Source organism: Onychomys torridus, chromosome 4 (assembly GCF_903995425.1).
Source record: "Onychomys torridus chromosome 4, mOncTor1.1, whole genome shotgun sequence".
Classification (NCBI taxonomy): domain Eukaryota; kingdom Metazoa; phylum Chordata; class Mammalia; order Rodentia; family Cricetidae; genus Onychomys; species Onychomys torridus.
The window spans coordinates 137517608-137647453 of NC_050446.1; the positions used below are offsets into that span (position 1 = coordinate 137517608).

The following is a 129846-nucleotide window of genomic DNA, read 5'->3' on the forward strand; positions in this document are numbered from 1 at the left end:
AATAGCTTCAGGAAGTCCCTGAAACTGGCCAGATTCGCTAGGCCTCTCCCTGCCAGAGTAATCAATAAAAGCTGAGAGTCTTTCTCAGAGGAAGGGAAGCCAAGCTACAAAGAAGACTCTGAGACTGTCAAACCATCTGCCTAGAGGAGGCTCAGACCAACTGAGCAAACTGGAAAGGACACTCTCCAACCTGTTGAGCAGCCTGCAGGCTGTGCAGTGTGCTCCAGATTCCCAGTTTTTCTGAGCTGTCACCCATGCTGAGGTGGGTGTTGGTGATTCAGTTGTCTTTGAATCATTTCTGCTCCTGTAAGTAACTACCAACCCACACTCCTGTAAGTAATCCCAATAAAACTCATTAGTTCACCAAATCGGACTTTGTTGGCATCTGTATTTTGGTCTGTTGTGGGTTCTATATTTGGGGTGAGTGATGTGTGCATTGCACCTTCCAGGAAAAGTTTTGTCATACAACACCTTGCTCTCTTCTTTGTATCATATGCTGCTGAAATAAGCACAACATTGCTGATCTTATCAGAATATACATTTTTAAAAAAATGCCAAATTCCCAAAAGTTTGTTTTTGATGCCCTGCTTGAATGTTTTCTAAACTCTTTATTAGAAATTCAGTGGACTAGATGATAGGAGAGAAATGTATGCCAATAAGAGGCTTGGCTCAAGTGCCTCAGCCAACAAGCAGGACAGGGACAGTACAGATGTGGTATGCAAGATGGCTTGATATCCATCATCCTGAGACCATGGTAGGGAGCCTTAGAAAACTTGGATGTCACTATTGGGCCTATATGGGTACAAGTAAGGGCATGGATGCTTACTCAAGACAGGCTTAGTGTTATGACACCAGGGCAGGAGGAATCTTAGTACCAGAAATAAGTACTTCTGGAGACCAGTTGAATTTGGGAATACTATGTACAGGAGTTAGATGACCTGATGTTTATCTGTCACTGTGGTCACCACCTGGTTTATCTGGACGGACAACTTCTAGGATTCTCATTCTGGCAACATGCTGAGTGCCTATGCTACGTGTCTCTGTTCCCAGTGAGGCCTAAAAGGCCAGCAGCTGCCCTATGTGTACAGGTCAAAATGGAAACTACCTTCCAAGTTCCAACCCAGGAAGAAGCCCTGATTTCCCTTTCTAGCTTGGTTCCAATCTTCCTGAAACGAGGGCATTTTGCACTGTCTGTAACACAACATCATTATATTTTCATAGTTTGTTTTCTCAGCCTCACTTGAATTCTTGGAAGCAGAGAAAGTACATTTGTTCCATCATCTTTCTTAATGTGATAAGTCCTATAAAATCTACTAAAGCCTAAATCTCAGCTTGGAGCAGCTCCTGAATGAACTTGGAATCAGAATTTAAATTAAAGGGTTGTTTTACATGTTGAAAACTTTGCTTAGGAAAAAATTAAAAGGTGATTTTCTTCTTCTTTTTCTTCTTCTTCTTCTTCTTCTTCTTCTTCTTCTTCTCCTCCTCCTCCTCCTCCTCCTCCTCCTCCTCCTCCTCCTCTTCCTCCTCCTCCTCCCCCTCTTTCTTCTTCTTCTTCTTCTTCTTTTTTTGAGACATGGTTTCTCTGTGTAGTTTTGGTGCCTGTCCTGGATCTCCCTCTGTAGACCAGGTTGGCCTTGAACTCACAGAGATCCGATTGGCTCTGCATCCTGATTGCTGGGATTAAAAGCACTATCTTGCAGTAATTTGTTTCTTATTACCACTACTTTTAGGCTCTATGAGCACTGTGCCTACAGACCCTCCAACATGGTTTTGGGGCCTACCTTGAATCCATGGCTGGGAATAGAAACTGTTCAGATGAGGAGGTAGTAGCTGCCCTCCCCCACTCCTGATACTGTCCTTATCTAGGGCACTACAGAAGATACTAGGCAGAGGGGAGAAAGATAAACCTGTGCTTATAAAGTGCAGTTTTATAAGAGTCAGAAAACACTACAAGAGGAAAGAGGGAAATCAAGATAGATGTGGGTAGAGGACTATCAGTTGGTTGTGGTAAGGTAACATTGGATTGAGAGCAGGTAGAAATGTGGAGGCAGTGAGGGAGGGGTGTGGCTTGGCTTGGAAAGAACTGAGCTTCCTCTTATTCTGGAGTCAGCTGAGCCCTATTCTTGGGGTTTCACTTATAACAGTTATGTATGGTTAAAAATAGACTGAAGGATCTGGGGGCAGGTCTATAATTGTAGTTATTTGGGAAATGAAGGCAGGAAAACGGAAAGTTTTAAAAGCTGTTTGGGTTACAGAGTGAATTTAAAGCCAACCTGGACAACTTAGTGAGACTGTTTCAGAATAAGAATAAAAAGAGGGTTTGGGATGGAGCTCAGTTGCAGAGTATTTACCTAGCATGCATAAGACCCCATGTTCAGTCCCCAGTTCCACAAAACAAAACAAAAATGTAAAAAGCCCTTTCACCTTGCCATAACTGAGATCTGATCTGAGATTCCTCTTTCCTTTCCATTCTTTGTACTCTGAATACTTCTTCTTGGAGAGAGAATGGACATATATGGGTAGGTGCCTCAGGTGCCTCAGCTTCCAGAGAGACACACAGACAGATGTGAAATGCCAGGCCTGAGAAAGGTGTTTCTTTATTTCTGTTTTCCAAGTTTGGGACACTGCCTTGTCTCTTTAATGATGGAAACAGATTCTGAAAACATTTAAAACACTTAAGAGGCAGAGTGCTTTGAGGCTGCCTCCCCACCAATAAGCCTCTATACCCACGCAGCAATCCAAACCAGACTAAATCAGACCGAATTAGAAAAAGCCCTGGTTTAAAGGGTAAAGCATTCTCGGGTGACTCTCCAACCTCACAGAGAGGAGATGGGACAAAAGACTGGAAAACGACGTATTTGTTTTCTTTTCTTTTTTTTTTTTTTAAATAATTATTATTATTAGTTTTAATTTTATATATCAGCCATGGGTTCCCCTGTCCTCCCCACTCCCGCTCCCACCCCCACCTTCCCCCCCCTGCCCCTCCCCTCCATTCCCATGTCCTCCAGGACCAAGACACCACTGGGGACTCATTTAAACCTGGTGGATTCCTGTCCCCTCCTTCTAGGCTGAGCATGTATCCCTGTGTAAGCCCAAGGTTCCAAACAGCCAGCTCATGCACCAAGGTCCCGGTCCCACAGCCTGGGCACTTCCCAAACAGATCAAGCTATTCAATTGTCTCACTTATCCAGAGGGCCTGATCCAGCTGGGGGCTCCACAGCTGTTGGTTCATAATTCATGTGCTTCCATTCAATTGGCTATTTGTCCCTGTGCTTTTTGCAATCTTGGATTCAACAATTCATGCTCTTGCAGTCCCTCCTCCTTCTCGACAGTTGGACACCTGGAGCTCCACCTGGGGCCTGGCCAAGGATCTCTGCATCCACTTCCATCAGTTATTGGATGAGAGTTCCAAGACGACTGCTAGGCTGTTTAGTCATCTGATCACCAGACTAGGTCAGATCAGGCCCTTCCTTGACCACTGCCAGCAGTCTATAGAGGATATATCATTGTGGATTTCTGGGGACCTCTCCAGCACTCTGCCTATTCCTGTTCTCATGTGGTCTCCATCCATCATGGTCTCCCATTCCTCGGTCTTCCCTCCTGCTCCTGATCAAGCCAGGATCTACTGCTCCCCCAAGATCCCCCTCCCCCAACTCTCGCCCTTCACCACTCCCACTGTCCTCAAGGTTGTTCATGTAGATCTCATCCACCTCTCCATTACTGGGTGATCCCTGGGTCCTTCCTAGGGTCCTGTTTTCTAGGTAGCCTCCATGGAGTTGTGTAGCAGAAGAGTCATCTTTGTTTTACATCTAGTATCCTCCTATGAGTAAGTACATACCATGTTTGTCCTTCTGAGTCTGGGTTACTTCACTCAGGATGATTTTTTCTAGATCCATCCATTTGCCTGCAAACCTCATGATGGCATTGTTTTTCTCTGCTGAGTAGTACTCCATTGTGTATATGTACCATATTTTCTTTATCCATTCTTCAGTTGAAGGGCATCTAGGTTGTTTCCAGGTTCTGGCTATTCCAAACAATGCTGATATGAACATAGCTGAGCAAATGCCCTTGTAGTATGATTGAGCATTCCTTGGGTATATGCCCAAGAGTGCTACAGCTGCGTCTTGGGGGAGATGGATTCCCAATTTTCTAAGGAAGCGCCATATTGATTTCCAAAGTAGCTGTACAAGCTTGAATTCCCACCAGCAGTGGAGGAGAGTTCCCCTTGCTCCACATCCTCTCCAGCATAAGCTGTCTTCTGTGTTTTCGATCTTAGCCATTATGACACGTGTAAGGTGGTATCTCAGAGTCGTTTTGATTTGTATTTCCCAGATAATTAGGGATGTTGAGCAATTCCTTAAATGTCTTTCAGCCATTTGAACTTCCTCTGTTGAGAATTCTCTGTTTAGTTCTATAGCCCATTTCTTAATTGGACTGTTGGGCATTTTGATGTCTAATTTCTTGAGTTCTTTATATATTCTGGATATCAGCTCTCTGTTAGATGTGGGGTTGGTGAAGAACTTTTCCCATTCTGTAGGCTGTCACTTTGTCTTGTTGACCGTGTCCTTTGCTCTACAAAAGCTTCTCAGTTTCAACAGGTCCCATTGATTGATTGTTTCTCTCAGTGTCTGTGCTACTGGTGTTATATTTAGAAAGTGATCTCTGGTGCCAATGCGTTCAAGAGTACTTCCTACTTTCTCTTCTATCAGGTTCAGAGTAACTGGATTTATGTTCAGGTCTTTGATCCACTTGGACTTAAGTTTTGTGCATGGTGACAGATATGGATCTATTTGCAGCCTTCTACACATTGACATCCAGTTATGCCAGCACCATTTGTTGAAGATGCTTTCTTTTTTCCATTGTATATTTTTGGCTTCTTTGTCAAAAATTATATGTTCATAGGTGTGCAGGTTAATGTCAGGGTCTTCAATTCGATTCCATTGGTCCACGTGTCGGTTTTTATGCCAGTACCAAGCTGTTTTTATTGCGGTAGCTCTATAGTAGAGCTTGAGGTCAGGGATTGTGATGCCTCCGGAGGTTGTTTTCTTGTACAGGATTCTTTTGGGTACTCTGGTTTTTTTGTTTTTCCATATGAAGCTGAGTATTACTCTTTGCAGATCTGTGAAGAATTGTGTTGGTAATTTCATGGGGATTGTGTTGAATCTGTAGATTGTTTTTGGTAAGATCGCCATTTTTACTATGTTAATCCTGCCTATCGATGAGCATGGGAGATCTTTCCATTTTCTGACATCTTCTTCAATTTCTTTTTTCAGGAACTTAAAGTTCTTGTTATATAGGTCCTTCACATGCTTAGTTAGAGTAACCCCAAGGTATTTTATATCATTTGTGGCTATTGTAAAGGGTGATGTATCTCTGATTTCCTTCTCAGTCTGTTTGTCTATTGTATATAGGAGGGCTACTGATTTTTTTTTTTTTTTGAGTTGATCTTGTATCCTGCTATGTTGCTGAAGGTTTTTATTTGCTGTATCAGTTCCTTGGTTGAATTTTTGGGGTCACTCATGTATACTATCATGTCATCTGCAAATAGGGAGAGCTTGACTTCTTCCTTTCCAATTTGTATCCCCTTAATCTCCTTATGTTGTCTTATAGCTCTGGCTAGAACTTCAAGTACTATATTGAATAAGTATGGGGAGAGGGGACAGCCTTGCCTTGTTCCTGATTTTAGTGGTATTGCTTTGAGTTTCTCTCCATTTAATTTGATGTTGGCTGTTGGCTTGCTGTAGATTACCTTTATTATGTTTAGGTATGTTCCCTGTATTCCTGATCGCTCCAAGACCTTTATCATGAAGGGGTGTTGGATTTTGTCAAATGCCTTTTCTGCATCTAGTGAGATGATCATGTGGTTTTTTTTCTTTGAGTTTGTTTATATGGTGTATTACATTGACAGACTTTCGTATGTTGAACCACCCTTGCATCCCTGGGATGAAGCCTACTTGATCATGGTGGATAATTGTTTTGATGTGTTCTTGGAGTCTGTATGCCAGAATTTTATTGAGCATTTTTGCATCAATGTTCATGAGGGAGATTGGTCTGTAGTTCTCTTTCTTTGTTGCATCTTTGTTTGGTTTAGGAATCAGGGTAATTGTAGCCTCATAGAAGGAGTTTGGTAATATACCTTCTGCTTCTATTGTGTGGAACAATTTAAAGAGTATTGGTATTAAGTCTTCTTTGAAGATCTGGTAGAATTCTGCACTGAAACCATCTGGTCCAGGGCTTTTTTTGGTTGGGAGACTTTTAATGACTGATTCTATTTCCTTAGGGGTTATTGGACTATTTAAATGGTTTATCTGGTCTTGATTTAACTTAGGTATGTGGTACCTATTCAGAAATTTATCCATTTCTTTTAGATTTTCCAGTTTTGTGGAGTAGTGGTTTTTGAAGTATGACCTGATGATTCTCTGGATTTCCTCATTGTCTGTTGTTATGTCTCCCTTTTCATTTCTGATTTTGTTAATTTGGATGCTCTCTGTCTTTTGGTTAGTTTGGATAAGGGCTTGTGTATCTTGTTGATCTTCTCAAAGACCAACTCTTTGTTTCATTAATCCTTTGTATTGTTCTCTTTATTTCTATTTTATTGATTTCAGCTCTCAATTTGATAATTTCCTGGCATGTGTTCCTCCTGGGAGACTTTGCTTCTTCCTGTTCAAAAGTTTTCAGGTGTGCTGTCAAGTCACTAGGGTGAGATTTCTCCAGCTTCTTTATGTGGGCATTTAGTGCTATGAATTTCCCTCTTAGCACTGCTTTCATAGTGTCCCACAAGTTTGGGTATGTGGTGTATTCATTTTCATTGATCTCTAGGAAGTCTTTAATTTCTTTCTTCCTTTCTTCCTTAACCCATTGGTGATTCAGTTGAGCATTATTCAATTTCCATGAGATTGTAGGGTTTCTGTAGGGTTTTTTTTGTTTTTGTTGTTGTTGTTGTTGAAATCTAACTTTAAACCATAATGGTCTGATAGAACACAGGAGGTTATTCCAATTGTTTTGTATCTGTTGAGATTTGCTTTGTGGCCAAGTATGTGGTTGATTTTAGAGAAGGTTCCATGGGGTGCTGAGAAGAAGGTATATTCTTTTTTGTTCAGGTGGAATGTTCTGTAGATATCGATTAAGTCCATTTGAGCCATAACATCAGTAAAGTCCATTATGTCCCTGTGAAGTTTCAATTTGGCCCATCTGTCCAGAGGTGAAAGTGGGGTGTTGAAGACTTCCACTATTAATGTGTAGGGTTTTATATGTGATTTAAGCTTTAGTAATGTTTCTTTTACATATGTGGGTGCCCTTGTGTTTGGGGCATAAATGTTCAGAATTGAGACTTCATCTTGGTGGATCTTTCCTGCAATGCCCTTCATCATCTCTTTTGATTGATTTTAGTTTGAAGTCTATTTTGCTGGATATTAGGATGGCTACACCAGCTTGCTTATTAAGACCATTTGATTGGAAAGTCTTTTCCCAGCCTTTTATTCTTAGGAGGTGTCTGTCTTTGAATTTGAGGTGTGTTTCTTGTATGTAGCAGAAAGATGGGTCCTGTTTTCGTATCCATTCTGTTAGTCTGTGTCTTTTTATAGGTGAATTAAGTCCATTGATATTAAGGGATATTAATGACCAGTGATTGTTTGTTCCTGTTGTTATTTTTATTTTTGGTCGTAGTGTGTATGTACTTCTCTTCTTTGGGGGTTTACTGCTGTGGTGTTATCTATTGCCTGTGTTTTCATGGGTGCATCTGCCTTCCTTAGGTTGGAATTTTCCTTCTAGTGCTTTCTGTAGGTCTGGGTTTGTGGATAAGTATTTTTTTAATCTGGTTTTGTCTTGGAAGGTCTTGTTCACTCCATCTATGATGATTGAAAGTTTTGCTGGGTATATTAGTCTAGGCTGGCATCCATGGTGTCTTAGTGTCTGCATTATATCTTTTCAGGTCCTTCTGGCTTTCAAAGTCTCCATTGAGAAATCTGGTGTTATTCTGATGTGTTTGCCTTTATAAGTCACTTGGTCTTTTTCCTTTGCTGCCCTTAATATTCTTTCTTTATTCTGTACATTTAGTTGTTTAATTATTATGTGGTGAGGGGACTTTTTTGGGGGTCTAGTCTGTTTGGTGTTCTATAGGCTTCTTGAATCTTCATAGGCATTTCCTTCTTTAAGTTAGAAAAGTTTTCTTCTATGATCTTGTTAAATATATTTTCTGTGCCTTTGAGTTGGTATTCTTCTCCTTCCTCTATCCCTATTATTCGTAGGTTTGGTCTTTTCGTGGTGTCCCAAATTTCTTGGACATTTTGGGTCATGACTTTGTTGGTTTTATTGTTTTCTTTGACTGATGACTCTATTTCTTCTAACGTATCTTCAACACCAGAGATCCTCTTTTCCATCTCTTGCATTCTGTTGGTTATACTTGCCTCTGAAGTTCCTGTTTGTTTATTCAGATTTTCTATTTCCAGCATTCCTTCTGCTAGTGTCTTCTTCATTTTTTCTATTTCCCTCTTCAGGTCTTGGAGTGTCTCCCTTGCTTTTTCATGATTTTCTTTCAAGGACTTATTGTTTTCTTCTGCTTTAATTGTCCTTTCCTCTAGTTTTTTTTTTTTTTATAGCATTCTTCCCATTTTTTGTTTGTCTGTTCCTCTACTTTATTTTTTATTTCTTCTATATAAGGCTCTAGCCTCTTCATGATGTTACTTATAAGGTTGTTTTCTTCTTCTTCCATTCCGTGATGTTCAGGTCTAGCTGTTGGAGAAGGGATAGGTTCTGGTGATGCTGTATTGCTCTTTATTTTGTTGTATGTACTTCTGCCTTGATGTCTGCCTATCTCCTTTTGGGTTCGTTCTTGGTCTTATCAGTGTACTTGGTCCAGAGAGAGCTGACAGATTTAGGGGGCATCTCTCTGGTCCAGATGGAAGCTCTGGGGTCTCCTTATTTTGTCCAGATGGGAGCTCCTCTTGTCCAGATGGGAGTTCCCCTGGTCTCTGGTTCAGATGGGAGTTCCAGGGCAGGATGGAAGCTGTGGGCTGGTCTCTGATTCTCAGGAAGTGGCTGGGGTCTCTGGCAGATGGGTGTGGGGGCAGGGTGTGGAGACTGCAGGATCTGCCTGCAGTCTTGGAAAAGGGGAGCCTTCCTGCAGGGCCCGCAGATTGGCCGGATGAGCAACAAGGTTGAGACAAGTTTTCCATAAACAGAGTGAAGATTTTGGGAGTCCTATGTGCTATATAGATCTCTCCTCAAAGAGGTGGCCCTTCTGGATCCAGGCTACATGTAGAATCAGAAGACTGAAGTGTTTGTGACTGTTCAGGGAGTTTCCTCTGAATGTCTATAGGTATAAGGCCTCACTATTTGGTGTGAAGAATATTACAGGCCTAGAACCCCTAACTATTCACCTTGCAAGTTCTTAGTGGCACTGTTTGGGGAGGCTTAGAAAGTGTGGCCTTGCTGGGGAAAGTAAGTCAGCATGGGTGGGATTTGAGAGCATAAAGACTTGTGCCATTTTGAGTTTGTGTTCTCTGCTTCCTGTTTGTGATTCAAGATGTGAGCTCTCAGCTCTCAGCTCCCAGCTCCATACTGCCTACTGCCATGTTTCCCCTCCATGATGACATTAGACATTCCTTTGGAACCATAAGCCCCAAATAAACCCTTCCTTCTGTAAGTTGGCTTGGTCATGGTGTTTTATCACAGCATTAGAAAAGTAAACACAGGCTATGACAATGTGTTGTTGGTTGTTTTTATTTTACCCTTTGCTCTTTTGGGGGACCTGCTACCCAGCTCCCAAATAAATCACACACAGAGGCTTATTCTTAATTATAAATGCCTGGACTTAGCTTGGCTTGCTTCTAGCCAGATTTTTTTTTAGCTTAAATTATCCCATCTACCTTTTGCCTCTAAGCTTTTATCTTTATCCTATATATCTTTCTTTATTGCTTACTCTTTGGCTTGCTGTGTAGCTGGGTGGCTGGCCCTTTCTTTTCTTGCTCCTTGATCGGTTCTCCCCAGATTTCTTCTATTTATTCTCTCTGCCTGCCAGCCCCACCTATCCTTTCTCCTGCCTCGCTGTTGGCCATTCAGCTCTTTATTAGACCATCGGGTGTTTTAGACAGGCAAAGTAACACAGCTTCACAGAGTTAAACAAATGCAACATAAAAGAGTGTAACACATCTTTGCATCATTAAACACATGTTCCACAGCATAAACAAATGTAACGCATCTTAAAATAATATTCTACTACAATAATGTGGCAACCATCTCACGTTCTGGAAGATTTGGTTTGAATACCCAGTATTAGGAGACAGAATGTTCTTAGGATGACAAAAAATGGGGACCTTTTTAGGTTTGAATGTTTGAATTACAAAATTGAACCTATGACAGTGAGACTGTAGGATTGCTTTAGATTTGCAAGTGTGTCTAGCTTAAAGCCCACAGGCCATATGCAATTGAGGATAGCTAGGAATGTGGCCCAACATAAAACTTTAAACTTACTTAGATCATTATGCAATTTTTTTGTGATATTATTTTATAATTTGTGTGTTCTCAAGGGTGAACTGTATAGATGATATCATTGTATTGTAGTATCAAAAGTTTGGACATACCTTCTAGAATGACCATACTATCATAGATGGGTTTTTATACAGATAGCTGGGGAAAATGAGCCATTGTTTGGAAGAACAGTGATTAAAAAAAAAAAAAAAAAAGAATGACTGGAAGGCTGGAGAGATGGCTCAACAGTTAAGAGTACTTGTTGCTTTTGCAGAGGACTAGGTTTGATTTCCAGCATCCATATAGTGGCTAATAACTGTCTGTAACTCCAGTTTCAGAGTATGTGATGCCCTCCAAAGGCTACTGCTTGCACATGGTGCATGTGAACTCACAAAAATAATTTTTAAAAGCTTAAAAATAAATGAATGAATACATATATGCATATATTTATGTTTTAAAAAGTAGATCTCAGTGTTCTTCAGTAGGAAAGCAGAAATGTGGTTAAATCATAACATATTAGAGCTCTAACAGGGTTGTGTAGGAGTGGGATGGTGGTTCCTGACCCCATCTCCCTAGTGAAGCAATTCAGTCTGACCTGAGGCCAAGTGTGTCCAGTCGAATCAAAGGAGCACTCCTGTGAATCCTCAGACTCAGAGAGGACAGGTACCTGGGCAACACCATAGGCACACTTGTTTGGGTAAGGCATCAGAGGCTATATGTGATCCAAGAGCATTCAGAGCCTCAGCCCAGGCTTCAAGGTTTTGTGATTGAGTCAGGGCAGTGCTGGTGATCTAAAGACAATGGACACAGAGAAGACACTGAATCATGCACCAGAGACATTTCTCAAGTATGCAACATCAGAGGCTACTCAGTAATAGAGAATCACTCCCTACAGCTCACCAGTTCACAATAAACAGTTGAACTTTTATTACAGTACATCTGCTAATTGCACTGCAAACATTTTCCATCAAGCAGTTGCTGTTTACTAGTTTGCCAGTCAGCTCATTATCAAGCTGCCTCTCTCATTTCTGCTTCCCTACTGTTTTGACTCCCCTGCAGCTGTCCTCTAAGATTGGCCCAAGATGCACCTAGGATGCCCTGTTGGGCCTTCCTAACCAAGATTCTTCTCTGGTCCTCAAGTCTTATAGTCCTGGGTATCTTTGCCTCCCTTTCCCTGTACTCTCTATCCCCATTCTCCAGCTTGTTTGTGTCTTCCCATCCATTGCTCTACAAGAAGGGAATTTCACAAAACAAGTGTGACCTCAAAATCATATCTGTTTATACCTTCATTCACTGTTCATTTCTCTCCAATGTCCCTGTAGCAGACTGGCTTCAAGGTATGCTGCTTTTAGCCATGGCTACACCATTTAGTGAGGCTTCCTCATTTTGGTTAATGTGGTTAATGTGGCCTTTAATCCCATCACTCTAGGGGCAGAGGCTGGTGGATCTCTGAGTTTGAGGCCAGCCTGGTCTACAGAGCAAGTTCCAGAATAACCAAGCTTAGGCAATGAAACCATCAAAAACAGAGGTTAGTGAAGTTGTAATTGAAAGATCTCTGAGTTTTAGGCCAGCCTAGTCTATAGATTGAGATTCGGGACAGCAAGCTTAGGTAGTGAAGGAAACCATGGAAAACAGAAAGCTGGTGAAGATGTAATTGGACAAGGGGGCTATGTTCCAGGCCCAGTAAGCAGCAGAACTTGGCAGCTTTGGCCATGTGGTTCTGGAGTTAAGGATAGAAGAAAGAGGCTGTGAAATTTCCCTCTGAGACTGAGGAAAGCCAATAAGGCCAGGCACATGTGAGGGGTGTCCCTAATGGAGGCCTAGAGAGGCCATTGTGTGAAGCAGAGAAGTTGAAGCCTGAATTACCCTGAGATCCCAAGATGTTGGAGATGCCAGAGTTGTGGGATACCTGCTGAGGAAAACTGCTAACAGTAAGCAGAACCAGCCCAAGAGAAGTGTGTTGCAGCCAACAAAGCTGAACAGAGTTGGCAATCTGAAGAGTGTCTTGACATCAGACATGAAGATACAGAGTTTGGAGTTTGCCCAGTTGGTTTTTGGTCTTGCTTTAGTTCAGCATTTCTTTACTATACTCCCTTCCCTGCATTTTGGAATAGTAATATATATCCTGTGCCATTATATGTTGGAAGTATGTGATTTTATAGGGGATTACAGTTAAGGGATCCCATGAATCTCAGAAGAGACTTTTAAATAAGTTTGAGACTGTTATAGACTATGGGTCTTTAGACGTTGGATTGAATGCTTTTTTGCATTATCATGTGACTATAAGTCTCTGGGGGCCAGAGAATAGAATATTGTGGTTTGAAAGAAAATGGCCCCCAAAGGGAGTGGCACAATTAGGAGGTGTGGTCTAGTTGGAGTAGGTGTGGTCTTGTTGGAGGAAGTGTGTCACTGTGGGGGTGGGTTTTGAAGTCTCATATATGCTCAAATCCTGCCCAACGAGTCAGACCACTTCCTGTTGCCTGTGAGTTAAGATGTAAGGACTCTCAACTCCAGCCATGTCTGCCTGCATGCTGCCTTGTTTCCCTCCATGACAATAATGGACTAAACCTCTGAACTGTAAGAAAGCCACCACAATGAAATGTTTTCCTTTATAAGAGTTGCTGTGCTCATGGTGTCTCTTCACAGCAATATAATCCTAAGACAGTTAAACAATGATAATTACTGAAACTAAAGTAATTTGGTTTCCAGAACTAGAGTAGCTCATTTTTCTAGATTCTTGCCTTCCTGCCCTACTGATTCCCAGTAATAGCTGACCATGAGAGCTGTTTATTCATTACCTGACAATGATCTTTAGTGGCAATGTGTGAATGAGAACACATGCATATGCATGTATGAGTTTATTTTAGTGTACAGGCACATGTATATGTATTAGCAGTGAATGTATGTATATGTGTATGCAAATAAATGGTACACAAAGATATGAACAGGCAATATATGTATATGTAGGTGTTCATTCATGTGTACCCATGTGTATATGCATTGTACAGTGTTGTATTATATGTACATATATGAACACATGCTTGTGTATACTAAAATATATTGTATATTAATTGTGCATATGTATGAATGAGTATGTGTTGTTCACTCACATATTTGTATATGTATGATATGTTGGCATGGATATATACATATGCAAATCTACACATATGCAGATGTGATTGTATGTGTGTGGTGTATATTATATGCATGTATATAGGTGAACATATCCATGTGCCTACAAATATTTGAATGTGTGTATGCAGGTGTGAGAGTATGGGAGTGGTAATATAAATACATGTATACAGACATACATGCACATATATACTTATGAATGATATGTGTTAGTGGAACACATGTATATATGACATACATGTGTGTGAGTAGTTGAGTATATATATACAATAGATTCACATAGATTGTGTCTGATGGGGTTTTCTGCTAGCTCAGGTGGAGGGCTGCTGGGAGACAGCATTATAACCTGCTAGCTGGGGCTTCCCTTCAAGTGAAAAGGTTAGCTTGGTGTGAGCTCTGTTCATACAACTGAATACTTAGCTTGGAGACACACTGGTTTGTAGTTGGCTACATATGTTTATACTTGTGTATGCAGATGCATATACACACTTGTTGAACATGTGTGGTCTGCTCTATGGGTGATTGTTGGCAGTGATTTGGGGGTATATTTGAGTGTTAGAGTAGACACTGGAGCATTAAAGTATGATGACAAATCAGGTGCCCAGGAGTCTGAGCTCAAATAAAATGTTGCCTAGGTTTTTATTTGTGTAGATGGGAAGGTAAAAACCCTTCTTCATCCTGTATGTTCCTTAGGGATGGTGAGAGCCCCTGATCTTGATTCTGAGCTCTCTGATAATGACTATGTAGTTTTCTGGAGTTCTCTACAGGCATCCTCAACACAAGGAAATTTTTGGGCACTTGCTATAGGCAGAATCTCAAAATGTTTATTGGAGGCTGAGAATCCAGCCACAATGCAGCTTGAGCATAGGTAGAGGATGCATTCGTATGAGTATAAGAAGATCACCCTTCCTGGTCACCTTACTGACCCCCTAACATTTAAAGTCAGACATTTGTTAGATCCTTTCTGATAGACTGGAAGTGTCCCACATCGAGTCTGGGAGCTTGTGGGTGGGAGACACTGGGTATCATGGAATTAATGCTAGAAAGCCCCTGAGGCTTTGGATCTATGCCAGAATGGGGCTGATCAGTTCTGTCCCCTGAGGCTCCGTGGCAGCTTATAGGGCTTGACAATACAGATGCCCATCATAGGACTGTGTAAGGCTAGTGTCCAACAGGGAACCCATGTTGGTGGTGGCTTCCCAGGATCCTTTGGGCTATGGAAGTATGATGGGTTCTCTCTTGGACTAAGTCTAGTGTTCTGGACAATTGGCATGTGGGAGAGAAGGGGACTTCTGGACACTACAGCATCTGTATTAAGAGAGGGTTTTGAGGTTTGCCCACTGAATGGATGACCAAAAACCCATGAAATATTTCTGTTTGCAGCTGACTCATCCCTTCTCTGAAGGTCCAGGGAAGGATCTGGCCTAGGCCTCCTTTGTGGATCTCCTGGTTGGTGGGAAACAGACAGGTTATAATTACACTGAAATTTGGCAGGTACACAAGGGCTGTGGCACCTGTACCACTTCTTGGCCCCTTGTCAGTGCTGGGTCTGATACAGTGGGGCTGAGTTTTGTGGGGAATACTTGAGACCAGAGGACTGGAAACCTATAGACCAAGAGCCCAGAAAGGGGAAGTGTGGGGCCTGATGTGGACTCCATTTGTGCAAGAGAGGGTACCATCTCACTCCACACATCAGTTTTATGGTATCTCAGCCAATGGTTGGATGGTTCCAGCTTTTCCCCTTCTTGCTATCTCCACTAGTCTCAATCCTAATCTGGCAGGGGGATTGGCTGGTCCTGGGTCAGGTCACAGCTACTAAAGTTGAGGTCCTAGGTGGCTGAGGGATTCCACACTGTCTTGGTTTCTGATTGGGCTAGGGGATGGGCAACTGAAATCCTTTCTTTTTTTTAGTTCAATTTGTATAATTTTAAAGCAATTTGAGAGGACTGGTCAACAGGAAAAAGCTATATACACCAGTGTCCCCATCTCCCCACTTCTATCTCTCCAAGGCTGGGTTCCCCTCCTCCATCCTGGTAGCTGCTGTGAGCCTTTCCCCCTTGTCCATCCCATTTCTACTCACTCTGTTCTCCACTCCACCCCACCCACCACCCTTGAATTTCAAAGGCATCTTCTCTAAGGGTTCCATGGGGTGGTTTGGGGAGGGTACCCAAAGACAGGGTTCTGGGACTAGGAGAATTGGGAGGGACCAGAGATGTATTCCAGCTTTCACCTGAGGCTTGGACCTAGGTTAGCTCAGAGGAGGAAGTAAGAGGTGGATGTTGGCTTTAAGTCCTAGTGAGGGTACCAAGTACAAGTTTGTAGTGCTGAATAGTGCACAGCCTAACCCTTGGTTCTGTGGTCTCTGGGGATTGTAGCTTAATCCTGGTACACATAGTGTGAGGACCTGTTCTGAGCATGTCTGAGAAAGTATGTTGAGATTTAGCTTCTGTTGCCCACCCTCAGGCCTCTGAGTCTACTTTTGCATCACACCATTTCCAGCCTGAGAGTGAGAAATGGCCCTTGTAGGACTGAAAACCCCTAGGCTCTTCCATTAGTGTCCTTTGGGTAGTTCCATAGGGAATATTTCTGGTAGTTTCTCACAAAGGCACTATGGCAGGTGCAGTTGATTCTGCAGAGAAGCTCTTTTTGAGGGACCCTGTCTTCTGAACGGCCCCTCTTCATTCCCCAAGACTCTCAAAGATTATTTTCTGAGTCTCTTTGGGGACAGTCCCACAATGTGAAGCCTCCTTAGTTTATGAGGAGATTAGTGGTCCTTTGAACATCCTTCCTTCTGGACTTGTCTACAAGTGTCTGAGGCCATGAGAGAGGCACTAGAGCCGTTCCTACATAGCCACTCATTTGTTCCCATGTTGGACAGATGGAATCTTAGGGTTACTTTTGCTGTGATGAAACACCATGACCAAAAGCAACTTGTGGATGAAAAGATTCATTTGGCTGACACATCCTGAGCCACAGTCCATTGAGGAAATACAGGAACTGAAGCTGGGCAGGAACCTGAAAAAGGAGCTGTTGCAGAGGCCGTGGAGGATTGCTGTTTACTGGCTCACTCTTCGTTGCTTTATAAGCCTGATTTCTTAGTTTCTTCTTTCTTTTTCTTTTTCATATTCTTTTCTCATATATGTATTGTGAGTGCAGTTTTTCCTCCCTCTACTCCTTCCAGTCCCCACCTCCATGTCCCCTCTTCCCAGGTCCACTCCTGTTTCCCTTCAGAAAAGAGCAGGCCTCCCATATATATCAACCAAATACATCATAACAAACCCTTATATCAGGGCTGGGCAAGGTAACCCAGTAGGAGGAAGAAGGTCCCAAGAGCAAGTGAAGGAGTCAAAGACAACTCTGCTCCCATTGTTAGGAGTCCCACAAAAATACCAAGCTAACAACCATAATATATTTACAGAGGACCTAGCGTAGACCCATACTGGCTCTGTGATTGCTGCTTCAGTCTCTGTGAATCCTTATGAGCCCTGCTTAGTTGATTCTGTAGGCCATGTTCTCCTGGTGTCCTTGACCCTTCTGTCTCCTACAATTCTTCCTTCCCCTCTTCCCCAAGGTTTCCAGAGCTCCGAGGGGAGGGACCTTGTAGAAGGAATCTTAAAGGTTCTTATTAATAAAATCAAACCCGAGGCCAGTTATTGGGGTGACTGCTGGAAGATCAGAGAAGCAGAACAAGCCACAGCAACCTCACCTCACCAGTTCCTCAGCTGGTCTTGTTTCCCCAGACTGCAAGCTTCTGTGTCCTCATCCCAATGGCTCTCAGCTGAACTGTGTTGCTCCAAAGCCTAAATGCTTAACCAGCCAAATGCCTCTCTAGTTTTCTGGTCTTCACACCTTATATATCTTTTTATTTTCTGCCTCCACTCCCTGGGATTAAAGGCTGGATTTCTGGGATTAAAGGTGTGTGTCACCATGCCTGGCTGTTTCTAATGTGGTCTTGAACTCAGAGATCCAGAGGTATTTCTGTCTCTGGAATGCTAGGATTAAAGGTGTGTGCTACCACTGCCTATCTTCATGTTTAATATTGTGGCTGTCCTGTTCTCTGACCCCAGATAAGTTTATTAGCCTGCGCAATTTATTTTTGGGAACACAATGATGAAGATTTTCAATTTGGGGATCTCTTCCCGCCCAATGTTTGGCTATGGGTCTCTGCATCTGCTACCATCAGCTGCCAGAGGAAGCTTCTCTGATGATGATTGTAGCCTGCTTTCTTATAGAACCAATGACCACCAGTCCAGGGGTAGAACCATTCACAATGGCCTGGTCCCTTCTCCTTTAGTCACTAATTAAGAAAATTCCCTATGGATTTCCCCACAACCCTATCTTATGGAGACATTTTCTCAGTTTAGGTTCCCTCCTCTCAGATGACTCTAGCACCTGTGCCAACACAGTAGCTTCATGTTGCAGAAAAAAGGTGGAAAGCCATCACATAGAGACAGGGGCTTGGATCACGATTTGCAAAACAGCTGAGAGACCCTATGAGGCACAAGGCACACACATTTGGGGTACCCTGAAAAGGCTCTTGTAGAAAGGATGTTTGAATTGAGACTTCTCTTTTTTTTCCCCAGAGCTGAGGACCAAACCCAGGGCCTGTGCTTGCTAGGCAAGCACTCTACCACTGAGCTAAATCCTCAACCCCCTGAGACCTCTCTCTGTCTCTCTGTCTCTCTGTCTCTCTGTCTGTCTCTCTCTCTCTGTCTCTCTCTCTCTCTCTCTAAAGATTTATTTATTTATTATGTATACAGAAAAGGGTGCCAGATCTAATTACAGATGGTTATGAGCCACCATGTGGGTGCTGGGAATTGAACTCAGGACCTCTGGAAGAGCAGTGGGTGTTCTTAACTGCTAAGCCATCCCTCCAGCCCCGGAGACCTCTCTTGAGATAGCAGAATAATGGTTGTGGCTCTGGCCAGCATATGCAAAGACCTGTGGAAGCAAGGACTCCAAACACTCTAGTCTAGGGGCAGGATTTGTCTGCCTTTTTGTTTTGTTTTGAGACAGGCTTTCTCTGTGTAGCTCTGACTGTCCTGGAACTCTGTAGATCAAGCTGGCCTTGAACTCAGAGATCTGCCTGCCTCTCCTTCCCAAATGCTGGGATTAAAGTTGTGTGCTACCACCTCCCGCTTAGACTTTACCTTCTTTAAAGAAGCTCTCATGACTGGAGGAGGGAGACTTACGGCAGTTTGATAGTTCCAGGCTTGAGAAGAAGGTGATCAGTAGGTTTGGTGGGCTCCATGGTGGTTGCTGATGGATGGGTGTATTTGCTATAGAAGACTGCTGGTCAGGGCTTGCCTAAGGGGCTCTCTTGTGCATGAAAGGTACTAGACTTGAAGCTTTGAAGCATCCTTAGCCTGTCCATCCATAGGGGAAGGAAAGGTACATACATACTTAGCAGTATGTATGTGTTGCACACTTGCACACAGATGTGAAGACAGACACATGCCCATCAACAGCTCCATCAGGCAATCTGCCTCTGCATTTGGGAATGGGTTGGAATTAGTCTGGTGATGTCTGTCTTTCTCTCCACCTGTGGGTTCTTGCTGTGAAGCTGTGGAGTCTAGTCTATAAGGGTACACTCTCTGGAGACAGAAAGCCTGGGGCCCAATTATGTTCTTTTCTGGCAACAGCTATCTCATCATAGCCCTGGGTTTAGCTCCAGTTTGTTGGAGTGATAAAGAGATAGTGGTATCCTGGGTATATGCAGAGTGGAAGCTGCTGTGTGGTGACTGTTCTAGTTTCCTTTCTGTTGCTGTGATAAAAATACTCTGACCAAAAAGCACTTAGGGAAGGAAAAGATTTATTTGGTTTATACTTCAAAGTCACATTCCATCACTGTGGGAAGTTAGGGCAGAACTCAAAAAGGAGCTTGAAACAGAAACCATGGAGGAAGGCTGCTTGCCAACTCCCTTGCAAGCTCAAGATTTCCTATGGAGCCCTGACTACTTTCACATGGAATGATGCCACCTACAGTGGGCTAGGACTGCCAACATCAATTAACAATCAGGACAATCTCTTAAAGACATACCTACAGACCAACCTGATAAAGACAGTTATTCAACTGAGACTTTTTCCCTAGGTGACTCTAGACTGTGCCAAGTTGACAGTTAATGCTAACTAGGGCAGAGTTCATGTAGTATTATTATTCTTATAAGGCCTGGTATGGGTTTGGGTCTTTGGGGTTTGAGAATGGGGTGGAGGGGCTCTGCTGTGTGTGTGTGTGTGTGTGTGTGTGTGTGTGTGTGTGTGTGTGTGTAAGCATGTGCACATGCATGTGGGTATGTGTGCCAATTAGATATTTTGTTACTATGACAAAATTACAATAAAAACAACTTAAAGGAGGAAAGGTTTATTTTTAATCATGGTTTCATAGGTTTTAGTTCATGCTTGGCTGGTTCTGGTTCCTATAGGCCTGACACTGAGCTCAATATTCATGATAGAGAGTATGTGGTAAACAGAGCAACTCATGTTATGACAGATATGGGAAGGAGCCAGGGACAAGGCATGCTTTTTACAGGCATGCCTCCAGGGACCTACTTTTCTCAACTAGTCCCACATTACACAGCTCCATCTTGATTCCATAATCTGTTCAGATTTTAAATTCATTCACTAATTAATTTGTTAATGAAGGCAGAACTCTCATGATCCCATTTCCCCAAAGCCCGACCTCTGAACACTGTGTGTATCAAGGAGCTAGCTTTCAGTATAGGAACACACTTCATATCTGAGCCCCATCAGCAATAGGTCATCCTCTGAGGTTGGTAGTAGTGTAGGGCTCAGGCTCTAACAGGATTTGACTGTGTTGTACTTTCAAGGTCACAATCCATTGCTGCCCTCCCCACAGCCAGGCCTCTAGAGGGCTGAGTCACACAGATTTGGCTGTGTCCAGGATGCTTCTATGAGGCCTGTGGTCATGAAGTCAAGTGACTGGGTAGGGTAGGATCAGGGTAATGATAGAGAGCCAGGCATGGTCCAAGTGAGCCCAGAATGTTTACTTTTGCATCACCATTGAGAATGAACTCTGCTGACCTATTGTGATTTATGGAACCCCACCCTGCTTGGATAAGGCCCTGGGAACTGCCAATTAGAGCCTCTGGGTTGGCTAATTCCTGGTAGGGACAGCTCTGTCTTCTTAGTCAATTGGGGTCTCCAGGAGAAGGGGTCTTTCACAGCTGTGGTAGGTTCTTGCTCAAGTCTGTGTGTTCACTCCAGAGCTTGCAGCCACCAGCTTTAGTATCCCACACACAGATGAGCAAGGTTGTGATTGCCTTGTGTCCTAAGAAGCTCAGAGAGGGCTAAATGACACATCCTAGGCTTCTAGGATGAAAGTGTCCTAAGACAGTTCCTGCTTCTGAAGACATTGTTATGGGGTGATGTTTTTGCCATTTCAATCAGATTCTGGCTTAGATAGTGATGACTCTCAGGATGGGGTCCAAGCACCTTTGTTGTTGATAGGAAATAAGTAGGGGCCCCTGCATCTCATCATGTGTATCCTTTTTGATGGCACTAAGGTACCATTAACTCATATAACAAATGTGGGTGAAAACTCCACAGAAGTAGGGTGCTCTGTGTCTCATTGTCAGACAGATCCATGTCCTGTTATTCCAAAAGACTAAGATCTTCAAGGGGAACACTGATGAACAAAATGCAGGGTGCTGGGGACATGCTCTTCTTCTGGTGGGGTGATTTTATGCTCCTCATGGAACTCATAGGCAGAAGCTAGTGACAAAGTGATTGGCACAGTGGACCTGTCCTCCCTACCCCCCATACTGGAATGGGGTGGGGAACAGGTGTCAGAGACATTTCATGGCAAGGCCATATATAACGCCTGGTGCAAAATCTCCTGAAACTTGACCTTGATTTGTGGAAAAGTTCTAAGAATAGAGTCATGGTCTGGTGTATACAGAGGAAAGCAGACTGGACGTCAGGCTGTGGACAATGTGAAGTAAAGGTTCTGTGGGCAAGATAGAGTGGTTTGAGCTTGAGATTTGGTGTTAGGAGACAGCAGGTCTCTCTGCAGTCATCCATAGGTATTCTAGGAGCTCCCAGGGACCTGGTTAGTAGAAGAAAACTAAACACAAACACCAAGTGGTACTCTTTTGAGGTGGTGTATACTATGGAAAGAGGGCTGAGTCTGATGGCCCAGGGACAAATGGAACTTGAAACAGGTCAGTGAGAGCCCATCTTGTGTATAGGAGTGTCAAGTGTCTGGTAAGATGTGGTTAATAGCAGCTGGCCTGGCAGAGAGTGTGGTGGGTTGTAAGGTCCTTAAAGTAATGGATAGCTGAGGAGGCCATGAGCTCTAACCAGAAATGAATGCAGAGGTCTTCCCCTACCAGAATGAAGTGTGGGGGTTGGTGGTGAGGAAAAAGAGTCCTGTCCCACTTTTCTTCCCAGCTCCAGCCAGAGGCATTGAAATTTCAATCTGAAAGCTCAGATCACAGATAATAGAGTGCTGGAAGTTTGTAAACTATTTCCTTCATTTGGAGCCTAGTGTAGATTCTGGTATGGCTTGTGATTTAGCTTCTTTCTAGTCTCAGAGAGGCCCTGTGTGTCGGGGGTAGGGTGGGAGTAGACATTTGTCTTAGTTAGGGTTTTATTGTTGTGAAGAGACACCATGACCACAGCAAATTCTTATAAAGGAAAACATTTACTTGGGGCTGGCTCACAATTCAGAGATTTAGTTCATTGTTACCATCGCAGGAAACATGGTGGCACATAGGCAGACATGGTACTAGAGAAGGAGCTAAGAATTCTACATCTGGATCGGCAGGCAGCAGGAAGTGAATGCCACACTGGGTGTGCCTTGAGCATCTGAGAACTCAAAGCCCATCTCCAGTGACCACTTCCTTCAAAAAGGCCTACTCCAGCAAGGCCACACTTCCTAATAGTGCCACTCCTTACAAGCCTATGGGGCCATTTTCATTCAAACTGCCACAATATCATTCGGGGCTCTTGGTGTATGTGTGGTGGGGTCAGATAGTGAGGGTTGTGCAAGATTCTTGGCTTGAGGTTTCTTAATGAACCACATTCTAACATGGCTCCTTCAGTTAGCTTCCAGCATATGAAATGCACTATTCTATTATTGTATACACTCAGCAGGCTCAGCCTCCTGCAGCAAGCTCAGGACTCTGGTGTGTGTGTTGTATGGAATCCTTTCTTTGGTCTGTTAGTGACCTCTTTATGAGGTTAATAAATGTCTTTGTTTCTCCAGGGAAATTCTAATGCTGTGTATATATGTATATATGTGTGTTGCAGAATATTATTTTAACTATGTAAATGTGTGTTACATTTGTTTATGCTGCAGAATATTACTTTAACTGTGTAAAGATATGTTACTTTTATTTATGATGCATTTATTTAACTATGTAAAGATGTGTTGCCACTGTTTCACCTTGCCTGCCTAAGGCATATTATTGGACTAATAAAAAGCTGAATGGCCAATAGATAGGTAGAGGAGGGATAGGTGAGGCTGACAGGGAGAGAGAATAAATAGGAGGAGAAATCTAAGCTGGAGAGAAGAACAGAATGAGGGGCATGCCCAGGGCAAGATGCCAGGCAGCCACCAGCCAGTCAGGCACAATAAGTAGTGAAAGTAAGTTATACAAAAAAAAAAAAAAGGTAAAAAGCCCTGAGGCAAAAGGTAGATAAAGAGAAACAGATAAATAAGTTAAAAGAGCTAGCCAGAAACAAGTCTAAGCTAGGCAGAGCATTTAGAACTAATAATGAGTGTCTATGTCATGATTTGGGAGTTGGTTGGTGGCCCAAAAGAAAAAGCCTGATGCATATGTGTGATAAGTATACATGTTACCACATGTATATGTATGTATGTATGTATGTATGCATGTATATGTATATATATATGTGTGTGTGTATATATATGCATATACTTATTTGGATAGCTATATGTAAGTAAGTGTATATATGATATATATCTATTATGAGTATGTAGTATGCATGTGTGATAGTTTGAATAAGAACAGCCCCATAGGCTTATATATTTGAATGCTTAGTCACCAGGGAGTGACACTATTTAAAAGAATTAGAAATATTAGGAAGTGTGGTCTTGTTGGAGTAGATGTGGCCTTGTTAGAGGAAATGTGTCAGTGGGGTGTGCTTTGAGGTTTCAAAAGCTCAAGCCAGGACCAGTATCACACTCTCTCTGCCTGCAGATCAGGATGTAGCTCTCAACTACTTCCCAGCACCATGTCTGCTGCTGTACTTCCTGCTGTGATGACAATGTACTAAACGTCTGTAACTGTAAACAAGCCTCCAATTAAATACTTTCTTATATAAGAATTGCCTTGTTTGTGGAGTCTCTTCAGAGCAATAGAACAGTGATTTAATACAGAATGTGTATGTATTGATCTGTACATGGTATGTATACATGTCTTTCTTTGCATAGTGTATATCATGTATATATGTGTGTATACATGTATGGACATATGTATTTGAGTCTGTGTACATGTATAGTGTTGTGAATGGATGGACATACATGTATACATAGGCATATATATAGTCTCACATATACTACTTATGTGATATGAGATATATATGTATGTGTGATATACTATATACATAAAATGTACATAGATATGTACGCACATGCATGCATAATTGTATGTGCAGATGTATTGTGTGGCATGTGGTGTGTAGGTGGAGTTTTTTTGGAGGACTGAGATCAGCTCTGTTCTGCTAGCCCAAATAACCACTCAGAGACTTATTATTAATTATAAATTCTCAGCTGATAGCTCAGGCTTATTACTAACTAGCTCTCGCAACTTAAATTAACCCATTTCTATTAATCTATGTGCTGTCTGAGGCTCATGGCTTTTACCTCTCCTGAATGTCCTGGTGATTCCTCTGACTCTCCCTCCTTATTCCCAGCATTCTCTCTGCCCCAGAAATCCTGCCTAGCCATAGGCCAATCAGCTTTTTATTAACAACAAAAGCAATACGTATTTACAGTGTACAAAGATTGTTCCACAGCATTGGTATGTGTACATACATGCATGTATACATGTGTATAGGTGCATGTGTGCTCAATGTTTTTTTTTTTTTTTGTAGTTGTGATAAAAACACCTGTCAGGAACAACTTGAGTAAAGAAGTGCTTATTTTGAGTCAACATTTTAGAGGGTTCAGTCCCTCATGGTAGTGTGGATGTGGGGGAAGTGTAAATCAGCTTACATCATGGTGAGCTAGGAGGCAAAAAAGAAAATACTGTTTTATTTTCTGATTTTCTCCTTTTATCTTTTCATTTAATCTAAGACTCTATCGCATGCAATGATGCATCTTACATTCAAGGCATGCATTCTCCCTCAAGTAACCCTTTGGAAATGTCTTTATAGAAATATTCTAAAGTGTGCCTCAGTTTTTAGGTGATTCTAAACCAGTCAGTTGATAATGAAGATTAACCACCACAGCATGTATATAAGCTCTCTCTCTTTCTCTCTCTCTCTCTCTCTCTCTCTCTCTCTCTCTCTCTCTCTCTCTCGTGTGTGTGTGTGTGTGTGTGTGTGTGTGTGTGTGTGTGTGTGTGTTTGGTGGGAATAGGAGGCTCTATGGGGATCCCTGATCTTGAGTTCCATGTTCTTCTAACTAGGACTTACTTATAAGTGCTGTAACCACTGGAATGTCCCACCTGGCTACCTTGACAGGATATGGCTTTGCAGGTCTCAGGGAACTTATACCAGCTCCCCATCCTTTCAGGGCTTTAGCTACAACTTCCCTCTTATGGGGTCCATCCCGGGATGCTATCAGAGGGCTTCTCTCTACTCCTTCATGGACATCCAGAGTTCCTGGAATTTAGAGTATACCATGGCCTCACTCTGGCTTTGGGTCTCCAATGCCAGGTGTGGCTAGAGTTACTTCAGGATCAGCTCCTGGCACCTTAGTACAGAGACTTGGAAGGAGTATCTTTCCTTCCCCCCCCCCCCCCCAGGACAGATCTTACATAACCCAGGCTAGCCTCAAATGCACTCTGTAGTTGAGAGTGAACTTGAACTTCTGATCCTTTGGCTTCTATCTTCCTAGTTCTTGGATTACAAGTGTGCACCACTATACCCAGTTTTATGAGATGTTGGGGATCTTGTTAGGCCAGTACTTTACCAACTGCACTACATGCACAACATGGCCAGGTTGATTGCTGTTAACCTGGCACCTTAACCTGCAATTGCCAAGATCTCAGGCTTTAGGGTTTATTCAAGGTCCCCCCTGCTTCATGCACCCATTTGTCTTGACTTCTATGGGACTCACTCTTTGCTAACAAGCAGACTTAGCCAGCCCAGTTTGCCATGGCAACCGCCCACAGCTTGCTCTCTGTCCGGCTGCCTGGCTGCTTTATCTCTGAGGCCATCTGTTCTGGCAACACAATTCCAAAGCCACTTAAACAGAGCCTGGAGCAGGGCAGCCCTAAGCTCATATGAGTGTGCATGCACAAGCACATGCACATAGAAGCAGTATGACCCCTGCAGGGTGGAAGGTAATGTCAACGGGGATCCCAGCAGCTGCTCACTTTTCCTGCTGTTCTTGAGTAGGTTTCTGAGAAGTCTTTATGTGTGTGAGTCTACATATCTGTCTGATTCAAAATTTCATCCCCCTTTTCTCTGTCCTCATACTTTGCCCCGTCCATGAGTCCGTCTAGTTTTGACCTTTGTCCCAGGCCTTTTGCTTCCTTTCCTTCCTTGGTCTGTGTCATCTGTTTGTCCATCTCCCTTGCAGCTGTGGATATGAGTCTTGTCCTTGTCTTTCTTCACCTCCCATCTTTTCCCAGCTGTGTCAGTTGCTCTTCACTTGCTTTTCTTTTTATGTTCTGGTAAGGTAGATCTTAAGGGGCTGCTTCTAGGACAAGGAGTCAGGGCCTGTACCTTATGGTCCATAGTCTGATCTTAACCATATCTGTCTCTTTCTTTCCTCCCCAGCCTCAGTGTGGCTGGTTATGGGGATTTAAGGACACTGAGTTTGGCTTCCTAGGGTCTGCTCATACACAGGGTGGAGTCTTCTCAGCTCATAACTGGGCTAACCCAAATGAACTGTCCACTGAATGTGCTTTCCCTTCCAGCTAAAAACATCTGTGTTTTTAGTTAATCCCTCTCTTTTCCCCTAGGAGACTTTGGATAGGCACAATATCCTAGACCAGCAGGCTCCTTCTCATCCACTTGGGTGCCTGAATGCAGCTGAACTGGAAGCCTTGCTAAGCTGCTTCTCCCAGTAGGTCACTCTGAGTCCCATAATACCCTATTCTAACTTGGCCTAAGAGATAGACAGGAAGGAAGTCTCCCTGGAACTGATTCCAGTCCTTCTTGAGGTCTGATTTAGATAATTCATGCTACAAGGAAACATTTCTTCCCTGCTGTGGTATCAAGAGTGACTCCTCTCCCCTCACTTCCAGTAATTGGCTGGATTTAGGCCTGGACTGCTATAAAATCTGCTGTTAAGATGCTCATAGGCCTAGGACACTGAATTTGGGTCCCTTGGAAGCCTGAAGGCTGCTGACTGGAGTCTCCCAGTGGCTTCTGCATTGCAGACCAATTTTCTCAGAGTCTTGGCTGGCAGCTGTCCAGCTGACCTTCCTTGTCTCTGCCAGTCCTACAGAATATCTTTTCCTAGGCTCCGTTCTTCCTGTCAGAGCAGCAGGCTAGCTGACTTGTGGATGGAGTACTGGCCCTGGAAGCCTGAGACCTTAGGAAGGATCAAGCTGAAGCTTAGGCATGGCAGACATCTTAGCTCCCATTCCCTGGCTGTGCAGAGGATCTGGGAGCCTTAAGGTTCTGGATCATGGTAGAAATGTGGAGGACTCCAGCGGACAGAACAGAGGAACTCTGGAGTGTGTGCTAGGGGTACCACCTTATTAGAAACTCTTAGTCGTTTTAGAGCTTAGGATAGGCCAACAGAGACATGTGTGGTGCTGCATGCTGGTCAGACAGAGCCCTCCCCTTTGGTCAGTTGCAGTCCCTACTTACAGTTGAGAGTCCAAAGAAGGCAGATGTAGCTGGCCAGAGCCCAGAGTAAAGCTGGAGTAACAGCTGCTGTCAACAGCCAGAGCTGTGTTTTAAACGTAGGGCTGTGACCTTGGTAAATAAATGTTCCTAAACTCTCTTGTGCTTATAGGCTGTCTAGTGGGATCTGACATAGTGTTGGCAAGTAACGCTCACCTTCAGCACCCAGCTGCTGTGCTCAAGAGCCTCCCAAGTCAGCCAACTTTCAGAGTTATGGTTGATTTGTCTTGCCAATTCAAAACATGCCCAAGTTTTCAGCCTGGGGTCTATTAAAAGGAAGCAGCACTCCAGAAGCATCTCCTCAATTTCTACTAATGTCCTCCAGGGCAAGTGTTCCAGTCAGGTGAAGCAAATGGAACTAGACAACTCAGGCTTGGGGGATCATGGTGCAGGAGGGGCTGCTGGGCAAGGGAATCTTGGAGATGGGAGGGGGAGTGAGAGTGGTTATTTGCTGTGAAGCAGTGCCTAAGTGTTTGTTCTGCCCTGTATAGTGCTCCTGGGCCTTCCTTGATTTATAAGGAAACTGAATCACAGAGACCTTGATAACCTGTTCAAGACCACTTCATCTGAAAAGATATGTAGCCATGGCTAGGACAGAGAGAATGAGGAGGCCTGACTATCTTTCACAGCACCTATAGCTTCCTGTCCCCACTTTACTTCTGCTCCAATTTCCTATTAGCCATCAGTTGCTCCTGTTCCCCACTGTCCCCCATTTTTCCTTTGTTCCCTACTCCCTTCCTGTTTCCTATACCCCTTCTGCTTCTCCTTTTCCCACTTCTTCTTGTCCCCCATTTCACCTTTGCTCTCAATTTTTTCTCTTCTTCCTTGCCTTACTCCCTGTATCCCCATTTCTATTCTGCCCCCACTGTTCCCTACCCTCGTGTTTCCTCTTGCCTCACATACACATTACTTCAATTTTATCCCTTTTCTTTCTACTTACCTCATCGCCCCATTTCTTGCCTGACTCCAATTTCCTTCCTGTCTCTCCCCATGCTCTCTATTCTCCCCCACCCCTACCTCTCCTTTTTTTCCCTGGCACTTCAGCAAGCTCCAGCACTCCTCACTCACTCTCTTCTCTGAGTGATACAACATACCTTTGTTTACAGACCCACCCCTACTCTAGGTTCAGACCTGCAGCCTATGCCTAGCTAGTCATCGTCTCTCTGTGACCAACAGGCATCTAGATATCCACAGAAAGCCATAAATTTCTGCCCTGTTCAACACATGGCACCACCCAGAAACCTTAGGATCCCATGTAACTTTCTCTTAGCCTTAGTGCCCCAGAGCCCCTGTCATCCTGGCCCTTCCCCTAGAGCATCTGCCACTGCCTCCCTAACCCTTCCTGGCTGCCTACTGCCTGCCCATTTTCCTTCATTTTGGATGTAGGCATTAAGTTTGCTTGAGGTCCCAGGATGTGAGGGGCAGGCTCAGACTGCATCTGCCTCCAGAGCTCTGAACAGCCCTCTTACTTCATCCTCATTTTAGACAGTGCCCCTGAATGGAAGTGACCAGATTGGTCTTAGCCATAAGCTGGGAGGGAAGAGCTTAGGGATATCATTATCCTGGTGCCTACCTAAATAATTGCTTCTTCAGTACTGGGGAGCCTAGAGAGTACCAGTTGTGTCCAAGCTGATCATTCCAAAGAGTCTCAGTGGCTATTCTGTTCATAGGGTAATGTAGAGGACTCATCCCTGAAAAGGCCTGCTCTTCCTCCCATTTGCTGGCTTGTTCCCACCAGGCTGCAGGCTTGAGCTAGTTTGACAGCCCAATTCTAGCCATATCTCCTCCCTCACTGTTGGTCTTTAGTATAGGGAGGGGCTATCTTTGCCTCTCCTACTCCCCTGCTCTGGGCCTGCAGGCGGGGTCCATTGTCTGGGCCTGAAGCCCATTGTGTGTGGAAGGGCGCCTCATTGGCAGGCAGCCGGCATCAATTTGTGATTATGTGCTCTCTGTCTTGATTGGCTGGTTGTAGTCTGTGCTCACAGGGTCCTGGGACACAGAAGTTTGTGCAGCAACTTTTTCCAGTATGAAGTGACTTGTATCCAGGCTCCAGAGAAGAGGTTCATCCATCTGGCCAGGATGACGCTCTGCAGGAGCTTCCTGGGTGCGTACCACTCCCCAGTCCCCTGCACCCCTTTCCATGCGTTCATAGTTCTGCCAGTCCTCAGTGCTCTTTTCTGGGCAGCCGAGAAAGTGATAGACATGCACTCCTCTTGAATGCCAGCCAGGGACCCTGGGGACAGCTTGGGTAGCTTTCAGCAGAAGTGCTGACAGCACAGAGCCCTGTGAAAGCCACACAGCTTACCCACGATTGGAAGTGGGGTGGATGGTTGGTAGAGGGCCTCCTTGTACTTAAGTTTCTTTTTAGGTCTGTGGACTGGCCAAATGAGGGAGAGGGATTAGCAGCTCCTGACTCAGGAGGCTGGGAAAGTGGTGGTGGAGTGTGACTTCTCATGTCTTTGTGTGAGTGGTTGACATCTATACCAGTCTTCTTGTGTCTTCTGCTAGGCACACCCTAATCACACTCATAGTTTCAGTGCTTGAGTGTGCATGTGTGTGTGAGAGTCTCATAAACTGGTTGCCAAATGTTTGCGAGTGTGAGACAAGCACACAAAGTCAGCCTGGAGTGTGGGTAAAGTGGCTCCCAGTTTTGTTTGCTCCATCTGCCAGGGCCTGCCTGGGGCAGCGCCCCCCAGCCCTCAGCTGTTCTATACAATATTAATGCTGACCATCTCGGCTGCACACACAACGCCCTAATTGTCGCCGGCAGCATTAAGGCAGGCGCCCATCTGCGGGAAGCTTTCAGAAGGAAACAAGAAAACCTCACCCCCAGCTGGTCACTGGAGAAGGTGGTGCCAATTACAGATGCAGAAAGTTTAGAGCAAAATTACTTGAAAGAGTTTTTATGAAGCAAATGAACTGACACTTGGAATGTCTGTGTGCAGATTTGCACAAGTAATTACACCTTATTTGAAATGATCCTACCAGTTAAGCAACAATTAAGTCTGCTCTCCCAGTGCACACAAAGCACTTTCCGAGTGAGCCTGCAGCAGTCATAGTTTAGTTTTTCAAATCTCTCCTTCTCTTCATGTGAGAAGTCTGTGGACCTACCAACCAGCAGAAATTGTTTACCTGTAGATCTTCCCAAACTTAAAAAGGCTCGTGCAACCTGCCTGCAGACTTTTATGAAATAAAACTTAAAGGTACAGTGTGCTATTGTAAAAAATGTTTTATGATTCTTAAAATTTCTGACAAAATTTAATCCTATGTAATAAGAAAAGGTTTTAGATTATACCTGATGTTGTCACAAGCAGGAGCTGTTTGAGTTGGGAGTGTTATTTTGGAATTGCTTAGTCTTGCTAGGAGTACTGGCAACTGGGGATCTAGTGCATACTCCAGGCTTTGGCGAGTAGAGAACAAAGGCCAGCTCCGTGGGGGTGGGGGCTAGGTTGGGGGGAGCGCTGTCCAGAGTGCTGATCAGCCTGCGGCACGCCTCCACTTTCACTCAGTTTATTTCAGGGCTGAAGGGAGGTAATCAAACCCAAGACTTGGCAAAATTATCTACTCTGTTTCTTTTCTGAGACCCTCCCCCATACACACCTTGTTCTCCCAACACTGTCAGACAAAGATCTTGAAACTTTACTCCTCAAAACAACTGGAAAACAATTCTAACTTACTGGTTGGGCTGCCAACCCTGGGCTCTGACTGGCTACTGATTTGAGATTTCCTTGCATATACAAAGTGCAGCCTCAGGCAGGATCTGGAGCATATTCTAGTCCAATGAGCTAAAATCTTGAAGCCTATGGATGCTCAAAGGACTAGAAGATGTTAACAAACTGAGGTTTGTGCAAAAACACTTTCCATTCCCTCAGAAAATAATGATGCCCCACAAGGACTTTTTGTTACACATATTGGCTTCTCCCTTTTGTCTTCTCTGTTTTGTGTTATTTCTTAAGTTTAACTATCACATATCTGGATTAAATAGCTTCTCTGGAGTCTTTGATATTACTGGGTAGTAAGGTTAATTCAACATGGGCCCTCCCTTCTATCCCGCCTTCTCCTGGAACAATGCCACATAGTGCCACCCTGAGTCTGCATTCTGCCGATAAGACTTTAATAGAATTTCTGAATGCCAAAGGCTTGGGATGTAAAATATCCAACTCTGACAGCTTGTCCAGAGGAGATAGAGGTGGCTTTTCAGGAGTGCTCTCAGCCAAATGTGTTCTTTTATGCTAATGGATATGAGTTCATGAAAGAATAGAAAAATGGTGGGCAATCACTGTAGGAGTCTCAAATGTTCTCCCTGGGCTAATAAATATTTCATCTTGTTTGACCACTGCAGATTTGTATTTGTTTCCTTCTTGCTTGATCTAAATAAATTCCCTGTATGCATTTTGTATTTAATTTGTATGTAAAGGAAATAACATACTTACTTGATTTTTTGAATGGAGCTCTCTGGTTTATGTATTATATAGAGAACTACATGTTAAAAATAATTGTTCACAAAAGAGAGGCTTCTGCTAACACTCCCGAAGGTACTTACAACCTGCTCTCCTTGAGAAAGCTAATATTCTTACTCTACCTTACTCATATTTCTGGGGCCCAAGCCTATCTATGATAATCAAGCAGGACATTGTGTTCCTGCACAAATTGCCAAGAAACAATATTTGTTTCCTATTAAAACCCGAAATACCTTCTGAGCCGTGCATGTTCTGTTTTCTAGTTGTAGTGGTGGTGTCTTCTCAGGGTCTCAATTTAGTTTTCATTCTTGTGTTTCCCAGTGCAATTTCCAATACTGTGATTCTGATTTGTCAGTGCGAGGAAGAGTTTTGGGGGAACAAGTGAGCACCCTGGATGTCTCTTGATGTTGTTTCTGTGTTCAGCCCTGAATGTGAGAAAAACCAAGAACTGGCAGAGTAGGAAGTCGACAGGCAGGTTGCATTCCTAGGGTGTGTGTTCCAGAGGCTTCTCTTCTTGGTGATTTTCTGATAGCTCCTTGCAGAGAGTGAGTTTATGTTTTTAAGGTCAGGATAACAGTGCTTAGGGATTTCTTAGTACTCTCTGGGACATTTTTAGAATTTAAAACTTTAAAACAAAAAGGGAAAGTATAACAGTAGAAAAATATATTTTCTGTTCTGTTCCTTGTAAATATACTTTACTGTTTTAATCTTTAGCCTTAGGTAGCATTCATGAAAAAAATCCACCTAAATTTCTGGTACTTCTGTATGCAGTTACACTCTTAGTTCATTTGAGAAATAAATTCTGCAATCTGTTTTTTATGATGGAAGGTTGTATTCTTAATCACCAATAAATATTGTAAAGCACTTTCGCCAGAGCCATGCTAACCCAGGGCATCTGTCATTCCGGTTGCTGCTATTAGGAATTATTGGACTGAACCATTGGCAGAGAAAGAAGAGGGGAGTGAACATGGTTGGCATAATGCTTCTTGATCTTTTGTGTGTTTTACATTTGAGAAAACCCAGTCTTGCTGCATATTGCTTATAGATTTATTTAGGCAGATATGGGTACCTTCTATTGGTGAGGCTCTGACCAGTGTACAGGAAGTCTACTGGTTTGGGGCACCTCTCACCTTCAATTTGGCAGATCCATCTTTCTGATGTTATACTGTAAATTTATTTCACCTCAGAGAGTAAACAGATATATTGGAGCCCCAAGGGTTCATGGGTAGCGTATTTACAAAGGAGCCTCCTCCGCCAGCCCGTGCCACCGCTGCTAATGAGAGCGGTCATTAAGTAAATGAGACATCGCCTTTAGCTGGCTTAGGAGTTCGCACACTGAGGGGAGAAGATATTTAATTGAAACCCACACACAGGCTTCCCCACACGTGACTGCGGTGAGGGAGGCAGCTGCCTTCCCCTCCCCCGTCCTCCCCCCACACCCCCCCATGTAAATTTCATGATTGCTTTCCGTGATGTCATTTTGAAAGAGGACAGACAATAGCTGTGGGGAAAGGTAAGTCAATGTTATGTTCTTTCGCTGACAAAGGCAGATACTCAGGGCTTAGCTTTTCCCCTTGGACAGAGACGGGGAGGGCTAGAGCAGAGAGGATTTCTAAGGAGGCTCTCTTTGCAGAAAAAGCAGGTTGGGGGATGTCTTTTTAAATTGTTCTGAAGGACAGGGCTTTCTTCTCCGGATCTGCCTGGACTCTGTGTCCCTCTTCTTTCTCTGTCCTTCCTGCATTTCAGAGATTCTCATGGATATACTATATATCAGACAGAAAAGGCATTAGGGACGGAGGACGTTGTGGATCTAGACAAGAAACTTTATCTGTATTTCTGGAAAAGGAACACAGATGTGCCTGGGCCATAGGACCCAGAAGCTCTGTGTCCAGGAAGGATGCTGACCCCATAAGCAGATCATATCTGAAGCAGGGACTTGGAGCTTGGCTGTTTCTGGTGGGACACACAGCCCAGGTACTTAGCAGAGATGATCCTGGGAGCATTTTGTCTTCCTGTCACATCATTTCAAACTTCAGGAGCAATACTCAGGATGCATGTGTCTGTGGGATCTGTGGGTAGCATTTGGTGTTACTGTTCTTATCAGTTCCTCCTTGCATGTTTTTGTTTGTTTGGAGTGTATGGTTGTTTGTGGTGACAGTGTAACTGGATTTTCATATTTAAAAACAGGAAGTCAGTTTGAGCTTTGAATACAGTGATGGCATTATAAATAAGTGTGTTCTGGAAGCATAGACTTGGCTCTATTCATGAGATTTATATTCTTTTTGAATCAGGAAAATAAACAAGTATGGGGAAGTTTGTATGTCAGTGCTGTTGCTATTCATTGCCTGCTCCTTTGAGTCACAGAGGCTTGTCTCAACATCACCTTTGAATCAATGGACATCATTGTCTGGTAAAGTTGGTTGCTTGATTTCTGAAATAAAGCTTCTGAGAAGTGACTTGAAGATTACATGTGTTTGGTCTTGAGGCATCAAACTGTGTAGCTGCAATAATAATAATAATAATGATAATGATAATAGTAATAATAAAACAATAATGACTGTGATGATTTAATTGTCATTTTGAAAGAGGAAAAGGATGAATTTTATCCCAATGTTTTAAAAAGAAAAATCCTAGTCCTGAGGATATCTCTGAGGCTAGTGGCCAAGTGAACAAAAACAGGAAGGTGTGAGGCAAACTTGAGAGGGGAGCCCCTAATTGGTACTAAGGGGATGTGCTAGTTCCTCTGAGGTGCCAACAGTGTAGGGTGTTGGGCCTTTACCTGGCAAGCTGTCGGGACTCCCCTCAGCCTCAGGCTCCTTGCCACTAGGACTCCTTCCTATTGGCCTTTGGCTGTGATTATCACCTTAGTTCACATGGCTGTGTTAACTAACAATAAACAAAAGAATGGAAAGCAATGATTACAGTCTTCTGCACTCAGTGGGATGCTGCTGTCAATTGAGACATGACCCTACCCCTCCCCAAATTGTGTTCCTTGTGCAGAAGAGGGTAGGTTGAGTCAGTTTACTTTAAAAAAAGAAAGAAGCAGCTTCATGGGATCATTTGTAGGAAGGAAGGATACCTTATTCCCAGGCACTTTGGTGGTGCTAGACTTCAAGGAATTTGTTGATCCAGAAGCCTGAGCAATAATATCCTTCAAGAGTTCAAGAATATGTTAACCTTTTCATCCTGGATCAACATGCTTGCCATGCTCTTTGGAGTACAGAGCCCAGATTTAGTCCTAGGAGTTCCTCCAGGACAGGGGACTGTTTCTGTTTGAAGAGCAACTGAGAGTATAGCCTGTAGGCCTCAGGGTAACCCCAGATCTTATCCTATTGTCTTAAACTCTCAGGGGCTGTATGATGAAAGCCTGCTCTGAGAAGACCTTTCTAACTTTTGGAACTACAAAGTTTTTCTGTGTTGGTATTGTGGCAGCTTCTGCTTGAACACTTGTGAGTGTTCAGAGATGTCAGGAAGGACTGACAAGGTGTGCTGGCATGGAAGTGCAGGCTTGACTGCTGGACCACTGACTTGTATGCCGGTTGCAGTGTTAACTTGGTGCTGCCTGGACCTCTCACTGCCTCTGTTTGGAACCCTGATCCTCCTTTAGTCTTGGTTATCAAATGTGCAGATGATGGTAAGGGTGATATTGTATATGAGCATGTGGTATGGGGAAGAGGAGGCCAATGCCAGCCATGTAGAAAGATTGGCTCAGAACTCAGCAGGCCACATCTGGCATGGCCCAGCCCAGCAATAGCGGGACTGCTTGGAATGCTGGTTTATATGACCCAGCCCTGAGTGAACACAATAGGCCAGGTGCCTAAAGACTGACAAAGTGCCGGGAAGCTATTAGGCTTCCAATAGCTGCTCACTGGAAACAAGCAGATTGTTAGGGAATGAGTCCTTCCTGCATAAACTCATGTGAAGGGCACCTATACTTCGGAAAAATAGGTTATTTAGGATAGAGCAATCCTATTGCCTGGGCTGGAGGTAGGGGTAGGTTCAAGAGCAGCCAGAACATCTTGGTCAACACTGGACCCAGAGTGACCTGAGGCAGGGAGTTGAGAGTGGCAGAGGAGGCTTCTTCTGTTGGTCCTGGCTCATGGGTACTCTGGGCACTGACACATTACTCAGGTATCTTGCACTCTGTTATCCTAATCCTATAAAACCAGTGCACAGCCATTGTTTGTTGGCTTTTCTCTGTGGAGCCCTGAGCAGATACTTCTTTCTTCCCTCTATTGCTGGAAGCCTTCTTGTCTTAGGACTGCCTTTCTGCTTTTCATTGAACTTATTCACAAGTAATCAAAAGTTCACTGGTTACAGACATAATTTTAACTGGAATTTTGTAGTCTGAATTTATAGGAAAAACATTTTTTGAGGCAGCACAAGGAGGTTTTTGAGGGGAAGATTTAGCTCAGTGGAAGAGCACTTGCCTAGCAAGTACAATATCCTAGGTTTGGTGCCCAGCTCAGAAGGTGAGGGAAGCTAGGAGATTGAAGGGCTAAGGGTATGGCTCAATTGTCAGAATGCTTGCCTAGCATGTATGAAGCTCTGGGTTTGATCCTTAGTACTGCATAAACTGGATATGGTGGCATACACCTGTAATCCCAGTACTTGGGAACTAGAGACAGGAAGATCAGAAATTCATGGTCATCCTTGACTTTATAGTAAATTTGAGTATAGGATATATGAGACATTGTTAGAAAGAAAAATGCTGACTTTCTCTGAAAGGAAGAGAATAGCTGCTGTTGCTATCCCCCAGACTTTCTGCTTTCTGAAGATTCCATAGACTGTCTATTGCTCAGCTGAGAGCTGTTTCTAGGGTTCCAGGTAGAAGGTTCTGTGACAATCATTTTAGGTTCTTGCATATTTTGTGTTCTCCATATAATGCTAAATTTCCCCAAAGATCACTTAAAAACCCAAATAAAACTTGAATTAAAATGTTTGATTTCAGGCTTCTGTCAAGCTACTGTTCTTAGAACCCACACAATGCAGTTTTCACTCACCTCTTCTCTTAGTTAATGCCTTTAGGAGTGAGTGTGATTTTCTTCTAAGACCAACTTCATCTATTGCTTCATTTTTTTTTTCATTTAAAAAATTCAATGTTGTTTTAATAAGAAGTAATGAGTACAACAATGTTATTTTAATAAGAAGTAATGAATGAGTACAGAAGACATCTTATTTTATTTTACTTTTTTAAATGTTTTATGTGTATGGATATTTTGCCTACTTGTATGTCTATGTTCCACATGCATGTCTAGTTTGTAGAGTTCAGAAGAGGGCATCAGATCCTCTAGTCCTGGAGCTACAAACAGTTGTGAGCTGCCATATGGGTACAGGAAATAGAATCCCACTCCTCTGGAAGAGCAGCCAGTGCTCTTAACTCCTGAGCCATCCCTCCAGCTCCTTATTTTTTGGTTTTGTGAGACACGGTCTATGTAGTCCTATCTGTCCTGGAAATCATTATGTAGACACCTTGAAGTCACAGAGATCTGTTTATCTCTGCCTCCTGAGTGCTGGGACTGAAGGCATACACCACCATGCCTGGCTCAGAAGACATTTTAATCTGCTCAGCCAGAGCATCTGCTTGGTCTGTATTAGACCCACTTTTAGAAAGAGGAGAGTTTGTCAGATATAGTGTTGGGGTCTTATGACACCTCTGATCTTCTGAAAGCCTCTGTGCAGTAGCTTGCCTTATCTTCAAGAATATGGTTTTGTGTACAGGCAATGATGAGCTGGGTTTGGGTTTTTATAGATGCATCCAGGGAGAATTGAGTCCATGTGGGACTGTGGCCTGGGAACAATTGCCTGTGCCATGAAAGTGAAAGTAGAAAGATTTTTGGAGGTTAGTGTGAATATGCAGAGGCCACCTAGGATCACACTGAGCAAGATGGATGGGCAAGGTGGAAATGATGGCATATGACCCAGGTATGAGGAAGAGGAATGTGGGTACTATGTGGTTTGAGTTGTTGTCAGGTTGCTTGTGTGCCTGGCCCCAGTGTGGTGGTATTTAGTACTGTGTAGAATGGGTATGAACACAAATTGGTATTGATCAAGAGTTAGAACTCAGCTTTTCCTATAGAACCCTTGAAGGTTTTAGGAGCTGTGAGTTAGTGCAGGGCTATGATTCAGGGACCTGGTAGACTCAAATGTTAACCCCTCATACTGGCCATCATTCTCTTTGCTAGTCAGTTGCTCAAGAGACAAGGCTAACGGAAGTTTTGACATATTTGTGTTTTCTCCAAAACTTTCTGTTGGCATCTGCACTGAGCACTTGTGTCCTGTTTAGAAAATTAGTACCCACTTTCCATAGTGTTAAGCCTAAAAATTTGCAGTAGAGATATCACCTTAGGGCATGATGGTAAGGCTGTGGGCAGGATGTAGCTGCCTGGGCTTGCACTTCTTTAGCCAAATTTGAATTTGAGAAGAGGTCTTAGAATTAGAGAAACTGGGATGGAAGAAGGAAAATGAGGCTATTTTTTAAAAGTCTCACCTCCTAGGTCTTCAAGGCAAGGGAGAGAAGAGATAGAGCCTGCTCCTTTCTGAGCTAGACTGCTCTGGTATTCCTGGGTAAGAATTCCAGTTTAGATACAGCTGCCTATTTGGTCTTAGAGCCAGGACATACTCTGAAATATCACTAGCACGTGTAGTTCTGAACTCAACCTGCTTCTCTGTCCTGCAGAAAAGACCAGGGCCTATACTAGGCTTCAGAGTTCACATAGCAAGTCTATTTTTACTTGGTTTGAAAAGGTGTTTCTGGTCATGACTCAGTGAGACCAGCTATCAGCCTGACCATCTACCACCTGCTTTTCTAACCTATCCAACTCTTCAGGGGAAACTGCAGGCATTTCCCCTGGTGTTGTCCACAACCCATGGCCTCGCCTGATCAAGTTGTCAATCAGGAATGAGTTCTAAAGTGCCTCTGAATAAGCTGATTGTGCTTGTTTCTTCTTCCTCCTAGCTTCTTCTTTAGCACATTCCCTGCTGCCCTAAGTGGCCTTTGGGAGCCACTTCTTTCTAGAATCTCCACCTTTACTGTTCTGGGTAGCTTTTGCATGGTGATGGTTGAGGCTCCAAGAGCATCTTGAGTTCTCTGCAGCCCAGTGCAGGTCAGAGCTGAGTGTGGAGCTCCTCTTGAGACTGAGTGCATCAGAATAGTCCTACTGGTGTCTAGGCACTTTGTTGGGGCTGAGACCTGGCCACGTGGCAGTACCACCATCACAGCAACTGATGGGTAAAAGCAGTGTGTCACTGTCTATTTGGAACACTGCTGCCTAGGTTGGACATCCTTCTTTTCTGCTGGCAGCCTCCAATGACATGCCGCCTGAAGAGCCAGTACTGTGATTTGTTTTGAAAAGTCATTATTACTGCAGAGCAGTTTAGCTGTTGTTTTTGCAGCATTGGTAAGGTTAAAAGAAATAATAATAATAATATAAGAAAGACTCAGCTATAGTAACTGTCTGCAACATGCTATTTGCATTTTTAAGGAAACACTTCTTTGAGACAGCCTGGGTGAAAGGTCACTATTTGCATATAAATGAAAAAGAAAGTGTGTGATGTTGGAAGTTATATCTGTATTATTTTCTCAGCAGTGAGCTGCTGTTGGAGAGATTAGAGGACATGGCTTTCATTTGGCTTTTATTGAATAGAGAAAGTATCAGAGAGGCTGATTTAGAAGCAAAATAATGAGAGAAATGTGCAAAGCTATAGAATTCCCGACTCCCCTGCTCCCACCTCTCTCTTCTCTCATTTTCACCTGAACTCAGCAAAAGCAGGTCTGTCTGCTCCACTCAGCAAGTCTTCATTCTTCTCCTTGGATTTTAGTTTTATTAAAAAACAAAAGTCAGGAAAGAAAAAGCAAAGCTTGCCCTGGTTTCCCTCTCAGCCCTGTTTGTTTCCTGCTAGAAGCTATTTTGTCCCTGGATCTGTCTGTTCCTACCTACCAAGGTTAGAGCCAGAAACATCTATTGTAATTGTATTCTTCCAGGGTTGGAAAGGAAAAGGTTGCAGTTTTGGAGCTTCAGGGACTCCAGGAGGGATGGCAGGGCGACAAGGGTCCAAAAGAGTTTGTATGTGTGGAAGCAGCCATGCAACCTCCAGGAAATCCTTAGTCTCTAGGATCCCATCCTTCTCTTACACTTTCAGGCTACCATACTTTCTGGTCTGGGGGTGGTTTCTGGTTTACACTAGGCCAGAAGCAGAGTTCCAAGCAGCAATTCAAAAAAAGACCAGAGGAGTTGGGCCTGTGCAGATTTGTGAGTTAGAGGCCAATGCAGGGGGAGGGGCAAAGAAAGGCCTCCATAGAGGGCAGGTGCTTAAGGGGTTGGGTTGTGCCTAAAGACTCCCCTCTTGTCCTGCTTCAATCTTACTTCTTCACAGAGGACTCTACTGATCACTCGTAACTTAAATTATTTTTCTTATCCATGTTATTTAAATTTTTGGGTTTTTTGAAACAATTTTAAACCCACAGAAATGTTTCTAGTATAGAACAAAACCATTTCTTCTGACCCCCTTGAGAGTATGCTGCTAGGGATGCTGGCAGGTGTATCTTTCAGGGAAGACCCCCTTGTCTTTGCTGGCTTAGTTTTCAGACCCTTGAGGGATGTGCCGGATCCTATTGTCTTACCTTGGTCAGTCTGAAATAGGAATGGCTTCCACCATAAGTCTTTCATCATGATGAGCCTTCTGAAGGACACTGGAAGAATGCCTTTCAATTTGAGTTTGTTTGACATTGCCTGTGATTAAACTTAGGTTACATAGGAACACCAACGTGAAATTCTTTTCTCTTTGCCTGACTCTCATGTTCCTTGTTCTGACATGCCAACTTTATACTCAATTCAGATGGGACATTCCAGTGTGTCCCCAATGTCACTCTTTTCCTTCTACAATTAATTAGTTTTTAGAAGGAAACATTTAGACACTGTGGAGGCATCTTCTTCCCTTAGTTTGTTAATTTTTGCTGTTTTGTTTTTAAAGATTTATTAATTTGTATGTTTTATGAATATGAGTGTTTTATCTGCATGTACATCTGGACACTAGAAGAGGGCATCAGCTGCTCTGGGACTACAGTTATAGATGGTTGTGAACAAACATGTGAGTTCTGGGAATTGAACTCAGGCTCTCTGGAAGAGCAGCCAGTGTTCTTAACCCTGAATCCACCCCTTCAGCCACCTCTCCAGACCTCTCAGTTCATTAATTTTTAAGGACATATGTATAATCTCATCAGCCTTCCTTTGATGCTCAGATCATTTCTGATTGGCCAGTGCATGCTCCTTACCTCCCCATTGTTTTCCTTTCTTAGAGCATGGTGCTAGAGAATAGATGTTAGCCTGTGGCCCAGTGCTGGGTTCAGCTTAGTAGCCCACAGTAAAATGGTAGGGTTAGGTCATTATCTCTAGGGTCTTGTCTTCTTAGGGCCTCAGGGAGTTGTTCCTAAAGTCTAAAGTGGGCTGTGGACAGCTCTGTGGCCTTTATATTATTTATTATTTTACTTGATTTTTTCCTTCTTGCTTTTCTCGGCTGTGCCTTAACCCTTGGACAGTAGCAAAAAGAGGAAGATGAAGGACTGAGATAAAAGGTAGGAAGTTTTTCACTTTTAGAACAGCAAGATAAAAGCTTATACCTAACTCTAGGGTTCAGCTGCCCAGCCTTGCTCTGCAGAACAACTTAAGAATGGCTTGGGAGGCTACCTCTTCAGGCAGGGATGCATAGGCAGGTGCAGGGATACTGCTGTATGCCTGGTTGATCATCAGGCATGATTGTCCAACCTTCTGCTCAGATACAGATTAACTACTGATGTACCCTGACACTGCTTTGGCAGAAACAGAAAAGCATCTCATCTGTAACTATCTGGGTCATGGGACTTCCCGGCTTGCAGAAGCAGCTGTCTCCCTTGGCTTATGTTGACTGTATGGAGCTACAAGGAACAAGATAGGCAGGCTTCACCTGTTCTCTGTGGCCCATTCCACAGCACTTCTATATAATCATCTTTTCTCTGAATCCCTAGTCCAGCACTCCCTGGGTCATTATGGATTAAGATGAATCTAGACATAAGTTCTCAGGCCTAGGCTAGAAAACCAAAGGTGGCATGCTGGAACTTTTGCATTGTACAGCAGCCCCCAGAAGTAGCCCACAAGCTGTTGGCATGTCTTCAAGACCTGGGACTCATACACCTGTGGTAGGAAGTTTATCTTTTCTGGGCAGTTCCTATTGTCACAATGTTACCTTTAAAAAAGATTTATTTATTTATTTTTTATGTGTAAGCTTGTATGTATGTGCCCCCATGTACATGTCTGGTGCCTGCAGAGGACAGGAGAGGATTTTAGACCCACCTGGAACAGGAGTTAGGGATGACTATGAACTTCCATGTGGGTACTGAGAACTGAACCTAGGTCCTTTGTAAGATCAGCAAGTGATTTTAACCACTAAACTGTCTCTCCAGCACCCAGAATATTATTTTTTGTTGTAAACATCCACTCAATAATTCTATTGAAGTAAATCTAGAATTTTCTCCCTAGGCAGCCTCATACTGAAATTTGAATCTCTACCCTATCTTTTAAGTTCACTCTATAAGGTGCTGGAATGAGCTCCTTCCATATCTTTTACTCTCAGGGGTCTGGGGGCACATAAGACTCTGTAAATGGTGACTTCCTCCCCTGACCAGGTAGAAAGCCCATGTTTGTGAAATGTAATTTGTGTAACTCCAGTTCACTTATTAGACCTATTTAAGTCAGTGATATTAGAAGATTTATAGAGTCGTGCATCCATCACCACAATCTAATTTTAGAACACTTTTATTATCCCAAAGAGAAACCTTTTACCATAAGCAGTTATTCCTGCTTGCACCTCTCCTTTTAGTCCCAGGCCACTGTGGGTCTATTTTCTGACACTATGGACTTGCCTATTCTGGACATATTTTTTTTTGTGACTTCTTTTAGTGATCATTTTTTAAGATTTGCCCACATGTAGAGTATATAGGCACATCATTCTTTTTTATTGACAAATGCCATGTGATTATATTCTTCATTATTCATTTCTCTCGAGTAGATATTGTCTTTGTCACTGTGCTATTGCTGTGAAGAGACACCATGACCAAGGCAACTCTTATGAAAGAAAACATTTAATTTGGAGTTTACTTGCAGTTTTAGAGGTTAAGCCCATTATCATCATGGCAAGGAGTATGGTGACATGAAGTCAGGTGCTAAAGGAGTAGCTGAGAGCTACATCCTGATCTGTAGGCAAAGAAGGAGGGCCTAGGCCTGGCATGGGGCTTTTGAAACCTCAAAGCCCACCCCTGTGACACATTGCCTTCAACAATGCCATATCTCTTAGTCTTTCAATCCTTTCAAATAGTACCACTCTCTGGTGACTAAGCATTCAAATATATGAGCCTATGGTGGCTATTCTTATTCAAACTACCACAGCTATCTAAGAATAGAATTGTTGGGTTAGATGGTAATATATTTTACATCTTGATAATCGGAGTTGGAGAGATGGCTCAGTAATTTAGAGCAATTGTTACTCTTGCAAAGGACCTGGGTTAGGTCTCTAGAACTTATATGGTAGCTCACAATCATTCCTAACTCAAGTTCCAGGGAATCTGATGCCCTCTTCTGAACTCTGTGGGCACCAGGCATGTACATGGTGCACATATATACATGCATTAAAACACTCATACACATAAAATAAAAAATAAACCTTTAAAAAATACCTTGAGAATTGCCAGAATGTTTTCAAAGTGACTGCTTATGTTACATGTCCATCAGCAGCAATGGAGATTCCAGTTTCTGCAGATCATAACTTATCTTATACTTGTCTGGTTTTATATTTGTTCTAATCATCTTAGTGAAAATGAAGTGATATCCTCACAGTTGATTCATTTAATTCATGATGCAATGCTGAGGTCTTTTTATATGTTTATTATACATTTATATATTGTCTTTGGAGAAATGTCTTTTCAAATTCTTTGAATATTTAAGTAGTTCATTTGTCTTATCAAAGAGTTGTAGGAGTTTTTTTTTTTATTTTCAGCACAAATCCTTTATCAAATATGTGATTTGCAAGCACCTTCTTGCAGTCTAGAATTTTTTGACACTATTATTTGAAAACAAATGTTTTAAACATTGATAAAACTTGTTTTAGTTAGAGTTTTTGTTGTTGTTGTTGTGATAAAACACTATGACCAAAAGCAGCTTGGAAAGAAAATGGTTTGTTTCATCTTACAACTCTTCAGGTTATATCACATCACTGAGAGAAATCAGGGCAGAAACCCAAAACAGGAACCAGGAGGCAAGAACTGAAACAGAGGCTATGGAAGAGTGCTGCTTACTGGCTTGCTTCCCATGGTTTGCACAGTCTGCTTTTTTATATACCCCAGTACCATCTGCCCAGAAGTGGCTCCATCCACAATGGGCTGGGCCCTTCCATATCAATCACTAATTAAGTAACTGCTCCACAGGCTTACCTACAGGTGAATCTTATGGAGGCATCTTCTCGATTGTGGTTCCCTGCTCTCAGATAATACTAGTTTATGTCAAGTTGACAAAAAACTAGCCAGAAAAAAGTCATATTGTATTTATTTTTATTTTATATGTATGGATGTTTTGTTTGCATGTGTCTGTGCAGCTGGTGCATGCAGTGCTTAAAGAGGCCAGAAGAAGACATCAGATCCTCTGGAACTGAAGTTACAGATGGTTGTTAGCTGCCATGTGGATGCTGGGAATGGAACCCAGATACTTTGCAAGAATAGCAAGTAATCTTAACCACTGAGTCATCTCTTCAGACCTATATAATTTTTTTTTTTTTGAGGCTTGGTTTTCCTATGTAGTCCAAGATGGTCTTGAACTTGTGATTTTCTTGCCTCAGCCTTCACAGTGTTAGGATATAAGCATGTGCCACCATGCACGATTTTGGTCTATTACATTAGTATTGTATACAATAAATAAACCATTGTCTAATCCAAAGTCAAGAGGGTTTTCTCTTAGGGTTTCTAAAAATTTTAGTCTTATAGATAGACTATGATATATTGTGAGTTGCATTTTTTTGCACTGTATGACATCTAGCTTCATTCTATTGGATGACAGTTGTCTCAGTGCATTTGTTAAAATAGATTATTCTTCCCACTAAACTATTCAAGTGCCATTGTTGAATATATGTTGATAAAAATACAAAGTTTACTTTTGTACCTTTGAGTCTATCTCATTTATCTGCATGTCCATTCTGTGTGGATACTCTATTATCTTGTTAAATCTAGTCTTATGGTAAGTTTTGAAACAGAGAAGTGTGAGGTCTCCAATTTTTTTCTTTAAAAATTTATTTTGGCTATTCTATATTCCCTGAATTGCCATGTGAATTTTATATTCATTTTTGTCAATTTTTGCAAACTAACAAAAACAAACATACATAAAATACATCTGGAGAGACCATAAGCAATCCCAGTGAGATCCAGAAAGCTTTGGTCACATGGGCAGCAGCAGATTTTGTGGACACAGAGAGGGGGATAGAACAGGGCTTCTGAAGTCCACCTGGGAGACCAGGAGAGGCTGGCCAGGCAGGAGCATCACATGTCTTTGGAGGCACACAGTCTCTGTTTGGGAAGGGTGTGACAGGGAAAGGAGTGAGGTCCAGACCAACTGTGCTTTACATGTTCTGCCTCAGCCTGCTGAAGAGTGGGAAAAAAGGTTCAATGCTTTAAAAGAATGAGTGGCAATGATACTACTAGGATCCCCAGTCAATAGTCAGATGGACTGATGTACTCAGCTGGGAACCAAGCCCTCCAATAGGAGATGGAAGGGCCAAAGGGGTTTCCTTAAAGAGAGGGTTCCCTTATTAGGTTCCCCCAGTAAATCTGTTGTGGTCCTCGGAGGAACAGGCTCCACAGGTGACTTGTCTTGTGTCAAGGTGATTCAAGAAAAATCAAAGAAGTCCTATCTTCCATGAGGCTGTACAGTGGGGTACCAGGGTCCAAAATCTGAGACAGGAACCAGCAGGTCAGTTTTTGTGCTCTTCCCAGGAATGATGCTCCCAAGCCTGGATCTACAAGACAGCTGAACAGAAGGTTGTAGGCCCCATCATGCAGAGGATAACTGGGCTGTGTTTGTGTTCTGACCTTCTCCTAGCTTGTATGGGAGTCTGGTCTTGTGAAGGATAACTGTCTTCCTTGTGACTCAGGCTAAGCAGGCCATGATTGCTTTGCTGAGTTTGTTTGTTCCACAGAGTTCTGTAACTGTGGATCTGGGACCACTGTGGGACAAACACAGAGGTCATGGTCAGCATGGAGGGCTCAAGGTCTCCAAAAGAGATTACAATCAACACCCTACCTCAGCCACAGGGTGCTGTTTTCTAAGCAGTGTGTTCTCTGATATGGAGGCTGTTTACATACAGAGACAGGATTCAGATGAGCTCACCAGGGACCCGAAAATCCCCAAAATGGTCTTGTTTGATCAAACCCTCTTCTTTAGTCAACTTCTGATGGTAAATGTTATGATGGTGTCAATACCAACGCTTCCTCAAGCATCACTAAGGGCTCCTCCAAATGTTTCTCAATCTCCAAGTAACTACTTCCACTTTATGTACAAAGGTGTTAAGTATTAGAGGGCAAGGTGACCCTAGGGTCAGGTTAGCATGAGCTATGGGCTTGATGGTACCACTGTGAATCTGTGGAAAGTATAACTGCTGGTCTCCACACTCTTGGGCAGGGTTCTCCTTGGACTGATTGGTCCTGCATGCTGTTCAACTTAGTGTGGGATATGGATTTTATAGAGTCTAGACAGTAGACTAAGGGCATAGCATGCAGAGTCCATAGGGCAGGACCTGGCCATATGTAGGTTCCAGTGTGGATAAAAGGACCACAGCATAACCTCACACTGCTGACTTATTGTTGCAAGAAACATTCTGGAAAAAGGAAGCCAAAATTGTGTCATGCTGGTTTCAGGTTCTTTTTCTATTTTTATTTTTTATTTTTTGAGACAGGGTTTCTCTGTGTAGCTTTGCGCCTTTCCTGGAACTCAGTTGGTAGCCCAGGCTGGCCTCGAACTCACAGACATCTGCCTGGCTCTGCCTTCCTGAGTGCTGGGATTAAAGGTGTGCGCCACCACTGCCTGGCCCAGGTTCTTTTATATGAAGTTCTGACTTGGGTGTCAGCATTTTGCTGAACTGTGTGCTCTGTTTCTAGGGGGTGTGAGGAAAGGCCTATGTTCTACTCTTATTCTGAGAAGCTTATTGGCTTTGTTGTCACTGATAGATAAGAACCGCCCTTTAGGGTATGGATGATTTTAAGATCTTGGTATTTTGCTGTGCAGATGTGTTGTCTCAGGTTGACTTAAAACAGTAGTAGTTCTTGGGCTAAAGATGGTGGAGAATTTCAAAGGGCTGATTTCCAAATTCTTAGGAATGGTGAGGTTGGAGAAATGCAGCACACTGCTTATCTCTCATCATATAGAGCATTGGAGGTCCTCAGCATTGCCATGGGACTCACAGTTCAAGGAGAGGAAGGCATACAGTAGGTATATGCAGGATGTACCAAGTCCTATAGGCTCACTGTTCCTTTGAAGACCTATACCTTTGGCAGCTACATCTAATTCCTTTTCTGTCTTGGCTCATGAAGGAGATCTGAACTCTTTAAGGGGATGGAGATATTACAAGAAAGAAGAGGGTGCTCTGGTTAAAATACAGGGTTATTGGTGACAAGAGCTATAATTCTGGATGAAAACAGCTTTGAGTGTGCACTCCACTGAAAATATGGGGTAATGGTGGGGAAGATAATGTTTATAATAACATGTACTTGATCTGCATTTAGCTAAATTTAAACATACTTCCAAGGAGAAGAAAGAAGAATGTAGAAATATTCATTTCCTGTTTTTATTGTTGGTTACTAATGACCTTCCTTTGAAACTCTACAGCATAGAAAGCAGGTTGTCATGGAGACAGGGAATGACATTCGGAGAATAGGTACACAATACATTTCTTTGTCATGTCCAGCTGATGTATTCAGCTTCTGCTTAGATGTGTGAATTCATGTGAATTATAAGAATTAAATATTAACTGTAGTCATTGCCTTGGAGAGAAGTAGAAACCAGGAGGAGAAAAGACACCAAAAACAAGCAATGAGGGTTGATGGGGCCCAGGGCTTCTTGTGAGAGGCAATGTTATCAGAGCTGATCAGGCCCAGTGGATGAGATTCACTTTCCTCAGTCAGCAAGTTAGCATGCTCTTGAGAAGTTGAATGACATAATGTGTTTTTACTAAGCAAATGGATCTGAGTTGCACATTCTTTTGGGATAATAATAGATGCAGTTATGATTGAGCAATCACTCATTCATTGGTCAGCTAATTTTCAAAATTCCTTAATGCCAGCTTTTTTTTTTTTTTTTTTTGGTTTTTCAAGACAGAGTTTCTCTTTGTAGCTTTGCGCCTTTCCTGGAACTCGCTTTGGAGACCAGGCTGGCCTTGAACTCACAGAGATCCGCCTGCCTCTGTCTCCCAAGTGCTGGGATTAAAGGTGTGCACCATCACCGCCTGGCTACCAGCTTTTTTTTAGGTAGGTCTCATATGATTCATGCTAGTGCTCTTGCTTGGAATAGCCATGTATATGGATGTCTATACTTTGCGACACATGTGCAAAGTAGCCAGCAGAGAGAGGTGAGACCATGGTGTAGAACCTCTATGTCCAAAGTATAAGGGTTTCTTTTTTTCCCTGGAACAACCATGAGCCATGAATTTGTTTGTCTTTCTGATAGATTCCAGAGACTGTATAAATGCTATGTTAAAAAAGTATCCTGGATTTTTCTCTTTCTCTTCTTGGGTTTTCCTGGCTGACATTTGTTAGAGTTCCCTTTTCTGAACCTCTACTCTTTTACACCCTCAGAAAATGAGTTCCGGGGCAAACTTCTGACCCAGAGGTGGACACAGGAAGATAAGACAAGCAGCTGCAGAACTGAGAAACATTTCCTGTGTAGATATAACAAGGTAAGAGCTTGTCCATGGGTGCTTCAGAGTCTAGATGGGGACCAAGGTCACCTAGTCATTTTTTTTTTTTTTTTTGTAGTTAGAGGACAAAGAATGACTGAACAGATAAAGCTTCATATGATGATAGATTCCCACCTTTCAGCAAGCTCCCAATTTGTGTGTTCATACTTGGGCTCTGTCATGTATATTGGCACCTTTTATTCATTTTCCCTTTCTGGGCCTGCGTGAGCTCAGAGTCTCCAGGGTTTGATAGTGAATTCTGATGCAGGGATCTATGAGGTCTGCCAATCTTTTATTTTTATCTTCTTAAGTATGGAAGATGATGCACCCCTCCTCATACCTGCTCAGAAAGCATGATAGATGTGACACCGGGTCCCTACTTCTCAGGGACACTCCTGAGTTTGGGGATTGTGCCTATGTTTATGACCATGGTTTTGGCCACCAACCTCCTAATTCTACAATTTCTCACTGACTTTCTCTGTCTAAGACCAGCTCTCCAGAGCAGGTGGCATCAAAGCTGGGAGTCAAGGTAGAAAGAAGCATGGGGCATCCATAACTGGAGGGCAGATGCTAACCTCTTTAAGAAATATTCTAGATGTACCTATTTTATATCTGTGAATGTTTTGCCTGCATGTATGCATGTGTACCATGTACATGCCTGGTACTTGCAGAGGTTAGAAGAGGGCATTGGATCCCCTAGAACTGGAGTTACAGATGGTTGTGAGTACTGGAAACTGAACCTGGGTTCTCTGCAAGAGCAGTAAGTGCTGTTAACCACTGAGCCACCTCTCTAGTGTCCAGATGTCAACTTCCATTTTATTTTATCTTATTATTTTGTTTTATGTGTTTGAGTATTTTTCCTGCATGTATATATATGTGCATCATGTGAATGCTTGGTACTATGGACCCCCTGGAACTGGAGCTACAGATAGTTACAGATACAGCCACAGCTGCCATGTGGGTGCTGGGAATTGAGTCTGAGTCCTCCAGAGGAGCAGCCAGTGCTCTTAACCACTGAGCCATTTCTCCAGCCCCCAAATGTCAACTTCTTATCTGACATGTTGAGGTTTTGCCTTGAGTGTCTCAGCCAACACCTGGGCATGGCAGCCAGCATAGGGACAGCCCAGATATCAAAGACCATGCAGTTCAAGGCAGGATGGGAGCTGAGAGTGCTTGTATTTTACTATTAGAATACACTATCTTTCCTTTGTGTCTGGTAGTGGAAATGTACATTTTAACATTTCTATTGCAGTCACTTTGCTAAGTACTCCCACTCAGTTTGGTTTTGTTATCAGCATGTTGAAGATCCATATTAAATATGTATCTTTTCTCTATATTTAATTGTGACATTTTGTTTGTTCTGGATTTTTTATGTTGTTGATATCTTAAACATTATGGTAAAATATTATTTATCTCTGTCACTGAATCACCTTTCCCACTTTACCCTACCCTAACCCAAAGGACTCCCCAAGTGGCACAGGTCTCAGATCATGTGACCATGAAAGTGATCTGACCTAGGCTCTGAGCAAAGTATTTTCAGTGGTTCCTTGGTCAGAGTGGAGTAGGTCTCTAGTTTCCCCACAGCCCAGGCACAGCATGCTCAAAGGGTTTGAGCCTGCTATGAACTACATGTGACTGTTCAGAATGCAGGTGCTGATAATGAGCTTGGGGGACACTCAGGGCCTCTTAGTAGCACTAAAGCTTCATAACTGTATCATCTATAAGCCAATATCCTTACTTTGACACATCTCTGTGAGTTCAAGGCCAGCCAGTTAGAACTACATAGTGAGTTCCAAGACAGCCTACATGGTGAGATTCTGTCTCAAGAAGAAAGAAAGAAAGAAAGAAAGAAAGAAAGAAAGAAAGAAAGAAACAAACAAACAAACAAACAAACAAACAAACTAAGATGAGGAATAGGTCAGTAGAGGAGGAAGGATGTAAAAGGACTGATGACCCAGAACTGAGGAGACTAAGAAGGATAGCTAGGGCTAGTGACCTTAGATGAGATGCGAGTAAGATGAGGAGCCAACTGGGAGGACCAAGGAGTGGCCCACATAATAATACCAGTGGTGTGCTCACCCTCTGAGTTCAGTGTAGTTCAGGTAGTTGGGTAGTTCAGGGCCATGTAGGGCTGTCAGAGAAAGCCTGTGTTGGCATGTTAACAGATACCATGTGTTGGTATTTTAGGCACAGATGGTGATCCTTGAATCACTTCTGGATCTGAGAATAAAATCTTTGGTCCCAAGGCACACACTACTTAGTGGACAACTAGAGTTATGGAACAAGGGTCTCTGGTAAGGACAATTTAAAAGAAGTACCTTCAGTGAGGAAGGTGACTCTCCTTTCTAGCTGCCTGACTTGATGTTGTTGTATTATACCCTGAAGAGATAAAAATTCCACTTAAAACTAGGTAACCTTGTAATCCCAGCACTTGGAAGGATAAAGTAGGACAGCTAATAGCTCAAGTCCAGCTTGAGCCGTATAACAAGACTATGTCTCAAAGAAGAGACAAAGAAAGAAATTTCTTTTATGAAATTTGAAACAGATATGGCTGCTTTATTAAGTAGCCTAATCGGTGGTTATAATTTCTTATTTGGGGGTTGGAGTGAGCCAGATTTCATGTTTAGAACTGTCAAAAGACACCCCTTCCTGAGGCATTTACTGAATAATGCCCCATGGGTGGTGAAATTTCTATATCACAGGAGGAGGCTGGTATACTTAATTGTAAGCAGACTGAATAATTGGTGGAAAGATTGTGAGGAGAGTGTCAGATACACAGTGGGATATCCCCCAAAGGGGAACAGAACTGTCACTGCAAGGAACCAGGAGTTACTATGATGACTCCCAGTGGGATACAGGGGCATGGGCACATAGTTTAGTCACAGAGATTCAGATAATACAAAGTAGAATATATATTGGGCTTCTAAGGAACTTCTGCATTGTTCTGTGGCTATGAGCTGGCCTGGAGGCTTAGAACTCATATACAAAAGGAAAGATAAACATAATGGTGGGCAGTAATGGGATCAGGACTCTGAGGGTCCCTATTGGAGTTTTTATGAAGGAGAAATTAAGGCTGGTGCTTGAAGGATGTTTATAAATTCTAAGTGGAGTGACCCCTTCCCTGCCCAGGTGGTAGACCCAGACTTGGGCCTGCACAGGTTAACACTACTGTCAGGGAACAAGACAGTGTCCCTTTTGGCTGCCACAAGGAGAGCCAAAAACAAGACAAACCATTGTATTTCATTTTACCCTCAATGGAGTGAATAAGATACTGCCAAGTGAGGAAGGGTGTGGGATGGGCAATTTATGCTACCTTTTTACTCCATATCTACTCCAGCCCCTTTCTCTGGGCAGGGATGAAGCACACATTCTGCCCCAAGTCTCCAGAAGTATGTTGTACAAAAACCTTAGTCCTCTATTAGAACACTGTAATCCACATGATGGACTTAAAAATTGTCCTAAATCTATTCTAATTTTTCAGCTTTTCTGGTTATTAGAACATGTTTTTTGAGATAGGGTCTTACTAAATAGCCTTGGCTGGCCTGGAACTTGCTATGTAGACCAGACTAGCTTTGAACTCACAGAGATCTGTCTGCTTCTGCCTATTTTTAGTTCTGTGTGTCACCACTCCTTGCTAGGGTACATTTTAAGTAAAATAAAACACTGAAGTATCTTTTCCAAGTCCAGGGCTAGAATGAATGGTCCATGGTGTCAAGAGGCCCAGAATCTCCTACCACGTCTCTGCAGCTATCTGCTCATCTCCCTCTGACATACCCCTCCTCCACCAGCACCATCTTCCAAGATAGTTTTGACTGCCCTGCATACTCACTCTTTCCTCCATCTGCCCTTTGTGCATGAATTGTCCTGGACAGCTCTCTGCAGGAGACAGTGAATGACCTCACAATTGTGAATGAAGGAGCTCTCTCCAGCATAAGATAGGGACCTTTTGGGAGATGAGCTGGTTAAGAACAGTGAGATGTGGATGATAGACATCTGACCATTGAGTTTGAGTTGGTTATTCAAAGGTGCTCTTGGCTTTTGGGGCTAACTCAGCCCAATCCTGAGGTGTCTGTCTTGGACATTCTTAGGTATTTACTTGTCAGCTTATTGTCCCTGTCCCCACTCAGGCTCTCAGGGCTCAGCATCTCCTTCATCTTCGTGTTCATTCCTGAACAGCCTCACCACCTTCCTAGAATGATATGCAAACCTTCTAAGGCTGGATCACCTTCATCTAGGGTCAGGTTTCAGCATGTATTATGCCCTTGGATAGTCCTTGGCCATCAATGCAGAAAGGCAAGATGTGGGTAGTGAGCCCTTCATGCTGGAGGGTATTGGCAACTGGCCTTAGAGGTCAAGGTGAAGGCCAACAAAAAGTAACAAGTTTAGAAAACTAAACTATGATTATTATTTCCTCTTCCCTCCATTCTTTTCTTTTAGACAGGGTCTAATTATATAGCCTTAGATAGCCTGGAAATTGCTATATAGATCAGGCTGGCCTTGAACTCACAGAGCTCTGCCTGCCTCTCCCTCTTCAGTACTGGGATTAAAGATGTGTGCCACTATGCCTAGCCCCAAGATTTCTTAAAGACCAGATATTTGTTGTTGTTTTGGCTGTGTTGAGTTCTGGGTTTATTGCTCAGACAACCAGAACAGAGCCAGGAGTAATCTGCAGGTTTGGAGGCTGCTTGCTGCATTTGCTATTTTGGTACTTGACTTTGAAAAGGTTCAACACAGGGAGATCAGTTTGGCAAGTGAGTATGAAAAAGGACTGACTAGTCATTGTGTTTAAAAGAGCCCACATGACTGGTTTTTGCCTTTACTAAAGCAATACAGAACAGATCAAAGCAAAAATCACCCTCCAGTGAGCCTGCTTTTTAGTACCAAGAAATCAAGTTTAGTGCCTGATGGTGACACAGTTCTCTCAGGTTAATGTAATAGCTATGGCTGTACACAATGTGTTTACATTTGGAATTTTTTTCTACAATTTTCCTTTATAAGACAAAAATGGTAAAACTAAAACTAAAGATGTAGTCTATCAGCAGTATGAAATTGATGTAGAGAAACAGAGCAGATGTTGCTTGTGGGAAAAAGCCCTGGTCTCACAGTGGAGCAAGATTATCTGTCTCAACAAAGGGAACCTTTTACCTTCAAGGAAAGAGGCCATTGAGTTATATGTGAGTTGTGCAAAAACATGGGGTCCTGTTTATTTGTGCTTGGAAGAAGTAAAATGTTTTTTTTTAAAAAAAATAAATAAATAAAGCAAGGGAAAATGAGAAGCACCTCACTGCCTTTGCATCAGTGAGGTGCCTCCATAGGCAGGGATCATCCCTATATGCAGCAGGCAGGAGGTCTTGGGGTCTGCTGTCAGGCCAAATAGCCAGTGAGTCTGGGCAGTGCTGGGCACAGTGCTTCCCTGAGCATGCTAATGGGTATGCTCTCTCCAGGTAAGAGGTTTGTAGACATCTTCTGTAGTGCTTTATAAAGGAAAGCATATAAATTGCCTACACATTTTGCCAGAAAACGCTACAGCAGCTACCACTGACAGTTTCAAAAACTGAGAGGGAAACCGCCCCTTGGCATTGAGTTCATAAGTCTCCAGATTCTGTAAACACGTTCTCATCATATTAAAGAGCCTGGGTTTCTCTCCTACAAGTTCAGGAGTTTCCCTCTTAAAATCAAAGCTATGCACACTGAAGAGAACTTCTTGTACATTGAATATTTGATGCAAGTAAATTGCAAAGAGAAGGTGCTCAGGACAATGAATGCCACAGCTGTTAGCTTCATCAATGGGAGCTCACAGTTTGCAAGCAATGCCCATTACACATCCCTGTAACCCTCTCTATTCTTTGCCCCTTGAATAATTTATCCACAGGAAATCCAAATTGCCAAGGCATACTTTAATCTAGCAGAATGCCTGCCAATTTCCTTGGGAAAACTGACACAAAAAGCTATAGATTACATTTCAGCTGAACACAGGCATGGGGCAATCAGATGCATTGTGTGCCCTGCCTCAGAAGGCGTTGTGCACAGGCTCAGTGCAATCGACATTTGAAGGCTCATAGATGTAATGTCGTCCCTTTGACACCTGCTCCTCTCTTTACTTTAAATGTGAGCAATTGGTCCACAGGGAGCCTCTGCTTTAAAAATAGAAATTATAGAAATTGTCTCTGTTCTATGGGAAGGCTATGATAAACACATGGCTTATAGTATTGTGCTCCATAGCCTGGAGCCGACAGGTTGCATAAATTACCCTGGTCTTAATTTTTTTTCTTCAACAAATTACACAAAACACTGTATGCTAGGCTACTTCATGGAAAAGTTCACTTGTGAATTTCATCTGCTAACTGAGGAATTTTGTTTTCTTTCTTTCTAGTTGGTAAGGTAGAGGTTTGTCTTTTGCCATTTCCTTCCTTCTGCAATGTATCCCAATCCCTTGCCCCCCCCCCCCCATTGCCAAAGCACTCACACAGAGCTTTGTTGTCCTGGTGGTATCTATGGTCTAGGGCAGATGCCGATTTGTCTCTTATCTTTCCTGACCATGGAGACAGGTAGTGAAGTCTGGACTGGCCACTCTTCTGCTTGGGTACACACCTGCCCCTCCCAGCCCTGCTATCTATGAGAGGATTGTTTCCCAAATCACAGAGATTGCCAGTATTTTATCTGTTCCTTCAGATTTGTCATGGTGACACAAGATGAGGATTCACCTGGGGACCCTCATCCTCAGGTATGCTCTATCTATGGCTGTCACCTTCATAGTGGCTCCTCCCTGGTTTTCTCAAAGGACTGTGTTGTGGGCAGCAACCTTATAGAGGTTTCTCTATTCAAGTGAGGGTTCTAATGGACTTGGTAGTCCTTAGTAGGCCAGAGAATGTGTGGGCCAGTGTTGCTCAGGCTACCAGTTTCTACCCATATGATCCTATTATATTAGCAACATGAAAACCTAAGCCCAGTAAGAAGGAAATTTCCATGGAAGCCAGGCCCTGGACTATGTTAATCTGATCCAGTTCTATCTCTAGCAGTTGAATCTATGGTTAGCAATATGGTTAGTACCTGCCTGGCAAGGCAAGCAGTGGGTATTACTTCCTGTGCCAGAGTCCTTTGTATTACAAAATATCTATACACATGAGGCTGTGGCTTTTGTGGGCAGATAGGAACATTAAGCAGTATGGATGGAGCACTGTGAAGGACTAGGAAGTATGGATGAGATATCATTAAGTCTGATGGTCTCTACCCAGCAGAACCACCAACACTCTCCCAACTTGCTTCTTTTGGTCCTATTCTTGTCATTCACAGATAATTTCCTATCATCATCAAAATTTGAGTAAAAAAACGGTCAGATGTTCCTGATGGTTCTAGACATGGCAAGTGCTGGCCCTGGCTGCTTCTTAACATTGTGGTTGTTTTTTCTTCACAGATGAGCTTAGAAAATGATGACAAGCGAGCCCGCACACGGTCCAAGACCCTCCGAGGTGAGTGCCAACTCAGTCTGGCCTTGGTCTCCATCTTTGGCAGCCCTCTCTGAAACTGTCTATATCATTGTACAACAGCTCTCCTCAGTAGTACAAATCCTACAATAAATGCTCAGCTTTCTGGTAGCCTTTGATCCACACTAGGCACCTGGGACTTTAGGGCTCTTCAGTTGTCCTTCAGTGCAGTATTCAAGGGTCTTCTGAAGTCCTTTTCAGTTTATACAGACTTACCTCAGACAGAAATGTGGGGACAAGTACAGATATACAGGAGTAGGGGTAGCAGAGTTCAGTCAGGAGCTTGCTTAGTTTGGAAAGGAAATGCCTCTGGCCTTTGGCCAGTATCCTCCTTTTCCCAGAGATCACTATTGTGGAATTGGGGATTTGAAAGCTGTTGGGTGGACTTGACAGTAGGTGGAGGGGAGGGCCTAGGACCTGTTCACTCTATTAAGAATGAGCCTTGTCAGGTGGTATCGACACACAACTTTTAATCCCAGCACTTGGGAGGCAGAGGCAGGTGGAACTCTGAGTTCAAGGCCAGTTTGTCTACAGAGCAAGTTCAGGACATCCAGGGCTATACAGAGAAACCCTGCCTTGAAAAAAGCTAAACCAAACCAACCAAACAACAACAACAACAATGAAAGAGGCTGAGACTTACCCATTTGGCCATCCCCACAACCTCACCTGGAACTTCCTGTTGATCCCAACAGGGTTACTTCACAGAGTATCCAGGACCTTTGATATGTAAGAGCTGCCTATTCTGCCATGCACATCTTGTAGCTAGTGCTCCATCATTGTAACCAGCCATGTCTTGTTGGTCCCGGTCTTTGTCCAACTTGATCTGGTAGTTAATATCTATCTCTAGAAACTGACATCTATCTGCAATTAAAGAGAGAGAACCCCCTGGGCCCGAGGGTAGAGAGACTATCAGATCTTTGAAAATGTGTGTGTGTGTGTGTGTAGAGGTCCTAGAGCAAGCACTTTGCTGAGGGGGCAGCTCTCTCCACTGACCTCAGGGAATATTGTAAACAAAGGATGGGCATCTTGTCCTTGGAAAGATCTAAGTTGTTTCATTAGGTTTGTACTTTTAGGTAAACATGCTTCTAAAAATCTGTGTCTTATATGTGTGTATTTCTCTTTCTCTCTTATCTTACCCAGGACCCCCAGAGACCACAGGTGCAGACCTCAGGTAAGAAAGTATTTCTGTTTGCATGAGCATTGCTTACCACCTGCTGGCATGTAACCTTGAAATTGTTATAAATTTCCTCACACTGTTCTCCACTAGAATTTAGACAATCACCATGGTCCTCAAAACCAGCAACAAGGTTCTTTTGGTGATTTTTGCAGACAGTGCCATTCACTTGTCTATCTACATGTTTGCTGTCCATAGTACCATGTGGGGATGATCTGTAGTATGCATGACTCACATTGGCTGACACACACAGGCTGTGGTGGAAACATTCTTATTTTTTGAGACAGAGTCTCATTATGTAGTCCTGGATGATCTGAAGCTTGCTGTATAGACCAGGATGGTCTCAAACTTACAAAGATCTGCCTGCCTCTGCTTCCCAAGTGTTGTGATTAAAGGTGTGTGACACAATCTCTGGATATGGGAGTATTTATGTCTTACTGGCACATATTCTTTTCTTTCTCCAAGGGCCTGTTTACCAGGACAGCATAGCTCTAATCTAATAAGCAGACAAGACCTGTGTTTGTATGGGAGCTCACACTGTGGGATGTAAGAATAGAGACTGTGACTCACAAGGGTCTTGATGTTATGGTTTGAGAGAAGAATATCATGTATGAACAAATCATGTAAACTCATTTGAATGCAGCCCACTATGTGGGACTCTTCATGGATGATGGATTTATGTCTCATTGCCTCAGAATTCCTCAGCTTGCAGTACACTTACATCTGGGCTATCCCATAGCTTAGGCAGAGTTCTTAGAAGGGCATTTGTTCTCTGGGAGGCTGAAAGATGGTTGTTACAAGGTTATCTGAGGAACTTGGACTAGAGCAAGCAGGATCCAGTGAGGTCTCTTGGCCTTCTCTAAATTTTCCTGTTTACTGAATTAACACTAGTTCTTAGGAGAAGAAATAGATTTAAGGCTTTTCCTTCAGCATCATTGGAAGAACTGACATATACTCCAGTTTATATTTTGGTAGAGTCCAACACCCATTACAGGACATCAGAGAGGTTCTGTTGAGGTGGGAGTTGAGGGAGGGCTGGGGATCAATATCTTAGAGATACATCAGTGGGCTGGTTAGAGTTGCCCTAAATGTACCCTACAGTTCAGCCTTTCTTCATCTGGGATCCCTCCTCTTTGAGCCATAGCCAGCTTTTGCTCAGAGGACAGGTGAGTTCAAGACTCCTAACCACCATGGTTGGGAAGGAGTCAATCCCTTAGAAGGGGACAAGTTAGAGCATGGTGCTCCAACCTGGGATTTAGATAGTCTCCAAAATTGGGTTCCTAGATGCCAGTGACTTGTGTTTGGGCCCTTTAGAGCTGCTTCTAAAATGCCTATTGAGAGGTGGCCATCAGCCAGCTCTCGGCTCTTCCCTGCTCCGTCTCCTTGTGTTTCTGATCCTGGTTTTAGTTACATAGGCTCCAAGACCAGACTAGAGGATTCAAGAACTTTGCTTTTGAGTGCTTATGAACATACACAAGCATCTATGTCTGCTTATGAACTTCTATGATTGCCTAAGAGCATACCTATGACTGTATGAGCACACATGGGCACAAAGTGTCAGAGGAAGGGATCACTTTGGCTTTGGCTTTGGCTTTTCTCCTACTCCATCCTGAGGAGATTCAGGATGCCTGGAGTCCTTATCAATCACTTACTTCTGTCCAACTCTAGGAGTTTGGAGGCATTAGTAGATGATAGTGCACATGAATCTTCAGTATGCTCTAAGTACTCATATATGTTCATAGATAGTCAAAGATTCTTACATATTCTTATAAGGGGGCATTGATGCTAGTGCATACTCCTAGGTGTTCTTGTGTGCTCACAGATTACTCTGGGAGGTTTAAGACTAATGTCTGCTCCTATTACAGTATCTGGAGGCCCTGGCTGGATCTCGTGTCACTCTGCTTGGTGTTTCCTGTTTCTATGTCTAAGGAGTTTCCAGTTTCTATCCAGATGGTCTTGCCAGCTTCATGTACTTGTGCTCAGAGATGGGTGGGAAGGTGCAGGCCCACCTGGCTGGGGATCTTTTCTGTACTTTTCTGAGTTAGGTACCAGAGTAACTTGAAGCAAGTGAAACAGGGACAGTGCCAGTGTCCCACAGGCCTACACAGCAGCTGTTGCCTAATTGTCCAATTAACTAAGTAATTAATTGATTAGTTGGGACCTCAGCTTCAAATTCCAGCAACAAGGAATTGTTTGTGAAGTCTCAAAGCTAGTTCTTGAGAGAATGAAAGCAAATGTGAGCTAGATTTTACAACAGGCTGGCCAGGGGTAGCAATAATTCCCCATCTGGAAAATAAAATACCTTTTGCTTTTTCTTCCTGGAAACTATCAGGGGTATCCATACAGAGGTGGGGTAGCCCCTTCCATAGGTCCCAAGAGTCACTCCCTATCTGCCTCCCTTTGCAGACTTTGGTAAGATGTGCCATATTTTAGGAGAATCAACACTGATCCCAGATAGGAACTCTGGTCCACAATGGCAATTCTGTTAGAAATGGGTTATTTCTCTCTACTTTGTAGCAGATTCAGTTCCCCACAAGGGGCTGAGGTCTTATATACTCTCCCCACACGGCCTCACAGACCATCTTGCTGGTCTACAGTACCATGAATTAGTAGCAGCTTCTTACACCCACAGAACTCTGAGCTATGGTGGAACCTTGCCTCTCATACCACATAGAGGTACTTGCCCCTATAGCTGTATAACCTGAGTATTACTATGGGCTATATGGTCAGTATTAGTGCTCATGTTTAGAAGTTTTCATTGGTTTTGTAATGTGGATAGCTAAAGGTGAGGAACTCCAGAAGGTCTCACTTCCATCCTCTTGTACTTATCGTTCTGGAATGGTGCAGCAGCTGACCTTCTCAGTACAGCCAACAAGTTTTCTACCAGGCAGAATGGGTATCTCTTAGTGCATTAGCCCCATGGTTTCCTTTCCTACGTGGAAGCAGAGATTCTCACCAGGCAGTGAATACTAGAGCAGGGTCATTGCTATGAGCTATGGTTCTGGCTTGGGCCACACTCTCCTTCTTGATTGGCAGCCCTAGTCCTGCTTGTTAGAAAGGGAGTACAAACTATTGGCCTGGATGCTGAAGCATCACATCACCAGTGATGAACATGAAGAAGTCCGATTTCTGTGCTCTGGACTTGGGCCAGACAAGCCATGAATCCTTTTTAGAGAGGGGCACTTGCATCCCAAGTTCCCTGAAAGCCTGGTGGAAGCTGGTGGAATGTCTGCTGTGGGAAAATGAACTCATCCAGTAGATGCCTTAATCTTATATGTACAGATCTTTAATAAGACACATTCATAAAGTTGTAACTAGTTATTAATTTTTTGGGGGGGTTTCAAGACAGGGTTTCTCTGTGTAGCTTTGCGCCTTTCCTGGAACTCACTCTGTAGCCCAGGCTGGCCTTGAACTCACAGAGATCCGCCTGCCTCTGCCTCCCAAGTGCTGGGATTAAAGGCGTGCGCCACCACTGCCCGGCTAGTTATTAATTTTTTAATGGGCTGAGTTATTTCACTAATTTTTAGCAAACTGCCAGTGTCCATCTTGCGATGAGTCATTTGGAGAGCCTTTCTTGCTCTTCAGGGTGAGACCCAGGTTTTAATATCTAAGGTGATCTCTCCTGCTTTTCCCTCCAGCTGTCCTACCCCAGGATGTACTGGTTCAGGACATGTCCGGGGCAAGTACTCCAGACATCGAAGGTAAGAGTTCTGCCAGTAGCCACAAAGGCTCCCTGGAAGGAGGTTTGGGGTTCTCTTTCCAGATCTGGGTTCTTTTGTGGATTAAAAACTTTCTGTTTTGTCTGTGACTGCTGAGGCCAGGCTTACCTGACCCTTCTAAGCCCTAGTGTCCTCCCACTGGTCTGTATTCCTGTGGTGCCTTCACTGAGGTGAGCCTGGCCAGGAGTGTGCCATAAGGGTGGTAGAGTACCTGTTCTTGGCACCTTTGTTTTTCCAGAGATACTGTTTCAGGACTTGGGTACATTTGTATGGCAGGCCTTGTGCACATCAGAGAGAGAGAGTGTAAGCTACAGCTGCCACTGTAGTCATTCCCTGTGGTCAGCTAGATTTTCCAGGGGCCATTCCTGGGTGGGTATAGGTGTGGAAGTCTGAAGGTAGAGAAGGAAAGGGCCAGTGTTGGAGGAAATGGGCTGAGATAAGCTTGGGGGTACATGTGGGATAGTGGTTTGGTCTAAGGAATGGCTCAGAGAGTAGAAGTCTAGGTCAATGGGGTCTGAGTCCTCATTCCATTTGTAGACTTGGTTCACTGTAATGCAATTTAAAACACAATCAGAGACCTTTAGATGTGTGTAATTAGATGTAAAAATTTAAATGCATTATCATTTGAGGCTTCCATCTGAGAATGGCTATAGAAGGAGGGACCCTTAGAATGTCCTCCTGGATGTCTCAGGGATCTTGCCTGGCTCTTGGCAACACCCATCTTCCCTTTCAGCTTACAGAGTTGTCCTCTGGCCAAGAAGAGAAAACTGGAGGATGCTGAGGCTGAGCACCTGGTATCCAAGAGGAAGTCACACCCTCTGAGGCTGGCTCTGGATGAAGGCTACCGAATGGACAGTGATGGCAGTGAGGATGCTGAGGTGAAGGACGCCTCTGTTTCGGATGAATCAGAAGGACCCCTGGAGGAGGCTGAGGCTGAGATTTCAGGACAGGAGGAGATTCATCACCCCCAGCCAGCTGAAGGTACTATGTTGCTCTTTCTCTTTTGAATAAAGGCTGCTTAGTGTGGCGCTGAGAATTGCAGCCTGTAAGGGGGGTAGGGGGAGCTCAACTCAATGCAGAAAGCTGTCTTGAGAACAAGGAATGTCTTGTCCTGACATGTGCAGCTTCCTGGAAAATGGGACTGCCCAGGATGGGGGTGTGGGTGTGGGGCACTGTAGTGTGTGTGAACACTGTGAACATGGGAGAGATGAGAAGGTGGATCTGGCGCTCACATGCACTCTCGAAAGTTTGATTCTAAGGCATATCTCCATGTGTGTGAGAAATAAAGACAGATAATGCATGGCGTGTCTTTGTCCATGAGAGGCTCTTAGACAGAGCCCACCCTGCCTGGCCCCTGAGAATTAACTGGGTTGGATTTAGTTTGGGTTTATAAGGGCAGGTACTGAGGAAATACTTCAAATTAGACCTCTGAAGGTGGGTTGAAGGTTGGGCTCTTTGAAGCCAAGAGAAGAAAGAAGGTAGCTGATGGTCCTGTATGTTCCCAGCCTAATGGAATCAGCTGACTTTGAACCATTTAGATAGTTTTACCATATTTTTGAAGAAATCTATGCTGAGCCCTCATTGGTTTCCTTTTTGGGATTCGAGTGCATGGCCCATGGAATCAAGTGAGTTTGTGTTCCAGGTTAAAAAAGACCCCAACTCACTTGCTTCTTAGGATACTATATGGCAGGGCTGGCTTTTATTATTGCTAAGAATACTGGTTCATGAGTTCCATGAGACCAGCATGTAGTGAGAAGATCTGTTACTATATTTAAAAGATTTAATTTCATTTCTTTTAAAAATGTGTGATTTTTCAATTATAAAATGACTCTTCATCTGATTTTTCTCTTTAAGTTCTATTATATAAAATGAAGATCTATCTGATTTGAGAGAATAAATGATGGAAGAGGAACATGAATTGAAAAATATCAAAGTAATCTTAAGCTGAAATTGATTCCCCATGGTTTTTGGATCCAGGCAGAAGGCTGACAGGATGGCTTACACTTCATTTCCATGTTTTCTGGGCTACAGTGTTAAGGGTGAATGGCTACTTTTGGGAGCAGAGATCTGGAAATATTCCTCCATACTCTCTTCTAGCCCTCATGGTGTTTCTTGTTTTATGCAGGAAAAAAACTCATCAAACCCCATTTTGGATCCACCTCCACAAGCAGCCCTTCTGGCTTCTCCAAGGGCAGCTACAGCAGCTACCAGGGAATCATTGCAACTTCCCTTCTAAATCTGGGCCAAATTGCTGAAGAGACTCTTGTACAGGAGGACTCAGTCTCAGTAGCTAAGTTGGGCCCCACTGTTGTTCATCAGCCTCAGGATGAGGCTGCAAGGGGGGCCATCAATGATGAGGGTGAAAAGGACCTCTTTATACAGCCAGAGGATGTGGAGGAGGTCATTGAAGTTACCAGTGAACGTTCCCAGGAGCCATGCCCCCAGTCTCTGGAGGATATGGTTAGTGAAGAGTCAAGCAAGCAGAAAGGTGTCCTAGGTCATGAAGAGGAGGGAGAGGAGGATGAGGATGATGATGAAGAGGAGGAGGAAGAGGAGGAAGGAGAGGAGGTAGAGGAGGAAGAGGAAGAAGAAGATGAGGAAGAAGAGGAGGAGGAAGATGAGGAGGAAGAGGAGGAGGAGGAAGAGGAGGAGGAGGAAGAAGCAACTCCAAATGTGATTTTTGGGGAAGACACCTCCCATACCTCTACCCAGAAAGCTTCCCCTGAGTTCAGAGGCCCAGAGCTATCCAGTCCCAAACCTGAGTATTCAGTCATTGTGGAGGTCCGTTCTGATGATGACAAGGATGAAGACTCACACTCCCAGAAATCAGCAGTCACAGATGAATCAGAGATGTATGACATGATGACCCGTGGGAATCTGGGCCTTCTGGAGCAGGCCATTGCCTTGAAAGCTGAGCAGGTGCGGGCTGTCTGTGAGCCAGGTTGCTTGCCTGCTGAGCAGGGCCATCTGGGCCCAGGAGAGCCAGGAAAGGTGGCAAAGCCCCAGGATGTGGTGAGGAAGAGCTGCTACAGCAAAGGTAGGCCAAAGTGTCCTGCTCTGATCACCCATACTGTCATCCAATTACTAGGGACATAACCCTTACTGAGGGTGAAGATGAACTGGGGAGAAACATAGCTTGAGGCCCTTATAGGCTAGGGTGGGAGGAAAATAGAAAAGAATTCGAGGACAAATCACCTCAGAACTATGGTCAAAGATTGAGGATATAGGCTCATACTGTTTCATGTAGGGTGATCTGGAGAGACACATGAGCTGAGATGTATGAGAAGGGGTTAAGTATGAGAGAGAAAGGAAGGCAGGAGGGCTGATAACCTGACTACTGTGCCACTTAGCCATAATCCTGCCACCCTGATTGTCCAGTGACAGAACCTGACAAAGTCTATTTTTTTTTTTTTTTTTTTTTTGCCGGAGCTGAGGACTGAACCCAGGGCCTTGTGCTTGCTAAGCAAGCACTCTACCAAGAGCTAAATCCCCAACCCCACAAAGTCTATTCTTAGATCTGACTTCCAGCCTCTCCTTTATATCAATCCAGACCAAATCCCTTCCACTAGCTCAGCCTGACCACCCTCTCCTAAACATCAGCTACTCAGTGAAGCTAGGTGATTCTGCCCCTAAATCCAGACTTTAGAGAGAAATCCAAGTACAATGCAGAGTTAGCAACAGGATATGACCTCCAGAAGAGCAGGGGAGAGTCGCCTCAAGTTAGCTTGAAGGTCCCAACTCCATGAAGACAGTGCTCAGGATGATCAAATGTAGCCTTAAAAAACAGCTTTCAAGGGTTAAAGTCATCAAGTGTCAGGTTCTGTCACTGGACAACCAGGGTTATAGCATGAACACCAACCAGATTTGTAGGGCAGGATGGCCATGTGCTGCTTGCTGTCTGCTTACCTCAAGGGCCTCCTAGGTACATGGAAATTCTCCTCAGGAGTCAGCTTCACAATGCCAGAAGGCCAGGCCTTGAACAGGCCAACTTTGAGTTACCCTGGGTTTTCCTAGGCTTGATAGCTCTCTGGGAGGCACACTTGGGCCATGGAAAGACAGACTACAGTAAGAAAATTACAAGAGTGAAAATTCAGCAGGAATTTTTGGTAGAGACATGCATGGGGACACACTTTCTGAGAATACTCATGCCTTTGAGGTAAGATCAGAGGACAGATTATTTGGAAACATATTTTCTGGGTAAGGTAGACATGGAGGGTGGCCATTGAGGTGATACCCTTAAGGGTGAGTCAGACTGGGGTAATCATTTGAGGAACAGAATTAAGCCAGTATTGCCAACTAGGGCTTGAGGCCACAGGTACCAGGGTGCATAGATTGAAGGTGAGACAGATTTGGGATAGGTATGGGAGCTTGAGTTTGTCAGACTCTAGAAAAGTCTCTAGACTTTTCTAGACTGTAGTAGGTCTCTAAAAAAGAAGGCTTTGGTGAGACACTGAATACCTGATATCACCAAGCCTAGGTATTTGAGGGACTTTCACCTTTAGATAAATATCACCTTTAGGGGCCAGGTGTAATTCTGGGTTAGTTATACAGAACACCAGACAGCACCTTTAGACTATAGGGACATACACATGTCGACATGTGGAAGGATAGACATTAGGACTATTGGGATCAGGCAAGGAATTGGGAACAGGGTTGAGTCCCTCAGGTCATCACCACTTGCCTGGATTGGTAGAAATCTGACTTCCTACCCATTTGAACTTGGAAAGACTGAGCAGGCCTTCTTTCCTCTGCTGGATTTCTGAGCTTGGTTCTGGCATCTATAAAAAAGATGTTTCTCTGAGACATCATGAGAATCCCCCATTTCCTTCTGATCCCCACACTTAGTGGCCAGCAGAGGCCTGTAGACATGAGGTTGGTAACTAAAATTTGGAGTTTAAATTTCTGCTCAGGTATTTATTAGTGAAAAAGCTTTGGATAAGTCACATAATCTGTGTCATCTTCATTTTGTCAAGCCTCAAGGATTCCTTTTCTCAGGGGTGTTGATAGACACTTTACCTGCAAGGCTTACACACTGCCTACACTCCAGCTACTGTCTGTCCTGCTATATGTGGTGGAAGGGACATTCCCTGGGCTTTGGAGCAGCTTCTCTAGAGCTGCCTCACTGTCAGCCTCTTCCTTCTTTCCTTCTTTCCTTCTTTCCTTCTTTCCTTCTTTCCTTCTTTCCTTCTTTCCTTCCTTCCTTCATTTCTTTTTTCTTTCTTTCTTTCCTTCCTTTTCTTTTGTCTTTTTGAGACAGGGTTTCCCTGTGTAGCTTTGTGCCTTTCCTGGAACTCACTATGTATCCCAGGCAGCCCTCAAACTCACAGAGGTCCACCTGCCTCTACCTCCTGAGTGCTGGGATTAAAGGTATGGGCCACCACTGCCTGGCTCTCTCTCTTTCTTCAATCAGTAAAAGTGCAGACAGGAACTGTCCCTACCTCTCCTTTCCCAGTCTCCTGGTTTTGCATAATAATATGTCCTATGTGTTTTAGATCCTTCCAGGGTGGAGAAGCGTGAAATCAAGTGTCCGACACCTGGCTGTGATGGCACTGGCCATGTTACTGGGTTGTACCCTCATCACCGCAGCCTGTCTGGCTGTCCCCACAAGGATAGAATCCCTCCAGAGAGTGAGTAGCTCCTTGCAGGGTCAACCCAAGGACTAAAGCTCAGGGCCCTGTGGCAAAAGTCAGGGGACAGTCTGCTCAAGTGTCCACCTATGGATACCCGACCTGAGTCAGAGGACTAAATAAATACATACTGTGGGAGGGATTGTTTGTATTCCCTGAGCTGGGCAGGTAGAGACCTTCACACAGTTGCCTCTTTGTTCTAAATGCTTGTGGATGTCTGCCTTTATTCTTAGGCTAAAAGCAGAATTTATGAAAATTAAGTTCAGAGTTGTCAAACAGAAATTAGAGTCTAGTTTCTTCTATGGGAGGCAGTGTCCAGGTGGCAAGGGCATGCTTGACTGATTTTCATTAGGCCCAAAGTGCCATGGTACTCTGCTTACACAGCTGCAGCCTTTACACAGGACTTCTGCATCTTCCTTGGGCTTTTCTCCATTATAGTCTTGCCTGCTCTCATTATTTGTTCTCCCTGGTTCTCTTACAGTTTTGGCCATGCATGAAAATGTGCTGAAGTGCCCCACTCCTGGCTGCACGGGCCAAGGCCATGTGAACAGCAATCGCAATACCCACAGAAGGTAGTGAATTGAGCTGGGACATGGTAGGGAATTAGGGCTGGGCCTGTAGTATGTGTCCCTGCCTGGGCCTTGAACCCTTATCTGGGATGGATTCTGGATAGACATATAGTTCCCTGCTTTGGCAGGTGGCAGCTGAAGGGGTGACCATTCACTGATGTTGCTGCAAGTGCCCTGTGAACTGGGGTGATCTTATGAGAAGTCTGAACTGTTGTTATGAGAGGAAGTAGAGACTTTGTGTCTTGTCCATTTTCAGAAAACCTCTACATACTAGCTCTTGCTCATGAGTGAAAGGAAAAATTTGTACATAAATAGGAATGTCAATGCCTAGAGTTACTCTGAGGGAGCGCTGAGATCAGGTGGACATGGGGATTCCAGGCTACTGTCCAGATTTATTTGTTGTCTCATCTTCTTATCCAAGAGGGGCCCATCCAACACCAAGAGTGTTACAGGCTTGGCAAGGTCTGTCTGGGTCCTAGTCATTACGTGCTTAGTTGGGAGGAATAGCTCTCGACGCAAATCAATGTATGAACTGCGCTAAATACCTGGGCATTAGAGGCCACTTTGTAGAAAAAAGTGGGTTCCCTAGAGATGTGCTGGCCCAGAAGCTGGTAGCTGAGCTCATGGTAGATCCTGGAGAAGGCCAGTGTACTCCAGGGGCAGTACCCAGGTTGTGGTCTGAGTGTAGCCTTTGGTTTCACTGCGGTATCCTACAGAGTATGTAGACATGATTCTAGGATACAGCCCAGGCACTGGAAAAGGGAGAGGAGAGAGATGAGGAAGAAGAAGGAGAAGGAGAGGAGGCTGAGTTTGGCACCTATGCATGTAGAAAATTCTGTTGCCCACAGTTTGTAGAACTTTAGGGTATATTTCATTTTCTGTGAATTATCCCAGATAGAATGGCCTGAGAAATTCGTCCTTTAGGGTTCAGACAGATCTGGATGGAAAATCTATCCTAAAGAAATGACAGGTGTGTTACTGGCTCTGGGCCTTATGTGCCTAGAGTTCTTGTATCTGAATGGTATTGTTCCCAGGACCACATATTTGGCAGCCTGGTACAGACAAGTCTTGGGGAAAAAAGGCTCAGATTTCTCTCCTTTTCCTTCCTCTAGTTTGTCTGGGTGTCCCATTGCTGCTGCTGAAAAATTAGCCAAATCTCATGAGAAGCAGCAACTGCAGACAGGAGATCCTCCCAAAAATAACTCCAATTCAGATCGGATCCTCAGGTGGGTGAGATAAGCTACCAATGAAGGAGTGTCAGCAGGGACTTCTATGTTAGTGGTATGTGGTATGCTAATGCTTCTTGGCACACAGGACACATCTTTTGCACTCAAAGAGCCTCACCTATGGTACAAATAGCTGCATGGCCTTAGCCACAGTGTGTTCTGCTTTTCTTTCTCCTAAGACAGCTGATATGGTCAGTGAAATTCAGTGTTAGTATGTGGAGATAGCATACTGCACCAGTTGAGGGCCTCACTATAGAGGGAGCACCTAATTGTCCTTATGTCTTCCCACCTCAGAATAGATCCTATCCTAGGGCAGAGGGAAAGAGGGCACAGGACTTGCTCCCCTGAGTGCTGCCTCTTGTGGGTACTAAGCATCTGAGACAACAGCAGGCATAGGTGCATGTAGCTGTGTGCATGCCTGCATGCTCTTTAAATATGTACACCCATATGATTAAGTTTACACATATATTCAAGTGCATGTGTGTGAATGCTATCATTGAGGGGCCTTTTGATAGAGCAACCAGAACAAATCTGCTGAGTAACTCTCCTTATAGGTAACCTTGGAAAGTGGGTGTTACAAATAAGGCCAGAGGCTTGGAGTCATGTCCATGACACCATTCCTGGATGGCTTGTCTTCAAAGACTTCCCTGCTGGGCCTGGAGGTTCATTCGGGTCACTGAGAGTACACTGTCACCTTTGGTCCTCTCTAGAAGGATACACAGTTCTCCATTTCCCTGAGAATATAGAACTTACAACTCTTTTTCTATGGTCCTTGGACTCCTGTTCCATGTTTCTCTCCTCATATGTAGTGTGTAAGACAGGACCATGTGCTCAGCAAAGCCAGTCACTGACTGACGTGGTACTATTGCTTCCTTGTAGGACCCCTGACCACAGGCTTCCTTCTTGGCTGCTTTCCTTGGCAGTGTCATACTCTGGTCATTCCCTGGCCTACTCCAGAGGGATCCTCAGTCATTAACCACAGCTTAGGGGCATAGGGACTTTTCTGCTCTGTGGAGTACTTGTGTCCCATTCATAGACATCTTTAACCTTGTGAGTCCCAGGCAGCATAGTTGTCTATATTAATTGTTTTTCCTTCCAGTTTCTTGTCAGTTGCTAGCTTATCCTTTCACCAAAGAGTGACACCAATGTAGAGGTCAAATTAAATGTTTCCCTGCTGGTATCAGATGGTCTTGCTCTTACAACTTCACCAGGAATCGCTGAGCTAGTGTCCAGCCTAGGATTTCATTCCACAATGGGGCCCATCCCACCAGTGCTCTAATGTGATCATCACAGGAACATAAGAGTGGTCTTACACTGCCAACTTGCTGGTTCTTTCCTTATGCCATACTCAAGTTTTTGAGGCAACCAGTTCTCAGAGGTCCTCATCATCATTTCCAAGTACCACTGATCACTGAAGTCATTGCTTATTTCATACAGGAATAAGGAGAGCTGGAGCATTTGCTGGAGCTCTCATCCCTCCATTTCCCCTCCACATTGAGCTTCCTGTTCAGAAACTCTCACTTATTGTGTAGTTGAGCCCTTGGAACCTGCTCTCTTACATTTTGAGGGAAGTTCAGGCTTGCTACTCTGGCATACTACTATTATGAGAACGCTATTTCTTTTGAGTTCTACTGTTCCCTCCTTGAAGGCAATTATTCACACTGATTATAAGCCTATTTCAGGGGCCTTTCACCCTGGAAAGCAGAATTCTAACCAAATATTAGGGGCAGGGTTTTGGGGGTATGTGTAGTTCCCTGTGTTTTCCTTATCACCTGACTGCATGAAGTCCTGGCTTGGGCTACTGGAGGGTGGAGGAAGAAGTAGCATGGGGTCTCTGGGTCCCAACCTCACAGGCTCTGCATCTCTGTCTCTTACCCCAGGCCCATGTGTTTTGTGAAGCAGCTTGAGGTTCCTCCTTATGGGAGCTACCGGCCCAGTGTGGCTCCCACCACGCCCAGGGCCAACTTGGCCAAGGAGCTGGAGAAGTTCTCCAAAGTCACCTTTGACTACGCAAGTTTTGATGCTCAGGTTTTCGGCAAACGTATGCTTGCCCCAAAGATTCAGACCAGCGAAACCTCACCCAAAGCCTTTCAATGTAAGTTGGGGAGAATTGATTAATGTCTCTCCTCTCACATTTCTCCTGAGAGGGACCAGTGGGGAGGGATTCTCTTGGGAGCTTGGAGGGACAGGGTGTGGGCCTGAGTCCTCCACCCCTTCTTTAGCTGCCCTAGTGGGCCAGTTATGGCATCTTTAAGGCCTGCATCTTACTCATGTGCACTTTAAACCTTTGTGTGTTTACTAATTAATTATGAATAAAATCATGGGTCTGTTATGGGTGTGTGTGTCCAGAGGCTTGAGAATCACTTCACTGATGTGGTCTACCCTAGGATGTCCACTTCCAGCATTACCTCTAAGGAGGGTCCAACAGAATAGGGTGGTACCATGGCAGGAAGCTTCTTGGTTTCCTGAATAGGGACCATATTACTAGAAATGGTATTATCAATGACATTAGCCACACATTTCAAGGGCAATTATACAGACAAAAGTAATTCCTGGAAATATTCTAGAATAATTATCCGTGTCCTTTCTTGCCATTTACTGTACTTCTTTGTGGTTAACCTTGGAAATTTGTGAAAGATGGGAAAGTACCCAGTGCACTGGAGGGATCCAGACATCTCCCAGTTGATCTTGTCAACTCCACAGACAGCATGGACAAGTTCCCAACTTATTAGGACTATAGTTCTTAGGGTTAGTGGCCCTTGGGATGAGTCTTTTCTGGATTCCAGCAGATTCTGCTGGCCATGCTCAAGTGTCTCCAAGCATACTCACTGGCTTAGAAGCTGTGATGACATTGTTGGGGAGGGGCTCAAAATGAGTTTCCCACTTGTCTGGAACTTTCTGGAAATACCAGTTATTTCTTGGTTACTCACAATATCACTTCTGAGAATGATTTTAAAGCTGCAGCATAATTGCTAGAAAAGATAATGTTATACCTTCATTTATGATATCCTACTTATGGCCTTGTTATTACATTTAGGTAGCAATAATTATTGGGGACATAAGGTCACCAAAAGTATAGCAACATCTTTTGATATGATGGGACAAAATTTTCCATGTGTATGGTATTCCAAATATATATCCTATTACAGAACTATTTAGCCTCTAAGTATTTACTAATGGATAAGTTTTTGCTTGTTTGAAATTATAAAGTATGTTGAGTATATTTCTAGAATTTTATTACTTCTGCCCAAATTTTCATCAGATCAGAAATGAGATGCCTTTTCAGTACTGGAGATAAGAGCAATAGGAGGAGTGTGTAATAATGTAGGAGTGGTATACCCTGACTCCTAACTCTCTCCCCCATTTGTCTGCTGCCTCTGTCTAAGTCTATGTCAGTCTGAGTTATTCACTTTTAGCATTCAAACTTTACCAAAGTCACCCCCTCCAGGTGCAGACTTCCCAGTGGCTTTATGAGAGTACTTTATCTTTTTCTGTAGGCTTCGATTACTCTCACGATGCTGAGGCTGCACACATGGCTGCCACCGCCATCCTAAACCTCTCCACTCGATGCTGGGAGATGCCAGAGAACCTCAGCACAAAGCCACAGGACCTCCCCAGCAAGGTGAGAATACTCTCCTGAAGCCCTTTGGGGAGAGAAGAATAGGTGGAGTTTATACTGAGAAATTTGCAGTAAGGAAATGACTGGTGCCAAGAGCAGCTAGGACCTAGTTGATGTTTATTTTTAAAATATTTGTTTTATTTATGTGCATATGTGTGTGCCTGCATGAGTCTATGTGCATCATGTGTGTGCAGGTGCTCAGAGCCAGAGGGCATCAGATACCCTGGAACTGGAGTTATAAGCTGTTATGAGCTACTTGATGTAGGTGCTGGGAACTGAACTAAACCTGGTTCTCTACAAGAGTAATACATGCTTTTAATCACTGAGACATCTCTCTATACCTTAGTTGATATTTTTATTACATTTTGCCCCTCTGGTCATGGCTCAGATGGCCAAAAAGAGTAGATGAGTGGCCATGAAAAGAGTTGGTGTGCTGTGCAACTCAAGATCAGGCTTATGCCATGTTCCTGTGTCCTTCTCTGGAAGTTGGTAGTGACTGACATGTCTTGGAGTCAAGGACCTGTTCTCACTCAAGCTTGTGGTGGTCTCAAGGGTTTGGCTTCCTAATCTGCAGAGGAGAGAGGGGCTGTAGGGCTTCTTCACGTGAAATGAGGATGTGGTTCTTTCCTCTCAGCAGATCACTGTTCCTTCTATGAGAGTCAGTGTTCTGACAAGAAGATACTCTCAGGAAGTGGCTCAGTTTGGCAACTCATATTCTTAACCTTAATATTTGCAGGCTGTGGACATTGAGGTAGATGAAAATGGAACTCTGGACTTGAGCATGCATAAACATCGTAAACGGGAAAACAACACTTTTCCCAGCAGTAGCAGCTGCAGTAGCAGCCCTGGTGTCAAGTCTCCTGATGTCTCTCAGCGCCAGAGCACTACCAGTGCCCCCAGCAGCTCCATGACCTCACCCCAGTCCAGCCAGGCCTCCCGCCAGGATGAGTGGGACCGTCCCCTAGACTACACCAAACCTAGTCGCCTTCGAGAGGAAGAGCCTGAGGAGGTGGGTGCCAGGGCCCTGTATGTAGCCTGAGTGTGTAGGCCCGCAGCTGCTTCCAGGGCTGCTGTGATCACTGCTTTCTTCTTTTCCTTGTGAGGTTCAAATAGAGTCTCCGAGGTCTTTCTCTCTTCACACAGGATTCTTCATCTTCAGGGCATCTGAAATTCAGGTCATAGTTTCCAGCAAAGGTATCACCTGCACTGTTATGCTCAGTCTTGTACCATAAAGAGGGCAAGTTTTCTCACCTCTGCACAGTTTAGTGGCTAGCAATAATGTAGAATTTCCAAAGAGGAGAGGGATGTTTAATATTTCCTGGGGATGATTTGGGAAAAGCTTGTTTCCTTGGTTTTGTGAGCCTTTCGTCAAAAGCGTAGCTCTGGTCTACCAGGCTTCTTTGCTCCCCTTCCCCAACATATTCCATCAAACACAGTTGCTGTCCAGACAGTTGTTTGATGCCTGGTTCCTTGGACCAGGGCAATGAGGAACTCCTGACACAGGGGCCTTGGGCATGAGAATCCTTGTGATGGGCAATGACCTGAGTCCCCAAGAGCACAACTGACTGGGAAGAGAGGATCAGAGTCTGAGCTGGAGCATTCCCTTTCCTATTGTATAAAATGTGTGGTTTAAGGTGTGAGTTTCTCTACCCTACTAAGATCTTCCTAAGAAACTGAGTCTGGACAGCCAATCTGAGGCCAGCAATCTCCACCTTCTGGAGGAAATATCTGGAGGGATCAGGGCCATATACCTCTAGTAGGTTAGTAAGGTAGCCCATCCCACCCCCCAGAATCTATCTGCCTGTAAATTAGTCCCCATTTCAAACCCTTTTCCACCCTCGGGCAAGACTCACGATTGCTTTATTTTTAGAGGGATAAATTGGGTTCCTGGTCTAGGTAGCATGGTATAGTTAGCAGGCCCCTTGGGTCTCATTAGTGGAGTCCTGGTGTGAGAACTCATGGTATGGAAGTACACATAGAGCCACACACATCTGACTCTGTGGAAACTGAATCATTCTTGCACTAGACAGTAGCACTAGTAGAATTAGGGTTGCCCTCTATGTGTATCTTCACTGTCATCTCTGTTTCTTGATTCTAGAACCTTGCAAGACTCATGCTTTACGGCCAGGGTTAAGTTGGTCCCTGGTCCTCTAACCATGGCTTTTCAACTTCTTTCTTAGTCTGTGGGTTGGTGTATATCTTGGTATTCTTTTCTGCCTTTTCATTAGCCCTAGTTCATCTCTGGTCTTTGTTTGTTGGTTTGTTTTTCGAGACAGGGTTTCTCTGTAGCTTTGGAGCCTGTCCTTGACTAGCTCTGTAGACCAGGCTGGCCTTGAACTCACAGAGATCCACCTGCCTCTGCCTCCTGAGTGCTGGGATTACAGGCATGTGCCACCCCCACCCGGCTTCTCTGGTCTTTTTATTCCATTCTCTCAGTATATACTCTTGCAACATCATTGTGTCCCCAGGAATGAGCTGCCATTTGTAGTGGGATCTCTCTCAGAGGTCCTGAGGTCCTCCTGCTGAGGCCTGCACATGCTCCACCTACAGCCTTTGCCAATTGTCCACAAACCCTTCCTCTCCCAACCTTTCCTAGTCATATTTCACCCCCCAAAAGCTCTTAGGCCAGGCCTTCCCCATTCCTCTCCCTCTGCCCTAGATTCTTTACTCAGACCCCCCCCCCACTCCCCCTCCCTGTCAGTCTTGCCCAGTGGCTTACCAATTTTGACAGCAACTGTCCTGATGTCATGGGTACTCTGATCTCCTTTTGTCCAGGGTCTCTGCTTCCTGGCTTCACTGACCCTGAAGACTTGTCTTAAGTGTATCCTTCTGGGGACCTTTGTCCAATTGCTCAGGCAAATAAATCTCTGTCCTAGAGCCTTGTTTAGTAACAAGAATTGTAATAGCTACTGCAGATTGGCTCCCCAGAGCTGCTCTGTGGGATGTAGTTTCACAGGTTTCTCTTATTTGAGGGTTGCATCTTTTTAGATGCAGTGCCTGAATAGCCTGTTGAAACCTATAGCAAGTTGGTACATCTCTGGAATGTGAAATCTGGTGTACTTGTCTTGCTAGAAGAAGTTATTCTAAGGCTGTAGGACCCCTGACTTTCAATGGAAGAGCTGTTGTTTCTTACTCCCTATGCCACACCTGTGAGGGTTTAGGTGGTAAGAAAATAGCCCAGGCCCACAGCTCAGTTAGTGGTGTTTGTCAATTGTCTGACCTTGTCAAGGCATCATGTTGTGGGCCAGGGGTCTCAAGCTTATGATTATCATTAAGCTACTAGTATGTTATCTAGCTCAGCTTTGAGATACCTCAGCAACCTTGTTTAGTGCCTACTGGCAGTTGAGTCCTAAAGAGTACTGCATCCAGGTGTTCATTCTATGGTAATTTGGTGGAGGTTGGCCAAAGCCAAGTGTCCTGGCTTTCATAGTGTGGTCTTATGTCTTGAGGTAGCTAGGTCTTCCTCCCTCTTTCATAAGGTAAAACATCTTATGGTTACTACTGAATGGTCTCTCTTTGTTACCCACTGGGTTGGACATCTGGCTTCCTTGCCAGTTGTTAAAATATTCCCTGCTGGTTTGTTTTTGTTTTTTTTGTTTTGTTTTTGTTTTTGTTTTTTCAGTCAGAGCCAGCAGCACATTCTTTTGCTTCTTCTGAAGCAGATGATCAGGAGGTGTCGGAAGAGAACTTTGAGGAGCGGAAGTACCCAGGGGAAGTCACCCTGACCAACTTTAAGCTGAAGTTTCTCTCCAAGGACATAAAGAAGGAGCTTCTCACGTAAGTGCTGTTTTGGTAGGCTAGCCTCCCAGGAATCTTGGGAAAGCAGTCCCGGTCCCAGAACTCAGCAACTACCTAAATCCAGGTAGCTCACAGTAATGAGTTTTCTGTCATCTCTGCACTGAGCTGGATATGAACATGATCCTCTGAAAGCAATTAAGAACCAGGAAGCTCCACTGGTCCAGCCCACAATCCAAAACAGAACAAGGCAAGATGAGGATTGTAGTCATGGGCAGAGAGGTTCACGGACACCAGCTCTTAGCTCTGGCAGCTGCTGGACCCCAGGCTTGAACAAACAGTGCTTTTCATCAACTTCTAATGCCACATGTTCTTAAAATACTATGAAGGGTTATGCCTAGCACCTTTTCTATTGGTGATCTAACCCTCACCTGTGCTCATAGCTAATTTTATGGAGGATATAGGGATCCTCCTTTCTTTATACTGCACCTCACTAGTTTCTTCCTATCTTGGTGCCAGGCCTTTTCAGGATGGCTGGATCTATGTTCTCATTCTCAGAGAAGATTGTGCTGCTCCTAAAGCTGGAGAAGGGAGGAGTGCCCCATCCACATGTTTATGAGCACATATGTGTACACATAGCATGTACATGTACACCTAGCACTCATGCTTCAGATGCATCTTTACCTGAAATTCCCTTTCCTTCTTGAATTAAGTTGTATAGGAGAAATTTCCAGTCTCAGAAGTGAGGGCTGTGATCTGAGGATGTCCACCTACCCTTAGTTGACTTGTTCTGGGAGAAGGCCTGCAAGTATGCATGGTCCTCTGTTCTGATGATCTTTTTCCTTTGTCCAGCTGTCCCACCCCTGGCTGTGACGGCAGTGGTCATATCACCGGGAACTATGCCTCCCATCGCAGGTTCGTGCCCTGCTCCTCTGGCCTGGCTCCAGTGCTTTGTGTATGTGTGTGTTGGGGGGTCTTTCTCCTCATCTCCTCTGCTCCCCTCTGTGGCTCACCCCATATCCCATCTCTTCTCTTTCAGCCTCTCTGGTTGCCCTCTTGCTGACAAGAGCCTCAGAAACCTCATGGCTGCCCACTCTGCTGACCTCAAGTATGTTTGCGCTCACTGACTGCCTATCTCTTGGGCAGCTCCCTGGCTTTGCTCTCTCCTTTATGAGGCTCCTACTAAGTCAGCCTTCTCTAAGGTACCATCCCAGGCTGGCTCTGCTTTCCTGGGATGGGGAAGAGGAGCAGGGCTTGAAAGGGCTGACTCTGCTTGACTGGGCTGTTGTCCTTGCACCTGTGACTCCTGCTTTGAGCAATCTGACCTCTAAGTACTGTCCATCTCACTTGTTGAATCAGTGCTCCTGTACTGCTCCAGGCCTTTCCCACTCCCAAGAACTCTGACAGGGCTGCCGGGCCTGCTTTTCCTAACAGGGCTGCCGGGCCTGCTTTTCCTACTATTTTTTCTAAATATTGAGAAAAGCTGGAACTTGGCTGTGGCTTAGTAGCTATAGGCTACGGGGCTCTTGTCAAACAAATTACCACTAACAGTGCCAGGGAATGCTCCTTGCTTTCCTTCTCCCCATGCCTTGGCTGCTCTGTTTCTCCCTGGTGTCCTCCCAGTCCTATTCAATGCTCTTGCCTTCTCTTGCTGGCCCTCTCCAAGCTTCTGTGCCTCTCTGCCTTAACAAATAGGCAGAGCAGGCTCTGTGGGCACCCACTACTGTCAGTTTACCTGACAGGCCTCAGAAGTGAGGAGCAAGCACCCAGAGGTTTCCAGGCATCTGTTCTCTTGGAGCTGGAGCTGGGGCCTCCGTTGTCTCTGGCTTTCATTTTCTCTGTTGACCTATGACATTAAAGCCTCCATGATCCTGAGCTGTGGTCACCTTGTTCAAGGGACCAGAGCTGAGTAGAGACCTTGGAAGAGAACAATACTCTCCTGTTGTTCTGTTCCTCATAGCAGGACCAGGCTTCCCCACCCCTCATATTCCTTTGTGCTAGGGGCTCCGAATCCAGGTCAAGACTCACTGAATCTGTTTGGGAGACAGACAGGTGATAGATACTGAAAACTTTTGGACAAGGAGCTAGAATGCTGACAATAGAAGGTACTTGAGCAGATCTATGTCAGGACAGAAATTCATGGGTTTCCAGTACCCAGTCTGTGTTCTACTCAACCAGCTCCATTCCTTCTGGTAGTGAATATTAGATTCATACCTTGTAGGCTCACATAGTTTCTCATCCACTCACTAACATTGTAGTCTAGTCCTGAAACTCAAAGTTGGAGAACAGTCCCATAGACTCAGTGAACACCTCCCCACACTTTTTATTATCTTTTTTTGTATTCTTGCCTACCCTCACACCTATTTTTATATCCAATTCTGCTTACTTTTCTAACTATGATTAGGGTTTATGGATTTCCAACACAGGGCTTAGAAAACTCTCTATTTCAGGATATAACCATACATTCTGTGGCCCTAAAACAGATATTGAGCGCCAACAGGAGGAAACTTGGCTGATCCAGCCAGGAAATAGCCCCCAGGACGGTCTGTACTCTAAGCCTATGAAAGACTGTAACACAAAACTTCTGTGGACACAGCAGAGAATAGTCTCCTTGTATGGGTAGGTGTCTCAGGTGTCCCTACTGCCTCCAAAGCTCTTCTTGTCCCAGAGTTCTTTCTGGGTCCATTGCCTCATTGCTCCAGACTCCAGTGTCTTAGAAGGAGGTGACTATGACCTCTTTCACATATTTTCTAATACCTCAGTGCTCCTGGGATCCTTGTTCTGTCAAGGTAGGCATCAGGCTTGTCAAAGCATTGCAAATAGAATTCTTTTTGTGGCCTCCCTATAAATGGAAAAATACAGACATGCTCAGGCATATTCTCTGTTTTTAAGCAAGTTCCAGGGTCATTTACTCTCCTTCTTTATATGATTAGGGGCTGCCTTGAGCTGCTTGGTTCACTGTAGTGTAAGTATACATACTACTCCACACTATGGAGGAATGTCAGGCTATAAGGAGCGTGGGCAGCACCTCTGCAGCATAGGAATGAGGCACAGAGGGAAATCTGAGATGCCACCAAGGCAGAATCATCACTTAGGTGTAGATTCTTCCTCCTTTTCAGGAGAGGCACTTAGAAGTAGGTGATAGACAGAATGGAGGCAGCTCTAGTTCTTGTGGCAGCCTCCATACAGAGTATATCAAAGATACCCAGTCCTCTTACTATGTAGACATTTCCTCTTTGAGTATAACTTGCAGAAAATCCACCAAACAACACATCAGCAAGGAATACAAGCCTGTGTACTAGGCATCTGCTTGTTCTCTGGGAGCCATAGACCCTCCCAAGACTCACTGGTGCTGTTAAGTATATATCTGTATCTCATCCCTGGTACCACTCATAGCTCAGAAGCCTGGGTTGCTATGTGGCCATTGGGTGACCACCTTTTTTGCTTTGAACCTCTGCTGGATGCAGGAGCCCTGGGCCTCAGACAGCTTCTTCCCACTGAAAGGAGAAAGGAATTCTTTTTGGTTCCCTATACTTGGACTTCTGGACAGCCGAACCACCATGGTAGTAATGTAGAATCTACACCACTATATGGCCTCATGAAGATTAGAGCAAAATTTAGTGGGTCAGCTGCCTGAGAACCAAAGAAGCATCCAGTATGTGATACTGTGAGGGACCAGAGGAATCTGGGAAGATACACAGAGAAAGATAGGAGGGGCCAGGAAGAAAGTCGTAAGTCCTCTAGGATGCCAGACTCCTAGCTTCTCTCCTTCATATAAGAAGTACTAAGTTTCAGGCTGGAGAGATGGCTTAGAGGTTGAGAACACCGACTGCTCTTCCAGAGGTCCTGAGTTCAATTCCCAGCACCCACATGGTGGCTCACAACCATCTGTAATGAGATCTGGCACCTTCTTCTGTGTACATAATAAGTAAATAAAACTTTTTTTTTAAAAAAAAGTACTAAGTTTCAAAGGTCAGATACTGTTTCTGTACAGAAAGTCAGAAGCTTCCCAAGGCTAGGGTGCCATGGAGCAGCACTTTGGGTAACCAACACCAAATACTGTTTCCTATAGGATGGCATTGTAATTAGGGGCAAGGTGCAAAACAGCAGATCTAATGACTTGGGGGGGGGGGTCTACCTCCAAGTCAACCACATTCAATCAACAACTGCTGTGGTTTTCCATTTGGGAGAAAATAACTCAAGAAAAGTCCACGTTTATAATATTAAAGTATAATTTCTACCACTTTATGGAATATGTTCATGAGAAATTTTTTATGTATTTGCTTGGATTTTGTATTCTGTATTTCCTATTTTACCCTTGCTGGGGTCCATCAACCTGTAAAAGCCATTGGTTGAGTTCTACATTCACCAAGCAGGGATCAGGTCTTCAGTGGCCATATAGTAGGTACTCGTGGGTACCTCTCTGAGTTCTTATGATTAGACCTAAAGCTTAGATGTGTTCTGGATAACCAGATATGACTGAAACTCAATAAAAGGCTAAGCTGGGAGCCCATGATCTCCTTTGGATGCAATGAACACAGCAGGCCTATCTTGATGTCCAGTGTAAAAGCTAGTCTCATTCAGCTACTCTTTTCTTGGCTTTCTGGGCTCCCTTGGGAGTGGCTGGGCTTAGTACTGAGTCTGTGATATGGCCTTATTGACACTGAATACCTGTTGCTGGCAATGACAGGCTAAGGTATGTGATGCTCCTTTGCAAAGAGGTGAATAATACGAGGGTGGTTGTTTGAAGGATCTAGAGCTTAGAATGATGATGGATCCATTTAAGAGCTGAATCCAAAGGGGCAAATATCTTTATGGTCTCTGGTCTCATCTTATGTTTCTCTGCAGGTGCCCCACACCTGGCTGTGATGGCTCTGGCCACATAACAGGGAACTATGCTTCACACCGGAGGTGAGTGAGGCCAAGGGTAGTAGTGAAAGTCTGACTTAGACAAAGTTCTACTATTCTGAATAAGATATTAAAGTTGCCAACAACTACAGCCCATTTGCATCTCATTTGCATCTCTTTTTAATTGTGGTGTTCCCAGAATTTCTCAGGATCCCTATGCAGTAAAATCAAAAGACAAAGTATCAAGTCAGAGGCTCCTGGAGATGTTTCCCACTTTTGATTATTCTGTTGCCCTGTTTGAAGGTTATGTGTGAGCCAACTCTGTTCCACAAGAAAGCATAACTGATGAGTCAGCTGACTGATTGATCCTTTCTTCCCTCCTTCCCACCCCCACAGGGGGCCACAGAACTTGAGGGAGTAGCATGAGGCAGACAGTGAGGGAGCTGCTGTTCTGGGACTGAGGTGGCATGTTTTCCTCTTTCAAAACCAGTTTGTCAGGCTGCCCACGTGCCAAGAAGAGCGGACTCAAGGTGGCGCCTACCAAGGATGACAAGGAGGACCCTGAGTTAATGAAGTATGTTGGGTTATGAGGCTCCTTCATTGTTTTGAAAAATCGTTGGTTTTTCTTATGTTATAACTAAACAAAAAAAAAAATCAAAATAATGTCTTTTAAATACAAATCTGGGATCTCAGAATTTGGGAGGTTAGAAGCAGGATCATTGAGTGTAAGCCTGCCTGAGCTACTTAATGAGAGCCTGTCTCAAAACCAAAACAAAATGAAACAACTTATTCTAGATTTTTCCTCACATCTGGCTATTAAATTGATTGATGATAATATTCATTTAGAAGAACTGGAACCTGACACATTGTTTCCTGGACATTGAACACTGAGCATGCTCTCTGGGTTCAGGTCAGAGATAATTTGGTGGGTCTTTGGGAAGCTAAGTACCCCACTGCCCTGAAGTTCTGGGATCCCCACAGGCCTTGCAGTCTGTATTTTGTCTGGCAAGGAGGTTTAGGTGTAAAGTTTTAGAGGGCAGTACATTAGGAAGATACTACGTCTTTGAATATTATGGGTCTGATCACTAACACTGCTCTGTTTAGAGCAGTGGTTCTCAACCTTCCCAATGCTTCAATCCTTTAATACAGTTCCTTATGTTGGGTGACCCCCAACCACAAAATTATTTTTGTTACTACTTCATAACTGTAATTTTGCTACTGTTATGAATTATAATGTAAAATTTGTGTTTCCCAATGGCCTTAGGCAAGTCTTGTAGGTTGCTCAACCAACAGATTGAGAACCTTTTGTCTAGAGTTAGTTAAGCAGGAGAGCCTGGAAGAGTTGGAACTGGAAACTGGACCTAACCTAGGGACTAAAGAAGATGTCCTTGGTTTTTATTTTCTCTCCTTTACAAATTGTTTTCTTTTTCTGATTATCAGTTAGATACTGATAAATTCCCTAGCTTAACAATGAAGGGTCATTCATTGAAGTAAACACTCATAGCTAGTGTTTTGGCCTTAGCTTGTACATAGACACAGCTGAATCAATTCCAAGGTATGAGCTATTTGATGCTGGGATAATTATTTTTTGAGACAGGATTTCTTTGTGTAGCCTTGGCTGTCCTGGAACTAGCTCTGTAGACCAGGCTGATCTCTGACTCACAGAGATCTGCCTGCTTCTACCTTCCAAGTGCTGGGATTAAAAACATGAGCCACCATACCCAGCTAGAGTAATTTTTTTTAAAGTAGTTTTTATAAGCTGGGCCACCTTAAATCCCAGCACTCTGGAAGCAGAAACAACATGTCTCTGTGATTTCAAGATCAGCCTGGCTTGGCCCACATAGTAAATTTCAGAACAGCAAGGGCTACACGGAGAGATTTACAGATATATAACTTTACCTTGACACTGAAGTCATCATATATAAAATGCAAAGTCAGGGCTTTTATATTTGTTTTTATTCTTCACTTAACTTTAAAAACATAGTTGGATATTAACAACAGTTGCAAGTAGTTTATCATCCTCATACTTATCTATTATAATTGTACCATTTTTCCTGATTTAGATAAAAGTCTACCAATTTTATCTGATGCATTTGATTAGTTTCTTTCATTTCCTTCCTCTCAGGAAGGGGCTTTTCTGCAAAGAGAGTTTATCAAGGGAGAGAAGGATATTTTCTGGAACTTGAAGATTAGTTATCCCTTTTCTTATGGTAAACAATAAATTTGCATGTCTTCATCTAGAACACATTTGATATCTCTGTGCTTGGTAATTTGACCTTGATGGGAGGTGATAAGTATGGTTTGGTTGTCAGGAGTAGATACTAGCTTTTGGAAGGCACACATGTGTATGTTCATACACATGAAAAAAATCTTATTGAGTAAAAATGGTGTAGTCCTTCTGATCTAAGACAATAACACCTCTTGGCTTCATCTTGGTTCTTGGTTTCTTTCCTTATGGAGTGTTATTTTCTGACCATCTTTCATGACCTTGTCTATAGCTAGAGTTTTCCTGGTCCTGCCTGCCCATGGTCAGGACAAATCTCTCTCACCTGCTAGTCCCTCAGCTGCTTGGACCCAATCAAACACACAGAGACTTACATTACTTATAAACTGTATGGTCATGGCAAGCTTTTTGTTATCTAGTTCTTATATCTTAAATTAAACCATTTCTATAAATCTATACCTTGACACATGGCTCATGGCTTACCGGTATCTTACATGTTGCTACTCATGGTGGCAGCCTTCCTCTTCCCAGAATTCTCCTCTCTCCTTGTCCCACCTACACTATCCTTCCTGCCTGGCTACTGGCCAATCAGTGTTTTATTTATCAATCAATCATAGGAACATATATTTACAGCATACAGGATATCCCACAGCACTTGTCAATATAATCTCTAAAATATTCTTTCAAACTACCTTCTTTCCATTACAGCTTTTGCATCTATCCTTAGGACTTACCTGTTTTCTATGGCACTGGCTCTCCATGAACATGGGCAGAGTTTGTGGAACCATTCCTGTGCTATCAGATAAATCTTTACTTGCATCCCAGTAATTCCTTCCTTACCACCTTAGTCTGATTGTCTTTTACAAATCCTTTTGCAGAGTCATTTTTTGCTGTTGTTATTGTTGCACCATTCCATAAATCTCTTGAAGTTACTGAGAACCTGTGAATAACATTTGTAATTCCCCTTTCTCTATATATCTTTCCTCTTCTCCCTCAAAATACATAGAAGCTATCCAGTGGGGAACTAAAACCACCACCCACTTTAACCACCTAGATTGCCTATTCTATTAATTTCTTATATTCATTTCATATATATTTCCTATATTTTTCTATATATTTCTTATATTAATTTCATTGCCTATTATAATTTCCCCCAATTAGGAATCAGAAACCACTTTTCAAGCTTAGAGAATTTGTTTTAACTTTTCTTCATTTGGTATCAGGGTGGTACTTCAAGGCTAGTTTCCTATAATCCGTTTTCATTTTTTCTTGGGGAAATTGGGTTTGACCATCAAAATATCCTAATAAGAGGCTTCTTTCATCATTTGCTATAACCAATTAATGGGCTGGAACTTCAGTGAAAGGAACAGAAAAGAGCATATAGCAATGCTCTATTACCTCACCAGGGGTTCCAGAAAGTTACCACATCTTCTGTAGATCTTTTTTCTTTTTCTTTCTTTCTTTTTTTTTTTTTTTTTTGGATTTATTTATTATGTATAGAGTGTGTATGTCTGCATACCAGAAGAGGGCATCAGATTTCATTATAGATAGTTGTAAGCCACCATGTGGTTGCTGGGAATTGAACTCAGAATCTCTGGAAGAACAGCCAGTGCTCTTAACCTCTAAGCCATCTCTCCAGCTCCCAAGATTTATTTATTTTATGTATATGGATGCTTTGTCTGCTTATCTATCTGCACATCAGAAGAGGTCATCTGATCCTACAAGACTACAATTATAGATGGTTGTGAGTCACCATATGAGTAATGGGAATTGAACTTGGGATATCTGAAAGAGCAACCAGTGCTCTTAACCACTGAGCCATCTCTCCAAATCTTTTGTGGATCTTAAGTGACACAAGTCCCTGAAGCAAAAATACAGTTGACTACCTCCATTCTCCTGGGGCAAAGTGGGGGGCAATGATATTGTTATACCCAGAATCCCCGAAAGACCATCAAGAGACCAAATCCCATGTAAAAGCAAAGAGTCTTTATTGTTGCGAGTTAACCCAGACCTCTCTGTTTGTCTTACACAGCAGCAGATCAGGAGAGACCCCAAGTACTCATGGGGCAGGGTTTTTATAGGGGGAAAGTGGGGCAGGGGTGGTGGTGGTGGTGGTCTTGGGGTCTACAGACTACATAGGAACAGACTCATGATTGGTTTATGCAAGTGGCAACCTTGTTAGTAACTTTTAATTGGCTAGGGTTAGTTGGGAGTTACAGTTACTCATTTTTGGACAGTCTTGGAGAAGTCCCAGGCTTTGTCCTTGAGCTGCTGTGGAGGCTGGCTGGCCTAGCATGTACTGACTCTGGGGGATGGGTCCTATCTCCCTGTCTCTGCTGGCAGGGTCATCAGTGATTAATTGTCTTTTGTCCATGGCTCTCCCAGAAACTGCTTACTCAGTCTCAGGAAACTGAAATTGAGGCCTGATCTCTGAGAGAAGACTGAGCAGCCTGCTATGGGGTCTGCTTGGTCCTTTCAATATATCTTCTGGGGGATTATGGACAAATTCTTACCATATGTGATGCTTGTATCATGAAGAGTCTCAATGTTATGTCAAAGCCATTGATTTTGAAGATTTGACCCCTTGGTTAAAAGAAAGGAATCACTCACTCCTGAATACTGCTTACACATGAGATTCCAGTGAACAGCAGCAACTCCTCCTTGCAAAGAGATTAGGAGTTTTTCAAGTGGTTAGAAAAATTTACCTGTCTGGAGTAGCTGAAGAGCCTATTTCAGCTGGCCCTTTGAGCTTGTGATATTGAGTACTCAGTAGGGGTCTCATCCCAACCCTTGGGTTGGCTGTCTTTGCATCCAGATTTGAGGAGCTAGACATTGAATGTGACTATCTAGAGCTCCTGTGTGTGCGGGGGAGGGGGGGCTCTTGGTGTGTCCTTGTTATGGGATGTAGGCTGAGATTAACTTGTGCTGACCTTGTATACTTTCTATGTTGTCTGAGGCCTACGTGGGCTGGAGGAGCAAGAAAGGAAAGAGAGCAAGAGAGAGGATCCTGGCAAAGGCAGATAGGAAACTATCTCCAAGGGTTTCCTGGAGATGAGGTGGGGTGCCACTTTGCTGCTGTCATCTTGCTACTCTCTGGCTGGGCATTATGCCCTATGCACCAGGAGCAGGATACAGCAGGAGACTATCTGGTAGCAGGAGATTGCTTCTGGCCCTCTGTCTTCCCAAAGATGTCCTGCCCTGACTTCTTTGAATCCACAGAGAACTCTGTAAAGTAGGGCAGCATTATCCTTGGGTCCTGTGTATTTGCCAGGTGCTTAGCATATAGTGAATATGTGACTAATGATGACTTGATAGAGTTTTGTTTGTTGGAGAGGACTGGAAGTTTTTAGATTGAAGATCTTGTTCTGGGGCATGAGTGGGTTCCGGGAGGCCCTGCTCTCCAGATCTCACTGGTCCAAGCCAATCCTTCATATACCAAGCCTGAGACATTTGTCATCCCCATCTATTTTATTGCTATAGGACTTCTGTCTCTGTCTTCAAATGCCTGGAACAAAGGAAGCACTGCTCCTGACCAGCCTCCAGCGGGGTGATTATGGGAAATCAGAGCCAAGACTTTCCTGTCTGAGCACTGTGTTCTCTAGACACCAATGGGTACCATGCCATGATAAGTCTCAGCTCTGAAGCTGTAGGTTAGCAGGATCTATTGATCTGCCTAGCCTAGGGTGTCCTCACCATCCTCCTGATTTGCAGGCCCTGCCATGCAATGGCCAAGGGGAAAGAGGGAGAGGGACAGCAGCCTCATCTGGAAGGCCAACTATGGGATTTGGCTGGCTTTTTGCTTCATTCAAAAGTACAAAGTACATGATGCTAGGTCTCTAGAACCTGGCTTTGCAGGGCTCCCAGGTCCTCCTACCCAGGTCCCCTGTGATCACCTCAGTCTTTCTGTGTCTAGGTGCCCAGTTCCAGGCTGTGTGGGGCTTGGCCATATCAGCGGCAAATATGCCTCTCACAGGAGTGCTTCTGGCTGCCCGCTGGCTGCTCGGAGGCAGAAAGAGGGAGCTCTCAATGGTTCAACTTTCTCCTGGAAGTCACTGAAGAATGAAGGCCCTACTTGCCCAACCCCAGGCTGTGATGGCTCTGGCCATGCCAATGGCAGTTTCCTCACCCACCGGAGGTACCTGACCCCACATGTCAGCAATCAGGGACCTTTTAGCTGGGACATAACCCCTGGGGGTGGGAGCAAGCCAGTACTCAGTGGGACCAGCAGTTCTGCAAGGGAAATCAAGACCCAAGTAGGTAGCTGAATGAGAGAAGTCATGGAGGATGTTGGTACCAGATAGTGTTTGTTTTGCTTTCAGAATGTGTTTGTTCTCATAAGTGTCCCTTTGTACTCTAATTAGTTTATTGTCCCTATGAACAGTGCTATGCTAAATATGGATACCATGAATGGACTCCTGTCTCTGCCCATATTTGACTTCTTGTCTCCTATACCTTTTGTCCTGCCTCTTACATGGGGCCTGTTGTTGTTGTTGTTGTTTTTTAATTATTAATTTTGGGTAAAGGCGCTTGCTTGCTTTGCAAGGGTCCTGGTTAACTAGACCTCTTCTTGCCTAGGCAGTGCTCATTTTATCACTTGCCCACAATACCTACCACAGGACTGAGTTGGCCTTGCTTCACTAGACCCCCTTTCACTCTGTTCTAAGAAGCCACTAATCTTATCCAGTAACCTTTGTCTGAAATGAAAGCCAATGCCTACTCCCTTCTTTCTTCTACTCCCTTTATTCTTTTCTTCTTTCTTCTCTCCCTTATTTCTTCTTCCACCTACAAAGTTGGTTAATGTATCCATTCAACAAAAACATTTACAGAGAGTCCACCTAACACCAAGGAGTAGAGACAGAGAAGAGAACAAAAGAACAACAATCCTTTGCCTTTTTGAGTGTGTTTTGGGTATGGTGGGTGGGGACAAATGGTATAAACAAATGAGAGTTACTGAATTTGGTGAATGATGATCAGGGATCGGGGAAAACAGCAGAGTAGTGGGCAAAAAAGTACTCTGGAGGAAAAGCGAGAAGCTTACTCTCCCTTAGATGTGTGTAGAAAAAGCCCTCATACAGGTGGAACTGGGGAGGGCCTGGCATACCTACTTGGTGAGTTGACAAAGGGAAGGAGGCATAACTTTGTGAGCAAGTATCTAGCCAATTGCCTCTGAGAGTGAGTGTCCTAGTTGGGAGCACAGAAAATATGGGGTCTTATTTGGGCAGCTGGGATGGCCACAGGATTATAGACCATAAGGGAAATGCCAAGGCCAGAGAAGAGGATGCAGGAGCCTGGGCCATGTGGTCAGGGTAGTCAAACTCTGTGCTTCTAAAGTATATTTCACTTAGGCTCCACCTTGATTTATGATGTGGGTGAAATCATTGCAAAAACATGAAGTAGTGTGTGATGACCCACATACTTTTGTATGTTTTTCTGCTTGGATAGCTATATTCAAGGAATCACCTGTGAATGCTGGTACATCCATATCCTGAAGGATCTCTTGGGGGTGGGAGGTTGGCTCTGAGGACACCTCTCAGAGTTCAGTGCTACAGAGTGCCAGCAGGTGGGGGCATGCAGGCCTCAACCCCTGCCCAGAGAGAGGAATAACACCTGGAGGCAGTAATACCCTGGTTCCTATAGTACCTGTGGACAGCCATGACTGTGCCAAACAGGAAGGGCTCTGAGAGGACACCTTCCTGGGTCTCTTTCCTATAGTGCAGCCTTTCTCACCAGGCAGGGCAGGCAGTTGAGGTGAAGGCATGCAGGGTCATCTGGGTGAGATGAAATATGCTTGGTGTGGTTCTGATGTGGGATCATGGACCTACCCATGCACTATGTCCCTGAACTGGTCGGTGATGTGTAACTTCTGCTTCTAGTTTGTCTGGATGTCCCAGAGCAACCTTTGCTGGAAAGAAAGGAAAACTCTCAGGCGATGAGATTCTCAGCCCAAAGTTCAAGACAAGTGATGGTGAGGATGCCCTTTTGGGATGTCCCTTCTTATCATTCTCTCTGCACTGTGGGATGGGTATGAGAAGCTGAGCTCCCTTGAGAATAATCCATGGTAGAGATCTTCCCCTGAGCCAACTGGCCTATTAACCTTATCCCTGAAGTTCTTGATGCCTGGGTCCAGGACCTCTGGCTTCACTTGATGGTCATGTTCTCTCTGACCTTGGGTTTGGTGACTATATGGATCAGAGTATGATGGGAAGGCACCAAAAGCCATGTCCATGAGTTTGTGGACATTGTGGCCCCTCTCACTTAGGCAAGGAGATTCTCTTTGAATGCATCTCCCTTTGGTCATAGCAGTTATTGGCTCTGAAGAGGCCCTGTGTATCCTGCAAAGGTCAAGGCATGAGGAAAATAATACTGTTCTCAGTTTTCAAGATTTCCCAATATCCATGCCCAAGAGAGGAGCTCAGGGCTTGGCAAGAGGCTGACTTCTACACAAAGACCTCCCTTTCTGTCTCCAAAGCAGTTGGACAGAACCACAGCTGTTTTTCTTTCTTTCTTTCTTTCTTTCTTTCTTTCTTCCTTCCTTCCTTCCTTCCTTCCTTCCTTTCTTTCTTTCTTTCTTTCTTTCTTTCTTTCTTTCTTTCTTTCTTTCTTTCTCTCTCTCTCTTTTTCCTGGCAGTGCTGGAGAATGATGAGGAGATCAAGCAGCTGAATCAGGAGATACGAGACCTGAATGAGTCCAATTCAGAGATGGAGGCTGCCATGGTGCAGCTGCAGTCCCAGGTAGGTGGCACTACTCTACTTGACTCTTCCCTATCATCCAGATCCAGCCTGTAGATTGATTCCATCAGTATCACTGGTGCTGAACTGAGGAAGCACAGCACACAACACACGGTGCACTGGCTAGTTGCCCACTCACTGCATTGCCTGGGAGTCTTCTAGGTAGCTAGTGTTAGTCATCCTCTTGGATCACTCCTTTGGCAAGAGCAATCTGTTAGTGTTCAGGCTTTCCTAGTACCGGTTGTTCTATTCATGTTTCCAGTCTCATTAGCACTGGCAGCTCACCTGCTCTCTTCCTTCCTGGACCAGCACAGCCACACACCAGTGCAGGGCTTGCCCATCCCCACCTAAAGAACTCCTTGCTTTCCTCAATAGAATGTGGGTTAGATTAGAACTTTTCTACTCCCTTGTTCAGGACTTGCTCTTGGAAGAAAGCCTTTAGTGTTGAGAGCTAGAGAACATGGCTGTTGCTTGGCAACAGGGCTACTGCCCTACCTTCTGGTTGCTTAGTGAGTCTATAACAGAGCTGGTGTTTTGTGAGTGTCCTCTATGTAAGTTCATTGTCAGGGTGTGGAAGATGAAGAAATTTGTCTGTATTTAACCTGGAGAAGATCTGCCTGGAGCCTAGGCAGTCAGCTCACTGGTCTTTTGTGGGAGAAAACACTCAAAGGTAGGGGCAACCTAATACCCACAAGTTGAATGCAATTATTCTTATCCTACAGAAAGGAACAGTAAGCCTGACAAAGAGCACAACTGGAATGGGCAGAGACTGAGCTCAGGGTGTCTTGGAGTCTGTGTTTTTATCCCACTACCAGGAGAGGCAAGGCAGAGAAAGCCACATGCAGACTTTCGTACTTGGCACACCAGCTCCTACCTCCTGTGGACAGAGGCTACTTCCAAAGCACTTTTTCTCTCTCCATTCAGGGACCAGGGTTCTACCATCTCTTTCCCTGGATAGGGTACCCAACAGGGAGCAGGACCAAGCCTCTTTCCCACTAATGAGCTTTGTTTTTTCCTAGAATACTGTGAGGCATGGCCAAGTGAAGGTAGCATTTTCTGTGTCTTTGCAACAGATCTCTTCCATGGAGAAGAACCTGAAGAACATTGAGGAGGAGAACAAGCTCATTGAGGAGCAGAATGAGGCCCTGTTTCTGGAACTGTCCGGGCTGAGCCAGGCCCTCATCCAAAGTCTTGCCAATATCCGCCTTCCACACATGGTAAGCAACAAATCACCTGTGGGTATTACAGAGGAGCTAACAACCACCCTAGGGACAGTTCAAGGATAGGAAGAGTGTGTGTACCTTATTGCTCTGTTTATGAGTCCTGAGGGAAGGATCCTGTGGAAAGGGTCCCATCCCCTTGGTAGTGTTCTCAGTGCTCTGTTAGAGTAGCTGTAGGCTATGCATCTAGTCCTGAGTAGCTCATGAATTGGGGTATAAAGGGATTCCAATGATGGTGGGTCTTGTTGATTTTTAGTTTTGGCAAGGGTGAATTAGACCTGGGGTTGAGGCTTTCCAACTAGTTTCTACTATGTGGGGTCCACTGTAGTAGGGCCTGCTAACCTGGTTCTGTTCTCTAGGAGCCAATATGTGAACAGAATTTTGATGCCTATGTGAACACCCTCACTGACATGTACTCCAATCAGGACTGCTACCAGAACCCGGAGAACAAAGGCCTTCTGGAAACAATCAAGCAAGCTGTGAGAGGCATTCAGGTTTAGGCTGCACTTCACAGAGGAGTCCCTGCTCTGCTCCTCACAGTGAGGACTTCTGACTTACAGCTACTTCTAATTGGCAGCCTGGATAGAGCCTTGGGCAGCTTACCCAAAGGGGAGCCTGGAAATCAGTGTCTCCTATGATGTCCCCATTAGGTCCAGGCATGAAGACCTATGTGAGTGCCTGGGGATACTGAAGTATTACAAAGTGATTTATTTTTGTTTTTTGAAAGAAATTTGAAGAGCAGCTCAAAGTCTCCAGTGGAAGCTCATGGACAAGGTTCTCAGGGAAGTTTTGGAGTTTGCAGCCACAGTATTCCATTGTCTGTCGAGGTTGGGAGGGCAGCCATGGACTTGGTGGGTGTTAGTCTCAGCAGAAGGGCATACCTAGGCTTCTGGCTATGCTCACTGATGCCCACGTGGCAAGCATGTTTTGTGTTTTCATTTAATTCAGCTTTGTGTTAAAGGTGCACAATGCTTTGCTTCAGAGGTGAATCTAGGAACAGGCCTTCCAGATGGCAGTCTACACAGTTGATGAGTATCATAAAAGTCAGCTGAAGGTATTTTTCACTTGGAGGTCCTGAAAATCAGCCACTTGCCTGGGCAGCAGATACCTACCTGTAGGTCATGCAGACCTGCTTCCTCCTGGCTCCAGTCTTTAAACCCCTGGCCTGGGCTCTAAGTCCAGGACCACTGGGCCAGGCCTCTGGTTTCTGTACTTCTACCCAGGTGCTAGACCCATCATTATTATCTTTTCCTGTGTAGGCTTGCTCTCTGTATCCAAGGTGACTCAGGTGGGGACAGTGAGATCAGAGGTAATTGTTAATGGGAGACCACCAAGATTTCACTTCTTTTTAGATCCATTCAAGATGTGAAAAGGGTAAATTTTAATTTAATGTGTTAAAAACACAATGTTCTTACTGTGTAAATAGAGTCCAAGTCAATTGTGACTGCAATTCCAAATTAGTATTTAAAAGTAGAGAAACTGCACTTCCTGGAAGACACTGAAAGTAGCTAGTTTATTCTGTAAATTATTTAATTTTGTCATGATGTAAGTATTTATATTCATACCCTCTTATGTTAATGTCTTGTATTTATTATTTTTATTTATTAATTTTATACTATTTCAACTAGACTACACACTAGGGCACCATAAGAGTTACATAAGTTAAATCAAAACAAAAACATTTATTTGACTATAAGATAGCCCACAAAGAATCTTGATATAACTCCTAGTTATAATTTTGATGCAACTGAGTTATTTTTTATATATTTTGTTATTTATTCTTTTAATAATGGAATTTTTTAAAAAAGTATTTTGTAACTGAGGAATTTTGATAATTTGGGTTTTCTCCCCATTGGTCCAGCAGAGAGAAAGGTGTTCTGCTTTTCTTTTTCCCTTTGGGTTCCTTTTGTCAGGCCAATAACAGCAAATGGAATTCTGTATTTATTATTATTTACATGTAGTGCAGATGTGTGTGCTCTGGTGTTTCTTGTGTTGCATTTGTGGAGGTTCTTATGGATGATTCATGTTGCTGTGAGGGAGTACTGGTCATGATCAGTTCTAGGCAGTTGCCTGGACTCACTGGCCAAGCTGCCCAGGACCTTGATACCCCAATACTGTGACCCTCCTTCCTCAGGAAACACGTTGGACCCACAGTACTTCGTGGTGTGTTTGGAGGGTGATTTCTAATAAAAGTCTAACTGTGCATAGGTGCTATGGTCTGTGAGGAGGTTGCTACTCTGCTCCTTGTGCTTCAAGGAGTACTGTGTGGGTAGTCATGGTAAGAAGGCTCTTCCATTTAAGTCTTTTCTCTGGTACCAATGTGGATCAGCCAACACTTCTGCTGGACCTTCCTTCCCCCAAGTGTGGTTCTTCAAGGTCTAATTCACTTCACCCTAACTTTTCCCATAAGCCAGGCATGTCCAAGTCATGTTTTTTCCAGGAGTTTTCTCTTAGAGTCAGGAAGAAACAGTCATTCTGCTTGAGTTGCTAGATTAGAGGTATGTAGTATACCTGTGCTTCCATACCATCTTTCTAGCCATGAGTGGATGAGAGCTTAGACATTCTGGAGAGAGGCAGAGGTAAGAACTGAATTAGAAGGCAGAAGAAGAGAGAGCTCTCTGATGATCTCAGAGCTATTATATCTAGCCATGCCTGAACACAGTCTACTCTTGGACTTCCTGTATGTGAGGCTCCTTTTATTTGTTTTAGCTCATGTGCTTTGGCTTTTTTGCCCTTTAGAGGCGCCTTTCCACTGTCACACTTTCGTGACAGGTGGATTTCTAGTTTTCCCAAGTTCAGATTTGCATTTAAGGCGAGTCAGATTCAACCTGACCTTGCTAGGAATGTTGACTAGAGTTCTGATATAGAGACAGAACCCATCTTCCCTGACAAATTCTTAGAAACTCTGGGCTTTATTTCCAGCTTTTGTTCCAGTCAGGTAAGGCCCTGGGTGCTGGGGCCATACACCAATGGATCACGCAGAATCTACATAACTGTAAGGAAGAACTACTGGGGATTTCCTTTTCCAAGGCTACACCATGGATAGTAGTGGTCTGGGGTTGCAACCTTTCACATGGACATAGATGCTATGGCATGTGCCAGGGTGTGGGCAAGCAGAGCATCTTTGCTGCAAACTGAGCTCATCTTAGGTTATGAAAACTGTGATGGTCCTTGATGGAGTAAAAGAGGAGAGGGTGTTCCCAGGACCCCAATATGGCTGCCCACAGAGGTAAGTAGCTGAGACTGCAGAAGAATGAGATGCCATAGGAAGAAAGGCCTACATCTGCCCTCATGTGAGAAACACAGCTTTTGTGTTTGGGTCATTAGCCCTGTTCTATCACTGCCCATAGTTTTCTTCCTTTTGATTTTGAAGGGATGTTTAGCCTGTCATATACCGTTGAAATAGCACATGTCAGGGGAACTGCCCACTCCAGTCTCCAACCTAGAGCTTCTTCATAATCATATACAGCATGAACAAATGGCCTAGGAAACACAAAGGGTTTCCTTAAAGAATCTCCAAATAATTCCAAAGAGCTGCAATGCCAAAAATCACCAAAGTGTGTGAAAGCAGTTTGTGAAGGGCAGGAGCTCATCCTTAGTGAGTTTTGTTAAGATCAGATGACACATCTATCTGCTTCTGGTCTTTGTGGAGCTTTCAAGTACTACACATAACTAAGAACACAATGTAGGGGGAGGAAGACTGTAGAGGTAACTGTCACAGCTGTAGTGGGTATGTATGTATGGGTTGCAGAGGACTTTAAAAGTAGGAGACTTGTGGGCAACTGAGCAAAGAACAGTACCTACTCTCAGGCTCTAAATGGAGTCCTGGTCTGTCTGATGTACAACTACCTTTAGCAGCAGCTCCAGCCCAGGGCTGGCCAGGAACTGAGCAGGTGATGGCCATGACTATATGATCAAATCGTCCTTTGGTTTCCCTAAGATGGGTGGTTGTTAAGATGTCTAATGGAGGCCATGTTTGGGATCGGCCTGGTGGTTTGTCATTATATAGGGAGTTCTTAGAAAGGGAAACCCTAGGGAAGAGAACCCTTTCTTTTTAAAGATGTTCAAGAGTTTGGAGAATTGTTTGGTCCTATAGATCTTTTGGAATTTTCCACACCCTGTTCTTCTAGTTCCAGGATTTTGGGAGGAACTGGGATCCTCATGTTGGGGCTCCCAATCCTTAGTGCCTTTCAGATTAAAGTGTTAAGCTTTAAAGTACAATACCCTGAGCTCTTGATGGTTAAGTTCACTGAACTCAGCAGGCCTGGACCTGGACATGGCTCTATAGGGCAAGCAGTTCTTCCAGCCTCAGGAAGGTGGGACCATGGCTATTTCCAGGGTGTTAGAAAGATACATAATCCCACAGTTGGAGGTGGCATGAGAGACTCAACACTAGGAAGTCTCTTGCTTAGAGGGACTGGCTAGTTCACTAGTTTGCTGGGTGCTGGAAGGGGAGTTGCCTTAAAGTCACAGCAGATGTCCTCTAGAATTCATTTTGGTGAATTCCTCCCATAGTGAAGCCTTTCCTCCCAACTTGTAAATATCCTCTTACTCTTTCAAGAGAATAAACTTCTAGTTTCTCTTCAGGGGAGGGATCATTCTCCAGTTGTTGGGACCTGGGGGTCTTCAGCTTCTGAAAACATTTGCCAAGATCATCTTTGCTTGAACAGTTGCCCATCTCCAGGAGAACCCAGTGCTGCCAGTTCTTGGGGTGGGGGTGGGTGATTTAAAGGCTAGATTTTGTTGGTTCTAAGCTTCCTATACTCTGGCTAGAATTCAGCATTTTGTGGCATTTGTCTCCCATTGAAAATTTTTCTGGCCTCTGAAAACATTATTGCCTCCTCTCCCACATTCCCATCCCTGAAAATTTATGCCTTAAAAGCTGTTATTTAAGCTGGGTGGTAGTGGCACATGCCTTAATCCCAGAATTTGGGAGGCAGAGGCAGGTAATTTTCAGTGAGTTCCAGGACAGCTTGGTCTACAGAATGAGTTCCAGGACTATACAGAGAAACCTTGTTTTGAAAAACCAAAACCAAAACAGTCAAACAAAGCTGTTATTTAGATGAGTTTTGAAAGGGAGTGAAAAAAAGTACATTTGAACATCTGCACTCTCTCTCTCCAACTGGATGCTGTGCTTAAGGTCACCAGCAAGAGACTGCTCTCTATACAGAGAAGGATCATTTCAGTATGGGATCAGCACCTCCATGACTGACTGGAGCCTCAGGCTTAGAAGGACTTGCCCACTAACTACTTATAAGTGGCCCACTGGGGGCTGATATAGCACAGGTATGAAACGGTTCCTACTTAGCTGATTGTGGGCCTTATAATGAAAATGGAATCTACTACTCAGGGGTTGCAATCTCTATGCTGTTCCCTTTGCTATGCCTAAAAGGAGGTAGAGTGTGGACTTTGTCAATAAGAGCTTCAGAATAAGTTAAAGATAGTAGAGCCCACAGCACCATGATTGTGGATGGCTCAGCCAGTCCAAGGATGCTGACTTGACAGAGCAGTGCTCCAGGTTGTTCTTCCTGGATTATTCTGTAGTCCCTGCCTCAACTGCTTTCTCTCAGTGTCTGTAATATGCAGACAAGCCAGAGTGCTGACTTATCTGAAGCCTGACTGCTCTTTCTTTCCCTCTTACACCCTAGCTGCCCTTTAGTGCTGCTCCCTGAAGGTTTTTCCCAGCCCACATTTGACTGATGTCTGCAGTTCAGTGGAGAACTCCACATATCTCCCAAGGCTATTTATCTCAGCTCTGACACCTTCTGGGGTTCTACTTGTACATTTCACAACCCCAGTGACTAGGGAAGCCCACTAGCTGCTCCAAGTCTGAACCTCCCTGGACTCAACAAGTCACTAGTCTGTCAGCTCCTAATCCCCACTCATTAAAGATCTCATGGCCACACCAGAGTTGCCAAAATGGACCACCACTGTGTCTCCTTGAAACATGTACCTGGTAGTATTGCTGTCTGAATTGCCAACCATCAAATGGCCCCAACGAGGGCAAGTGTACAGAGGGGAGGAAGAATGGATGGTTATTTGGGTACTTCATAAGGTAACACATGAACACTGTACTAGGGCTGTGCTCTGCACAAGTTGTGGACAGTCTCCTGAACTTCAGGATAACACTCTCCCTATAACAATTATGACAGTTGGTCAAGGTCTCTATTTGTGCTGATTTGGGCTTCTGAAGAGTGGCTATTAGCAGCCCCCAAAACCATTGCTGGTCCCAGAACTCACAAAGTTGGAGCACTTAGTACAACTCCACTATCTATGGAGTCACTCCAGAATACCCAGTAACATCAAGATGAGAGGCTTTGCATTGGCAGTGGGATGGGGCATGGGCAACCTTGCTTTCCTCACCAGAGCTCATGGAGAAAAAACTGAGTAAGTAGGATAGTGCTAACACATCCCCAAGCACCTGCAAGTGAGTGTGCCTCATTGTACCTACTCATCTCTGCCCCAAGAATACCTTCTGCCAATTGGGCACACTATTACTTGTTTCTTTCATACCCTATCAAATATGTTTTCCTTATGTTTAACTCTGTAATAGCTCTCTTTATATAAGCCCAAACAGAAGAAGACAATATGATAATGTTTAGAACTTAAAATGATGAGGAGAGATAAGGACCAAGCAGAAGTGCTGGAAAGTTCCATGTGGGACCCTAGGCCCACTGCTTTGGAATCCTTGACTCCCTCAAGCACCAAACCTCAGCCCTGAGCAGGATGGAGAAAATTATAGACTGAGTCTGAATTGAGCCCTTTTACCTGCACAGGCTCCTGCCATCTCTCAACTACTTGTAATATAGGCAGTGAGACTGTCCTGTTTACAGATGGGGAAACTGAGGCCCAGTAAACTTCTATGAGTTGTATAGAGACTGGTTGTGTTGACAAGATTTGCCTGTAGGCCTTTCGCTCTAGGCCTGGTGCCTTAGATGAGATGTGGTAATGGACACTAGAAACCATTTATTTTAGAGAAGGGGTGCTACCCAATCATCTGGATCTTCATAGAGTTATTAGACACAGTGGGTGTTCAAGAGGCCAGAGAAAAGGGGGTTATAATCAATCCCAGGTCAGCAGAGGAAGACATAGATCAAACTGGTGGCTTTCTCCAGCCTCAGGAAAGCTATGCACTTTCTGGATATCCTTCAGGTGCTGAAGGAGTGGACAAGCTGATGCCATTGTTTCCTGGGTCCAGAGTAGATTACCATTATAGGCAAATAGCACACAGTATTAAGTAAATGGAGGAAGAGAGAGGTTAGGGAACTTCAGTACTAGCCTTAAGTCCCTGGAAATATCTGGGTGGGTGCTGGGACAGGGTAGAAAAAATATACATGGTGACTCATCACACAAATGCTATCCCTGGACTGCCTGTGGAAAGCCAACTTGGAGCTGGCCTCTCAAGATCTGGCAGTTACCCGGGTATCTCTCCCTGTGCCTGGCATCCCTGCCTTTTATAGTCAGTGGCCTCAGGTCACTCACCACATCTACCATTGAAAGGACATCCCCAGGCTTGTTTTACTCTCTTTGCACTTCCCATCTATGTTAGCTATCATGCATGACTGGAGTCCACCCCATTGTTTGTGACTATCAGATATCTGTGACCACAGCTGCCACATGGGCTTGGAACCACCACACAAGGCTCTCCTATTTATACCTACAGACATAGATGATACCCATAGGTGTCCACTGTGTGGACTCATCTATTGCTGTCATCTTCTCCTAACTATGCTGGGGCTAACATCAGCTGCAGTTTTCCAGCACAGCTTTTTACTCTCAGGGAACCTCCTCTTGAGTTTCTCTCTTATAGTTCATAAGAGACAACGAGGAGTGAATACTGGCAGAAGCTAGTTCAGGAGAAGGGGATCCTGAGCTTTTGGCAATGTTATTAATGCCAGAGACCGTGAGTACCACCTCCTAAAAGTATCCCTCCTCAGGGTAGTTCCACCCTAGGAGCTTTTGTAGATGGCCTTTGTAAGGACCCCATGTAAGCAGGGTTTCAGATATGAACACATGGTCCTTATATAGGCCCAGCCATGGAGATACCAAATTGATGCTTGCAGACATTTTTCAGGGCCCACATAAGACTAATTATTAGAAAAAATAGTTTTAAGATGAGAAATTATTTTGAAGACCTTCCCTTCCCAACTATTCTACATGTGTTTTTAGATCTGCATCTTCATGTATTAGCTGTGGTGAATAGCAGAAAGACTTAGGTACCTGTCTTAAGACTTTTAATTCCATTCTAAAGGAGGAGGAGGAGGAGGAGGAGGAGGAGGAGGAGGAGGAGGAGGAGGAGGAGGAGGAGGAGGAGGAGGAGGAAGAGGAAGAGGAGAATCCCTTCCTTCTTCCCTTAAGGACGACCTAGTTTGGCTTCTTCTTCTAAATCAGCTGTGCAATGGTGACACCTTGTGGCAGATTTTGTATCTTGTCATTTTTCTGGTCCCAGTTGCCCAGCATTGACCCTTCCTAGTAAGGTTCTTAGGATTCTGCTACCCACCTCCAGGGTGGCACTGATAAAGTCAAACAACATTTGATGCATGTGGGCAAGCATCCAGAGGACAGAACACTAAGCCCAAGGCAAAAACACTCAGAAGAGACATCAGAAGAGTAGATAGGGAAGAGGCTGAGGTTTCTGGCTGTGAAACACCCATTGGATCAAAACAGTTTACCAATATTGTAATTGCTAAAGCAATACTTGACCATTATAAAACAACCACAACAGAGATAAATAAGGTAAGAAGTAGTATCCCTGAGATGCACGAAAAGACTATCTCTCACATTTAACCCTAAGGTTCATGTGTGCCTATTTACACACATATGCACAAGCACATATACTTGCAAACATCACACACACACACACACACACACACACACACACACACACACACACCAAATTTTAAAAAATTTTGGTTGCCTCAAATGTTTGGGGAGTACACATGAAGCTGTTATATTACCTATGTGCTGGTTTTTGTATATAGTGGTAAATATCTAGGAACTCAAATGCTGATTTTTTTAAACAGTCTTATGTAGCCTTGAATAGTCTTATATAGCCCTGGCTAGTCGTCAACTTATTACATAGCCAAAGTATGACCTTGAACTCCTGATCCTCCTTCCTCTAACACTAGGTGCTGGAATTACAGTTGTATGCCATCACATCTTATAAGACTTCGTTTAGTTCAGTAAGAAACTGTTGAACTATTTCCAAAGTAGCTTTATTATTGTTCATTCCCACCAGCAATGAAAGAGATGTGCTGTTGCTCCACATCTTCACCAGCTTTCGGTGAATTATACATTTTATAAATTTTGGCTATTCTAACAGGTGTGTATTGATATCTCATTGTTTTATAAATCTGCAATAACTAATGACATATGATGTTGAGCATCTATTCATAATGCTCATTTGCCATCTGTATATTTTCTTTGCTGAGACATATGTTCATAGTTTTTGCCCATTTCTATTTGTATTGTTTGTTTTCTTATTGTTGAGTTTTAAGGATTCTTTAAAATCCTTTATCAGATATGTGTTTTGAGACTATTGTTTTTCAGTCTGTGTCTTATCTTTTTATTCTCTTAACAGTATATTTTACAGAGAAATGATGCCAGTTTTTAAAATATTTGTTTTACTTTTAAGTGTGTATGTATGTGTGTGTGAGCACCTGACTGCAGGTGACAGTAGAGGCCAGATGCATCAGATTCCTGTGAAGGTGTTACAAGTGGACTTGGGTGCTGGGAGATAAATTTGGGTAATATCTGTCTCTATTAGTTTTACCTGTGGATGTGTAATAATTCCAGCATCTTTTGTTGAAAAGATCATCCTTCCTCCGTTGAATTGTATTTGTTCTTTTATCAAAAGTGAGTTTACTATATCCTGGGCTTTGTATTTGATACCATTAATTTATCCCTGCCCCCATATGACATTTGAGTACTGTAATTTTAATAGTAAGTCATGAAACCAAATGGTGTCTGGCCTATATTTTTGTTCTTTTCCATCATTATTGTGTTACCTTTGGATATTTTGCTTTTCTACACAAACGTTAAAAAATTGTATAATCATTTATTTTTCATTCATACAACAATGCACAGCGGGCTGAGTGACTCTCTTACAGATGCTGACTCAGGAATCCATGTTCCTTCCGTCTTGACACTACTTTCTTCAACATGTACCCTCCAAGCTATGTGGAAGGTGTGCAATCACGATGATACAGAACAAGTTTCTGGTTCTCACTCAAAACTGGAAGAACAAGACTCAGAACAATCTCAACAGGTAGCCCTTAAAGGTCACTTAGACTGTTCTCTATTTTGTAGGTGTCTCTGAAGTGGCCAGGAGAACTTCTCAAGGATTTCAAAGTGCAAATGTGCAGATGGTCATCCCCTGGGCCAGGTGTTCTGGCAGCATCAGGGCCAGCAGTCTTTTTGCGTTGTAATTCCTGCAGACGTGGGCACCCAATCTATCACTGTTTCTTCACTCCCGCCTTTCCTACGGTGGGAGCGGTGTCCTTGAATAAGTAGAGGGCCCTCCAGGTTCCGTGTGCCCTCCGAACTCTGCAGGCAAAAGACTTTCTTCAGCCAACACGCCCTCATCCTCTCATATCACTAGGACGGGGACCTACTTTGAGACCACGAAGTGGCCACTGACGGAGGGACCGACAAAGGAATTTAAACCAGGGTGTGAAAAAAAAAAAAAAAAAAAAGACAGGTTCACGGGCTGTGCTGTTGCCCCTTTAAGAGCTCCTCCAACTGCACATGCTCAGTTCAGCTGTAGCGCGCGCAGGCGCACAGGTAGCAGCGGATGTTTACAGCGGCCGAGGTCGGTGCGAAGCGACCGAAGCGTCCGAAGAACTGCTGTCCGGAGTCCAAACCCGAGGGCTGCTAAGCGCCGAGGTAGAGCTGTTGCTGCCCCTCGGCCCTTCCCTCTGTACCCGTTCTCCAGCTCTGGTTACCGGTCTTCTAGCGTCCGCGTTTCTTAGCATCTTTTGAGAGTTTCTAGCCCTAGCGCCTGCCCCCACCCCATCTCCCTGCCCAGCACCCTCCACACCAAATCTTCCTCCAGTACCTTCCCTCCTGCGTACCCCACCTCCAACCCCCGACTCCCCCACCCCCTGCTGCCTGTTGCTTCTCTGTGATATGTTTGCTCTAGATTAAGTAGAAAATGTTTGCAATTAGCTCAAGGGCAAGTCGGGCATTGACAAGGTTTGAAACATATTCCACCTTGGGTGGTTATTTGAAAGAAGGCAGAGTATCCTGCAGAGGAGGAAAGAAAGGACCTGGCTGGGAAAAGGTCTAAAATAGCTGGAGAGAATTTGCAGGGGCCTGGTTCCTTTGTTTGTATTTTATTAGGCCTGTTCCTCTGCCACCAACTCAGTCATCTGATTATCTGGCCCTCTGCTCTCTTGGACCTGCACTTTTGGTCTCTGTTCTTGTCAGCGAGGACGTGGCTAAAGTGGGCTCCATTCTGGTGTTTGGTAGGCTGTCTTTCTAGAATGAGGTATTTAAGAGGCTCAGTAATAATTGTATGTAGAGGGAATTGAAGTGGGCCTTCTGAGGTGGTGGGGTTTGGCCTCTCTCTTGGCCCTGGCTTTTCTCCATCCTCCACTGAGACCTTGCTGGGAGAGTTTTGAGAAGTACATTTCTTTATGTCTTTTTTAAAATTCTGGTAGTTCCAAAGCTTTTCTATGCATAAAACAGTCAGCATATAATACTACTCAGGCTTTAATTTGATTCCACCGCAAATGGTATGCACTTAATGCATACCCAACAAGAGTTCTGGTTTTCAAGGTAAGAAGCCTCAGTTATTTCCATCATTCTGTTGGCAGGATGATCATTTGGGACCCATTTTCCCAGCAAGATATCCCCATAAGAAATGACATCTAGCCAGATAGTGGTGCACGCCTTTAATCCCAGCACTCAGGAGGCAGAGGCAGGTGGATCTCTGAGTTCGAGGCCAGCCTGGTCTAGAGAGCGAATTCCAGGACAGCCAAGGATACACTGAGAATTCCTGTCTTGAAAAACCAAAACAAAACAAATAAACAAAAAAAGTGACACCCAGATTTGACTGTGGGCCTGCTTGTGTAGGTTTTCCAAATGCAGCATAGATCAGAAACAGAACTCCCTTAGTCCAGCTTCACTTGTGTTGTTGCTGACCATTTTGAGTCCTTCTGTGCTATTGCTGCTCAGTGTTTTCCTGTATCCTTTTGTTCTGTTGGCCTGTGCTAATCACTTCTGAATAAGAATAATAAGCATTACAGCAAGTAGTAAAATGTGTAATGTAGTGAAGGAAGGATAGCCTCCTAAAAATGATTCTTTACCTTCAATCAGAGTCAATGTATTACATTCTGTTGCAGCAATACTATTTGGTTTGGTACGGGTGGTTTTTTGTTTTTTGACATGGTGACTGATCATGTCCAGGTCAGCAGCAAGCATTGATGTTTCCATGCAAGGCAATTTAGATTGTCAGACAACGCTAATATTAAGTATCAGACTCTATCATTGTTTACCTACTCCCCAACAATAGCAACAGATAGGGCTACCTTGGTGTCCTGTGTAGTCTAAAGAATTATCTGATCTGGAGCATGATCTACAATAGCTCCAGACAGCTTTCTGTTTTAAGTGAATGAATTTAATAAGCATATAGCAAGCAAAAGTAAAAGAACTAGTGAGTAGTGATAGAAGTAGCAGATAGATAGCAAAACCTCATCAGATTTAGTACTCACACCTAGTAGAGATGGCTGGAGTAGTACATTGAGGGAACAAACAAAAGGTAACGGCAGAAATCATCTGGGAAAGTCCCATTTGAGGCAGCCATTTGGAATTCCTGATTGAGAGCTCCAGGTGAGGCTTCCCAGTTTAAAAAAAAAAAAAAAAGATTAGCAAAAAGCAGACATCAAGTTGGGCACTTATAATCATCTAGTAGAAATTGACTGGAGAAGTTGAGGCAGTCATCTGCAGTTCCCAATCTAACTTTTTCTCCCTGGGTAAGATTGCCATGGCTGAATTTCTGACTTTCTGTTCCTACTGAGGTATTTTTATACCTTCTGATAAACAATAGTCTTGGAAATGATTAACCTTTTAGCCATTTTCAAGGATACAGTATTTTACTCCTGGGCTGTTTTGCTCTTCCTTTCCCTCAATCATAGAATTAGGTGCCCACCCAGCCCCAGGAAAAGGTATTTTGGAGAATATTTGGAGACCACTGGAAACAAATATGCTAGAGCTGGTACAAGAGAGTCCTTACTCTCATCATCCACTTTAACAAGCTTAAACAGCACATGACAGTTTACCAAGATAATGCACATTATACTTGGTTATAAAAATATTAACAAGAAATTAGCAAAGAATGTTGTTCTCTTGTGATTCTTTAACATCTGTATCCTTGATGTACACAAAACAAAAGCCTTTGGCTAGACAGTGCTGGGTTTGATCATAGCTCCTCTTGCTGTCTGTGACTGTGAGCAGTTTAGTAACTAAGACCAGCTTGCCTTACTTTTAGGTGTTTAATGTGCTTACTGGTGGGTGGTAACTGTTAGAAAGATGGTTGCTGAAATTCTGTTTTTACTGAAATTCTGTTCTTTTAATATGATATAAGCTTTCATGTGAGGAAAAGTTCAGTAAGATAAATATCTAGTACTAAATGAAATATATATAACATGGTTTGTGGTACCTGCTGGAGACTGTTACATAGTGGAACTGTGATAGAGTGACAGAATATATTCAGGGTGAAGATGACTTTCTTGATTCTGTAGGATTTGTGGTTTTTAAAGGTCTTTTCCTAAATTGGCCTATAAGCATATAAATACATTATTCTATTTTCAACTGGTGTCCCAAATTTTAAGGTGACTGTTAGATCAATAGTGTAGCAGTAGAACTAAGTGGCTTATCCAAGATTAAGCCCAATCTTATTAGCACTAAAGACTGGTTACAGCTGGAGACAAAGGTTCTGAATCTACTTTAAAAGTAGATGAAATTTTAATAGTTGAACCATGATTTGAAAAATATTATTTGTTTTGATTATGAAAATGGAATATTTCATCATAAAATGGAAACAAATGTGTATCAAGACATAGTTTTTCACCTGTTGTAAGATGCCAGAGTAGAAGTTTTTCATTCCTAGGCTTAGTTCTGCAGCAGTGCTGTTACCAGTTGTGCACATGGGTGTGTACAGGGACTGTCTCCAGTATTCTAGAGAGAAAACTGTGAGAGGAGAGGGATCATAACAATTTTGTTGTTATTGTTTGAGACATGCTCTTTTTTTCTTTCTTTTTTTTCCTTTTTCAAGACAGGTTTTCTCTGGTAGCCTTGGCTCTCCTGGAATTCACTCTGTAAATCAGGTTGGCCTTGAACTCACAGAGATCCTCCTGTCTCTGCCTCTTGAGTGGTGTGATTAAAGGCATGTACTATCACCCAGCTTGTGACAGGTTCTTATATAGTCCATGCTGGCCTGGAACTCACTGAAGATGACCTTGAACTCCTGAACAGGAGTCTGTTTTGATTCATAAAGTCTACAAATCTTTGTATCATTCCATAGTCTTGAGCAGTTTATATCAGCATCACCATCTTGTAAGAAATAAAGCCATTATTTTGGAAAACTCACCTGAGGTCAGTATAAAACTGGGAAGGATATCTTTCTTTTTCTAGGAAGAAAAAGACCTCTCCAGGGTAAAAAAATATTCTCTGTGCGCTGGTCATGGCATATTCTATTTTAGTAGTTGGACCTAAAGGGGTTGCTTTCTTCACCAAGATAGTGTAGGAAAAGATAAGAAGTATACTTCTTAGAGAGCAAGGGGAGGCTGTGGTAGGGAAGTAGGACACAAAGTGCTAGCAGTGACCACTTGTACTGCTAAACTTTTGCCTTAAAACTGATCTTTTGTTTGTTACAATCAAGTATTTGTTACAATGTGTTCTATTTGGGGAGAAAGTTTTGTGGCTATTTTTACCTAAAATTTAAACATCAGAGTAACCAAATCAGTAGGTTGGATGGATTGCTTGTTGTGGGTGAGTTTGTGTGTTTGTTGAGATGTAGTACTCTAGTTAATGTTGGGATACCATTAAATTTGAATTTCAGGATGACTCAGTGGGTAAAGGTACCTGAAACCCAGCCTAAAGATCTGAGTTCCATCCCTGGGATCCCTAGGGATCAGTCCTGCAAATTGTTCTCTGACCTCCACTTGAGTTTTGTGACACATTGGGTCAGTATACATACCCTCCAAATAATAAATGCAAAGTTTTTAAAAAGTTGAATCAGTTAAACATCAAATGGCTTATTATTTGTTGTTGACTTTAATTTCTAGTGGAAGTAGGATTCTTTTTTCCTAATTAAAAAAATTGGGGCTGGAGAGATGGCTCAGAGGTTAAGAGCACTGACTGCTCTTCAGAGGTCCTGAGTTCAATTTCCAGCAACCACATGGTGGCTCACAACCATCTGTAATAAGGTCTGGTGCCCTCTTTTGGTCATACATGCTGTATAATAATAAATAAATAAATCTTTTAAAAAAATTGTGTGTGTGGGCTCACACATGCCATTGTATGGGTGAGGAGATCAGAGAACAACCCAGTGGCGTTGGTATCTTTCCTCTCATCTTTATGTAGGTTCTAGGGAAGGAACTAAGGTTATAGGCTTTGTGTGGCAAGTGCTTCACCCACTGAACAATTCCTTAGGCCCTGTAATCCCTGTTCCCCATACCAGTGTCTTTGGAGGGTGAAGTGATTATTAACAAAAAGATATTCCTATCATTATTATATTTAGAATTAAATATTTGGAAATAGCTTGTGTTTAGATCTTTCATTATTTTGCTCTTGCCTTTAATGTAAATAGTTATTAAAATTTTAATTGTAGTCTTGCTTGATTGTAATCTTGAACATGGGCGGTGCTGTGAGTGCTGGTGAGGACAACGATGAGCTCATTGATAATTTGAAGGAAGCCCAGTACATCCGGACGGATTTAGTAGAGCAGGCTTTCAGAGCAATCGATCGAGCAGATTATTATCTTGAAGAATTTAAAGAAAATGCATACAAAGACTTGGCGTGGAAGCATGGAAACATTCATCTCTCAGCCCCGTGCATCTACTCAGAGGTGATGGAGGCTCTGGATCTGCAGCCTGGGCTGTCATTTCTCAATTTGGGCAGTGGTACTGGCTACCTCAGCTCCATGGTGGGGCTCATTCTAGGTGAGTGTGGATGCAGCTTGGGTCCCCTCTGCCTTAGGACAATGTGGTATCACTTTAGATAGAAAATGTAGTAGGCTAGTTGCATCCCCTGGTGAAGAACATGGACCTCCTATCAGTTGCCTGAAATTTAGCTACTAGAGGTGGATAACTGGATGATATCCACCTGTGGGCCCTGAGTTGTAAGTTTTGTTGTCTCTTACCTGTATTGCCGAATTCTACTGTGAATGATGGAAAACAGCAAAGGTGTATAAATCCTGACTTTATGTGATTTCTTAATTTTTTTTTTAAGATTTATTTGTTTATTATGTATACAGAAGAGGGCGCCAGATCTCATTACAGATGGTTGTGAGCCACTATGTGGTTGCTGGGAATTGAACTCAGGACCTCTGGAAGAACAGTCAGTGCTCTTAACCTCTGAGCCATCTCTCCAGCCCATGATTTCTTAATTTAATCTAATCACTCTTTTACTCTTTTTCCCCACTGGGTGTCATTAAAATCCTTTGGTAGTTGAAGTTCTTTGTAGCAATTTCTGTTTTGTTGTTTGCTACTAAAAGAGTAATAAGTTTATATATATTTTTAAGGAATTTTCAGATATGGATGGAAGGGATTTCTTTTCTTTCTTTCTTTTTTTTTTTTTTTGAGTTGGGGGGGGTGTTTCAAGACAGGGTTTCTCTGTGTAGCTTTGGAGTCTGTCCTAGAACTCTCTCTGTAGACCAGGGTGGCCTTGAACTCACAGAGATCCACCTGCCTCAGCTTCCCAAGTGCCAGGATTAAAGGTATGCACAGTCACCACCCGGCTGGAAGGGATTTCTTAGGTTATCATATTTAGAGTCATTGAGGCTATTTGTAAGAATGCATGTATGGATATGACCATTTCTGATATTATTATCAGGATTATCAGCCAAAGAGCTATTGAATTCCTGTCTTGTGTAAAATGTATATGGGGCAAAGACTTTTCAGATGTTGCTTGTTTTTCTTCTCAATTGAAATAAATTTTAATCTTAGTTTGTCTTTGATTGAGACATGGTTTCCATGCTTTGCGACAAGGACACAGGTCCAGATTTCTTATCATTCCTGTGACTTGCTTAATTTTACTTGAAAAATTTTACCTTGGCTAAGGTAGTGGTTTTTGCTGGGGGGAATAGATAATAAAGCCACCTAGATTAGAAGAAATCCTAATGAAAAAAGCTGGAGGAACTGAGGACATGGCTTAGTGGGTAAATGCTATACGAGCATGAACCAGAACACGTAAATAGCCAGGTACAGCAGTGTGTTCTGTAATCTCAGCACTGCAAAACAGAGATAGGATTCTAGGGACTTGCTTGGCCAGCCAGTTTAACTGAGTAGGACTCTGTCTCAAACAGTAACTTGGGGAGTGGGAGATTCCTAATGCTAATCTCTGCCATGGACACTCATGAGCATACACACATGCGCGTATGCGCGCGCACACACAAACATGCGTGACTTAGTACCTATGAAAAGAGTAAGCCTGGAGACACTGTGGCACTCAATAAGTGCCAGTAGTGCTAATGAAAGTGCTGTGAAATATAGATTAAAGCCTAATACAAGATTTATTTGTAAATACAGGTTTCTTCTTTAATTTGTTAGTAAAAGCTACTACTCTTACTTTTTTTTCCAATTTGCAAATTATTCTTTTAATGTTTGAGAAGCCCAGGCATCAAAACAAATATTGTGTTAATGAATGGAAACTATACTACACATTGAAAGACTCCTTTGAGTGGCTTGTAGCCACAAATGTGCTGAGACCTTAAGACCTCATGAGTTTCTGTAATTATACATTACATATTATACATATTATATAATGTACATATTATAATTATATATTACATATTATACATATTACATAATATACATATTATAATTATACATATACATCTGTGTTATAATTAGTAAAGTACAGAAAACAAATGAGCAAGGGTTCTTTTCCTGCTTCTAAGAGCTTTGTTATTCTCAACCCTTTCAGGTCCTTTTGGTGTAAACCATGGGGTGGAGCTTCATTCAGATGTGACTGAGTATGCGAAGCAGAAACTGGATGTCTTTATCAGAACAAGTGACAGTTTTGACAAGTATGGTCAGATGCTACCCATTCAAACTAAGAGTGTTAATTATAAATTAAAAAAAAAAGCTTGTTTAATATGCATGTGCCAGTAAACATAGTTAAAGTGTGGTTGGATGATCCCAGGTTATATGTATGCCTACCCTATTTACTGTATTATTTTAATATTCTCTGGTCTTGGGTGCTTTATGGTTTTTATTTTATTTTTTGGTTTTTTGATACAAGGCATCCTCATATAGCCCTGGCTATCTTGGAACTCACTATGTAGACCAGGCTGGCCTTGAATTTACAGAAACCTACCTGCCTCTGTTTCCTGAGTGCTGGGATTAAAGGCATGTACCACCATACCTGGGCAGCTTTTTTGTTTGTTTGTTTTTGTTTTTGAGACATGGGTTCTCTGTTTAACATCTTTGACTATCCTGGAACTCAGACCAGGATGATCTTGGATTTACAGAGATCTTCCTGCCTCTGCCTCCCAAGTGCTGGGATTAAAGGTGTGGGCCACCACCTCCCAGCCAGCTTTGTGTTTTATAACTTATGATACTTTACATTAATTATTATCAGTATAGTGAGAGAAGACAACAAAAACTTTATTCAGTTGTCATGTTCCAGTATAGAAAACTTTTATCACCTAATTGTTTCCATAATTAAATGGTTATGTTTATTTTTGAACAGTTTATGTAAGTAGCTCTTAGCATTTAAAATATACCACTGAAGTTCTTAAAGAATGGAAATTTCAGGGAATAAAAAGTGTCTTTTTTTAAAAAAGATTTATTTATTTATTATGTATTCAGAAGAGGGTGCCAGATTTCATTACAGATGGTTGTGAACCACCATGTGGTTGCTGGTAATTGAACTCAGGACCTCTGGAAGAACAGTTGGTGCTCTTAACTCTGAGCCATCTCTCCAGCCCTAAAAAGTGTCGATTTTGCCGATAGTGGTGGACAGAGGCAGGCAGATCTTTGTGAGTTTGAGCAGCTTGTTCTATGGCAATTTCTAGGCTAGACAGTAGAGAGAGCCTGTCCAAATAGAGAAAATGCTTTTTAAAACCTCCTGTTGGGGCTGGCTCAGGGTAGGTAAAGGCACTTGCCTCTCAGAGTGATGCTCTGAATTTGGTCTGTGGAAACTTCTACAAGCTGTACACACACACACACACACACACACACACACACACACACACATCTTGAATAAGTAAATCACAATCTAAAAATCTGTAGTTGCTTGTCAAGCAACTGAATGTGGTGCTGTACATTGTAAAAACAGTGAAAAATGATAGCTGATGTTGCTTTATATTTGGATCATGTTGGAACATTCACTTTCATTCTATTTTGTTTGTAATTTCTAAGGTTCTTTTTATATAGTAATATAGCTTCTAGCTCCTGGATCTGGAAAGTGTTACTTGTCCTGTGATTTTGTAATTAAAATATAACCTATGGTAAGCATAAACTTGTTTTATGTACTTATTACAATGACACATGTAGTTATAGAAAATTTTTTTCCTTGCAGATTTGACTTCTGTGAACCTTCCTTTGTAACTGGCAATTGCCTGGAGATTGCTCCAGATTGTTGTCAGTATGATCGTGTGTATTGTGGAGCTGGTGTGCAGAAAGAACATGAAGAGTACATGAAGAATCTTCTAAAAGTTGGAGGGATCCTTGTCATGCCCTTGGAAGAGAAGGTCAGGTTCTCTACACAGCTGACATTGTGTATACTCTCCTTCAAAGTCAGCTTATGTGTACTACTTTTGCAGTAGCTCTGCCATGTTATTAACCGATAACAAGTATGGATATGTCTAGGTCTTCCATACCCTAGGTGCTATGTGTGAACCTTCCCTTACCTCCTTTCTCTTTTATATTTGTTCTTCCTTCTGTTTTTTTCTTTCCTTCTCCTTACTTTTTCTCCCTTCCCTTCTCTTTCTTCTTCCTTCTCTTCATCTTCACCCCAGCTCCCATTGCTGTTGCCTTGTACTTGCTCAGTACTTTGATGGAAAGTATTTTACACATTTCCCCCTTTTCAAAATTTTTCTTGTATAGACTGGCTTGAAATTTAGAATGCTTTACTTAAAAGAGTTCATGAATATAATTTTTAAAAATTTATTTATTTTTATTTTATATGCATTGGTGTTTTGCCTGGAAGTATGTCTCTATGAGCGTGTCAGATTTCCTGAAACTGGAGTTACAGACAGTTATGAACTGCCATGTGGGTTCTGGGAATTGAACACAGGTCCTCTGGAAGAGCAGCCAATGTTCTTAACCACTGAGTTATCTCTCCAGCCCCTCATGAATGTAATGTTAAGTCATTTAATTTTGAATCTACATCATTTTGGTGTTTAAAAGTTGTATTTGGTTGATATATCTCTTAAGTATGTATGTTTATGTATGAGTGTTCACATGTGTGCATGTATGCATGTGCATGTGGAGGCCAGAGAATTGACATCTGGTGTCTTCTTTGGACAGCTTTCCACTTTATATATTGAGGCAGGATTTCTCACTTGAACTCAAAGCTCACCAGTTTGGCTGATCTAGCTAGCCAGCTTGCTCTGGAGATTCTCTGTCTGCACCTTCTGAATGTTAAGATTACAAGTGAACCACACCATCTGCCTAATGTTTTAATTGAGTGCTGGGGATTGGAACTCTGGTTCTCCTGTTGGCATGGCACTTTACCAACTGAGCTATTTTCCTAGTCTTTTCTTATTTTTTAACATTTTGGTTTTCTTTTTCATATTTTCTTTGTAACTGATTTGTTTATGGGAGTAAGTTATTGGTCTCATAGTGTTTTCCTACACCCTGGATTTTGTAGTTCATAGATGCATGTTCTTCTTTCCTTTGTATTTTCTACCTATTGGTAATTAGATCTAGAGGCTTAGTAGAGTTTACCTTTGTCACATTTTGATGGAGGAGAACACAAGAATATAAGCTATGTATTAAAAATAGACATTTGTCTTCAGTATACAAAGGATTGATTCTAAGATCACTTTCTTCCACTCATGATGACAAAATATGGAGATGCCTCAGATCCTTTCATAAAATCATGTAGTATGTTAGTAGCATATGACCTACACACATCCTCCTGTGTACTTTAGAATACCTCTAGATTAATGATAATACCTGGTAGAGTATCAATGCTGTATAAATAGTTGTTTATTGTGTTGCTTAGGGAATAATGATGAGCAGAAAAATCTGTACATGTTCAGTAGTACACAATTTACTTTCTGAATATTTTTGGATTCTTGGGTGTAAGAACATTGGATCTATAGGACAAGTTCTACTTAAGGATGTAGGCACAAGCAGCTTCTTTGTTTACTCATCCTTGCAGAATGATAGTAGCCTGATCCATTGTTTCATTAAGAACTATAAAATAATACATTTATCTGGGCGGTGGTGGCACATGCCTGTAATCCCAGCACTCGGGAGGGAGAGCCAGGTGGATCTCTGTGAGTTCAAGGCCAGCCTGATCTACAGAGCTAGTCCAGGACAGGCTCCAAAGCTACAGAGAAACCCTGTCTCGAAAAACCAAAAGAAAAAAAAAAAAAAAAAAAAAAAGAACAATACATTTAAATTCCTTCATTTTTTCTGTATTTAGGTGCTGGGTAACTTTGATAAAGAGAAAACTGCTTATTACTGATTTGGTCCCCCTGAGGTATACATTATGTAATACATACAGGATCAATTTTGGTTATTAATATTTGCTTATTAATTTGGCTTTTTGTCAAATGGACTAATAAGGCTTTGTTTGTTTCTTAGTATCAACTAATTTTGATTGAGATCATTTTAGTTCTAGATTAATTTGAAGAGGATAGGCATCTTCATACTATTTCCATCTGCTCATCTAGATTATGAAATACAGGTTTATAGTTTTATTTAAGGTCTTACATATCATTTATGTATTATATTTAAATGTTTGATGTTCATTCTAGCTAGAAACTATCCTTTAAAAAGAAAAGGCTTCTGGTGTTGCACACCTTTTATCAGGTGAAACTCTAAGTTTGAGGTCAGCCTGGTCTATAGAGTGAGTTCCAAGACAGCCAGGGCAATATAGACAAACTCTGTCTTAAAAACAAACAAAACAAAAAAGTTTCTTAGTGATGAAGAGATGGCTCAGCAGTTAGGAACATACAGTTCTTACAGAGGAAATTGAGTTCAGGCAACTCACCAAGGTCTGTAACTCGAGCTTTAGGGGTTCTGAGGATCTCTACTGGACTCTGAGAGCACTGGCACTTGTACATATACCTTTACACACACATACACACACACACTTTAATCTTCAAATTTTTCTGAAAAAATGTTTTTGCTCTTATCTCTGAATATGATTAATCTTTAGATATTTCTCTAGTAATTATGCTGTTTAATCCTTTTAGAGAATCTCAGTTTTAGGTAATTTTCTGGGTTAGATGTTTTTTGTTTTCTTTATTTTCTTTATTTATTTATTATGTACACAGAAGAGGGTGCCAGATCTCATTATAGATGGTCATGAGCCACCATGTGGTTGCTGGGAATTGAACTCAGGACCTCTGGAAGAGCAGTCAATGCTCTTAACTTCTAAGCCATCTCTCCAGCCCCTAGGGTTAGGGGTTTTTAGAAAAGATGAACATATAATCATATCAGTTCTATGACATATTAGGCCATTTACAGACTGTCCTAGTCACATTGAACACACAGAGGCTTTGTCGTTAAATTGGATTCTTTGGTACCAATCCTATAATGTAAAGTGCTTTGATGATCTACATTGCTATATATCAGCTAGCATATCCCACTGCACCCCTGAAGTGCTGTTAGTGAGAGTAAGGACAATTGCTTAGGTATCCAGAATGACACATTTATGTTGAAGAAGGTAACAGAAGCATGGTGGTAGTATCTGACATTTGGGCCTCTCCTGCTCCCTTGCTGTTACAGGTGCAGATGGCTTGCACCTCAGATGTTTTTGTGCCTCAGATGCCATTGTAGCTATACTCTTGAAAGCAGCACACAGAATTTAGGGTTGTTTTTTTTTTTTTTTATGGTTGAAATATTGTGGTTATTTTTACTGAGGACAGACTCTTTCCAACTTATCCCTGACCACTGTTTTGAAGAACCTTAGAATGTTTGGTAAGAATTATTCTTCCTTATCTCATTATTTCCTCTTCTAGTCCTTTAACTGGCTTATCGTTCATATTTCTTGTAAATACAAGGTACGTTATGGAGCTTGAGTAGGTTCATGCTAAGCATTTGCATAAGAGTATTCCTGTTAGTTGTAAGTAATATCACATTAGGTGTTATATAGACAGGCTGTTTCATATACATATACAATTACACTTAAACATAAGTTGTCTAGTAGCCAAATCCTTTGGGTATTCTTGTTTTGTCTTTGAGATAGTTGACCAAGATAACACGCACAGGTCCTTCTGCTTGGGAAACAAAAAAGATTCTGGCTGTTTCCTTCGCCCCTCTGGTCCAACCCTGCCGTTCGGAGTCAGGACAGCCTAGACTTGTCCAACTGCGTGAGTATAAGCATCTACCTCTCTTTTATCTCTGATTAAAATTAGAATAGAAACAAAAAGTGCAAGTAACACTTTGACATTAAAGAGTACTAACCTCCCTTATTGCAGCCCTCAAATTATACAAGATACTAGAGACATTTAAAGTCTGTTTAGCCCATTTTAGATGATTTTAGTCTTCTTTTAAATTTATAAAGTGTTGATGCTGATCATGCTCCTGAAAGTAGCAGATTCACAAAAGCTAATTTTGCCACATGGGAATCTCAGGCAGTTTGCCTTGCCTGCTGGGAATGTATAGTGGTCCCTGTGCACAGTCTTCACAGTCCATGTCTCATGCTGCTTTAAGCAATACAGGTGAGCCTGTTCTGCTATGTGACTGGGAAATTTTGAGTACCCTCACATGCTCTAAATCTTTGTGCTTACATCTATCTCCAAGATGCAGACTCAGCATGGAGCTAACATAGGGTGACATTCATCCTGATGTTTTATATTTAAAGAAGTTCTAATAGAAATAGGATTTCAAAGTGATGAAGATTTAGGATTTCCAAGTAAAGACAATTCATCATATGTTTGATCACTTAAAACATTTGGAAAACACACACACACACACAACAAAAAGAGAAAGAGAGAGGGAGAAAAATAGAATAGGAATGTGAATTATTATAGATAGTTCTAAAACAAATACATTTTTTGGTGAATTTTTTTAGAAAACACTTCAATTTGTTATAGTTATTTAACAAATTGCCCTACTTTGTGTATCATATGAAATTCAGTAACAAGTAATAGTGAAACATACAAAGAAGTTTAGAGAGACTAGGGAAGGTATGTAGAAGATGATGTTATGTTGTACTTGATTTTGAGAGGAATAGAAAGTTATTAGGAGAACCAGGGCAAAGTTAGAGTCACACACTCTATGGTATAGTTATTGTGGGTATTTTGGAAAAACTTGACTTATATGTAGTTTGGGTTTTAATTCATTGTATGGCTGTGGAGAGCTTCAGATGTTATTGAAGATGCTGCACATACCAGTCATTTGGAGGGTGAATTTTCAGACTGGTGTGTTGTAGAATATTATTTTAAGGTGTGTTACTTTTGTTTATGTTACATTTGTTTAACTCTATTAAGCTGTGTTACTGTGCTGGCCTGAAACACCTGATGGTCTAATAAAGAACTGAATAGCCAATAGCAAGGCAGGAGAGAGAAATAGGCTGAGCTGTCAGGCAGAGAGAATAAATAGAAGGAGAAATCTGGGAGAGAAGAGAATTAGCCAGAGAAGAAGGAGGACACCCAGCTACACAGCAAGCCATTTACAGAAGTAAGAGAATAGGAAAAGCCCAAAGGCAAAAGATAGATGGAATAATTTAAGTAAAGCTGGCTAGAAATAAGCCAAGCTAAGGCCAGCATTCATAAGTAATAATAAGCCTCCATGTGTGTTTACTTGGGAGTTGGGTAACAGACCCCTCAAAAGAGTAAAACAAACAAACAACAATATTGGTTCTCTAAAATTTTGTTCTTTAAGCAAATGTGGCCTGTGATAAGGAAGTGCACCATCCTCTGGCACAATGGCTGGGTTTAGAAGACAAGGACTCATGAGAGCATTTGGAAGACTTTGAAGATCTGGTGTTTCTGTGTGAGGGCTTGTCAAGCCTGGCTATGTGTTGCCTCCTGAGATGCTCACTGTGAATGTTGAGTGATAAACATTCATGTAACTTGGTTAGCATTACTAAAGTGATTGGTTGGGTAGGGTATTTGCAGTTTCTATCTTCCCAGATTGTCCTAGTTCACTGATTTTTGTGAGACCAAGGGAATAAGAGAAACCGCATAGCAAAGCCAGCCCACAGTGATACTGAACAGCTTTGGATATGCACTGCCTGGAGCATCCCCCTAAGTGGCATGTATGCAGGTTGGAGGCAGGAAGTTGATGGGGTTTTCCCCATCAGGCAAGAGACAAAGATTGAGACTACACCAGCCTTGGCAGGAAGGGTTCAGGGACACATGACCTTTCTAAGGAAGAACAGGAGAGCCCAAGGTATTGTATTATTGTCTGTGCTAAGTGTGGGGTAGGCTTGACTTGACTGGGACTAAATTTCAACTTGGGGAGGTAGTCTGTATTACTTAAAGTCACAGAACAGATGTAAAGCCAAGGATCAGCAGTCATACTGAGAGAGGAGTGAAGTGAATACTGGAGGCTTTGGGAGTGTCACAAGGCCCAAGGAAGAGAAGTCATAGAGAAGGGCTCTGAACTGAGTCAGCTATTCCTGGTGGTCCTCAGGGGAAGTTTGACAGGCCAGAGTTGATGCTTGGGAGCCCAATGGCCAATGAGGAACTGTTTTTAGCATCTTGGAGAAACAGCTGGATTGCAGAGGTTCTGGAACCAAGTTTTCTTGAATTGAGTTAGAGCAGGATATACACAGGTCATTTGTTGAGCTACATGGCAGGATGCCGCAGAACCATCCTGGAGAGAGAGAGAGCACAGCTCCATGTTCTCAGGGACAGAGGACAAAGCTTGGTGCCTCTGAAAGAGGTAGGAGATACTGTTTGTTGTTAGAACCTAGTCTATTTTCTGTTTAATGTATCTAAACCCATGGCCTCTAATTCCTTTTACTTTGAGAAAAACCCTTATTACTGCCATGTGTTTATTGTTAGCTTAAAGTTGTGTTTGGTTTACATTTTCCCCCCTTTGGTGTGCTTTAGAAGTTTTGTTCTTCTTAAAATGGTTTTAGATTTTCACTTGTCTACTTTAACAAAAATATTTTATAAATTACTGTGAAACTATTAAAATAGATAAAGGGATGTTAGAAGTGTGGATTACTATATTGTTGAGTGGGTGTTATTGTGTCATTGAGCAGAGTAAGTCAAGTTATAAACTAGTCTGCAAGAACAAACCCTAAGGTTTCAAACTCTGCTGCTGACTGATTAGCTAGGCAGTATTTCTTTCCTTTTCAGAGTTAGAGTTAGTGTATGTGGATATGTCTTTTGAAAAACACATGAGGTGCAGAGTAGACCACTGGTTCCTATTTTGTTAGAATGCTCCCCTTCTTTGAAGTTCTTCCAGCAAGTTAGGTATGGGGTTGGCCCTGCCCGTGCCCACAGGCTCTGCCCCTGTCCACAGCACCACTGGCCGTGCGCAGCCTGCAGGATCTGGCCCGGCTTGCTATCCGTGGCAGCATCAAGAGGGCTATGCGCCAGGAAGCCACCAGAGGAGGTGGACTGAAGAGCACACCTATGTTTAAAAGAAGGCGACTTCGTCGAAGGCGAATGGAAACTATTGTCTTTTTGGACAAAGAGGTCTTTGCCAGTCGAATTTCCAACCCCTCTGATGACACCAGCTATGAGGATGCAGAGGAGGATCGGCGGGAAGTGGCCGAGAGGACCTTGCGGGAGGCCAAGCCTGAGCCACCAGTAAACTTCCTTCGCCAGAGGGTATTGCGCCTCCCATTGCCTGACCCCCTGAAGTACTACCTGCTGTATTACAGGGAAAAGTGAGCTGTGGGAGAGTGGGACCAGGATACCCAGAGCATTCTGCTGGCCAGGTACACGTGTCTTTTCCCTTTATTGGTTCCTGACTGTCCTCTGAAACTTTCATGCAATGGTGTGATTTTATTTAAGCACAATCCAACAAGAAACTTCATTGAATTACTTTCCTCAATAGGGGTGGGGTGGGGTGCGCATATTGTTGGCTGTACTGTAATTTGAGCTCATTGGGAACTGCATGATATCTGCTCCTTATGCAGGCAAACTTATACGTTGAGGCCGGAACTGAATTGTATTGGATCCTGTGTGAAGCAAGGGGCATGTCTGTAAAGGTGTGACATCTTTGAGTGTGACACACCACCATTCAGCTTGAATTTTATGTCATGATTCTATTGTTGGCACTGAGTTCATCTGACTTTTGTTTTCTAGATTGGGAAATGTTGGAAAGCTTCCTTTATTTTAATCAAACTAATCAAATCTTATGTAAAATATCCACTTGTTTTTAAAAGGAAAAGAAAATGAGATGCAAGAGGAGGAATAAAATACAAAACTGTCAGATGTTTTTCCGGAATTTCCAAAGACTTCTAAGTAATTGACAGCCCCACCCCCCTACTTTCTGTTACTTTATAGGAACCACCATCAAGTAATATCTTACAGGATATTCTAAAAGGAGAACAAGTTTTTCTTACTAAAAAAAGAAAATGTGAGTGATAAGCTAGTCACTGAACTGCAAAGACCAGAACAGGTTTCTAAGGTGTTAATGAGAATTTTCAGAGCAGGTAGAGAGACTGCAGGGTGTTACAGACAGCCCATGCTTCTCAACTTCAGTTTGCTATCTTTCTGTGATCATATTAGAGTACCAATTCATAGATTTTTATCTTTTATAATTCTGGAGAAAAAAGTGTTAGTTTTGTAAATTTTCTTAAGAACAGATATATGTATTTTACTAGCTCCATTGCATTAGAGCAGTTTAACCCAGTGACTTGTGAAATTTATTATCTCTAGGCCATTGGTGTTGAGAACTATCAGATTTTTTTAAAACAACCTTTCTGGCTGTCAGAGGGCAGGACTTGAAGTTACATTGATGATTCTAAAAGCTGGCCCTTAAAAAACATTTTTTTAATCCAAAGAAAAGAATAGTGTAAATTGTTAACAATAAACCCAAATTAGAGTGTTAATTTAGGATTAAGTACTGAGATTTTATGATTTATTTTCAGCTTAGCCTCACATGACTTGCAGAGAGAGGTTTGATCTGTGATTTCTCCAGCTTAAATGGGTATTTTGGATCTTTCCTTTTTCTTTTTCTATTTTAAGTTAGTTGAGTCATTTTACCACACAGTATAGTCTGCATGTATAGCTGGTAAAACATATATTGCTCTATATTATAAATATAATGTACACTTATATTACTTTAAATGTAAGCTATTTAAAGAAAGTTCATAGTTGTTTTTACTTGCTTTTTAACTCCAAGTCAGGCTTCTTTTCTTTCAGAGAGGAATGCATGCTCTAATTTGACTTGCAAATGTTTGTAGTTTGCAGATCTTTGTTGCTGTTAACTCTAATTGTTAGGTAGACTACTATGTTATCTGGAAAATTTTGGACATAAATTTAAATAAATCTGTGAAGTCTGTATATTAAGTGGCTTGACTGAAATTTTTCCTGTGATTGAATATGGGCTGCATTTTGAAAAGCCACATTTGCCTTTATGCTGGATTAAAACATTACAATGCATAAGACTTTTCCTCTATATGTTATAACTTTTCTTAGCATTTTGTATTTATATGTTATCACTTTGTGATTTTAAACCATAATTCAGTTAAATATAGTTATAACACGAGGAATAGATTGGTCTTTATAAAACCAGAAGAAAATTGGAATTTTCTTGTGAGTAAACATACTTTGCTGCCAGAATTCAGTATAATGTACCACATTCTGTTTTCAGACTAGTAAATCTTAATATAGTCAAATGTCCTCAGGATCTGTATTGTAAACAACATTGAAAACTGCTTATGTTTTAAGGAGTGGTTATTTTTAAACATGTGACTTCTGTTTTAATGTAAGAATCAAAGGTATACATAAAAATAGATTTGCCAATGTGCAACTTAAAGTCGAAAATCCAAGAACTTAGAAACACTGTTTTGGTTTTTGTTTTGTTTTGTTTTTGTTTTTTTTCAGTGAGATGAAACACATGGGGAACTCAATCAATAAAAAAGTAGTTAAGACATTTTATTCTCAGCATTGCTTCATTACATCTTGTTAAAATTCCATTCTGTCTAGTGGGATTGCAGTTTGTATACTTTTTAAATGTCAGTTTTTCTTTTGCATTCTGTGATTATTCCATACCCGCAAACACCCTAGTGTTGGCATATTCAACACATGTAGAAGTGAGTTTATTAGATGCCATCCCAAAGGTAGAATCTCCTATGCAAGAGTATGTTATCTTAAATTGGCCATCAAAATCCATCACCCATCATATTACCTTCAAAACAGTACATAGTTCTAAGAGTCTATGAAAGAGCTTGTTTTCACTTAATTGACAAGAAATAGTATTAAGAACCTTTAAAATTTCTAGACTGATGGAAAAATCAAGTTGACACTCTTTCCATTCCATAATATTTTTTAAAATTTTAATGATTAATGTCTTTTTATATGGACTTGTTACTTTTGCTTGATTCAGAGGAAATCTTATCATTCATGTGGTGATACTCTTAAAGCATCTTAGCAGGCTGATGTCTGTCCACTCATCCAAAGAGATTTATTCTCAACCCTGTTTTCACACTTCTACTATCTGTCAAGAAGCCTTGCATGAGATAATGATGGGTCTCCCACCTGAACTGAGCTGCTCCTCAATTCCTAGTAACATAAAGAACAGGAAGTGATATCACTAGAGGGAGGGGACCAGCAGGCACTAGAGCTTTGCTCTGGACCCTGTCCTGTCAAGTTGATGAACTACAGACCTAGTTTTTTACTTCCCATACTGTGAACAAGCCAGTTATCCCACTATGAACTCACATCATGGCCTACAGTTTTCCACATGCAGAACCCACAAATTCATCATCCCATCAAGAATCCCTCAAAGAAACAGGCTCAGTCTCTATGGTTACCAGTGGAGACCTTATCTGGAAGCTCTGCTCTTCAGCCTCCTCACCTGCAAATACTTGGGTACAAAGGAAGCACACAAAGTAACCAGGATACTGGATACTGTGCAAATGCTGGGCACCAGCCTCTAGTATCTACATGCTAGATCTCACTTGATGCTGCCCAGGCTATCACCCTGTCTGAATCTCCACCATCCAGCCATATTTTAGGTCAGTTCTTCATAACTAAGGTTGGAAGCTAGATGATGGAACCTCAGGTTCATGACAGCTCCTTAATCTGTGAAAATCCATCATGCCCATGTCAGTTTCCAACCTGTCAAAGAATCTGAGCAACACTTTTTTTGTGTCCTAGAGAATGTGACTTGGAGCTCACCATTGGGCTGATGAGAGAACATATACAGCCTTGTCTGGTGAATCATTGTTTCCAAGCTCCAACATGCATCAAAATGGAAGGCAATCCATTTTTTTAGGAGTAGGCACAGAGACACTACTTTAACTATGCAATTTCTAACATTGAGATTTGTAGATGGAAGTTTTCCTGTGTCCCGTCTGACCTGCAGCACTTATAAAATAATCACTCAGAGGCTTAATATTAATTACAAACCTTTTGTCTATGGCTCAGGCTTATTGCTAGCTAGCTATTACATCTTAAATTAACCCATTTCTATTAATTTATGTACTGCTGTGTGTCTCGTGGCTTTACCTGTATTCTATTATATCTTGCTCCCCTCAGCAGCTTGCATTGTCTCCCCTGACTCTTCTTTCCTCCTCCCTGTATCTTTCCTTGGATTTCCTGCCTGGCTATAACCTGTCTTGCCATAGGCCAAAGCAGCTTCTTTATTAACCAATGGTAGCAACACATTCACAGCATACAGAAAGACCATCCCACAGCATAGATTCATCTTTATGAAAATAATAAATGATAAAAATAATAAAATAAGAGCACTGTCTGCCCTTATATTTAGAGGACCTGGATTCTCTTTCCAGCACCTGCATAGTAGTTCACAACTGACTGTAACTCCAATTCCAGGATATCTGATGCCCTTGTCTGCCCTCTGCATTCACTGTGTGCACAAGACATACAATGCAGGCAAAATAAAAATAAAACCTCAAAAAATTAAAGTAGTTGTAAAATTTAACCCTTATTGTATATATTTAAGACTGACAATGTATTTCATACACACCTATAAAATGATTTTCACAATTGCCATGATTGTGCCATATCAGAAACCTAGACAAACATATTTGTGTCTTTACAGTGTCAGAATTTATTTATCAACAGCAAACACAAGATATAGCAGTTTCAATAAAAGCAACTGTGAACTATTCCTGCTTTCCTTGGTAATCTTGGCTGACATGAAGGTTTCCTTCCTTCCTTCCTCCCTCCCTCCCCTCCTTCCCTCCCTCCCCCCCCCTTCTTTTTTTAAGAACTGATTCTCAAATCGCACATTACAAGACATTTTCCCATGGCCCCAAAGGCAACCTACTGACCCCAGTCTATGGAAGACTTTTTGTCATCTGACCTCCTCCTGGCAGGAACCTTTGATCGTAGGCTTTGTTTTCTGGTCCACTGGCCTTCTCATAAGGTCTGTTGTGTTTTTAAGTGTGAAAACTAGTAACAGGGCCACTAAGTGTGGTTTGGAAGCAAGAAAAAGGCGTAAAAAGAAAATAGAGGAAAGCAGCCGAGTCATTCTTAGCTGAGAGCCAGGCCTCTTGCGCAGAGATCCTGAGTCCTCTCAGACGAACAATACATATAATTGTTTGTATCATGTACAATATTCTTACATAAATGTCTCATATTTAATGAAATGATACTGTTCCTGACTCATCACCAAACACCTAGTAGTACATTAAGCCAGCTCTGATTACTACGCCTATGCAGACCTATTACCTTTAAAAAGAATGTTTTCTTTCTTTATTCTTGGTGTGGCTAGGAGTGTGCTTTGATCAGAGTTTGGGCGAGGGCAGAGTAGACGAGGGATGGGTGCTGTGTGGACGCTCAGGGATGTGGAGCTGTTACGTGAAGAGACGAGGAAGAGAGACGAAGGAGAGAGGAGGACGGTGTGGAGGAACGGAATGAGTTAGAGGGAAGTATGCGGATGTTTGGGAGGGCGGAGTGGGGGCGCGGGAATCAGATGTGAATATTAAGCGGTGTGAGTGGAGCGAGGCGCGGGTGGAGTCTCAAGTGGATAGTGTGGGCAGCAGCCGAAGTGATATGAGTGAGTGGCAGAGGTATGCCGGCGCTGTGAGAAGAGAACATGGAGAACAGAAGTGTGGCATGGGTGGCCGAGTCTGGTGCGTCTGCTGGGTTTTGAAGGAGAAGAGTGTTCGCTTTCTGCTTGTGTTTTAAAGAGGGTTGGTTGAGTTGGGATGTGGGTAGGTGACAAGCGGTGTCCCGTGGGCATTGGGTGCCAGGAGAGGTAGAGGGGGGCACCAGCGGTAAATGACTCAAGTACGACTAGGTTGGAGCCACCTTGGGTGGTGCTGAGAGAATGTGGAATATCTTCAAAAACCTTGGGAAGAGAGTCCGTCTCAACCTCTGAGCCATCTCTCCAGCCCCAAAGAAAGTCCTGAGGGTAATCGGTGCTATGTCAGGGTTAACACTTAAGTTACCAAAGAAAGGGCTTTTGGTCTCCTTGCACGCCCTGCTAGGCCCTTTGCTATTCTTAACTTATAATACTGAAGCCGAAGTCGAGCCCCCAAAAAGAGGTATGTTCTGCAGACTGCTCTATATCCAGGGCATGGACTACTTTTCAATACTGTGGTTGAACATGCTCACCTAGCCCCGTCTTCCTATAAACTACTACAGCGAATCCCAGTTTATCTAGAAAACACTTGCGCCACACAAACTAGCCTCAAGAGCTTTGAAAGATATTAAAGCAGTAAATCATGCAGAAGATCAAGGTACATTAGCAAACTATGCATGCACATACACTAGTGAAATAAACAAATATTAGGATGATAATGCTCCCTGATTTGTGTCATCTTAAGAGTCTCCGTGGTGGAAGGGTGGGGTGGAGATCGAAGTTCAAACCAAACTTGTGCTATCTCGGCTAAGACATCTCGTGCGGATACTGATCTTGTACTGGTGCTATCTGATTGGTCCTGTCAGCAGTGGCTCTGTTCCCGGGTTTCCGTGCTCTCGGTGACTTATCTTGACATTCTTCTAATGGCCCAAGTCAAGAGAATCGAAGCTTTGAATAATAGCTGGATGTGCAAATTAGAAGCTCATAAAATGTCATCCTTTTACGATTGAGATTAAGTTTTCGCTAAGATCTTACAGACGAACTTCAGGTGATCTCTGAGAATTGTAAGAAAGAAAAATGAGGACGACCGATTGAGCAGCCGCCGCAGGGCGCGTTTGGTACTCTATAGACCTGTCAGTCACGCCCTAGGCCTTGGGGTTGGACTCATCCAGCAACAACCACAAAAGACATCATGGACACAATACACTCGTGAGGAGTGAAGACCAGGACTACAAATTTTCAGAGGACGAACTACAACTTCACACGTACACTATCTCCTCTACAGTGTATGTTAACTGCTCTAGGTTCATTATTAGTATGACTGTGAATCTAATTGCTTTCTGAGTTTAAAATTTAACTTCACATTGTCTTACAGAAATACCTATATGGATGCCAGATTGGTATGACATGCAGTTCCACAGCCAGGGTGTGTGTGGGTGTGTGTGGAATGTACTCCATGGATCCACTGTCTTTGACCATGATGTTGTTTACTCTTTTGGTTCCTTTGTTGGAGGCCAAGAGTGTGCTCCAGAACCACTTCTCCAGTACTGCTGGTTCCTTGCAGGCCAGAGTGTCTGGTTGGCCTGCTCGAACATGGACTTGATCCGGTCAAGACGTCAGCCATCTCGAAGCACCCTCGCGGACCGAACTGGTGGGGGCTGTAATAATGTTTGCTTTTATAAAACAAGTTCTTGGGGCTGGCCTCAAAGTCATTAGGTAGCCAAGATGACCTTGAACTCCTGATTCTCTCCTCCTCTCCACCTCTCAAGTTGTACTACTATACCCTAGCTAATCCAAACTTTTAACCTAGAAGGTCTGTATCTGCTATAGAGAAAAAGACTGCTAATCACACATATGCTCTTCCTTCTCAAACAGGTCACATTTAGGGCCCTCTTCTTTCTTTCCATTATCACATTTAAGTCTATTAACATAAAACTTTTAACTTTTTAAAAATTATTTTATGTGTATGTTTTGCCCATAGGTATTTTGTGAACCATGTTCATGCAGTACCCTTGGATGTCAGTAGAGGACACTGGATCACCTTAAATTAGAAGTACAGAAGGTCAGCACTGCCATATGGGTGCTGGGATGAAAACTCAGGTCCTTTGGAAGACTAGCCAGTGCTCTTAACCACTGAAACATCTCTCTATTCTCACAACTATTTATTAGTTGACAGACTGATTGAGGAAGGTAAGCATTGAGTCTTCTGCCTCCATCTTGAGAGTACTGGGATTACAAGCTTGAGCCACCATACTTCACCTCCAGTTACAATTTTTTTAAATCTATATAGAATAAAAAAGACCAGGGCTCATCATTTTTTCAATATTAGTATTTGAAAATACATAGAACAGAATTCTCTTGAGAAGCCTGCACCCACCAGGGCATGGATGACTGTCCTCTTACATATCTCTCTCCCTCTCAACAACCATCAATATTTAAATTTAAATCAACATTGAAACTTTTTGTAGTAAACCCTAAGTTTGCTTCAAAAAGAGAATATGTACCAGATTTTTAATTATACTTGTTCATATCTGACATGGAGAATCTAAATGAAACAACAGAGCATGTATCAGTATAATGATTTTCCTTTCAGTATATTTAATCCTTGGAAGAATCTGCTCTAAAATTTTTTTATATGGCCGGGCAGTGGTGCACATGCCTTTAAATCTAGCACATGGCAGGTAGATAGGCGGATCTCTGAGTTAGAGGCCAGCATGGTCTACAGAGAGAGTTTCAGGACACCCAGGGCTACACAGAGAAACCCTGTCTCAAAAAAACAAAATCAGCCAGGTGGTGGTGGTGCACGCCTTTAATCCCAGCACTTGGGAGACAGAGGCAGGTGGATCTCTGTGAGTTCAAGGCCAGCCTGGTCTACAGAGTGAGATCCAGGACAGGCAGCAAAGCTACACTGAGAAACTCTGTCTCGAAAAACAAACAAACAAACAAAATTCCTGTGCTGGCAAACAAGTTATTTGTCATTAATTTATTATTTATATTTACTTAAATTCTTTTTTTTTTTTTTTTTTTTTTCCCGAGACAGGGTTTCTCTGTGTAGCTTTGAGCCTTTCCTGGAACTCACTTGGTAGACCAGGCTGGCCTCAAACTCAGAGATCCGCCTGGCTCTGCCTCCCAAGTGCTGGGATTAAAGGCGTGCGCCACCACCGCCCGGCTACTTAAATTCTTTTATACTTACTTGGGATGGGGGTTGGAAAACAACTTTCATGAGTTAGTTGTCTCCTTATACTATCTGGGCTCCAATGATCAAACTAAGATTAACAGATTTGGCAACAAGTACTTTTACCTGCTGAACCATCTCACTAGTTCCAATAATATACAAGGTTGCATTATAATAAATAATAATTTATTATTATCAAATACAACAATAAGTAATAATAAACAGGGCTGAGTAGCTGGCTCTGTAATGGAAAAATTCTCACCTGCAGTAGAGTCCACATTCTCCCAGGCAGCTGCTCCACCAAGCACATCATCCACTTCTTTCAGCTTTGGATATTTTCGGTTGGTTACCTAACAAAAACAAGCCATCAGATTTCAAGTAATCATATGGTTTTAAAGGTGGGCCACCAAACAATAACTTCCAGCATTTCTTCTACTCAGTAAATGGGTACAAAATTTATCTTCTTCAAAGAGCAGCAAGAGCCATTAAAATGTAGGGGTTTTGAAGACCACAGAGGTTCAATGTCAGAGACCCCTAGAGATTGCAGGAAACACCAGACAGACAAGGAAGAAAAAATAGCTAACTTAAACCCTGTTCTTCTCTCATACCTCTAAGACATCTAATAATCCAACATGAAAGACAAAACAAGCTTCACAGCACCATTTATCTGGGTATACCAGCATTCCCCGGGACACGTTTGGTTGCTTTCCTAAGTTTATCAGTCATCCCTCAAATTTCAAAAATTACGTCACCATTCATCTTATCACAAATCCAGACTCTAAACTCCTACCATACTCCTAAGGTGCAAACATTAAGAATGAGGTGTCACCAAGGCCTGGTAACACACATTTGCAATCACAGAACTCAGGACACTGAGGTAAGGAGGAACAAGAACTGAAAGGTAGGGGGGAAAAAAGGGCTGAAAACGAAGCTCCATGGGTTACAATACAAGCAGCCCCCCCCCCCGCGCGCGCCCCAACACACACACACACACAAAGCTGCAAAATGGCATACATTAGAAGACAATAAATCCTGGGAAAAGATAAAAGGAATGAGGAATAAACTGGAAGAGCTGGGTTTTGGTTTCTTTGTTTACTTAATTTTCATATATATACATGCTATGCAGCCCCGGTGAGCCTAGAACTTATTCTGCCGCAGTCTCTCCAAGTAATAGAATTATAGGCATGTACCAACAGCCAAAAGGGCTGGAATTTAAATAGGGTAGTCATTATTTTAAAAGAGGAGAGGGAGAGATAAAGGAAAAGGAAGAGAGAGAGAGAGAGAGAGTGAGAGAGAGAGAAGAAAGGAACGTGAAGGACCTAACAGCACTGCATGCACGGTGAAGATTCTCCAGAATAGCGTCAAGGTCGGAGAGCAAAAAGAGCTACAAAAAGAACATTGAAGATCTGAGATCAGAGAAGGTGATAAGCGGACTGGAGCCTGGCACGCCTGAGACAGTATGAGGGGACTGTAGGTTTTAAAAGCGTGGTTCAGCATAGAGGTATGAATGGAAATTCTCGCAACTTGTTTGAGTGTCACAAAACGGGCAGCAGAGAGGCAGAGGCAGAAATCTCTGTCGTGACGCCACTGTATTAGCAACTGCTGAACTAGGGGTACCTCCGCAGCGAGTGCAAAAAAAAAAAACAAACAAAAAACAAAAAAAAAAACCCAAAAAACAAAAAACAAAAAACAAAAAAAAAACAAACCACAACCCATACCGCCGGCAGAAAAGTCTGAGTCTGAGCGTGCGGACGCTGGCTCCATGCCTCCCGGACAGCAGAGGAGGCACTTGCCGCTGCAACTCACCTTGCGTGTGATATTATGCACGTAGGGGCAAGTGTTGCAGGCAAAGCGATGGCAGCGCTGCCCCTCCTCCACAATCAGTCCGTTTCCACAGCTCGGACAGAAAAGCAGCATTGCTCCAGGTTCAACTTGTAGGCTCTTATCGTCTGGAGCTTCCGCAGGCAAACACCCAATGGAAGCGGTCATTGGCACGTTCCCAGAAGGCACTGCGGCGGGTAGCCTCGCACATGCCATTGGTCAACGCAGATAATTCTTCCCCATCCCGCCAATAGCGTGCTGTCTGCACTCCCAGCCTTCCGTGTAGTGCCTGCGCGTGCGCACGGATCTCCCTGCCCGGAACACAGGCTAAGATGACAGGATAGATAAGGCTGGCCGCTGGCAGCTGGCAGCCCGGAAGTACCCCGAGGGCTGAGGGTTGGACGGAGGTACCGGGTGATGAGAGGATATTACCGCACTCCGAGCCGTGGACACGTCCCAGGAGGGTCTCGTCACAGTGGTGCAGAACCGGCTGCTCCACAATCTTCTGAGCCAGGACTGACAGGCAGAGACTAACCAAATGACCCAGGGGCTTTAGGTTGGTTCAGTCTCCAGTGTTGATACTACCTCTCAACTGCTGTCTGCCTAAAGTACGGATCACCTGTCTATCTGGACATGCTATATCCCTCCATCTGATCATTTCTTCATCTGGTTCCAGTTCTGCTATTTCACTTATAGAGCTAGGTTCAACCCTAGAGATCAATTCTGACCTACAATACCAGCAGCTCCTCTACACAGGTCTCCAGCTGGTTCTTTTATTTCATTCGTATAGACTCCTTTACATTTCCCAGCTCTGGCTTTTCACACCTCTTTGAAATGCTTTACCTCTTTAATCTTCTGCAGTCACTCAATTACCTACCGGGATGGGGTGGGGTGAATCCTGTTTTTGTTTTTTGTTTTTGTTGTTGTTTTTGTTTGTTTGTTTGTTTGGTTGGTTGGTTAATTTTGTTTTGTTTTGTTTTTCAAGACAGGGTTTCTCTGTGTAGCTTTGCGCCTTTCCTGGAACTCACTCTGTAGACCAGGCTGGCCATGAACTCACAAAGATCTGTCTGGCTCTGCCTCCCGAGTGCTGGGTTATCTGGGAAGAGGACCCAAT

At 43.1% G+C, this 129846-nt stretch overlaps 3 protein-coding genes and 1 pseudogene across 12 annotated transcripts; 2 read left to right on the forward strand and 2 right to left on the reverse strand.

Moving 5' to 3' along the window:
* Nucleotides 1-29441: 29441 nt before the first annotated feature.
* Nucleotides 29442-93408, forward strand: Myt1 (myelin transcription factor 1). Of its 7 annotated transcripts, XM_036186438.1 has the most exons (24): nucleotides 33274-33582; nucleotides 48931-49031; nucleotides 55704-55755; nucleotides 56446-56500; nucleotides 57656-57686; nucleotides 61328-61390; nucleotides 62142-62389; nucleotides 63534-64445; nucleotides 66901-67035; nucleotides 67517-67607; nucleotides 68717-68830; nucleotides 70711-70925; nucleotides 72328-72452; nucleotides 73186-73458; nucleotides 76072-76226; nucleotides 77037-77099; nucleotides 77224-77292; nucleotides 81033-81095; nucleotides 81523-81606; nucleotides 87170-87391; nucleotides 89130-89221; nucleotides 89885-89988; nucleotides 91059-91202; nucleotides 91565-93408. In XM_036186438.1, the coding sequence occupies exons 3-24, from the start codon at nucleotides 55711-55713 to the stop codon at nucleotides 91703-91705; spliced, it is 3444 nt and encodes a 1147-aa protein (XP_036042331.1). In that variant the 5' UTR covers nucleotides 33274-33582; nucleotides 48931-49031; nucleotides 55704-55710; the 3' UTR covers nucleotides 91706-93408. The 7 variants fall into 7 exon arrangements, with proteins under 7 accessions (XP_036042330.1, XP_036042334.1, XP_036042333.1 ...); XM_036186437.1 differs by lacking the exons at nucleotides 33274-33582; nucleotides 55704-55755 and adding an exon at nucleotides 29442-29713; XM_036186439.1 differs by lacking the exon at nucleotides 55704-55755 and having other exon boundaries at nucleotides 33268-33582.
* LOC118581266 lies at nucleotides 83060-84076 on the reverse strand (annotated as a pseudogene).
* An 8547-nt stretch (nucleotides 93409-101955) lies between the features above and the next one.
* Nucleotides 101956-120616, forward strand: Pcmtd2 (protein-L-isoaspartate (D-aspartate) O-methyltransferase domain containing 2). Of its 4 annotated transcripts, none has more exons than XM_036183300.1 (6): nucleotides 101956-102089; nucleotides 107038-107368; nucleotides 109353-109455; nucleotides 110952-111123; nucleotides 114798-114921; nucleotides 118012-118228. In XM_036183300.1, exons 2-6 carry the CDS (start codon nucleotides 107062-107064, stop codon nucleotides 118149-118151), a joined length of 846 nt encoding a protein of 281 aa, XP_036039193.1. In that variant the 5' UTR covers nucleotides 101956-102089; nucleotides 107038-107061; the 3' UTR covers nucleotides 118152-118228. The 4 variants fall into 4 exon arrangements, with proteins under 4 accessions (XP_036039193.1, XP_036039191.1, XP_036039194.1 ...); XM_036183298.1 differs by having other exon boundaries at nucleotides 101958-102089; nucleotides 118031-120616; XM_036183299.1 differs by lacking the exon at nucleotides 101956-102089 and adding an exon at nucleotides 102111-102983 and having other exon boundaries at nucleotides 118031-120616.
* A 4284-nt stretch (nucleotides 120617-124900) lies between these two features.
* Polr3k (RNA polymerase III subunit K) lies at nucleotides 124901-129027 on the reverse strand. The gene is made up of 3 exons (XM_036184346.1): nucleotides 128718-129027; nucleotides 127174-127261; nucleotides 124901-124965 (listed from the first exon to the last, which is right to left on the reverse strand). Exons 1-3 carry the CDS (start codon nucleotides 128946-128948, stop codon nucleotides 124901-124903), a joined length of 384 nt encoding a protein of 127 aa, XP_036040239.1. The 5' UTR covers nucleotides 128949-129027.
* Between the last annotated feature and the right edge of the window lie 819 nt (nucleotides 129028-129846).

Coding starts and splice junctions, on each gene's coding strand:
- Myt1 (XM_036186437.1), top strand. CDS start 29,689: ATGACGCTCTGCAGGAGCTTCCTGG. Junction 87,392..89,129: donor AGTTTCCTCACCCACCGGAG/GTACCTGACCCC, acceptor TTCTGCTTCTAG/TTTGTCTGGATGTCCCAGAG. Junction 91,203..91,564: donor ATATCCGCCTTCCACACATG/GTAAGCAACAAA, acceptor TCTGTTCTCTAG/GAGCCAATATGTGAACAGAA.
- Polr3k (XM_036184346.1), bottom strand. CDS start 128,948: ATGGCATGTGCGAGGCTACCCGCCGCAGTGCCTTCTGGGAACGTGCCA. Junction 127,262..128,717: donor TGCATAATATCACACGCAAG/GTGAGTTGCAGC, acceptor TGTTTTTGTTAG/GTAACCAACCGAAAATATCC. Junction 124,966..127,173: donor GAATGTGGACTCTACTGCAG/GTGAGAATTTTT, acceptor GAAAATTTGTAG/TCCTGGTCTTCACTCCTCAC.
- Pcmtd2 (XM_036183298.1), top strand. CDS start 107,062: ATGGGCGGTGCTGTGAGTGCTGGTGAGGACAACGATGAGCTCATTGAT. Junction 107,369..109,352: donor CATGGTGGGGCTCATTCTAG/GTGAGTGTGGAT, acceptor CAACCCTTTCAG/GTCCTTTTGGTGTAAACCAT. Junction 109,456..110,951: donor ACAAGTGACAGTTTTGACAA/GTATGGTCAGAT, acceptor TTTTCCTTGCAG/ATTTGACTTCTGTGAACCTT.